The sequence below is a fragment of the Ciconia boyciana genome, chromosome 23, assembly GCF_034638445.1.
Source record: "Ciconia boyciana chromosome 23, ASM3463844v1, whole genome shotgun sequence".
NCBI classification, from domain to species: Eukaryota; Metazoa; Chordata; class Aves; order Ciconiiformes; family Ciconiidae; genus Ciconia; species Ciconia boyciana.
This window is the reverse complement of record NC_132956.1, coordinates 2,455,489-2,582,816: the sequence shown is the minus strand read 5'-3', so window position 1 is coordinate 2,582,816 and position 127,328 is coordinate 2,455,489. Positions and strand designations below refer to the sequence as shown.

General features: G+C 52.7%; 5 protein-coding genes across 15 annotated transcripts; 4 read left to right on the top strand and 1 right to left on the bottom strand.

Annotated features, from left to right (window-relative positions):
* Positions 1–5,254: 5,254 nt before the first annotated feature.
* Positions 5,255–19,472, top strand: IKBKE (inhibitor of nuclear factor kappa B kinase subunit epsilon). 2 transcript variants are annotated; one of them, XM_072844607.1, is made up of 21 exons: positions 5,255–5,456; positions 5,604–5,704; positions 6,498–6,638; positions 7,031–7,160; positions 7,624–7,799; positions 8,120–8,280; positions 8,798–8,908; positions 9,229–9,408; positions 9,759–9,961; positions 10,389–10,453; positions 10,534–10,625; positions 11,302–11,403; positions 12,916–12,991; positions 13,091–13,203; positions 13,502–13,578; positions 13,846–13,885; positions 14,716–14,817; positions 16,899–16,995; positions 17,553–17,656; positions 17,964–18,035; positions 18,805–19,472. In XM_072844607.1, exons 2-21 carry the CDS (start codon positions 5,618–5,620, stop codon positions 18,836–18,838), a joined length of 2,163 nt encoding a protein of 720 aa, XP_072700708.1. In that variant the 5' UTR covers positions 5,255–5,456; positions 5,604–5,617; the 3' UTR covers positions 18,839–19,472. The 2 variants fall into 2 exon arrangements, with proteins under 2 accessions (XP_072700708.1, XP_072700707.1); XM_072844606.1 differs by having other exon boundaries at positions 7,618–7,799.
* A 4,658-nt stretch (positions 19,473–24,130) lies between these two features.
* Positions 24,131–59,954, top strand: RASSF5 (Ras association domain family member 5). 2 transcript variants are annotated; one of them, XM_072844747.1, is made up of 6 exons: positions 24,131–24,491; positions 35,340–35,458; positions 53,079–53,192; positions 54,793–55,090; positions 55,468–55,583; positions 56,801–59,954. In XM_072844747.1, exons 1-6 carry the CDS (start codon positions 24,137–24,139, stop codon positions 56,951–56,953), a joined length of 1,155 nt encoding a protein of 384 aa, XP_072700848.1. In that variant the 5' UTR covers positions 24,131–24,136; the 3' UTR covers positions 56,954–59,954. The 2 variants fall into 2 exon arrangements, with proteins under 2 accessions (XP_072700848.1, XP_072700849.1); XM_072844748.1 differs by lacking the exons at positions 24,131–24,491; positions 35,340–35,458 and adding an exon at positions 40,263–40,688.
* Positions 59,955–60,602: 648 nt separating this feature from the next.
* On the bottom strand, positions 60,603–73,575 carry EIF2D (eukaryotic translation initiation factor 2D). Of its 3 annotated transcripts, none has more exons than XM_072845059.1 (15): positions 72,984–73,575; positions 71,825–72,015; positions 71,024–71,107; positions 68,779–68,869; positions 68,007–68,114; positions 67,073–67,362; positions 66,744–66,861; positions 66,249–66,294; positions 65,439–65,542; positions 63,392–63,550; positions 62,575–62,664; positions 62,375–62,470; positions 61,289–61,409; positions 60,969–61,143; positions 60,603–60,863 (listed from the first exon to the last, which is right to left on the bottom strand). In XM_072845059.1, exons 1-15 carry the CDS (start codon positions 73,037–73,039, stop codon positions 60,793–60,795), a joined length of 1,800 nt encoding a protein of 599 aa, XP_072701160.1. In that variant the 5' UTR covers positions 73,040–73,575; the 3' UTR covers positions 60,603–60,792. The 3 variants fall into 3 exon arrangements, with proteins under 3 accessions (XP_072701160.1, XP_072701161.1, XP_072701162.1); XM_072845060.1 differs by lacking the exon at positions 72,984–73,575 and adding an exon at positions 72,614–72,875; XM_072845061.1 differs by lacking the exons at positions 71,825–72,015; positions 72,984–73,575 and adding an exon at positions 69,618–69,783 and having other exon boundaries at positions 71,024–71,100.
* An 82-nt stretch (positions 73,576–73,657) lies between these two features.
* DYRK3 (dual specificity tyrosine phosphorylation regulated kinase 3) lies at positions 73,658–85,352 on the top strand. Of its 7 annotated transcripts, none has more exons than XM_072845062.1 (3): positions 73,658–73,844; positions 74,637–74,752; positions 78,818–85,350. In XM_072845062.1, exons 1-3 carry the CDS (start codon positions 73,805–73,807, stop codon positions 80,387–80,389), a joined length of 1,728 nt encoding a protein of 575 aa, XP_072701163.1. In that variant the 5' UTR covers positions 73,658–73,804; the 3' UTR covers positions 80,390–85,350. The 7 variants fall into 7 exon arrangements, with proteins under 7 accessions (XP_072701163.1, XP_072701169.1, XP_072701164.1 ...); XM_072845068.1 differs by having other exon boundaries at positions 73,765–73,844; positions 74,641–74,752; positions 78,818–85,352; XM_072845063.1 differs by lacking the exon at positions 73,658–73,844 and adding an exon at positions 77,807–77,913 and having other exon boundaries at positions 74,641–74,752; positions 78,818–85,352.
* A 14,486-nt stretch (positions 85,353–99,838) lies between these two features.
* On the top strand, positions 99,839–127,000 carry MAPKAPK2 (MAPK activated protein kinase 2). Its single transcript, XM_072844714.1, has 10 exons — positions 99,839–100,183; positions 120,644–120,783; positions 122,522–122,586; positions 123,330–123,409; positions 123,518–123,644; positions 124,175–124,250; positions 124,449–124,573; positions 124,859–124,944; positions 125,065–125,145; positions 125,449–127,000. Exons 1-10 carry the CDS (start codon positions 99,935–99,937, stop codon positions 125,590–125,592), a joined length of 1,173 nt encoding a protein of 390 aa, XP_072700815.1. The 5' UTR covers positions 99,839–99,934; the 3' UTR covers positions 125,593–127,000.
* Positions 127,001–127,328: the final 328 nt, after the last annotated feature.

Here is a 127,328-nt window from a genome sequence, read left to right as displayed (position 1 = left end):
ATCTGCAGGATGCGGAAACACACGATGTCATTCATAGGCACTGGGATGCTTGGTTACGGCGGGGAAGGAGCATTGTCTATAGCACGGTGATAAGGGGGTTCTGAAGGATAAGTGACTCAACTGAGGTGCTTCAAACAGCCCCAGCCGCAGGCAGAGCCCCGCGTTTCCCCAGCCTGGGCTTGTAGACACCTACCAGTAATAACGGGGTTCAGTAGAGCATAAACTTCCCTTGCAATGACCTGATTTAAAAAATGCTTAATCTTCATCATTTTCCTGGAGAGGACGGGCCTCCAACTGTCCCTGGAAAGAGGATTTAAGACGGAGATTATGGATTGGATTGTTATTACTGGCTTTTCCCCATCTCGGTTTTTCAATATGCCTGTTTCAGAGCATGGTGGGGAAACGGTGTCAGGGTTTTGTCATTTTGGATTCTCTTTGTTTAGATTTCAAAGGAATTAATTATTTACGGTGAGGTTTGATGTTTATTCCAGCCATTTTGTGCTATGCTGGAAGTCAGCGAGGGACAACCGACCCCAGTGTCCCCGGGGTGAGCTCCTGCGGGGATGGAGCATCCCTGCGCTCCCCGGGGAGCAGGGCGAGGAGGAGGCTTGGGCAGCCGCTGCCCCTGCGCTGGTTATGGCCCACATCTCCTCTAAAAGCAGCTGCTGTAGCGGTTCAAGCGCTGGAAAGCCAGGATGCTTTTACTCATTAGTTTAGTAGCTGAAATCACAGCAGCCTAAATGGCAATGCCTTAAAGCAGGCTGGGCACCCGCAGTGGGCACGGCTCTGTGATATCTGCCTCTTGTGTCTCAAATCTCCACTGCAGAAGCTTGTTTTCCTGAAAAAAACAGTTTTCTGCAGAGTGCAGGTCTACTTCGCAGCAAGGTGGGACAGACCTGAGCCTCTAATACACAAAAGTAATGGTTTTTTTTAATCTGGGCACTGCAGTTTGAGGCCGTCACGGTGCTTTTGTCGCGTGCCTTCGCAGTCGTGCCTTTCCCACCCGGGTGCCCCAGTGCCTGGCCCTGCTGCGGGGCGGCAGGCAGGGGTTTAGCAAACTCCGGCTGCGGGGGGTGGGAGGGTCCTGCCCCGCATCCGCGTTCACCTGAAACCGCAGCGCAGACCCTCAAACCGGGCCATGGCTTGCGCAGCCAAGCACCCGTCTTGGGTGGGCCAAGGATGGCCCGAGCGCTGCCCGCCAGGGCTCTGCCTCCTCCGGCATCGGCCAAAGAGGCCGGGTGAGCCGGGAGCTGGCCTCAATAAACCACCAGCGCGGGGTGAATCCTGCTTCCCGTCCGCTGAGTGAACCTTCGCTTAGTCTCCATTGATTTCTGGGGGAGGCAGGTGGCTTCTGGCACGTTGGGGGTTGGTTTTTAAAGCATGAAATAGGAGTCAGAAAGGTAACGGGGTGACACAGGTAACACATGATTTTTGATTTTTCTCTTAGCCACTGCTGTCCAGCAGCGCAGCGGAGGACACTGTAATTAATCCCCTAAACCCTTCTGATCGCATCATTTCTTCCAAACTGCAGACAGGTCTGACCCTCCCCTCGCAAACCTCTTGTTACCTTTGTTTTTAACAGATAAAGAAAGGCCATGGGAAGCGATGGGAGGATTCGGACACTTGTGAAGGGGCGGTGAGGGAGGGAAAGGCGATGCTCCGGGCAGGACCGTGGGATCTGGTTATGAAGAGATGGGACACGCAGCGAGGCCACACCTGGGTCCTGCTTTGCTTTGCTTTGCTTTGCTTTTGCTCTGCTCTGCTCTGCTCTGCTCTGCTCTGCTCTGCTGGGACGAACCGTGCTGCCGGCAAAGGCACAGCCGGGTGTGCAGCCTTGCACGCAGCCTTGCACGCAACCGGGCGTGCAACCGGGTGCGCAGCCCCCGCAGCGGGTGTCCCCCGCAAGGGCTGTCCCTGGGGCTGCTCCCACGCACCGCGGGCTCTGACAGACGCGTCCCACGCTCGGCCTGTGCCGAGGAGCAGGTTTGTCACAGGGACAGTGTGGGGACAGCACTGGGGCCCTGGGCTTTTCCCCTGGCTGTGCCCCAGTTTTCCGTCCCGAGCCCCCCAAGGGCAAGGTGCCTGCTGCAGGCAGAGCGTGCCGCTTGGCCTTTTTATTTCTTAGGCTTTGCTGCCACCAGCTGGAACAATTCTTTTTGTCACGAACTTGGCTTCAAGGCCGTGGTTTTGCTCTCCCAGCCCGTGCGGGGTGGGTCACACGCAGGGTTTATCCCCCGTGGGCAGGTCACGGCCCCGGGCTCTCGCTGCACCTTTGGAGCTGGGTGTGATTTACCGGTTTCTGAGCATGGACGTGAAGTCTGAGCGGGTCAGATGGGGTTTGGGCGTCAGCCTTGAGACGGGGAGGATAAAATCTGCTGTTGGGGCAACCAGGGAAAGGAAATAAGCTGTGAAATTTAAAAGGATAGCAAAAGAAGGGATAAGGGGGGCTGAAAGGAGCCGGGCTCTGTTACAGGGCAAAACCCGGCGGGGGAGTTCCCGGGGGTGGACTGGGCTCTCCCACTGAGGCTGGACCTGGCTGTGCAACCAGCGGGGAGAGCTGCTGGGGTAACTGGGATGTCCTGGAGTCCCTGGGCTCCAAGGGCTGGCACCATCCTGGCATCAAGGAGTGTTGGTTTCCCTGTCAGGCATGCTTATGGAGAACCGTGTGAAAAGACTTGACTTGCAGCAGAACCTGAAAATAATCTTTTTTGGGTGTTATAAAATATTTTAATTATTTCCTTCCTGGCTGTCTTTACCCCTCACCAGCCCAAATCTGCTCACCCATCAGTGAAAGCTGAAGCAACATGTACAGGTCAGAAGTCTCAGAAAACGCCTGAGTCTGGGTTAGCTGCCTTTAAAAAAATCTTTGTTTCAGTTTCTTTTCGCAGTAGAGAGCTGAACTGCAGGACGGGCCCTTTCCTCTCCCGCCGCCCCGGACAGGCTCCTTGCGCGCCCGGGGCTCCTGTGCGGGAGCTGAATTTGCAGAGCAGCAGCGTTTGGAAGCAACTCAGCTGGAATTTCCCTCCGGAGGCTTTACTTGCCCCTCTTTCTTTGTGTTAACTGCTCTTATCTACAATTTCAGTGGTGGCCTGAGATGAGAAATGAGCCGCATTTCTTTTCTGCGTGGGGAGAGGCTTCTCAAGCATCTCCAGCCCAAATCGATGAGCTTTTTGTCTGGTGAGTGAGGGGTAACGCACAGCAGCCCAGCCAGCACATACCCACGCTGCGTCTGCAGCCTGCACCCTCAGCGTGTGAGCTTGGCCAGTGCCGTGTGGAAAGATTGGTGGTCCCGTTTGGAGGGCAACAAGCACAGGCTGAAGGACACAGTTACCACATGCATAGAAAATAAGGCTGGAAATGACTTCAAGAAGTCACCCTGTCTCCTTCTCTTCCTGTTAGCTGAGCTGCAGCAAAATGACGTTAATCAAAGTGATTTAAAGTTTCACTTGGTTAGACTCACGTTGCTCTGCTTCCGCAGCTGCAGACTACCATGAACTTTGCTACTTGGCACCAGCCTGAGATGCCCCTTCGATAAGCTCAGGGCAAGGGCCAGCCCGTGCCCACTGTTCAGCAGCTCTCCGGCGGGTTTCTCAAGCAGACTCGCACGTGGCTGGGAAACGAAGCTCAGCACTAATTAGCAAAGTAGTTAGGCGCAGAGTTTGTGTGCGGACTGGTGAAGTGTCATATCAATTTTTGGATGCACCACACACCGATGGACTCGCATACCTTTGCAGGCTTCATTTTGTGAGGACAGGGCCTTCAGCCACACGTCCACACCAGCCTGAAATAATTCCTGCCAGTGAGACCCTGGCTGCCGGTGCTGAGGCTGGGCAAGGCGAGGCGTGGGCGTCCCTGAGCCAGGAAGCGCGAGCAGCCCCGCTCTGCCCTGTGCAGGCAGCAGGGGTGTGCCCTGAGCACCCTCCATCCCGCATCCCACCCTGCCGCCCGCATCCCACCCTGCCCTGCATCCTGCATCCCAACCCTCCATCCCGCATCCCAGCCTGCAGCCTGCATCCCACCCCGCCCTGCATCCCGCCCTGCATCCCGCATCCCAGCCCGCACCCTGCCCTGCACCCCAGCTGCCAGCTGCAGGCCCGCGCTGTGAACCCCACCTGCTCTCCCTGCTGCTGCTCACCCTGGCAGGGCTGGGTGCCGAGGATTTGGGGCTGGTTCTGGTCCCCCTCTGGGGACATCCCATGGAGGCACTGCTGTAGCTCCGGGTTCGGTTCCCGGTGGGGCTGTGCCATGGCCCTGCCGCGAGCATCGTGGGGTGCCGCCCGCTGATGGTTTGGGATAGACAGCACCCGTGTTCACATGGGGAACAGTGATGCTCAGCCCCGACACAGCCGCTTTTGCTTTTTCTCGCTGAGATGAGAAGTCCTTCATCTACCTGGTCGATCTGAATCACCGTGTGACGCCTGGTGAGAGCGATGCTGGTGGTGCGGCTGGGAGCAGCTGTGGCTGGAGCCGGGGAATGCCCCGAAATCTCCCCTCTGCTCATCTCTGAAACTCTCTGGAAGTGTTTGCAAGCGCTGAGGCCGGGCCAGATCCATTGCCACACACACATGGGGGATGGATTTGTGGCTGGGGTAAGGATCAGGGCTGTTTGCTCTGTTTGCACCTGCTTCCCCCCTCCTTTTCTGCACTTTATTATGAGCAGTTTTACCTGGGCCAGGCTCAAGGGCTGCCCCTGGGGACGGGGAGCTGCAGTCCTCAGGAGCCATCCCTGCCCCTGGATGCGGGAAGCCTCTGGGACCCCTAACTCCTGCGCAGCAGCTCTCGGAGACGGACGGCTTGAGCTAAACCACCCCAGCCCCGGCACAGCTTGCGAGCACCCGTCCAGAGCAGCGGTGGCTCTGTAAAGCAGGACAGCGGCAGCAGCTCGTCACAAGCACATCCCGACGTGCGAGGCTGTGTCCGTGCCAGGGGCAGCCAGGGCCGAGCACTGACCCCGCACACCGCGGGCACCCGGCACGGCTAACGGAGGCTGAGCGCAGACCCCGGGTGCGGATCCTGGTCTGACTTTGCCTCCCATCTCCCTGCCCCAGGCAGGGCTGTGCGGTGGCTGGTGCCCAGCACCATTTGCTGTTACCAGAGTCCATCCTGGCCCCGGCCGCTGAGCCAGCGCAGCGGCTGCAGAGCCCAGCGCGCTTGGGGACATCTGCAACTCTGGGAATTTTTTTTCTCAAGCAGGAAGCTGAAGCATTTCCTCCTCCAGCCGCAGCTGATGCTTGCAGAGCGGGTTTTGCAATCCCATAGGTTTCTGTTCTCGGGGCGGGGAGGTGCGTCTCGCCACCTTGCAGCTCGGTGTTTGTTTGCTCGTATTTTTTTTGCATCTGTCAGTGTTTCACTGCCAGCCCCAACAGGTCCCAGCGACAGGGTGGTTTTTGGCAGCGCTAACAGCTCCGTTCCATGCACAGCCCTTCGCGTGGTGCTGCCGGCTCGGCACCGACGAGGTAGGAGGCTGGCAGCTGCCTGCCAAGGGGTATGTCCTGCGGCCGGCTTTTTCCCCGTGCATTGCCAGGCGAGGACGGATAAACGCCGGGGTTCGGCGGCAGGGCTGGCAGAGGCACCCGGGGTGACCCATGTGCTTCCCCCCGCAGCGGCGCTGCTGGAGATGCAGAGCACCCCAAACTACCTCTGGAGCACCGAGGACCTCCTGGGCCAGGGTGCCACGGCCTGCGTCTACAAAGCTCGCAACAAGGTGAGCGGGGACAGCGGGGAGGGCGGCCACCCCGAAGCCACGGTGCCCCTGTGCCCCCCCCAGCCCTTCTGCCCCACGGCACGGGGAGGTCCGTGCTCCCCTCTGCTCCCCCTCCCGGGAGCTCCCCGGCTGCCGGCAGCGCCGGGGGCCGCTTTGGGTTTTATTTTCATTTTTCATTTGGCTCCTTCTCCCCGGGCACCAGCTCAGGTCTGCGGGTCGAGGGCAGCTTTCGGGGCACTCGTGGCCGGGTCCTGCTCACAGGCTGCTCCCATGAATCGCAGGGGGAACAAGCTGTTTTCGGGGGAATGCCCAGAGGTTTTGAAAACCCCGTCCTTGGCGATTTGCATATTTCATGCAAACACTTGCCAGGGTTGGAATACAGATCCTCCGCCTCGCCGGCCTTTGAAGTTTATTGAGCAAGCTGTCTGCATGGCGCAGGGCAGGAGAGGCAGCTTGGAGGACGGTTTGAAAACAGCCCCGTCCCGCAGAGAGCAGGCGGGGAGCTGCCAGCCTCAGCTCCAGCTATAAACTTCTTATGAAGCTGAATAAACACGCTGCCGTGTAGCACGTGGGCTTCAGGGACAGGAAGCAAAGGGGGGTGAATAACAGCAGTTTGCTTTTGCAGTGGAGAAAATGAAAGGCTGTGGGACGCCTGTTCAGAAAACACGTTGTACTGTCAGTGTAGTTTGCATCCCGAGCGGGATGTGGGAGCAGTAACAGAGCTGACGGAGCTGCTTAGGATGTGGATAGCGTCACCTCCCATTTCCTTTTTCTCTTTTGCCTCTTTTCCCAGAAATCAGGGGAGCTGGTTGCTGTGAAGGTCTTTAATAACGCCAGCTACCTCCGGCCCCAGGAGGTCCAGATGAGAGAGTTTGAGATGCTGAGGAAGCTGAACCATAAAAACATTGTCAAATTATTTGCTGTGGAGGAGACGGTAAGCGGGACCTCAGCTCGGAGACCCGCTTTGCCGACTGGGCCAGTAACGGGGGGGAGCTGGTCTGAGCTGCGGGAGGGAAGCGGTGGGCCTGGGCTGCCTTCTCCTCCCACCTCCCGCCAGCTCTGCACCAAGCCTCAGCCCAGCCCTTCAGCACTGGGGGCACTGGTGGCACTGGGTCACTGGACCGGAGCACGGATGTGACCTGCTCTTGTCCCCCGCCCAGGCGCACGGCACAGCGGGCACATTCTCCAACACTGGTTTGTCTGAGCAGGAGAAACCCAGGGACTCACCAACCAAGGGAGGGGACCTGGTCCTGCCTGGGGGGGGGGAACAGGCCACCGGCTGGGACACGGGGCCGGCCGAGCCCTCACGGCTGCTCCCCGCCGCAGGGCAGCAGCAAGCAGAAGGTGTTGGTGATGGAGTACTGCTCGAGCGGCAGCTTGCTGAACATGCTGGAAGACCCGGTGAACGCCTTCGGCTTGGCCGAGTCCGAGTTCCTCATTGTGCTGCAGTGTGTGGGTGAGTGCGGGCGTCCCCGTGCCCCCAGCCCGGGTCGCGCAGCCGCCTGCCATCGCGAGCACCGCCCGGGGCCGAGAAGCTGCGGGCTGGGGACCGCGCGGTGCTGGTGGGACCCTGCGGGCACCAGCCCTGGGCTATGGATGTCAGGGCTGGGCTGAGCGGTCAGAAATTGCAGCCCCCGACGGGGTGGGTTTGTGAGCTCTGCGTTCAGGGGAAGCCTGAGGGTTTGTCCTTGCAGACCTGCTCTGGGGAGCAGCTGCGGGAACAGGCAGTGCCCCGCCGTGTGCTCGCTCCTCCTCTCCATTCCCCCAGTCACATCAGTCCCCATTTAAGTGCAACCAGCCCTGGGGCTTGTCCCCTCTCCAGCCCTTCTCATGTTCCTACGTTTAAACAAAACCCTCTGGAGCAAACCGCTCCAGCCCCGTGCACGAATGCTGCCTTCCCCCCTTGTACCCAGTGGCAGGGATGAACCACCTCCGCGAGAATGGCGTTGTCCACAGAGACATCAAACCTGGGAACATCATGCGGCTGATGGGGGAAGATGGGCAGAGCATCTATAAGCTGACGGATTTTGGGGCTGCCCGAGAGCTGGATGATGATGAAAAGTTCGTGTCTGTCTATGGGACGGAGGAATACCTCGTGAGTACAGCACGTCGCCAGTCTGGTGGCCCCTGGGAGTCCTGGGGGAAGCCGGTCCCCATCCCTCCATCCAACGGCTGGGCAACTTGTAGAGAGCAGCAGTGACTTGGAGAGCCCAGTCTCAAAGGGGCCGCATTTTTCGAAGAGGGGGGGCTCAGCATTTTTGTTGTAGAGTTACAGGCGACGTTTTGTTTGGAGGATCCAGCAGTAGAAGAGGCCAAAGTGAGCAGTCAGTTTTCAATCCCAGCGCCCGAGGCTTGATGCCTACTGCAAACCCGCTGGACGCGTTGGCAGTGCTGCTCTCTGCTTCATCCCTGCAGCACCCGGACATGTACGAGCGAGCGGTCCTGCGCAAGCCGCAGCAGAAGGCGTACAGCGTCACTGTCGACCTCTGGAGCATAGGCGTCACATTCTACCACGCTGCCACCGGCAGCCTCCCCTTCGTCCCCTTCGGGGGACCTCGCAGGAACAAGGAGATCATGTAGGTACCGCGTCCAGCTGCGAGGGCTGGGTGCTGCTGCGAGGGGAGGTGGGACTGTGGCTGGTGGCCCTTGGGGGCTGCAGGACAACCTGGCTGTGGCTTGGTGCGTGCCAGCAGCACCGCGTGACTACGAGCTGTAGTTTACTGCCCACTTAATCCCATATAGCCTAGAAAGCCCTGAAACATAGCCCGTGGCTGCCTCCATACTCTCTGCCCTATGGAGAGTGCTTGTGCAATGTGGTAAAGGATCTGTGCCCCATTTACCACGTTTGCCCTCAAAATGCGTCCTCGTGGCTTTGTGGCTAAACAGCTGGAAAAGGAGGCAGGGTTAATGTTTGCCTGAAACTTTTTGACTGTTTCTTGAAGTATTTTCCCCCTGTGCATTTTTCTTTCTCTGAATCGTGTCTTTCCCAGCCCATCCATGCTCTGCCCTTTCCCTCTTTGCTGAGCAAGGGACGTATTGCTCAAACAGAGGGCACTTGGCTCCTTTCACCTGCCAGCAATTTCCTTTCAACAGGTATAAAATTACCACGGAGAAGCCTCCCGGAGCCATCGCGGGGGTCCAGAGGCAGGAGAATGGGAGCATTGAGTGGAGCTACGAGCTGCCCATCACCTGCCAGCTCTCCACGTGAGTGGCCCTTGCCGGGCTCGGCTCCTGCCGCGGGTCTCCTGTCCTGGCACCATGGCTGGAGAGCGCATCCCACCTCAGACGGCATGGGAGGTTTTAATGAGGCAGATGAGCTTTTCATCTGCAGATGTCATGGCTCTTAGACCAGATCTTTGCTTTGCAGCTGGGAGAAGGGGGTGCAAGACAGGGCAGCGGCTCCGTTGGTACAGGAGCTCAGCTGCAGAAGACGGGCTGCACTGCTCCCCGGCCCCACGGGTCACCGCGTTTGTGGCTCAGGGTTATGCCAATCTGTGCAAACATCTCCTCTTCTTCTGCTGCAGGGGGCTGAAGGACCAGCTGATACCCATTTTGGCCAACATCCTGGAGGCGGATCAGGAGAAATGCTGGGGATTTGACCAGTTTTTTGCAGAAACCAATGACATTTTGCACAGGATCGTGGTTGATGTCTTCTCCCTGCAGCAGGCTTCCTCTCATCGCATCTACATCCACTCCTACAACACGTAAGGACGCCAAGACCGTGTTAAAAGCCCATTTGGGAATTGAGCTCAGGAGCTTCAGCCCCTCGTTTCAGTAGATGAACCTAGGGGGAGTGCCCGTTCCCTTTGCACCGCAGTTAAGCCAGGTTAAAACAAACCGGGCTCAAACCCGCCTTTGCTGGGGAGTGCCCTAAACGGGAGCCGTTGTCTCCTAGCATGGCACACAGAGAGCTCCAGGGAGCTTGTCCGAGGGGCTCCGCTGACCTCTGGGATGTTTTTCTACGAGAAGAGGGTGGCAGGCTGTTAAAGCGATGGAAATCTGAGCGCTCGCCTCCTTGCTTATTCCCCGTCCTTTTGTTTCTTTTTCATTTCAGTACCACCAAGTTTTTAGATGCTGTCTTCAAACAAACAAATATAGTCCCTCACCACCAAGAATATTTTTTTGAAGGTCATCTGTATGAGTTGGATCCTAATCTACAAGCTCATAATTTCTGCAAAACCACAGAGCACAACCCTCTGACCTTGCTGAGCTCCGCTGAGCAACCAGAAGACGCAGTAGGAGTCAGATACAGAGACCGTGAGTACCGCTGGCTTGGAGATGCATCATGGCATGCCCCATCCGGGGGCAGGGTGGGTGCCGCAAGAGAGATTTGCTTAAATTATTATCCTAATACTCTCCAACGCACCGTAGGAGGTGGAGGGGTTATGATGCTGGAGCAGGATTAGGAGGTTTCAGGGTCAGTTTTCCCCTGCCATGTGCTGCTGCTCTGCAGCCACCTACCATGCCAGGCTTTGCAGGTGTTTCATGCCTTTGTCCACGTTTCCAAAATATCTTGGAGAGCTGCACTAAGCCCCCAGCACTGCAGCTGCTCCTCTGCCTGAAATCCTGAGCGGCTGCGGGGTTTGCTTCGATGAGCATGAGACATCCCTGTGGGTCCGCAGCCGTGGCTCGGGGGCTCCGGGCTGGCTCCCCAAAGCACCGTGACTGCTGTCTGTCTTTCCAGCGGCACTTGAGTTTCCAAAGCTTGTCCCCAAGGTGGACGTGGTGGCCGACTGCAGTGCAGCCAAGGTAGGTGGGGGTGCCCACGCAGCCCGGGGGGAGCCCCGGCCGCGGAGGCGCAGCCGCCAGCAGTGCCCTTTGCTTTGCAGAGCGCGGTGGGTGCCGGGCACCAGACGCTGCGGATCGCCCAGGCCCTGCAGCACTGCCGGGAGCTGCTGGCGAGAGGTCTCCACTGGGTGATGTGAGTGCCGGAGCCACCGCTCTCACGGGCGGCATGGGGGTGACCCGTCCCTTCCCAGCACCGAGAGCTTTGCGTGTTAAGAGTTAAACCGCTCGGGGTTTTCCAGCCTCTTCCAGACAGTGCAGGACCACTGAGTATCCTCACAGGGTACCGGGAGGGAGCACAGCACGGCGGCCAGTGTGCGTCCCCATACGAGGGACGCTATGGGGGACGTGTGCCAGGCTGCGAGGGGGCTGGACCCAGAGGAGGACCTATAGGAAAATATCACTCAGTGATGTGAGGATGCTCCTGTCCCCACTTGTTACTTTTAAGTCAGCTCAGGAGATGCTGAGGAAAACAGCATCAATTTTTTTAATTATTATTATTGTTATTATTATTATTATTATTATTGTTATTTTACTATTACTATTATCGTTGGGCATTTTCACTGTCCTACCCATTTCCCTTGGGGCAGCAGCTTCTTATGCAGTGGCAGGACAGTGCCCGGCGGGCAAGAGCCCCCCTGCCTGGGAGCTGCCCCCTGTTTTATGTGCATCCAACCCCCCCATTTTCTCACGAGCAGCCAGAGAGGAGCCACCAGCTCCATCCTAACCCCCCGGCACACGCAGCCAGCCCTGGGATGGAGGCTGGGCTGCCAGGGAGCACACGTGGGATGGGCTGTTTTCTCTCTTGGCAGTGGGAACCTGAAAACGGAGTGCTCGAGGATTTTGGAGCAGAGAAGAGGGGCTCTTTCGGTGCTCACCTGCCTGCAGCTCACTGAGGTGAAGACCCGCGTGCTGTAAGTGTGGCTTTGCAGCCATGGGGATGCAGGCGCTGGGCTGCGGCAGGCACCAGCGGTGCCCTGAGGCTGCTGCAGATAAGATATGGGACTCTCAAAGGTGCCTGAATAATCAGAAATAAGCAAAATTCCAGGAACAAGCTGGTAGCTGGAAGGTAAGAGGCTTTTTCACTGTATGTGGAGGCTGCGGGAAATGAGCCACCCTGGCTGTTTTTCCCTCTTTGCTTCAGTTTTTAATGATCAGTCCCTGGTTTCACAGGAGCCCAGAATTAGTCCTGGCTCCCGTGAAACTGGGATTTTCAGACTGTTACAGCCCTCGAGCCACAGAGTGCAAGGAGGAGGCAGTGCTGCTGCTGCCAGCTCCTGGGAAAGGGAAAAAGAGCTGCTGCTGCCAGCAGTTGAAATAGCAGGCAGGATGGCATCAGCAGCCAGGTCCCCTCCAGGGTCTGGCCAGCGTCGCTGACCCCGCTCCCTGCAAACAGCCTTGGAGAGCCGAGCGCGGGGAGCATCGGGCAGCACCGGCAGCCCACCGTGCTGCATCCCCTCTGAGCTGGCATCCCGCCTGCCCACACTGGCCATGATGAGATGTCTTTTATTTCCATTGAAGAGGCTCCACTAACGGAGCATTCACCGGAGGCTGAATTACAGAGAAACCCCGGGCTGTCCTCGCCATAACCAATGCACCCATTCCTACCCGTGCTGCCCCAGGGAAAGCTGAACCCATTTTATCTAAAGTAACCCATGGTTATTTTGCTTTTCTGTTTTGTTGTTGTAGTGGAAAATTCTGTGCTGCTGCATCGCTGTTCTTTTATTCTTTTCAATTTAGCAAGTCTCTTAATTTCTATTTCACCTAAAAAGATAGGGACACATGGTTCCCATTGACTTCAGCCGGATTAGCGCAGGGCTGCCGTGCCAAGAGCACTAATGCTGCAGCTGGACGCTGCTGGCTGATCCATCCCTTCCAACACGGTCTGGATCAGCGTATTTCTGCTGACTTAGCCAGCGTGCACCGCTCAGCGTTACGCTCTCGTGCCAGCTGCGGGGAGGCAGACAACATCTGATCTGGCGTCAAGCCGATCCATATGAAGCTAACAATTGTGGAACAAATCACAGAATCACAGAATCGTAGAGGTTGGAAAAGACCTTTAAGATCATCGAGTCCAACCGTAAACCTGACACTGCCAAGCCCCCCACTGCACCATGTCCCTAAGCACCTCATCCAAACGGCTTTTAAATACCTCCAGGGATGGCGACTCAACCACTGCCCTGGGCAGCCTGTGCCAATGCTTCAATGGGACAGAACAGGGCGAGTTTTTACCGGATCAGCACTTTGCATCTTGTGGCTCGGATCCGTTACCCTGAACGCAGAGTTATTGCCCGAGCAAACACAGCCTGGCTCCCCCAGGGATGCCAACGCTGCCTCCACCACGGGGTGGATTTTCTTTGCCCAGGTGACAGCTGCCTCCGGGTTATATTCTGCTTAAGGAATGCTCATTTTCTGACTTCCTTCAGGTACGAGGCTGTTCCTGCAGGCAGCGGGGTGCTGGCTCTGAAGGACGTGGCCATGGTGAAGACAAGGCTGCAGAGGGTGAGCCCCCGTGGGCGGCTCCGTGCGGGGCCGGGGAGCATCCGCAGGCACGGGCAGCGTTCGGAGCAGCCGGTCCCAACCTCTTCTCCCCATGCGCAGGTCGCCGAGGAGCTCTCTCAGTGCTCCCACAACATCTTTGACTTTCAAGGGGCACTGGACAGCATTTTGTCCGAACTGGTGAAGCACAGGCAACAAGTGCATGAAGACAAAAGGTTTGTAGCACCAGCTTTACCGAAATCCCTGCCAACGCTTTGCTGTTCTCAGCTGGATTGAGCAGACATCGCTGCGTGCTCCCAAACAGCCACGCACAGCCCCTCACTGCAAACAGCTTTTAACAGCCCTGTGCACGCTCATGTAATATTGCGTGATGTCCCCACGTAGAGACGTGGGTAGCAGCAGTGTCCCCTAGTTACAGCGTGTTTGGATTTCACCCCAAAGTGCTAATTTCACCCCAACCTCCTACCCTTCCTCTTGCGGGGCCTCACGCCTCCTTCCCTGTCCCGATTTCAGCATCCGGCAGATCAAGTGCTGCCTGGAGAAGATGCAGCTGATCTACAAGCAGTTCAAGAAGGCCAGGACGTGTCTGCGTAAGTGACGGGGACGGCAGTCCCGAGGGCACAAGGCGCAGGGCTGCAGCAGGAACGTCCCTGCGCTGGCCCAGTGGAAAAAGGAATTATTTCCGTTTGCTGGGTTTAGCAGTTATTTCTGTGCCATGACAGTAGTCCCAGGGGCTGCAGCCCTGAAAAGCCCCTTGAGTGATCTCTGTGTGCTGTGAAATTGCCCATTTATTGGGTTATTAACACAAAAACGTGCGGAGTACATTCTGGCAGGTGACCGGTGTCTTTCCTCCCCAGGGCTGGGCTACAATGAGGAACAAATACACAAGCTGGATAAGTAAGTCCCAACCCTCTCCTCTTTCTAGGACCCACGCTGCGGCCAGGCAGGCGTTTGGTGTTTCCAATTGAAACCTAAGGGGATGTAAAAATGTTCCTGTGTCACTAACGTTGAGAGAGGGCACCTGTAAGCAGCTTCTGTGACAGTTCATGGATGCAGGACCTTTCCCAGCAAACTTTTTCAAGCTATTTCAGACAAAGATCTGAGAAAAACTCTGCAGACCTGGGGAGAGGGAGCTGCTGTTGGGCCAAAGCCCTGTGTGGGACTGCGGGGAATAAGCACGTTCCGGGCTGTTGCTGCCACTTGCTCAGTTTGTGGCCATTTATTCACCAAGATGCTGATTTAGGAAGTGTCCATGCTTTCATATCTGCTTAACTTTCAGTGGGAGTAAAGTGTCTGATGGCTTTTGTACCTTTAAAAATTCTCCTTTCAGTTTCCACTGAAACCAGGGGAATTTAACACGGGCAAGACATAAAATGCACGCGTCAATATGTACCAGGGATGGTGAAATTCAACAGGCAGCTCCTTTAGCTTAATTAATCTTCAGTCTAACCTTGGACATTTGCCCTAAACTCCAAGGCAAAGACTTCTCAGAAGTGCCCCAGGGGTGGGGATGACAGCCCAGCTGGGCCCCCGAAACCTCCCTCTCCTCTTCGTCATAACTGGGTTTTGTTTTCTCTATAACACTGATGCACAATTCATTCCTGAGCATCCTGTCCCTCTGTCTCCATTCGGGAACCAGCTTTAGGTCTCCTGCCATGGGAATTGTGATGTTCATTTTCAGACATTTAAGGAAATAACAGTGCGCTCTCTTTTTTTGCTGGTTTTAGGGTGAATTTGGGGCATCTGGCCAGGAAGGTTCTGTTGATTTTCCAGGACGACTGTGTCCAGCAGTACCAGGAGGCCCTGGCTCTCCATGGCAGCAGGATGAGGTACCAGCCCCTGCCCAGCTCTCTCCCGGGGTTTCGGGGCTCTGGCTTTCGGAGCCCGGCGGGGATGGGAGAGGGGACTTCCCAGGACCCCTCCAAGGACCAGGGCTTCCGAATGCTCTCTGCTATTGATCGAGTATTGGGTTGCGATGGAGATGATGGTGTTGGTAACTGCTGCTGAGGGACTCCTAAAGGGGTAATAAGACCTTAAAGCAGCAGCTCTGTGTGACTGCTAGAAATCCTGCTGTGTACGCTGGTTCTTACCCCATGCCATGTATTTCTGCCCTGGTTTTTTAATTTTTTTTTTTTTTTTAAAAGCCCCCTAAACTTGCAGCTTGAGTTCAAGCAGCTGGTTTCCTCACTGTCTGCCAAGGAGAAGTTATTTTATCAGGACAAAATTGCTATTGAGACAAAGACATCTAGTTATTAGGAATGATTTTCTGTTAAATGGTGTTTGGGGAATAATGCAAAGAGCAAATTACCTTGCAGTGATTGAGCACAATCCACTGCCTATCGCAGCAGCAAAGAGCAGGGGTGAGGGGGAGGCAGTTAGAGGAAGGTGTTGCAGAAATTGGATTTTTATGGCAAGGTTGCTTTTATAGAGGAGCATCCATTCCCCTGGGCTGCCAGCGTGGGTGGAAGGAGAATGATTTTCTATAGTGCCTTGGAATTCAACCCGGCTTTTGACCTGGTCCCTATTTCTGATGTGGAGTAGCTCTGCATAGGATTTATTATGTGGGGGATTTTTAGGCTAGAAGTTTGTCTCGGGTGCTCAGGAATGCACCAGGAGCAGCAGGCAGTGTCTGCCCTGTCCTTGTCCTTGTCCCTGTCCTTGGCCCTGTCCCTGCCCTGTCCCTGCCTTCTCCCCTTTCCAGCCTCAGCTTGCGCAGCTGGGGCTTTCCACGCTGCAAACCCTCGCCCACGGGCAGGTTTCATTTCGGGGACAGAAGCTGTTGCCCACGGTCTCCTCCCGCCACATCCCATCATGGGGCAGTGAAATCTCCCCTCGGCTTCAGTGGGAATTTTGTCTCGGGGTGAGATTCCTCTCTGGGTGTAAAGCCCTGCGAAATCCGTGCAGCACAGGAGCCCCGTCCGCACTACAGCAGGGCTTTTGCCTTTGCTCAAGGGAGGAAAAAAGCTCCTCCATGTTTTTCTGGAGTATTTTTGTATCTGTTTTTCTGTCCTTGGGGAGAAGGCATCGTGAGTCACAACTGGATATTTTTAATTTATTTTTACTTCAGTTTTAATTGTCTTGTTTTGAGCTTCTTCCTGCTAGCAGCCAGGGTTTGTGGTGTGGTGGCTGTTTTTCTGGGGACTGGAGGTGGACCGTTCACCTTAAATATTCTTTCCTTTTTTTTTTTTTTTTTAAAGCCAAACCAAACCTTTTTTTATACAACTCACAGCACGCCTGCCGGGTGCGTGGCACCTCCGCCCCGGGGCCCCTCACCCTGGCAGGAACAGGGCAGTCAGTCCCCCAGAAAATCAGGATTTACTCCCAGGGATTTACTCCCTGGGCTGGAGCAGAGCAGCGGGAGCAGCGGTCGCACCGTCCTGGCCCAGCTCAGCCCCCGCGGCAGAGCCCACCCAGACACCGCCTGTTTGGGGCTTTGGTGTCACCAGTGCTGCCTGCAGAGGCTGATCCCAAGGATGTGCTCGACGGGGGAACTTTTTTGGCCTTCATACGCTTCAAATGTGAAAGGAGAGCACGCAAAAAGAAAGGCAAAACCAAGGAGCCTCTTTGAGAGGATGCTCAGTCCTCCACGGGGCACAGAGCACCGGCCAGTGCAGCGCTTACGGCCGAAGTGATGGGCTTGAGCTGCCTCGCGTATAAGCAACACTTTCCCTAATTAATTTGCTATTAGTGTTGTTTGGATAACCTGGCCTACAGTGGCTATTAGGAGAGCTGCAGCTGTAATTACAACACTGTTGTGACTCATTTGCTTTCCTTCAAGCTTTTAACTTTGATCCAGAAAGGCTTGCAGAAACCAATACAAAATTAAAAAAAAAAAAAAAAAAAAAAAAGATAATGATCCACACTGCTGCCAAACATTGACTGGGAATTTTGTCGTCGTTTTTCTTTCTAGGAAAGTTTGTGAGATAAAGAGGCATTTGAAGAAGCTCAGCAACCGCATCAGTACCTGCAGCGTGGAGACGATGGAGTGCCAGGACTGCCTGCAGAGCGTAGGTGCCCGGGATGCTGCTGCACAACCTCTCCCTGCTTCCAGACCATGCTGCCGCTCCCCTCCCAGCGCCCACTGCGCGCACGAGTGCATAAGTAGGGAAACACCGGAGTATTTTTAAACAACTTGCTGCAGTTCTTTGTGAGTGATCCACACCGGAGATCTTGCTTTCCCCCACTGTGCAGAGCAAGGAATGGGTAAACCTTGGGGGTGGCACCCCTGGTCCCGAGGGCTGCCCGGCACGGGGGATCTGTACCCCATAAACAGGAATTGCGGTAGCAGAAAAATGATGCTTCACCTCCAGCTCTCCCGATGGACTACCTGACAAGCTGCAGCACAGCCACCTGGTAGATGCCCTGGTCTTTTGGTTATTTTATTTTGTTTGTTCTGAAGAAGTGGATGTGCTGGCTGTGACTACATAGGCATAATTTCCCCAAGTGTTTTGTCCCAGGGGTAGGCATGCCGCACTCACAGGCTGCAGAGAGGGCCGGGCAGGGCAGCACCCAGCGGTCAGACCACCGCAGACACGGTGGCTGCCACGTTTCTCCGTCTCTGCAGGCTCTGGACAAGTTTCTCCAGATGGAGAAATGGAGTTTGGCCCTGGTTCCTCCCGTGCCTTCACCCGTCCATCTGAGCCAGGCATGCCAGGAGATGGCTTTCCAGTGAGTCTTTTGGAATAAGGTTTTGCAAACAACCTGGCTCCGGGGCGAAGCGGGACCTCCTGCTGCTCATCCTCTGCACGAGCAACAGGGCGAGCGTCGGGGCGAGGGCTCCGTGTCGGCAGGGCTGGGACAGTCTGCGTTAAGCCCTTCACCGCTGCGCACGCCGTGGCCCCGCCGGCTGCGATCCCCGCTCGGTGACCCGTGAGGCGTCCCTGCCGGCTCAGCCAGCCCTTCGGCAGGAGATGCTCCCGCGGGGAGCGGGAGGCTGAGCAGCACGGGGGTAAGGGGCTGGTTGTGTCCCCGGCAGGATGCAGGAGCTGCTGGAGCAGATGAGGTCAGTAACTTGTGATCTCCAGTTCAACAACAGCATCATCGAGCGGTGAGTAAGAGCACCCAGAGACGCTGCTCCGAGCGGTGATTCCTGCCCCTGACACCCGGACATGCCTGTGCTGCCCTGGGAAGGGGCGGTGGGTCTGGGTGGGCTCCCTGGGAGTCGGTGAATGAGCTCCAGCGTGGGGAGCCGTGCCTGGTGCCGAGCACAGCCACAGCTACTCGTGGGGTGGTTCACATGGGGGTTTTAACGGCACCAAGTTTACAACGTGATCTAGCAGCAGAGGAGAGTTTATCTTTCTTGGAAGTTTAAGCACGATCTGCAAATGCTATGTCATGTCTACACCGTCTTTCCAGCCTTTTTCCTGTGCTGCTCAGCACTGGCAGCTGCTGACTGCCACACAGAAGTGGATGCTTTCCGTTTCTGGATGAAACTCTGTGCAAAACCCAGCATCCTACTGCTGACAAACACCCCTGGGTTTCTTCCTCTGCAACCTTTTTTTGAGGATCTTAATGCAAATCAACAATATGAATATGCATATCGGAATGTCAAAGAGTTGGAGATCAGATTTTAAAAGAAAAAAAGATATCGGTGATTCACCCCAGCCCTGTTTTTATAGGACCAACTATGTTGTTGCAGCATGTCCACTGTGAATAAGGGGAAAAGAAAGGTCTGGTATGCTTTCGATATGAAGAGCTTATCCCAAGAGACACAGGAACAAGCCGAGAGATTGGTGCCCAGCCCAAATTGTAGGTTGGGACTGCATGAGCCCAGGTGATCCTTCTCTAGCCTAAAGCCTTTGGTTTTGTTCCTGCAGGTTAAGTGGGGCTGCTCCCACTCCCGGTATTTGAGAGACGTGGTGAATTTGCAGCTGCTGAAGCAAACTGCTTTCCACAGCAGGGAACATTCACAGCACTTTGGGTCCAGAGCGACAGAGACTGATGTCCGTGTTTGAGGAGCTCTCTGTGTCCTACCTCTCCGTGCCAGCACTTTTGCACAGTTCACCAGCATTAGCTTTGAGTGGCTTGCAAGCCTTGAACATTTGAAAGTTTGACCGGAAAATTGAGGTTGTTTTATTTTCCTTTTAAAAAGTGCTTGAAGGACTTCATGTTTTTCTAGCCTCTCTGTATTGTCGTGTGGGATGATGAAGAAGAGGCTAGACAGATAAATTATCTTTTGCTGTCTTACTCGTTTAGGGATTACTCCCACCTTTAATGTACTTCTGCTCCCTGAGGCTTTGTGGAGCAGGGCAGGAACCCAGGGCAGGAGGGATGCTGTACCTGATGGATGAGAGACCGGATCCAGCCAGGATGGCTCCAGTGCTCTGCCCGGGAGGCGACCGCACGGGGAAGGCTGGAGCTGCAGACCTCTGCCCGCGGGCTCTGCAGCCTCTCCTCCTGCTCCAGGGCTTCGCCTCCAGCCCAGCCCCACGTTTGGGTTGCTGAGGGGTTTGGGAATGGGAAGCCGAGGGAGGCTTCTCTTTTTTTTTGGTACGTTTCTATAAATGTCACTGAGCTCTGTGTTTATGCACGTGGGGGTGTGTGCCTTTTCCAAACAACCCTGTACTGAACCTACAACTCCATCCACCGAACCTGAGGGTGCTACTAAATGCCAAGGCAAAATCTCAGACAAAAGGGCTCCCACGAGCCCTCTCCAGACGCAGCTCTGCAAGAGAAAGCAGGGATATTTCTTTTTCTTTTAGGGGAAAGATGAAAGAAATCCTAAGCAGTCACCTCTGCCATTAACGTGCAGGGTAAAAGGATGCATTCATCTGTGGAGGTGACAGCAGCCGGGGTGGCAGAGCTGGGCTGGGGACAGGTGCTCTGTGGGGCTGGCTCTCAGCGTTTGGAGCTGCCCTGGGAGGGACGTGCCCAACACTCCACGCCTGTTACACTCCCGAGAAATAGGATGCAAGGGAAACACGCTACCCTCACCTCATTGCCCCCCCCAGGAAGCGCACAGAGCTGCGGAAGGACCCCAGTGCTCCGTGCCAGGGCCGTACCCAGCCCTTTGTTAGGGGTAGTTATTATGCGCTGAATTTCCTACTGTTTTTTGACCTTGGGTTTTACAAGGAGCTGTAATCCTCTGGTTATCGGCTGAGTCAGCTGCTCGCCAGCAGCAGCGTGCAGAGCAGCGATACGGGAAGCCTGGGGTCTCGGGAGCGTGAGCATTAGATGGTATCAGGGAGCTCTTTGTGGGAAGAGTCAGACACGCCACCCCTCCGTCCACCTCTTCCTGCCTGTCCCCAGGGTGATTTATGGGTTGTCACCCAGATCCCACAACCCACACCCCGTAGTGCAGCAGAGGGGAGCAATGTCCCTGGGCTGCAGCCAAAGCCGGGCAGGGCGATAACCCCCATCCAGCCGGGCTCAGACCCAGGTATTTACACCTGGGAGGCTCCTGCCAGACCGATGGGCAGAACTGCCTTGGCTCTTCCCTCCCTGGCACACACGAGTGCAAACACACATAAATCACTGCCCCGGGCTCCCTGAAGAGCCCCTGCCCCCCGAACCCTCACCCTGGGGAAGGGGACTGGGCTACTGAGGCTCGTGGTGGCAGCAAACGGCCGGTGGGAAGCACAGGTCCCTTTGCCCCTGCGGTCTGCGGGGTGGGAGGCTGCACTGGTGGGAAGCACGTGCAGGGGGGTTAGAAAATGTTTGCATTTGTTCCTGTCTCCTGCATAAAACCCCTCCCTCTGCGTTTGCCTGGTTTTTACCTGTGTGTAAACCATGACTGGCTGCTGGGGTTAAAGGAGGTTGGAGCAGAGACCGGGGAGCCGGGACTTCGGCAGCACCGGCACCAGCAAAGTCCAAGGGCGAGGGACTCGCTGGACCTCCCAGGGACTGACTGGGCATCTGGAAGGAGAGGTTGAGCCATCACCTGGGCAAGCAAACGCGTCTGACTCAACAGCAGTGGGGATGCTCAGAGTGCCTGCCTGGACCCGTCCCTTGGCAGAAAACGAAACACCCGACTCTGCCCTTCACCTTTCCTCCAGTTCCCTTTCCAGCCCCTTTTCTGGAGGGGACACGCATTAGCTAAACCGAAAGCCTTCAGCCTAGTCTGGGCCTGCCGTGGCTGGTCTGGTTCCCCGGAGCTTGTCCCCAGCCCCCGGGAGCCGGGACTCACATTATCACAGTGCCCAGAGGCAGAGCTGCCGCCAGGACAGGGCAAGGGGGAGCCTGCCGTGGACGCTCCTTGGATCGACCGCGGCAGCGAGTATTTCTGATCTCTGCTGGGAGACGTATGGGGCCGTAAGGCAAAATAGTGCATCCCTGGAGCTGACATCTTCCTGCAGCGCTGCCCCGAGTCTCAACAAGGGAGCAAAATGAGCAAGGAGCGGCAGCTCCAGGGCTGTGCCCGGCTTTGCTTTCTTGTAAGAACAGGCCAAGCACGCCCAGGAGCTCCCCCTGCCCAGGAAACATTCCTGAGTGGAATGTGGCACCAAACGTTCCCATTCATTTTAATTGTAAAAACCAACATCCTGACTGTCAAACGCAGCTACTTACTGTAGAAGAGGTGGAACTAAGCCATCACTTAAAAGCTTTTCTCCTGCAAATTATTTTCTAGGATTCTCCTAGTTTTATAACAAACATCATTTTTAGTCCAGCTTGCATTCCCTGACATCCCCTGTAGGAACAGGGCAGGGAGCCCAGGCAGGGTCTCCTGCCGCACTTCCTCGGATTCAGCGGAGCTGCGCTGATTCGCACCAGCTGAGCGCTCGACCTGGAACATGTTTGGCTTCAACAAAAAGGGATTTATTTCTTGGCAAAAAGAAAAAAGAGTTTCTGCTAATAGCCTTTGTCATGCTTAAACTGCCATAACACGGCAGCTGCAAAGGGGACTCCCGGAATCCAAATGAAACAGGAATTTTCCTGCCAATGTTAATTAGGGGTTTTTTTCCTGCAAATATTTCAACCCTTGGCCTAGAAGAGCTTCCTATGCTGTCAGACCTGAATACCTGCAGAGACAGCTGAGAAGGATAACGACTGTGCCACATCTCTTGTGCAGGTACCCAAAGCTTCCTACGTTGACAGAAGATATACTACATTTATTTGCGCTAGAAGCTGAGGTCTGCAGCTTCCCCGGCCAGCCCTGGCACAGCCACGTCAGCTGTCGGCAAGAAGGGGCCAGCGCTCGTGACTGTGGGCATAGAGTCCTCCGGCATCTGGCAGGACTTTCCCCGGGGACGTCAGCCTCCGCTGGAGCATCTCCCAGGGGAAGTTCTCTGCAAGCTGCAGTCAGGCTGTGCATGCACCCCCGCCGCGGCCGCTTGGCTCCCAGGGACCGGGGATTTCCTCAGGGGCAAGGAAACCAGACCCCTCTGCGAGCGGCAGGGGATTCCCTCCTGCCTCCTCCACCCTGACGCTGCAAAACTGAGACTGAAACTGTGCCCCAGGATGGAAAAGCAAACATCCAGAATGGTTTTTAACAGGTTCCCAGCCTTGTGCCAGGTAGATCTTTGCCCTCAGAAAGGTCATTTGCTTTCTTGCAGGTAATTCCTTATACTATTAATGGTCTGGGAAGAACACAGGATAAAATACGAAGTTTCTGAGAAACAATTTACCCAGGGATAAATCTGCTGCTGTTCTCAGGCAGAAGCAGAGGACGCATGAAAGTGAATCAGGATCCTGAATGGGGAAGAAAAAGACCTTCCAAAAATTAATCTTGCTACTTAGCACAGAACAAAACTAGAATTTTTCAAGCCACGTTATTGCTTCTTTGATTTGAAGCTCTTATTAGTGCCTGCTTATGACACTAGTCTTTTGTAACTCAGAGCCAGTGTTTTAATCCATCTTTCAAATTAAAATCCTTGAAAAGGCTTTAGATATCCTTGGCTTATCCTGTCCTCAGGAATTCATGAGATGTCAAATTCAGCTTCCCGTGAGCCCAGAAGCCAGGATTCGCACAGCCCAGCACTGCGCTCGCTGCAGCCGCCTCTTCACCCGGCTGCTCTCACACAAACCAAAGAAATTCAGGAGCAATTCTGTCCGAGTTGCGTGTTTCAAATCAGTACAAGCGAGAGCGGCAGAGAAGGGACGGTCTGGGTCGGACAGCTAGCCTGCAGCCTGGCTGGTGCAAGGCCAGCCAGCTGCCCTGTGGCTCACGTCCTGCATGACTCGGGGTGACCGTGTCACCCTCTCTGTGTGCTGGGCTCCATCCGGAGCCAGGGGAAAAGGGCAGTAGCTCGTGCCTCTTCCAGCCAGTGGGGAAGGTGTTACGGTGTCAGGGGACCTTCGCATCGTGTGCGATATCCAGCCGTTGTGTTCAAAGGAGGAGGGAATCACTTAGTAATCAGACTGTCGGAGTGGCAGGGGACCACCTGGTCCAGCCACCCCCATTTGTGCACCCCTCCTTTGCCCAGGGGAGAGCTTTCCAAGCCGGCCGGCCGGGCACAGCTGTCCTCGGAGCTGCAGCGCTGGAGCCTGCTCGGAGCCACTTCAAAATTTGGCCATAATATTTTCCCTTTTGCTTTTCCCACAACCACAAGAGCCTCATCTGGGAGAGAGAATTTCTTCGGCTCACCGCCCTTAGCGTCGCTCCGGAGCCCTGCTGTCATTGCAGTGGGGAAAGGTAATTTGTTCCAGCTGCCCTCACAGCCTGCTCCACGCACACGCGTTGTGCCAGGAGAGGGTTTGCCCCAGCCTGTTTTACGGTAGCGCCCCACTCGAGATCTGACAGCTCCCGTGGGGCCAAAGCCCGGGTGGGATGTGGCTGTGCCCAAGCTGGAGAAAGCCCCCGGCTCCGCTTTGTGCCGCGGGACCCCGACCGGGGGGTGATGTATGCACTGCCCCCAGGCAGCCCGGGCCCCGTGGGGGGGAGTGTCCCGTGGGGAGAGGGCCCACGGGGAGGTGGGGGGGATTCCCACGAGGGATGGTATTGAGGGGAGATCCCACGGCGCGGGGAGGGGAATCCCACGGAGAGGAGAGTTTCCACGAGGAAGGATGGCACGGGGTGCCCAACGCTGATGGGTCCCGCGGGGAGGGGACCCGAGGGTCGGTCCTCGGCGGGTCTCCACGGGAGGGGTTCCCCCGAGGGCCGGTCCCCGTGTCGTCCCCGTCCCCCGTCCCCCCCACCCCCGCCGTGTCTCCTCCCCCCGGGCCGGCCCAAGGCGCCTGCGCTGCCCCACGCCCGCCCGCCGCTCCGAGCCCATGGCGTCCCCGGCCGTGGGGCCGTGCCCCTGCCCGCTGCCGCCCTCCGCGCCCGGCTCCATGCGCCGGCGGCCGCCCGGCCCCGCGCCGCGCCCGGGCAGCCCCGCCGTCCCCCCGGAGCCCACGGGCGGCCGGTCCCCGGCGAGCCCCGGCGGGGCCAGGGCAGCGCGGCGGCTGCGGCTGCGGCGGCGCGGCGGAACCCCGCGGCTGCTGCCCGACGTGCGGAGCATCTTCGCGGCGCCGCGGGAGCCGGCGGAGCGCGGCCGCGGTCACCGCTTCGCCCTCCGCCCCCCGCGCCGCGGCTGGTGCGACCTGTGCGGGGAGGCGGTGCGGGAGCGCGCCCTGCGCTGCGACTGTGAGTGCTGCCTGCCCCCTGCCTGCCCCCTGCCCGCCCCCTGCCTGCACCCCGCTCTCCCGCACCCCCGCCCTGCCCGCACCTCTGCCCCGACGCTCATCCCGCACTGCGGCCCTGCCCGCCGCTGCCGTCCCGCACCCGTGCCCTGCCCGCGCCCTGCCCGTGCTCCTGCCCGGGCTCTTCCTCCCGCCGCGGCAGCGCCGGACCCTCTCCCGCCCCTTGGCCGCGGCTCCGGGTCCCCAGACCCCACTGCGGGAGCCGCGGGGACCTGCCGGCCTTGCGGGGACGGCCCCGCACCGCGCTGGGCTTCCCTGGGGGGGGGGGGGGGTCCCCGGCGCCCCGCGGTGCAGCGCTCCGGGAGCTGGATGGAGGAAGGGACCTGGCCGGGGTGTCCCCGCAAAGGGGCCGCTGTCCCCGGGTACGGGGTAGGGCTGGGGGCCGGGGCTGGGCGTTGGGCACGGGTGCGGTGAGGCGCTGCCAGGCGGATTTGGGAAATGAAGCTTTTTCCAGGAAAGAGGAGATGATCAGCTAATGGGCAGGGTTGTGAAGGGCTTGGCATCGGCGCTGGGCAGCAGATCTCCTCGGTGGGCAGGAAGGATTCGTGTTTGTAAAGCTTTACAGCGAGGTGTGAGGTGTAAGCTGCTCTAGAAATAGTAGGTTTGTTAGACACCTTGCTTTGCCCAAACTCCCCGGGGAAGAGTGCTCGGGCCAGTGAGATTCACTAAGCCGTGTGTTCCTCCTAGCAGACATAGGCTGTATTCGTGCTTGTGCTCTGCAGGAGAGATTAATCTTTCCAGCATGTGGGAGGGGACACAGGGGCCAAACGAGGTGACCCAGCCCAGGGCCGTGCAGCGGCATGTGCTCTGTGTCCCATGTCCCTGGGGTGCTGCTCTGGGGCCACAGGGTGTTTGCATGGTCCTTGGAAAGGTGCGACCTGCATCAGTTGTTGTGGCGCGGGTGGGGAAGCGAGGAGGTCATGGCGTGCCAGGGCAGAGGAGGTCTGAGCAAACCTCTGTCATGGATAACTTGGTAGCGTGTGCTGCGCTCGCTGCTGACAGTGAAACTGCGCCTTTCCAGCTTGGTCTGTGAGCACGTCTCCTGCTGCAGGCTGGCTGGAAACTTGTCTTTCGGATGCAGCTATAGAGCTGCGCTTGGGCTTGAGTGGCTCGAAGATTTGCTGGTCGGGGACAGCTGAACCTCTTGATTTTGGCAGGAGCTGTTAATGCCGTTGCCGTTCACCCCAGGCTTGTCCCCACAGGACCGCCTGTACCCAGGCAGGGGCATGTGGGGCGAGGGTGCCCTCGGTGTCGGGGTGGAGGGCGGGTAGTTGGTGCTGGTGGTTATTTGGGGCGAGGGAATGAGCTGCGTCCTGCCCTGGGCTGGCTGCCCAGCTGGCAGCTCCGGAGGAGGCTTCCGTGCTCGCTTGCTGGTTTGTTTGGGGGTTATGCCAGGCACGTGCTGTAACGCCAGCCTCGCCGGGGCAATTAGTCCCTCGCTCAGCCCGTTATGGTTCTTACACTTGGCTTTCCTTAGATTATGAATCAATTAAATGTTTCTAGCGGTGATTTGCATAGCGCGGTGTGAGCAGGGCTCTTCCACATGCCTCCTGGTGCCGTTTGGAAATGAAGGGCAATGGGGAGAGACAGTCGCACCATATGGCCCTGCTGCATCGCATTAAGGTTTTAGCACTGACTGCTGTTAATTAAATGTAACCCAGCCGTCACCACGCGGGCAGCACAACGTGATGCAGGAACACGCCGGGGCTGGTGAACTTGCTGCATGGTGTGTTGTCTGAAAGAGGGTGATGTCTATGTGTTTTGCTGGTGTGTACCTTTGCCTTCTGCCTGCTGTTCCTGATTAACTCCCTCAAAACCTGGTCAGGGCCAGTGTATTCCCCGGGGTTGGCAGCTCTGCTGTGCCTGGCACGCCGGAGCAAAGGTGTGAATGAATGTGCTTAAAGAAATAGCAGGGGTTTATGTGAAGCAAAACAAACTTTTTCAGGGCTCTTGTCTTTCACCAGCCATCCTGCAAAGCTGTCGTGGGGCTCACGTGCCAGGTGAGATACTGGGCTGTGTGTTTTGAAATCCCGATCTGAAGTAATAATTCACAGAATTTTGTGATGTTGCAAATACTATAAATAGTTGTTTTGAGGGACTTCTCCTCTGGCAGGATTTTATCCGTAGTTATATTGAAACAAATCTTAAATAACTCTATTTCCCTTTTCATTTTGGAGGAGAATTATTCAGACTGTGGGAGTAGTTTTGCCTCTAAAATTCCCCAAACAACCAGGCTGGGGGGCGGGGAACTTCAGTGGAAATGCTCACACCATCATCTGCATTCCCTGTCGTCCCAATAGCATATCCTTTTAAAAATGCCCAAGAGCTGCAGATGGGGTGTGCTGTCTTCCCTTGGTGAATACTTCTTTTTCTTCTGAAGCAGCGTTGCTGCTTATTTGCTTTTCATTTGCAGCCTGAGGATACTCAGGTTTTCGTTTGTACAGTTCTGGCCTATTTTTATTTATATCAGATCTGGTCATCTTTAGTAAAATGTGAAAGTGGTATTTATTCCTCTTCCCTCCCCAAACAGTCCCTGTCCTTTCCTGTCCGAGCCGTGGGCACGGTGTCCCGCGTGGGATGGTGCCTGGCCCCAGCGAGAGGGGAAACGCTGTCTGTGCCATTCCGGACTTGAGTTGCGAAGGTCTGGGTCTGCCCTGGGCAAAGGGAAGGGGCAGCGGGAGCCGGCCCTGCTGCTGAGCGAGGACGGGGTTTTGGCCACGTGGTTTTTATGCCAACCAGCGATGCACTGAAATCCCCTCGGCTCCATTTCCCCGTTCTCGAGCGGCGTGGAGCTGTCTGTCCAAGGCTAACACGGGATGCGTGCTCTGCAGTTCCTCTTCCAGCCGGCGGTCTGGGTGGAAGGGGTGGGGGCAGAGACCTGGCAAGTCCCAGAGTCAGGAAAATGATCCCTTTGGGTGGCTTTCGTCGGGCATCTGGCAGGTTTAGGCTGTCCTGAATCAGTCTCGTGGCTCTGGAGGCAGCAGACAGGCTCTTACTGAGGTTTTAGCTCAAGTCCTACCCCCGGGTGCTGCATCTGGGGCTGATGCAGATGTCGTCTGAGACGTCGGGAGCCTTTTCACTGCCTTTATTGGGAGCCTCTAGGTCGGTCCCGTGCGTGATGGACATCAAGCATGCTGCTCCCATTGGCATCAACGCAAAGGGTTGGGGAGGTGGGAGCTCAGCAGCGACGGACCCCGGGCCATCCTGCTGGTGTTCGTTAAAAATACTTTTTAGTCTCAAAGTGAACGCAGTTGGGCTTGAGGAGGAGTTGTGCCATTATACACTGTGTCTTGAATATCTCCTATCTAATGTCTGTGGCTTTGTGCTGCTGGCACCTTGCAAAGCCTGAGTGAATATTAAAAGAAAAATCTCGCTGTAGGAGTGTAAATGTGTCCTGCTGCCGGCAGCTTTTCCGGACAGAAGAGGCTGCCGTAGCTGGGGAGAAGAGGCTGGACAGGCAGGTTGCAGAGGTGCATCTTTGCTGTGGGGTTTTTTGGTGTTTGTTCTGGTGGGGCGGAGTGCTGTCATTTGAATGCAATGGTGACTAATGCAGCTTCAAAGCCTTCGGCGTGTTTTGTTTCGCTTTGGAGCGGGGACAGCAGAGAAACCGGGCTGAGCTCTGCGCTGGGGGCAGCTTCCTGGCGGGAAGGGTTTGGGTGGATGCCGGTGGGAGCAGGGCAGCGATGGGTCAGGCTTTGGCCGATGGCTCGGGTGCTTCCCTGGCTCTCAGCATCTCCATTGGTGCAGTCTCAGGATTGCAGTTGCTTTTTTTATTTTTTTTTTTTATTTTTTTTTTTTTTTCCTGGCAGCATCATGCTGGTGACTCAGGGTCCCTCTGCACTGCACGGGGTGACAGGGGATCTTGTGGCTTAAGGCAGAAAAATTATGTGAGAGCCTAACCTGCGTGTGGATCGGCTGCTTTGCTCCCTTTCCATGCCAGTTCACCCTGAGGTGGGCCAGTTCTTCCTGGGGGACTTTCTCATCCTCGCTATACCCGTGATGCTGGTGCTGATATGAAATTCCTGCTTGTGGTACTGCAGCCGTTAGCAAAACCAGCAGCGAGACCCATCCCAGAGATCGCTCAGCAGCATGCCCGCTCCTTCACCTTGCTCCATCCTCTGGTTTGGCCGGGGCGCTTGCCCCGGGCATGCACCGGCCCCGGGTCTGTGCTGGGGGGCTCGCCCGTGGCCCCTCTCGTCCTGGCAGCTGGAGGCATGATTTACCGCCCATGTATTTCCTGGGTCATGTTGATGAAGTCCCACAGAGTTGTTTCTTTGGCCCAGGTGGGTTAAGCCGGATGCATCTATTGCATGTGTAGTGACCATGAACAGTTTCTGTTTGTTTGCTTGCGGGAGCTGTGGTCTCCCCGGCAGAGCCACTGGCAGCTGGAATTGGATGCCTTCCCCGACTGGCGTGGTGGGTCTTGGCTCTGATGCCCACGGTGTTACCAAAATAGGACGTTGTTGGCTGAAGCGTGTCTTTGCAAGAAAAGCACTCCAGCTCTCCGTGCTTCCCTGCCAGGCAGGCTGGTTGTGAGGCACTGCCTCGAGGAAAACCTCGGAGCACATCCAGCGCCTGATGATCTCGGTGGCAAATGCAGCTGTACCTGAAGTCAGATTTTGATCTGTAGATCTTGCGACATGGACCTGGTTCAGTAAAGCACTTCAGCGTCTGTCTGGGTTTATGCCTGTGGTCTGAAGCCACCCTTATCGCTCAGAGCAGTTAATTCTGTGTTCAAGTACTGTGCTGAATCAGGACCTATTTCTTGAAGGAGGAAGTTGGTTAAACACATACCATTTCTCTTTCTAGTTTGTAGAGCAAACTAGAATTCTCATATTACTGGTTCTCAAGTAGATGTTTGCTTAAGATAATGAATTTTTTAGCAGGTGTGGATGCTCTTTAAAAGCACAGCCCAGCCTTGCTGGGATGAGGCTGTGCTCACACCACTGGCACTCTCCAGGACATGATGGTTTTTCATGTTATCTTCTTCCTCCCACACTCTGTCGTGTCTCTGGTCTTGCCACTGCAAATTATAATTGCTAACAGTTCATAGGACCCACAGGACTTTGCATTTATCTCCTATTTAGCTGGTCCAGACAGATTCCTGAGGCTTCTCCTGCTCCCAGGTGACTCGGGCAGGTTGGGATGGCGCTTGCCGGGCGGGTGCTGCTGAGGTCAGATGAGGACGGGGTGGGGTGCCGGGGTGCATCCCGCCCGCTGAGGCTGCCTGACGCAGGGCGTTCGCTTACCGGGGGAGATGGAGGTGTGGGAGGGATGGTGACCTGCCCGGAGCTGGGTGGCAGGCTGCTGGGGCTCCTGGAGTAGCCCGGGTCTTCAGGGACATGTTTCTTGCTGCAATCCAGTCCGGTGCCTTGGGAAGGATTTATGGAGAGGCATACCAGACGAGGCTCCAGCTCTTACTTTGCCGGTTAGTTTTTGGGCTGTCTCTCTTTCTCCCCCTCTTCGTCCCGGGCCCAGTAGGTTTAGCTGAGTTTGCTGGTCTTGGTGTGGGAAGAAGGGATGCGTGTAGCTGAAGAGACGCTGTCTAGGTGTTGGGACAGCAAGGGGTGAATAAGAAAGTCCCTGGTGTTAACTCATTGCTTATGCTGCTTGGTGTGATTTTTAGGATTACTTAAATTTCATCTTTGTTCCTCCCTGTATAAAAGCAAGAATGTGTTGTGCTGGGAACCTGGTCTGTTTGTAAGGGGAGTCCTGAGCAGAGGGGACAGGATGATGTGGAGGGTACAAAGCGGCAGATTTCAAGCGTGCTGTTAAACTGATGTTTATGTCCCACCCCATCATTTGACACCCGCTATAGCTGTAACTGGTAGGTGCTGCGAAAGAACTGTAGTATTGATCTTAAAACCTGGCTAACTACCGGCAGGGTCCAAATCAATATTATAAATATAGTTAATCTCAGTGTATTCCTTTAATTTAACCTTTGATTAAACAGTGGGGACTTTTTTTTCTTAAACTTTAGATGACTGCAGGGGAAAAGCAGCAAAGTGAAGAGAGGATATTGGAAAGAGCCCTCCCAGCGTACGGCTGGGTCCTGCGCTTTCTCTCGCTAATCTCTTCCGTTGGGTTGTTTTATCTTATCAAGCAAAAAGCCCCAGAAATAGAAAGTTTTCCATGGCTAACAGGACAAGCCCAGAGATGCACAAGCCCTGAGCTGCGTGTTGCCTCGTTGCTCAAAAAAAAAAAAAAAAAAATCCATCAAACAGCAGCAGATTGTAAATGGACAATGTCACTGTTTTATCTCTGTGGGGGGAAAGGCCTCTCGTGGAAGCAGACATAACTTGCACCGATGCACGTTGCATCTCAGCAGCGTTCGGCGTTGAAGAGCTGCCCGCCTGGCTCTGCGTGCCCGGGAAGCTATCGATCTCCTCTCGCAAGGATGACAGACGGGAAAGCGGGGGCAGCCGCTTGCTTTGGGCTTGTAACAAAGAGAATTCGCAAAATATTCAGGCATTTTCCCAAGTCCAAGTCTTGGTCTGAGGGACTCCGGCTGCTGCGGAGGCCGAGCAGGGAGGTCTTGCTGGTTAGAGGTAGGTGGTCGTGTAAATCGGTGTGTTTGGATGTGTTTGCTGGCTGCTGCGTGCCTTTCTGCTGCTAATTAGGTGTTGGGGGATTCCTGCGGTGCTGCCCTGTCTGTGCTGCAGAGCACGGCTGGCGATGCACGGCCGCACGGGATCCCGGCCGGCAGGTAGCGGGGCTGGCACGGGGCTGGCACGCTCTCCTGCTGCCGCGCCAGCAGCACCGGGTGGCTTCAACTTCTGCTCCGGCTCCTTCTGCAGCCCCGCTCTCGTGGGAGCACTGCGGCAGAGCACAGCTCGGGGGGTCGGTGCTGCCCCACTTGCCACTCGAAAGGAAAATTTGCCTTTTAGTAAATAATGGCTCACGAGCATCCACCCAGCAGCTGGGTTGGCACTCCAGATCCCCCCGTGGTGCAGGGACCTCTCAGAGGGGTGGTTGTCACCAGGGGGGTCTTGTCTGCTCTGAACGAACAGAAAACCACCCTTGGGTTTTACCCGTGTTTGCAAACAAACGAAACCCGAACTATCTGATTTAGACCTAAAACTGCTGAGACCTCCAGTGTGGGAGCTGCAGACTTGAGGCAGAGATGGGGCCGGATCATTGCCGTGGGCGATGTCAGAAAGAGCTTCGCAGGAAAATTAAGACCCTTCCCCGCATTTGCTCTGTGAATGCTGGAGCTGGTGGCAATGCCGCAGGTCCTGCCCTGTCCCCTCGTGGCGGGAGGAGACGGCCACCGCTCCCATGATGTCACAGGGCCACATCCTGCAGCCGTCCCTGAGGTCACCCCGAGTGACGTCAGGCGGCTCCTCCGAGTGAGGGCAGAGGCACCGAGCCCTCGGCCTTAAGCAGCGCAGCTTGCAAACCCAAACCTCACGTGCAGCCTGCCTTTAAAGGTGTGTGTGAGCTGGCTGAAGGATCCCAGGGTTGGAAGGCGAATGGAAGAAATCTCCGCTCTTCAACATTGTCCGCTTCCCGTGCTCAAACACCTGCGGGGTCTCGCACCGCTTTCAAAATTCATGACGTTTTATTTTTCTTTCTTTGGTGGCTCTGAGCCTTCCCATGGCAGCTGGGTCGCGCTTCAAAGGTTTTCCTTCACTTTGCTGATATTAGGAGAATTTCTGATTTTCTTTTTTTTTTCTTTTTTTTTCCTTTTTTTTTTTTTTTTTTTTGTTAAAACGGATGGCAGGATCCTTAACAAACCAGGAACTGGAGCTTTAAGATAACTCCCGCAATTTCATGATTCATTTTAACATCACACAAGGGTTTTTTGTAGCTCGTTCCAAGCGTGTCCTCTTGACAACGCTCCTCTGCGGTCCCGCGCGTGCTGGGGCTGGCAGCCCTGCGGCGGGGGGGCAGAGCGGTCGCCCAGCACCGCTGCAGGAACCACAAACTTTGGCCAGAAATCAGAGTTTAAGAGCATCACAGGGGAGGTGTTGGGATGCTTTAGACCCTTTCCATCCTAATTTTCACAGAATCACAGAATCGTATAGGTTGGAAAAGACCTTTAAGATCGAGTCCAACCGTAAACCTAACACTACCAAGCCCACCACTACGCCATGCCCCTAAGCACCTCATCCAAACGGCTTTTAAATACTTCCAGAGATGGCGACTCAACCATTATTTTTGGGGGTACCCCATAATTTTGGGGGTAATTGTATCCGGTCTCCTGTGCAGTGTTGCTTCGGGGTTGCAGGAGGTTTTTCTTTAGGTGAAAGCCTGGCTGAGGTCGGGTTCTTGGAGCCTCGGTCATCGCTGGGGCCAGGATCTGGCCACTCTGCGCCTTCTCCTTTTGTCTCCCTGGCCTACAGATCTGGGGCTTGCGTGTGGGTCGGATCGAAAGATGCCCCATAGCATCTGCGGTATTCGGGAGGTGGGAGTGGGAGGATGGGGGTGCGCAGGATGACTGCAGTCCTATATTTAGGCATCTGGATGGGCATCTGTATTGGACTGTTTTACTCTATCCAACTTTATCCTCCTGAGAAACTTTATCTGCGGAGAAAGGGAAATTCCTTTCAGCCACCAAAGTTTTTCACAGTATCGTGATCTGGCTCATTTTTTTTTAAAGAAACTACATTTCCAAGTGTTGCTTTGTTTGACTTGAATGGAAATTATCTTAAAGCATAAGTGGAGGCATCCTGCTCCTCTTGGCAAACCTGTCACGTGGCTGCTTCCTAAAGCTGTGTTGGGTTTCTAAAATTAGTGTTCCCTGCCGGATACTGAGTGATTAGGTCTGTTAATAGGTGACGGTGACTAAGGAGGTGTCATACTTTAATCCCGTAAAGAAATGCCTGGCCGTAATGGGCCTGATCCGGAGGTGTGCTTGGGAGCTGTAATTTCTGTGGTCCGTATTACGTATTTCAGACCTCTGACCATGCGCCTCCTTCACCCGAGATGCTCGAGCCTTCCCGCCCCGGCAGGCTGCGGTCCGGGGGAGCAGGAGGCAGCCGCCCAAATCTGAAAATCCTGGACCAAACAGGGAGGAGGGACTCTCCGCTGCTGCCAGATGCTCAGGTGAAGCTGCAACTGGAGCATCCTCAAATTGGCACCTCCAGCAAAGACTTGGCGAACGTCCCCCGTTAAAAGGCTGTTCCAGTTGCTCAAAAGGTCATGCATTAAATTACCATGTAACTGTGCAGCTTATCTCTAATTAAAAAAAAAAAAAAGGCAAGTCTCCCTGCTTTTCCCCAGGCTTACTTGAGACAACTGACTTGGAATAGGAGAATGATAGACAGCTCATGCCAGATGAATGTTAAATGATAAATGATTTCCCTGTTTCCCCTGGAGATTGATGTTTTCCCCCCTCAGGCACCAGCTCCCAGCAGTGGTTCAGCTCCTCTCATTCATTCTCAGGCATTCCCGCGTGTGAGCGTTCAGCAGAGCTGAGCAGAAATCACTGTTTCCAGAGCAAACACGGGATATTCCTTTGCTTTCCCGCAAGCCCCAGATATTCAAAACCAATGACCCAAATGCTAAAGAAAAAAAGAGAAGGAAAAAGAAGGGTATTTAAAATACAAGCTTGCCGTCTTGGAGGAGGGTGACAGGGCTGGTGCAGGGACGGGCCCTCAGTCCCGTCTCCTTGTGTTGAGTGAATTCTCTTGCCTTGATTTTAGGATATTTTTTTTTTCAGGTCAGTGACCGCTCTGGAATTTTGGGTAGTGTAAAAAGTAAATTTAATGCTGTTTGTACGACAGTTAAAAATTAAAAGGATCAGAAGGGCCATTAAAGCGGAAGGAGGTTGTTAGCTGCAGTCGGGAGGGTATGGAGGAGTCAGGGCTTTGAGGGAAAGGGCTGGGGGAGCGATAGCCATGAGTATGTGATAACCGTTGTGGCTGGTAGATGGAGCTGGCTGTGCCGAATGCTGCCCCTCGGCAGCCGCGGGCTGGGGCGAGCGGGACCCTGTGCCTAAAGAGGTTAAACCTGGGCTCTGCAGTCGTCTGTGCAATTCCTACCTTGAACTAGTTAATGTCTTACGGGACGGGTCAGCATCCAAAGAAAACACGCTACGTAAATGCCTTGCTGCACCTGGGCAGCGTGTGTGCTGGGGATGGAAGGTCACAGCCTTCGCCGGGACTGGGACGTGTCCATACCCTCTCCAGGAGTGGCTTTTTGGCAGTCTGATGGTTGATCCATGCCTTGCTCACTGTAACCGGCCCTTGAAGTGTTCATATTTAGTGACCTTAAATAGTTTGACTTCTGTCTAATACAAAGATGTTTTTTTCCTCCTGATGTTGGAAGATGAAGCATCCTTTCCTCATGAAGTGGCCAAGCTTTTGCTGCAGGTGCTCTGCAGGTAACATCTCCAAGGAGCATAGCTGGGGAGTGGCGTACCCTGAGGTTTGGTGGGACTTGAGCATATTCTTTACTTTGTATACTAAGGTGCCAGCAGATCAGGGGAAAGGCAGCAGGACGCAAGGCAGGAACGCTGCCCGTGCCGGAGCATTGCAGCAAGAAACACAGGTTTCCCCAGGGAGAGGGTGTGGGAGCAATTTTTGCTCTGGATGAGGTATTCTGGTACCTCTCCCTGTCTGCAGAGGAGTGTGCCGGAATGGGGACGTGTGCCTGGCTGGCAGCTCTGGCCATGCCAGTGCCCGCGAGCATTGGTCTGTCCTCCAGCAGGAGTCTGGTCCCTTCCCGGGGTTCCCCCGCCGTTCCTCGGCTGTGGGTCTCCACAGCCTCGCAGACCCACCATCTCCACAGACCCACCAGCAGGCTGTGGGTCTCGGGTGCCTCACTATCTCGTTTCTCCCCTGTGCAGACTGCAGATACACGTGCCACCAGGAGTGCTGCCGCCTCATCCAGCTGGACTGCCGCCGGCCGGGCCAGTGCCAGAGCCAGCTCTCGCCCGACAGCACCCTCCTGCCGCCCTGCAGCCAGGTACGCCGGGGAGGGGGCTCCACGGGGGGGGTCAACAGCCTCGTGGTGACCGATTGCATCTCCTTCAGAGACCTGATTTCTTGCTCCCAAAGGGTTTTACAAGTGGGAGGTCTTGTCAGCGAGGTTAGCCCATCGCTCCCGCAGACCCAGGCAGTGCCCGCTAATGAGTTGCCTATATACTGTGTACATCTTGCCTGTACGCCCTGCCTGGGGGGGGCAATCTGGTGTGATGGAGGTTGTGCACGTGGGCATCCCCTTGCTGTAAACGCATATGCAGAGCTCCATACGTGTTAAAAACACTGCTGTTGGCCAGGATGCCTGGGGCAGAGCGGGAGAGGAGCGGTGCCCTCCGGGGATGTTGGCACCCGTGCTGCAGCCGGCTGTGTCCAGGTGTCTGCGAGGGAGGGTCGATACCGGCGTTAAATTGCGTCCCAGCACCGGGTGCAAAGTGCTTAAAAAGGAGCAGCCAAGGTGCATTTCTCCTGCGTCTTGGCAGAGCGCGAGCGTGGATTTTGCAAGAAGCTCCGGCTTAATAGCCTTGATTTAAGAGTTTCAGTAGTCCCAGGGGATCGAGACTCTTCAGTCTGTATTAGGGATGTGCACTAATCCCCAGGGCCACTCCGGAAGGCTTAGCTGTTTGCTTAATCCCCCGGAGGGTCCCGTGGCGTCCGTGATGCCAGCAGCGGCCTGCGAGCCAGCGTGGGTGTCTGGGACAGGCTGCAGCGCGTGCAGCGAGGCGCAGTGAGACTGGGCGATGCCACGCAAGCTGAGGTGTAAGATACTTAATGCTGGAAGCTTAAAACATTGCTTCAAACCTGCCTGAAGTGGGTTTGACTTGCACAGAGCCTTTTCAATCTCTATATGCTTTTTAAAAACTGTATTCTCTCCTTCATTATAACCAAGCATTTATATTCCTCTTTGTGGAGGACCTTGGTGCGCTTGTGCAGAGCTGGAAGCGGAAACTTTTTCACTTTTGGAAGTGCACTTTTTCAAAGAAGACGTGGGGTTTCTGTTGGGCGTGTGAGGAGCCAGCGGTGGGGTTCGGTTGTTGTCTGCTCTTTGCCGTGCAAGGTCTGCAGAGCTCAGCCACGCTGGCATATGGCTGGGCGACTGCTGCTCCAAAGAAAATGGTCGAGGAGAACCTGAAGTTAGGTGAGATTTATCTTAAAAGTTATGCATTACAAAGGGACTCTGAATGGATTCTCCACTGAGCCTTGAGGTGTTTGAATAAGGGTGTGAAGCCAGATATGCATGTTTTTACATCTCCTTCAGATGTCGTTGGGATTCCCCCAGCAGCATGAGAAAAGCTTGATTTTTAGCAAAATTAGAAAGGCTTGTTTCTTCTTCAGGGTGATAACAGCAGCCGGGGGTTATTGATGGTCCTAATAATAAACACGGAGCCTGCGCTTCATGGCAATTTATCACTCTGACACGGCTCTGGTGTGATCCCAGGGAGGGGGAGGCATTTTGTGCCAAGGAAAGGAAAGTCCCTTCAATTACAGCAGCAAACAGAAATCCATAAGCCCATCCCGAGGTCCTGGTTGGGGATCACACCTCTGAACCCTCTGCACAGTAAAGCGCTGTCTGGAGTCTCATTACCTGTGCTGGGAAGGGGGGGCCGGGAGGTGCGTGGGCTGATTTGAGGGTGAGCGAGGGTAAATCACTGCAATGAAGCTCCGTTCTCGTTTGTGGATAACGGATAATCGGGGAAAAATAATCTTCAAGTTTACTTGATCTGAGCCTATAAAGCTGAGTACGCAGCCACTTTCCTGGTGTGTTTCTGTTGGCCAAGCAGGTTTTGCTGCTTGAAATAAGAAAGATGGAGGGAAAACAGTGTCAGTATGCCAGAAAGAGACTCACAGGGTGCCTGAATGCGCTGGGAGGGGAAGGGGATTGCACTCTGAAAACAGAAGAAACTTAAATTAATAGCTGGCGTAGTTGGAAGTCAGTAAGTAGTGGTACCAAATGTAAGCAAACTAGAAGCATCAGAGAAATAGCACTTTAATATCACATAGTTAAGTACTGTTACCATGTAATACCAGGCATTAGTAATTTCGGCTTTGATCCAGTAAAATACTTAAGAGTGTGTTACGTTTGGGTCCTAGATTAGCCTCCCTGGGTGAAATCCAGACTCTGCTGAAGCTGAGAAAAGCCTCCGCTGGTCCCAGCAGCACCAGCAGTTGGCCCTTGGTTTCGGCGGAGCTGGTCGGGCACTTCCCACCTGCGAGCTGGTGCAGGCCACTGGTGGGTGGGTTCTCTGGGGGCTGTCGTGCAGGTAACCGTTACCTGGAGCTGCGGCTGAACCAATGGGCCAAAATTACTTGGGTTTTTTTGCTTGGTTGGTTTTTTAAGGAGCTGATCTCCCAGGCAGGTGGACTGCAATGAAAAAGTGAGGGCTCCCTGGAGAAGCCCGTGGAGCAAACCAGCTGCACCCTGTTTCCACTGTGAAACGCCCAGGGTCGAGGCTTCAGTGAAGACTCGATGCCTGTGCCATTCATCGGCCCAACGCTCATTTTCTGCTTGTCTCGCACATGCTCAATTTAAGCCTCTTCCTCTTCTAAATACAGCTTTGTGAAGCTGAGGAGGCTTGTGCCGCTGCAGAAGCACGCGTGCTGCTAAGAGGATAGCGTATTTATTTGCACTGTTACAAGTTGCTTTGTAAATACGCCATTTGGATCCTTGCCTTCCTCTTTGAGATGCAGATGTTGTGTCCTCCTGCTAGTCTTTACATTGCCAGCCCGTTTTGTATTCACGGGATGCTGCTGGCTGTGGGGTACAGAGCTATCAAAGGCTTGTAGCAATTTAAGTCCTTCAACTAACAGATACAGATGGAAGGGTATGAAACACCATCTGCAACCTGTCAAGAGGGGAAGAGGTTTTCACGTGCGGATGGTAGCTTGTGCGAAGATCTTGGAGCCCTTTTGGACCAGTCAAAGAAGCCCCGTGACCTGAAGGAGCGAGTGACAGCCCCAATTTACAGGAGGGGTTTGCCAATGGTCCTACTGCAGATAGTCAAGCTGGGGAGTAGAGCCGAGGCTGCTGCCAGCTCCCCGCGCTCGCTGGCCTGGCGTAAAAATAGCACGTAGTGATGGTGAGAGTTGTGCCTTGAGAAGGACCTGAAGGCGTTAACGTGAGAACAGCCATCAGGGCACGGCAGTGCCTTCTCTCTGCTCGGCTGGTGGATGTTGAAGGCGAGACCAGAAACATCAGGGTGAGGATGGTGTGCTGCTGCTGTGGCCTCCCTGTGAGCAGTGCCGTGGGCACTCCTTGGGATTGCATCCAAACCATCATTTTTAATAACTATCACCGAGCTCTTTCTGATGAGTCTGGCTTTGTACATCCACCGCCAGGACACCTAGTGACGAGTTCTGCAAATCTGTCATGCATGGCCTGGAAAAGCACTTCTCCTTTTGGTGTAAAACTTACCGCAGCCTTCGTGTAAACATCTCCCGCGATTTTGTAGCTCTCCGTCACATCTAGGTTCTCTCCAGTCCGTCCTTTCCAGATCCAGGCTGGCCCCAGGCATGGAAACCTTCCTGTACCTCTAGGCTGCCCTGCCCTTTGCGGTACCTCTTGCCATTCTTTATTCTTTCCTGTCTGGGTCCTGCGTGAAGTATTTGAAGTGTGGGCATAGGATGGATTTATTCAGTGGCATGATACTCTCAGGCCTTGTTCCCTCTTTCTTTATGAAATACAGCGGAGAATTGTTAGCGTGTATATTAATACCGCATTGCCTAAGCAGGGTCCTTTTTAACAGGGTACGTCAGGCTTTTCTTTAGTCCCCGCAACCTGCTCAGGCTTTTCTTTAGTCCCTGCAACCTGCTCCTGAGTACACGCTGGTTTCCAGGTGGGTGGGGAGAGCCCGTGCCAGGACGTGCTGCATCCCCATGGATGCACGGCCTCTCGGAGGAGCCCCTGCCGAGGGAGGATGGCAGCCTGTGGGGAGCAGAGCCCTTCCCCTGCCTGGCTCTCCAGAAATACCTGTGATCTTCAAGAAGGAGGAAGGTCACAGCTGCTTTAAAAGCTGCTGGGTAAAATGCAGGGCGTTAGCAGGATGCTGGTGGCTCTGGAGGGGCCAGGGGAGAGGGGGACAGAGGAGGCAGATCTGGGGATGGGTCTGTGCCGGGCTGGGTTTCTGCAGGGCTGCAGGGGGAGAGGGGAACAGGGATGATGCTGTCACTCTGAGGCTCTTTCCAACGCCAGCACAGCATTTTAATCAGTCTGGAGCGAGTGCTTCTTGCAAACAGGACCGAGGAGCTGAACGGCTTTTTCCAGGGCTGCAATCGAAGCTGCCTCAGCCGGGTGCCAGCACTGCTGAAATCGCCCCCGCTGCTCTAAAATTAGCTGCGGGGAGGAAAGGCACCCCCTGCCTCCCGGAGCGTGATGCCCAGGGGCTCCCGGCACCCCGAGGGGGTCTGAGGCCATGTCCTCGCCAGCCTCCCCCCTTCCCCACCACCTTTCGGCAGCGCATTTCTGCAAGCAGCCTTCGGTCAGGCTCGGTCCAGCCTGGGCTTGCTTCCCTAAGACAGCAGATGCAACGCAGCTCTCGAGGATGCACTAACAGGGAAGGAGTAAGAAGCCAGCCTGCCGTGGCGATGTATTTTGGGTAGCAAAGGAGGTGCCGGGGGTACCCGGGGGCCGGGCAGTGCCCAGGGCCAAGCCCAGCGCCTTGGCCCCGGCGTGCAGCGGGGTGAGAAGTTTTGCAAGAGGAAGTGGCAGGGCTGCGTGGTGCGAGGCGAGCGCAGGAAGGGGAGGCGATGCTGCGCGGGTGCCCCGGGGACCAGATCGCGGGTGGTGAGCGAACCCGGGCGCCAAGAGCGGGAGCAAATTCGCAGCTCTGCCCCTTCCATGCTGCCCCAGCGCTGCTGCGCAGGGAGGCGGGTGGAGGAGGAGAGGGAAGGGTTACCCAGCACGGCTGCCTGTTAAAGAGAAATAGCTCAGCTGGCTCTGGAGGATGAGCAGAAGGAGCTATTGCAGATAAGCGCCGGCGAGCTGAGGATGTGAGAGCGGGCTTGCTGCTGGCGTGGGAGCCGGAGCGGGGACCGCCGATGGTCGCCAGCCCCCCGGCGAGCCCCGTGCATGCTCGGCCTCTCGCCTCTGTTGGGTTTCGATGACCATCGGCAGCAGCATGAGCAGCGGGTACTGTAGCTTGGATGAAGACCTCGAGGATTGCTTTTTCACAGCAAAAACCTCTTTCTTCCGGAGCGCACCGAACAGGGTCCCTGCCAAGGTAACAGCTTAAAAACTAGTGAGAAGGGCTGTGCTGGGTGGGAGGTGGGGGGGTTTGCTGGCGAGGGGACATGTCTGTCTTCCTGCACGTTTGGCTGCAGGTGCTGCCAAAATTAGCTTGCAGCTGGAGTGAGGGCAGAGCTGCTGGCGGGGAGGAGGGCTCTATCTGCCTCTTGCAGGCTCCCTGCTCCCGTGCAGGGGGTCTGCACTGCTGCAGATTTTTCTCGGCCATGTCTCAACCTTTTGCATGCCAGGTTGGCCCCTTCCCGGGGGATCCACGGTGGAGGAGCTGATGCCAAATGTGTTTTTTCAGCTTTAGGGGGGCAGGTAGCAACCCTGGCAGCTGCCATCCACGGGTCAGGCTCCCGGCCAGGGACCTGTGGTTTGGCCTCACAAAATATGCACCATTGATGAAAATTGCACCTCCAGGTGGATAGGGAGATGGGAAAGTTACAGGATTAAATTAATCTGCGAACTTATTAACAGAGTGATGAATCTGGTCCTTTTCTGGGCTCTTGGGTGCATGTGTACCTGCCTTGGAGAATGAGAGCGCGCTTGGCCGGGCAGTGTTTCACCCCAGAACGAGATTTCTGTATCAGTAACACCAGCAAGGCTGCTTCATGTTTTTTAAGTGTGTATTTAAAAAAACCAAAAACATCCCTATCATAAACTTTGGGGCCCCAACCAGAACTGAGCATAAAAGGAGAAGGCGAGAAGGCGCTGCTGCGGAAGTGGGGGTTTCGCTCAGGAACAAGAGCCCTGCGGTGCCGAGAGATGAGATCTGGCCCACGGAGCAGCTTTTTCACTTAGAAATTCCCCTGCAAACCATCAGCACCGGCACGGTCCTGTCCGGGCTCTGCTATATTTGCACGCTTGGGGCTGCTGAGCTGCAATCCTCAGCAGGTGCTTTGGGCTTCAGCTTTCTGCAGCGTGGAGTCGGGAGGGCTCTCCCGGCGACCTGGGCTGTTCTCCGTGGGGGGCCTTGATCTGGGGGGGAGTTTAAATCAACTGGTAATTTTATTTTAATTTCTTGGAAGAAATGCTCCCTCAGGTTTAACATGGGATATTCCCTGTTAGCCAGCAGCTCCCTCTCGCTATGATTAACCAACATGTACTGCTGTTTTTTAAATGTCATTTGATGATTCATTTGTGTAGGAGATGTAAAAGATCACGGTGTTAGTGCAAGAGGTGCTGCTCCCCGCGCCGGTTTAACGCTGTTCTTTTTGAGCCAGGGCACTGCAGATCCTCGGCTACCTTTCGAAATCAGCCTGATCACGTTCGTGCCCGGGAGCTCTCCCTCGCAGAGGGGTCGGGGGCTGCCGCAGCCCCTTTTTGCCCGGCTCCTCGTCTGGCTGCGGCCAGCGTGGGCAGCAGACCTCGCGGCTGCTGGAGAAGATGGAGCCTTTCGGGGGTTTGGTGTTACGGGGAGGAAATGGTTCCTGTGCGTGAGAGAAAAAAAAGCACACACACAAAATTTGCTACTCAAGCAAATGATGTTCCATAATGGGTCGGTGTGTGGAGGTGGGTGCTTGCATTTCTCTGGCTGGCGGTGGAAACCATCCTCAGGCCTTGGTGGGAGAAGGTTTTTGGGGGTTTGTGGCATGCTGGGGGGTTGGTGGTGGTGCAGGTCCTGCAGGAACGTGAGGCTGGACCTCAGCTCTGGATGGAGCTGGCCCTGGAGTGTGGTGGGGAGGAGGAGGAGGTGATGGTGGTCTGGTGAGGCCAGGCTGGATGGCGGGTGGAGGGCAGCAAGGAGAGCGCGTGCCCGGGGAGCAGCCAGCAAAGCAGAGGGACGGGGGACAGGCGCAGCCCCAAGGTGGGCATCTCCCTTGGGTTTTGTTTCACTCCCTGTCCCTGCTTTTTTACTTGGCATCTTCTCTTGAGCGATGTTATTGAATGTGGAACGTTTCCACCGCTGCAAGAGCTGTGCGTGGCAGCAGCATTGCTTTTTACCACCAAGGACGGTACCTGCTCCTGGCCACGGGCAGAAAACATCAGCTTGGACCCAAAAGTGAGTTAACCTGCTGGGTGTGTTTGGGAACGGCAACGTTTGTCCGTCCTTAGATGCCCAGGAATGACTCCCGAGCCCAGGATGCACAGTGTGGTCAGCGCTGCAGCAACTGCAGGCACCAGCCCGTGGGCATGCCCTGCGCTGGGCAGGAATAAGCTAAATACGGGTAACTTAGGGAGGCATGTCTTAAAAGACCTAGGAAACAATCTCTGTAGAGGAAGTGGGTTGTATGTGGGGAAGGAGGAGACAGGCAGGCCTCCCACCATTTCAAAAAATAGAGTGGAATTTGAGCACTATGATTAGAGAAACAATTTTTCTGATTGAAATAACTGTATTAGTCTGAAGAGCCTCTTTCTAGGAATTTGGTAATTCCTTTTTATTTTCAGAACCATCAGCACAATCAGTCTTCATTAGCAAAGAAAGAACTGTTTTAGATCTCAGATGTGACCTCATCCCTGGACATCTATTACTTGGCATTTTCGTGACTCTTCAGCTGAATGGCTTCAGTGGCTTCTGCCTGAAGCGTGATTGCTTAAAACTCTGCAAAATTGCTCTTTGAGTCCTGCATCAGTGGCTGCTGGGAGAGCCAGCTTAGAGGAGAAAGGGGCAAGTTTCTGACCAAGAATAGAAAACCCCAGAGGGACAGAATGCAGTTTCACCTGCGGATCCAGGGGTGGGATCCAGGGGTGGGGGGAGATGGGGCCAGTTCCCAGGTAGGGGTCCCTGAATGATGTGAGCTGGGGTCACCCAGCAGGCAAAAGCCTCCTCTGCTGAAGAAGAGGGAAGCTGTGACATGGAGGTGTTTGTGGTGGGGTGCACGGGTGGTGTTGCTGTGCTACCACGTGCCGGTGGATTTGGGGCTCAGAGCAGAGACCACTGCGGGGGTTGTGCTGCGCGGGAGGGGGCGGCCGGCGGGGACTTACGTGAGCTTGGGCAAGAGTCGGAGGACACTGCAGCGGTGGTTTTGGCCCCATGTCCGTTTCCTCCCTCTCTTCGAGCCCTCCACGGCGGCAGCGTGCGGTGATGCCTGCGATGGGAGCTACGTCCCTGGAGGTGCTCGAAACCCAAGCAAGGGCTGGGATGAGGTGATCTGCAAGATCCCGTCCAGCCTTGGAGAAACCCCGTAGTCCCAGAAGTGGCTGGCCGTTGGGTGCGGCATCGGTGCCGGTTCGTGGGTTGCAGGTAACCAGCAGGCGTTTATGTGCTGGGTGGGCAAAGGGGCCTCGCTCTGCCTGGTGCAGGCACAGTGCAACGCAGGAGGAGCTGGAGCCGAGGGACCAGCGCAGGGTCCTGTCCTTGACCCGTTGTCTCTGCCCTCTGAAGGGCTATCGGAGCCCGGCGTGATTTGCAGAGGGGAGGCAGGTCTGCAGGGGGTCTGGCACAGCCCGGGGCGCAGGGGTGGCCCTGGGGCACCTCTGCTGGGGGTCTCCTGGCCCTGCGAGGCTGCGATCAGTTCCTGAATGTCTGCTCCTGAGGTCAGTGGATCCCTCTGATCCACCCAGCCTCCCTGATCCGGGCCGGGGTCTCGCCAGGCTGGTCTCTGTGCACACAGATGGTGGTGGGGTCAGGCACCCGTGGGGTCTCGTCCATCCCAGACCCCCCTGAGATGGAGCTCCCTGGGAGGACCTGCTCAGCACTCGCTGCTGAGCAGGGATGTGGCAGGAAAAACGGTTTCTAAGAGAAATCTCCATGGCAATCAAAACACCGAGCCCATCTTCACTTGCCTCTAACCTCTCTGAAATGCAGCAACGATCCTTCTCCCCTTCTCTAGAGATGCACTGCTCTCCTATCTTTTGCCTTTTCTTCTGAACCCCAAAGTAAACCGCAGCATCTCATTTGAACGTCTCAAAGGGAGTGACATATATGTATTTTTTTTTTTTTTTTTTTCAAATCTGTTGTACGATGCTTCCCGCCGCCCGTCCGTGCTCCAGCACTCGATCCTTTCCCCGTATAGTGCTGTGAACCATGGGAGCGTGTGGTGGAGGGGGAGGCATTGGGTGTTGGCAGTGATGGAAAGCTGTGCAAGAGCAGTGGTGTCCCAGCTCTCTGGTGACTGCGATGGGGCTGTGCGGTGCTGACCCGGCCCCGCTGCTCCCCAGCTGTCACTGCTCTCTGCTGCAGCTGGATTTACACTTCTGAGCTGCCGGTTCTCGTGTTTCTGGCTCAAATTTGAAGCGTGCACATTTGCTCTCCAGTCCTCCGTGCTGTGGTGTGATGATGGTCGCAGGGCGTGAGTTGGTGATGCTCCTCTGAACCTCGGCTCCCTGGCCAGCAGTGCTCAGACATGCTTCTCCAGGCTTTGTTTTCTGATGTTTTAAGACAAATCTTTCCTTAATAAGCAGAAGAACTGAGGATTGATGCCCTGAGGCGTAAAATCCCTTCAGAAGAGGTCTTCAAAATACTCTTGCAACATGGGAGCCAAAGGGAAAGCTTGGGCTGCATTTTTGGGAATGCAAATTGTCACAGCGTTCCTGTTGTAAATGGTCATGGACCTGTGCCTGAGCACACCAGGGAGGACTTGGCCACTCCTGCTCTAGATAAGACGGTCGTTGCCAAGAATGTGGTGGTGTTGGGCCAAATCCATCTCCACTGTTCTGCTATTCAAATTCATTAACTAAATAGCTGGTGAGGAAAATTGGCCGGGAGCGAGGGGACAGGGATGGTGTCTCTGAGGCTGGTTTGTGGCTGCGGGGAGGCAGCCCTCGCTCCAAGGAGCGTCCCGTGGAAGTGCACGCTCAGCCTTTCTACCTACGGTCTTTTCCATGTCTGGTTTTATGGCTAGCAAAGCCACGGTTCATGAGCTGCCGGTCTTCCACCTCCTGAGCTGTGCATCCAAGCCGTAACCATGCGCTGGCTCCTTGGTGCCGACTGGGGCTGCTGTGGGACCGGGAGCCATGAGGAGAGGGCACCATCCCCTCCACACTGCTGCAGCGGTGGCGGAAAGCTCCCGGGTCCCACCTAGAGCTGTTATTCCCAACACAGAGGTCCAGCGTGGTGTAGAGCCACTGCCTTTGCTTGCTTTAAAAAGATTTTTAAGTTGGGGGTTGACTTCTGCAAGGTGAGAGGCTGTAGGAAGGCTGCTCTTCAGCTGGACGTGGAGTGTGTCTCCTGCCATCCTTGCAAACCGATAAATAGAAAAATCTGTCACGGAGGCTTCGTTGTTGCCTTTCTTGGCTTTGAATCGCTCTTTTGAGAGTATGTCACCATAATCATGATGGCCCATGGGTTTTTTACCTCCCCCGTAATAGCCTGTCACAAGCTCACGGCTCATTAGATGAGTGGTAGATTGCAAAGAGGAGGCCGGTGTGGCTAACTCGCTGGGACCGCGGCTGCCCCAGCCCCAGGCGAAGGGCATTGTGCGTCGCGGCCGCCTGCCGCTTCCCGGGGCACTTGTTCTGGGCGGCTTTTATCCTGCCGAGCATCAGCCCAAGTGCCAGATGAGGCTCAAGTCCTTTCTTATAATTGGTGTTTCTTACAATTGAGAAATAATGTAGGTTGCGGAAGGGGAGCCCGCTTGCAGCAGGCTGCGATGGGCAGGGGGAGGATGCGGGCAGGTTCACCTCTCTCTGCTGCTGTGGGTGCCCCAGGCCACCGTGGCCGGGCTTGGTCCTGTGCAGCCCGTGGGTGCCTATGTCTCGCTGCAAGTTATTTTATGGCAGTTTCATAGGGGATGGTAAACACCTCGCCTGCTGAATTTAAATGATGCCAGCAAGCTGGCAGTGGTGGTCAAACTCTGGCATCCATGGCCATGCAATGTTCTACATCCGGTTTTTAACAGGGTGGGAGTGGAAGCACCCTGGCAGCTTCAGCCTCACCGTTGCTTTCCTTCCAGTTGCACGTGAGGGTGGAGGGATGGAGGCGATGGGAAGGTGCTGGTTTCGCAGGCTGGCACGCAGACGTCGTGGTGTGCTGCCACACGGCCAGGCCATCCCGAGGGTGGCTGACATCGCTCTTTCCCGGTTTCCAGCCAGGAGAGCTGCGGGTCCAGCAGTGGCTGCCAGGGTTTAGGCGCAGGCAGAGTTACCGAGCTGTTGTTTTGTTAACAGCTTGTTTCATCCTGTCCCCATACAACAGGAAATGTGGCAACGGTTTATGGTTAATAGCTTCTGTTTTTTTTCCTTCAGGCAGAATTGCATATTCTGCACCAGAAACTTTGCAAAACCGGAGGTCCGGGTAGATTCATGAAGAGCAAGAAGTAGCTGATCTAATCGTACATGACGGAGGGAGCAGCACTCCTCTTCCCAGGCCGTGGCCGCCCTTCCCAGGGCTCCCCCCGCCGTGGTGCTGGGGCTGCTGGGCTGGTTCGAGTCCTGCTCGCAGGCAGGTTTTGGTCTGTAAAACAGAAAAGCAGAGTCTCCGACCGTGGGGTGTGCAGGGGGTTGGGGATGGTGTGGTTGCCGCTGCTGGGGGCTTGCAGCATAGCTCTGCCTGAGCATCGCTGCCATGAACAGCAAGAAGAGGTGAAGGGGTGAGTCCTTGGAGCCCCGGGTGCCCTTTATGGTCCCGCACGGTTCCCCTGGCCCTCAATAGGTGCCGGAGCCGGGACAGCACCGCGCTGGGTCCCGCGGGACAGCTGGCTCGGCTGTGCGTTAGCTCTGCTCCAGTGGCCTCGCCGCTCGGCCATGGGTGCAGCACGTCCCTTGGGTTTTATCCAGGTGCTGTCGTGTGTGCTGTGCTCGTCAGCCCCGCGGTGGGATTGCTGCATAGAAAGAGATTATTAAAACTTTCTTAAGTCCCTTGAGTCCGAGGGTGTAGGAGGAAGGTGAGCTGCCGAGGGCTGGTGCGGTAGGATTGCTCCCGTGCTGTCCCTGGGGTGGAACTGAAGAGCTTTTTTGCAATGCTGGCAGTGCTTTGTTGCAGTATTGGTCCAGCTGACTCTCATAACATGTTGCAGTTTTCCTTTTAAAATCAAAGCGGTTGTAAGAACTGGCCTAGCTACGTTTCAAGCCCACTTGGACGTTAGCACTGTGGAAGTGGTAGCTTCTGGTTTGGTTTTTGCACCACAATTGACGCGTAAGGGACGAGGGGCTTGGGAGTCCCATGCTACTTTATGCCATACATGCAACTGCTGTTTTGGAGATGCATCTTTAAATCCACGGCTGGGTCGCAGCTGCTGCCAGAGCCGGGAGCCCTGTCCGAGGTCGCTGGTTTTGTTTTCCAGTGCAGGTCGGTTGCTCTCTGCACACCTTAAACTGTGCTGCAGTGGAAACAGTTAAACCATCTGTCAGTGACACTGGGAGCTTAATAAAAGCAAATTAATTCCACACCGGGTGCAAGATGATTTATAAAACAACCCTAAGAGAACATAATATGGCTGTTAAAACCTGTATTTGTCAAGTTGTCATAATGCAGGGTTTCTTTTTCAATTACAATTGCACGTGGAAGGGGAGGGAACAACCTGTTACCCGTAGCTGTGGCCGCACGATCATGTAAATTGTCAAAGCTGTGAGGGCCAAGGGTTGGAATCCCATTTCCTTGGGGCAATCCTGACTTCAGGGTGTTCGCTCTTCCAGCCAGAGACGAAGGCTCGGCGCAGCGGAGGTGCTGTGCTGCTCTCGGGGTTTGGCCACGCTGGCCGAGCAGCAGGTGCGGGTGCCAGGATGCTCCTGCGTGCAGGGGGATCCTGGGCTCTGTGGATGCTTCGGTTTATGTTTGGGTGAGTCAAAACAAATAGACGTGGTAAATACACAAATTACGGGCAGCGTTTCTTTCCTAGTATGTTTTCCCAGACCAGGGTCTCGGCGTCAAGAAGCTGCAGGATAGGCAGAGGAAGGCAGCGATTTGGGAAAACCTTGGTGCAGGTGGGAGCTGAGCTGCCTCCTGCCTTCCCCAGCGCTGCCGGGGCAGGAGCAGCAGGCGAGAGGGGCAGAACTGCCCTCCTGCCAGGGCAGCGTATCCCAGCCACTGTCCGATTCCAGCTCCTGGGAGCAAGACTCGATCTCCACCAGCAGCAGCAGGGCAGCTTTGGGTGCCTCGGCAGGGTCACGCTGCCGTGGGAGTGCTGGGGGGTCTGCTCAGCAGAGCTCTGCAGCTGACCCTGGGCCCGACTGGAGGAGTACGAGCGTTTTGCAAGGATCAGGGTGCGCTGGGGGAGTCGGGGGGCTGAGCGAGCCGGGAGACGGCCGATCTGCGCAGACACATGCGTGGGGGAAGGCAGGATGCTGGAGGCTGGGGTTTGTTGATGGGAATTGTGCAAGGACACGGTGCGAGACCAGTGACGTGGTGCCACCAGCACCATGTTCCTGAGCCAGGCTTCCTGCTCCTTCTGCTGCGAGTGATTTAGGGTCCCTGGAGCATGAAGCAATTAGCGTCTGCCGTGTGCCTGCTGCGAAACCCCGGGGACCGGCACCGCTCCAGGCTGCTGCAGTCCTGGGTGCACCGTGCGTCCTCCATGGAAACCGGGTGGCATCAGCGCGCGCTGCTCAGAAAGCTCTTAATTGCTGGCACGCGCTATTTTCTTCAGCTGGAAACATCACAAGAGGGGAGGGACTTGTCCCGCTGGAGAGAAGCAAATTGTAGTGACAGGGACGGACTGAGCCTCTCTGTTTGCTTTTGCCGTGCGTGTCTGGATGGACGCTGGTCTGCACCGGGTTGTGTTTGTGTCACGGATGAAGTGTAGCGTACGTGCACAGCATGCCTTACCGCTGCAGCTGTGCCGTGCAGCTACAAGTCTCTTTGCATGCAGGAGGGGACGGTCCCCGGGGTCTCCTGGCGTGGGCTCGCTGTGTGATTGGGGTGGGAGCCGGCCCTGGTGGGTGGCAGCACGGCTGTGCCTGTCTCCAGCGCTGTGAAATGGGTGACGTGAGGAAGTGGAGGGTTTCTGAGCGCACATCTTCCGCTAACTTAAAGGGAAGTTTTTTGTTGGTTTTTTCTTTTTTTTTTTTTTTTTTCTTTTCCCCAGTGCTACTTTTGAAAATTTCTACCCTTGGCGTTATTTTTAAAGACTCCCACACCAGCCCAGCACCTGTGTGCGGCCATGTAAGACCTATTGCAGCCAATAGACTGCAGTGAAGCACGTGCCTAAGGACTTCGACACAAATCGTGGAGTTGAAATTGCCATTATGATGAGTGGATGTTTATGTGCAATTCTTAAATACCACAGGAAAGCTTTGCTTTTATTGTCTTAAGGCACTGAGCAAGAAGGAGACTGTAATACAATGTCAGTGTTCCTCCATTGGGTTACTGCTCCAGATCTGCATTTTGAGAGGTCTCGTACTGCTTGCCTGTCTCGAGCAGAACTTCTGAACTCTCACTCGGGAATCGCTCAAATGAATTTGGGGCTTTCCGAGTCCCAGGAATGTAGCCATCTTGCCAGATTGCAACCAGGATTTCAGTTTGTCCTGTGCTTGATTCTCCTCCTAAAAGAGCTATCATGGGTAGCCTGGCGTGATGCTGGCTTATTTACAGCTTGCTGCATCCCAGGCTCACGTGCTGCGGGGCTGCCTGGGAAGAGATGGGCTTTGCTCTCGAAGTTGCCTTTTTTTTTTTTCCTTTTTTTTTTCCTTCTTGGAGGTTACAGTTTTCATTCTGTACCGGCCTTGATAGCACATCCCTTCATGCTTCCTGCTCTCCGCTAATGCTAACTTCTGAGCAAGCCCACATAAAATGTGGGAGCGCTGCTTGCAATTTCAGGCAACGCTGGCAAAATGTATTCACAGCCTGTCTCCGGGGAAGGGGGTGAGTTATGGAAAGGCAGCAGAGCGCTGCGCTGTGAAATACAGCCCACTGAGCATAGTCCAAGGTGCACGCAGGCTTGTTTGCAGCAGGTCCGGATTTTGGGATGCTGAGGGCTGTGCTTTAGAGGAGACCTGCTCGCCTGGCTGGCTGGAAAGCCCCTCTGCTGAAGGGCTTTGGGTGAGCCAGGCTAAAGTGGTGTCAAACCTTGAAGGACAAAATGGGCCTCATGTAGGGAGTTTCCAATGGTCTTGTGCCAATAAAGTCATCGAGGCTTCCTGAATGCCGCTGTTGGACCCGCGTCCCGCTGCTGGTGAGGCAAGCGGCTGAAGAAGCTGAAGAGCTCCAGTGATCGTGCGAAGCAGTGAACAGCGGGTATTGCTGCAGGCTGTAATTCTTGCTGCTGGTTGGCATCTGGCACCATGGTTTGACATGATCGGCGTCCCTGGGCTGGGGACGTGCTCAGGGCACGTTCAGCTGCGGTACCTCGCGGGGAACGCTGCTCGGCCGTGCGTCCTCGCAGGCTGCCCGCAGAGACCCGCGCTGCACTCGGCGCGGTCCTGTCCTTGCAGCAGGTTATTTCCCACGAGGAGACCCAAAGGTGGCTGCTGGGCTTTACCGTGCAGCTGGGGAACTCCTGGGTTAGTGTACCTCTCTGTATTTAATTTTTTTGAATAGATTTTCTTCACCCACTTGTGAATTTGAATTTACTTCAGGGTCACACGAGTCCTTGCTTCCATCTCACTATTACAGGAGCCATTAACTCTGCAACAGACTGCTCCAGATAGATGCTGAAGGTGAGCGGGTGCTTTTGTCCTGAGTACGTGCTGTGGGCTTGGTGTGGCAGTACCAGGGATGAGAGGGGATGCAGGGGGTGTCCCCAGAAGCGCTTGCTGCCTGTCTGGTCGGCAGCTTTAGCTTTGTGCTCTGGGTTTCCCTCCCCTCCTTACCCGCCCTGCGTGGTGCAGGCAACGCACCGGCACTGGGGACAGCCCCAGCAGCCTCGAGGGGCTCCGCAGCTGCCGAGGCTGCACTTGAACTCCTAGGGTGGGAACACACAAAATCCCGGCCCGTACGTGCTGCCGCATCCTTTCCTGCCTTCCAGCAGGTTTTCGGAAAAGAGCTCGCTGGTTCTTGTGTTCCCGCAGCGCCCAAGCGTGCCTGGGCTCTGCCGTCACGCTGGGCACGATGGTAGAGGATCGCATCCTGACATTTCTTTTCCAGGGTGTCCATGGGCCTTTGCAGCCTGTGCTGCAGGACTCGGGCAGATGGGAGGTGGGAGCGTGGCTCAGGCTCTTGCTCGAGGCTGCTACAAACCTTCATCTCTGCAGAAAACCATCTGCAACTGCATGTTCCCAGTGCCTCGTCAGAGCATCCCTCCCGGCTCCCCTGACACTGTTCTTGCTCTGTCCCTGGAGAAAGGTGGCCAGCATCCCACGAGCCTTGCTTGCCTGCCTTCGAGGCCGGGAGCGGGGAGGCTGTGTAGCCAGAGAAGTCTTCCTGGGGCCGGGGGGGAGCAGTGGGGTGCAGGGGCAGGCAGGGCTCGGCGGTGGTTTGCATGCTTTCCTCCAGCGTACCCCAGAGATGCGTGCTCTGGCCCTCTTCTGCAGAAAGCACCTTACTTTTCCCCTTTTAGATGGCCTCTAATGGGCACCGTGGTCCTGCTCCCCTCTAGCCCAGGTCTTGCAGCCGCTCCGACACCATGGCAGCATCCTCCTGGCCTGGGCTCTGCCCCCCTTCCCAGGTCGGCTCAGCCTGTGCTGCCAGCAGCGCCGGGCTCTGCTCTGGCACTTCGTCCAAACCCATTCATTGCCTTTCTGCTTAAACGCTCTAAACCCTGGGCTGCATTTGGGAAGCTCCCGCGAGCTGCCTCTCCACGATGGGATCGTGTTTTCCCGTTATTAATTAGCGACAGTTCCATGTGCGACCTGCAGGTAAAGCTCACCTACGTGCCAAATCTGTCCTTTCGCCTCCTAAGAGGAAATTCCTCAAAACCTGGGCGAGCAGCAGCAGCCGTCGTCCTCCCGGCGAGCCCACGCGTGGGCAGACGGTGAATGGTTTCTGACACAGGGTGGGATGCGTTGACTGGGTTCGCAGTGACGGATTTATTAGTCACGCAGCCGGCTTGCTGCTCGTGTGATTTTACTGCTCTGAGCTATAATTTCCAAAGCTAAGGAGGAGAAATCCACCAGAGATTTAACTTCAGGTTCTGCCTGGGTAAACCTGCTGGAAGCTGGTTGAGGGGCACCCTGGGTTTTTAAGGGGGTGCCTGGCTTGGGTAGGCAGAGCCATGAATACTGGAAATAGGACGTGATTTTTCAACTGCGTTGCAAGAAGCAAAGGAACGCTCAGCAGGTGCGGGTGGCTCCTCTTGAAAGCGGGTTTTAGAGGCTGGCTTCTTTGCCCTGGTTTGTACGGGGACGTCTTTACGCTCTGTGCCTCGGTGTCCCACTGACTGGTGGGTTTTGTGTTACCCTCCACTGCCTGGTACTGGTGTGCGGAGGTGGTTTGGGGCAGGGACGTGGCGTCCTGCACGTTTAACCTCTTGGCCCTAGGGACCATCTCCACCTGCGCCATCGCTGCTAGCGTGAGCTCGGGATCTGCGCAGCCTCTTTGTTCCTGCGTTTCTCAAGCAAAAGCAGAGCTGAACGGACGCGGTGTTACCCAATATATAAAACAGCTAAAGCCTGTCTCTTCTGGTTTCAGAATGTAACACAAACAGTAGAAGAAGAAAAACCCGAGCCTCCGACCATCCAGGAGATCAAACAGAAAATTGAAAAATACAATGCAAAAGTTACAAACTGCCTGTTGATGAAGCTGGTATGTATTGGGCTCTATTTGGGTAACACAGAAAGACCGATGCTGGTTTCTCTGGACTGTGAACTGGCCAGGCTGGAGGAAGGCATCTCCAAGGCAAGAGGCCTTGTGGCTGTTGAGATGTTCTTGTCTTCCTTACCCGATCTGCTTTTTCTCCTGCTTGGGTTTCCTTAGCGTTAGTCACCAACACTTGAGATAACCCTTCCCTGCCTCCGTCCCTTCTCAACTGGGAGCACTGGCACAGTAATCTCTGGCCAGCCTGTGCTGCGAATGACTTGCCACAAATAGATGAGCCCATGTTGTTCTAGCGGGGATGAGTCACGGCAAAACTCGGGCTGCGACGCTGCAGTTCAGCAGCTGTCGCAAAGTGGATTTAGAAACACAGCGTGTATTTAGAAACACAAAGCCTTTCTAGAAAAGAGATGCTTCTCACCTCTCCACTGCCAGGCTTGCTTAAGCAGAGGTCTAAGAACCACAGTGGATGCCTCATATTTTGAAGCTTTGATTGCAGACTTGCTTATCACCACCCTGTAAGTAAAGCCTTGGTGGTATGTGGTGAGAAGACAAGGAAATCGCCTCTTCTACAAACCGGAGTACCGCAAAGGTACAAACTTCACGGGATCTTTCAGAGAGGGGGAAAAGCTGCTTAGAGTGAAATAATTAAATTGTAGAACTTCAGGAACAGCCGCTACGTAACTCCCTGGTGCTTGCTAACATCTGAAAATAAAACTGAAATTTATTTAAAATAGTAAATCTTCCAACAATTTCCTTTGTGAAGGCTGCACAGTAATTTCTGCTGGAATGTCTCTCCCACCGATTTTTATCAGCCTTTGACTTAAGAGTGTCATTCGGGACCCAAATGTTTACTCTCGAGTTACTTTTCTTGAAGCTCAGTGAAAACGCAGCCTTGAGACTTGACACAGCCTTGGGGACGCAGTTGGGCTCAGCCACTGGTGGTAGCCGCCGGTGGTGGCCCTTTGGTGGGACCGCAGGCCAGTGCTCCTGGCACCCGAGGTGGATCCCTCGGCTTGTTCCTGCCTGGCACCCGCAGATGGACTGTACGGAGCCAGGCTTTTCTCTTGATTTTTGCATTTTTGCAGAGCTGAGGGTAGGGTAAGGGACCTGTTGTGAGACAGGCTGGTCTTGAATGATGATTTATTACATGGAGATGCGAGAATCCCACAAGCAGGTAATAAAACGTGGGGAATACAGTTGGGAGATCCTGCTGAACACGAGGGGTAGAGACCTTCCCAGAGGTTTCAAATCCTCACGTAAGTGCAACTACCAATTACATATAATGGTTTCCGTAACTGACTTGTAGCAGTGTCAGTTTTAAATAAGACAAGATCGTACAGACGTGAGGAAGGGATGAGTCATTACCGAGTGGAAGGAACAGGAGAAAATAAATAGTGACTAACCCGAAATTACTGGTTACTTTTTACATGATTAATAAGAAACCCTCAAACTCCTAGCAGTACGGAGGGGTGGAAAGTCCTGCAGTCACCCCGCAGGCTGCAGCACTGGAGACCAGAAAGCCCCTCGTGGTGGGGGGGAGGACTGGGAAGGCTCCCTGGAGCCTGATCCCCCCTCTCTTTTGCTTTAGAACGACGATGGGACGTACACAGGTTTCATTAAAGTGCATTTGAAACTGTGCCGCCCGGTGACGGTACCGGCGGGGATCCGGCCACAGTCCATCTACGATGCCCTCAAGGAGGTGAACCTGGCCGATATGACGGACAAGAGAACCTCGTTCTACTTGCCGCTGGATGCCATCAAGCAGCTCCACATCAGCAGCACGACCACGGTGAGCGAGGTGATCCAGGGGCTCCTGAAGAAATTCATGGTGGTGGATAATCCTCAGAAGTTTGCACTTTTCAAGGAGATGCGGAAGGATGGGCAAGGTGAGTTCGTGCCCTCGGACCCGCTAGCTTTCCTGCGGCTGATCAGTTTGCTTACTATTTTGTGTGACAGAAACATCATCAAAGCATCCATCTGGGGCTCGGCGGTGTGTCAGGCAGGCAGTGCCTAAATGTCAGGCGAATAAATGCCCTGACCACCACAAGAGGTGATGCTGACGGGGAATTACTGGTTTTCAGAAGGGGGCTGGAGTCCCCTAAGACCTACCAGAGATTGTTATGGATCTCTGATAGAGACTCAGCGATTTCCACTGTGATCCTGAGCAGCACGAACCACTTTCACATGCTCCAATTGACCTCCTGAGCTTTCCTCTGCCCTGGCAGCCACGGTCTGACTGTGGATGTCTGCTCTCCCCTTGCAGTGCTCTTCCAGAAGCTCCCTCTCACCGAGTACCCCCTGTACCTCCGGCTGCTGGCGGGCCCTGACACAGATGCGCTCAGTTTTGTGCTGAAGGAAAACGAAACAGGGGAAGTTGAGGTACGTCGGTGACTCCTTCCCTGGGTTTTTACATGAACATTAACAGCGTTGCGGAGCACGTGGCAGCGTTGCAGAGGTGGGAGATGTATGGCAGAGGCAGCACGGGTTGAAGCAGTGCCACGCAAGCAAGGCTGCTTCCCTCTGATGGGGCTGGGTTTACCATGCAAAGTGTGATACCAGCTGTTCTCCAAACTTAAATGGACTGCTTGTACCTTATTTTTAGAATAATTAAAAAAAAAAGGATCACTTATTGCTCCTCAATTATGTTGATTTTTAAAAAATTTAAACTTGAGCTGTGAAAATGCTGAGGCCAGTTTTGATGGCCAAACCATAGTCTGTTTGCAGAACCAAGCAACGCCATCCCAGAGTTAACCCTCAATAATTAGATTAGCTAAACACTGTTATAAGTAATCCACTAATTTAAGTAGAAGCCAAGGACACTCAGGTAATAAATTTGCAGTCAGTTTTTGGTTGCAGTCGTGCTCCCCACCACGATGAAGGCAAACGTCGGGAGCTGCCACATCCAGAGGGATTCTGCCTCCTGTGCCGGGAGCGGCTCCGAGCGGGGGGGTTCGGGACGTGCCGTGCCGCCTGATGGTAGGGATGCGGCTGGTAGGGACGCCGCAGGAATGCCAGCTTCCCACAGCCGTGCTGAGCAGACAGAAAGCAGTATTTATTAAGTGATCGCAATCATCAGCCCGTGGCCTGCCTGTTCCTTGCTGTCAGCCCAACGTTGTTGTAGGTGACAGCCGGAGCAGCCAGTCTGCTGGCACCCCGTGCCAAGAGCTTTGCTGAAGCTCAAACAGTTTTGATAACGCTGCAGTAAAATAAAGAGAACTGGCTCCTGGTGGGTAGTGTTGCCTGCTGGGACCTCGTTCCTCCTTCGTAACGAGAAGTGCAGGTGAATGCTACGTCAATTTTTTCCACGTATATTTCGGTTCCTTAGGGAGCTGTGTCATCTCTTGCAGCAAAGGTATCTTCTATTAAATCTACAGTCTCAGGCGCTCAGGACTGGGATGGTCCTTTATGCTGTAGCCCATTATCTCGTCTCTCTCACAACATGACACTGTGAGATTAAGCTACTTGGAGATCAGATACATGTTGAAATGTCTTTTACTGTTCCTCTTCACAGATTCAGGGGGAAACAAAAAACCCCACAAAAGCAGTAAGGTGAATGCTGTGTGCTTACTTTCCCTCTGTTTCTGCTGTTTCTGCAGTGGGATGCATTCTCCATCCCAGAGCTACAGAACTTCTTGATGATACTGGACAAAGAAGAAAAGGACAAAATCCAGCAAGTGCAAAGGAAGTACGAGAAGTTTAAACAGAGACTGCAGCAGACCTTGAAAGAAGCCAGAGGCAAGCCTGGATAACTCCTCAGGAGGCACTGGGCATCAGACTAAGCTAGATATCATTTTTAAAATTAAAAGACACTTCTCAGGACGCCTTATAGTGGTCACTCTCCCTCTTCATCCTTCCATTAAGGACTGGCTCACAGCACCCCTAAAATGAATGTACTGCATTGTCTTTTTCTGAGACCTTTTATCCCAGGACCAGAGCCAGTCAAAGAACGGGAAGCCTGTTTTAAAAACTGTGGCTGTCAACACACCAAACACAGCTGCTGGTTCGCTTTTCAGCTGTACCATCAGATGGAGAAGCTTCGTGGAAAATGCTCAGCGTTAAACCCAACAGGAACATCTACTGGCTAATGTTTTGAGCAGGGTAACACTTGCTGTTCACACTCCTCCCGGCAACTTGCTTGTTCTTGTTCGGAGGTGCTGCGGCTCATTGCGTGTGCCCACGTGGCCGAGGTCTCATTTCGTAAGTAGAGCACAGGAAGCAGCAGATAAAGCGGAGGAGGTTGTTGCACCAAGCCACGTGGGTGTTGCAGCTGCAACCAATGCTGGATGGACTTGTTCAGGGCCAAGATAGCCAGGGAAATGTAAAGTTATGACACCAAGGCAGCTGCAACACCCAAACAGTCTGTTAGTAAGTATTATTGAAACTTGGTAATATTAATTCCAGGAAAAGTCATCCATTTTTATTCTAATTAACTTCCAATTTTGAAAACAGATGTGAATTAAAGCAAATACCCCTGATGCTTAGCTAAGCTAGCCAGTGTTTTACCAGTTTTCTACTCTGTAGGAATTGTGACCTGTGTTTTAACAAATTCTGTTTGAAAAGTGTCAAGCTGATGGTTGGGGCATGGGCTGATGGTTCGATACTGAACATTTAGCAATACATATCCAATAGACTAACCTGGGAAAGCTCAAAACCCCCTTTCACAAATCAAACTGATTTTGAGCTATGAACAGGTCTGGCACCGAGGGAGAGGAGCTCCGACCAGGGCCAGGGTGTGGATGTGGCACCAAGAGCGCAGGCTGCCTGCGTGGGAAAGCCTTAGCACCAGGAAGAGTAAGGGAACTGTTAGCCTGAGATGCTTTCCTCCCACCGCTCTCGTACCGTGCTTCCTCCTGCTAACCCTCCTTGCACTGCTCTCCCCCCACTCCTGTCTGTGACCCGCCATCCTCTCCCTCCCTGTGCCATTCTGTACCCGTCGTGTTCTCCTTCCCTCTCTCCCCACTCACAATCGGTGCTCTGCCTGCACGTCCAGGAAGGTTACCAGGTTTTGCTCTCTATGTGGAGCTAGGAGAGAAGAATAAGTCTCTCTCTCCCCCCCCTCTCAGGGCTCCCACTGTCTCCGATGCATGCGCTGTGCATCCTTCAAAAAAAATCCTTGAGCTGGAGCGTCAGTTACTGCCCTAACTCTAACCAGCGACCCTGATCTCGCTCATGCTGTGCAGCGATCGCTGAAGGGCAAGGAGGGTTCCAGGGATGCCAGTCTGAGAGAGGATGGTCCCCATGTTTACTCTTGGTGCTTTGTACCGAGCACGCTGCACGCAGCCAGGTTCAGTCTTCCCTCTGTTTACACAGGACACCGCAACAAAGCATAAAGAGAAAACGGAACATTAATACTAGCCGGATTCAGATGGAGCGTGTGAGAGTTTCATAGTGACTTGTTGAACAAGTGTCCCTTTGAGCTCGCTGTAGACTGCTGTGATCCCACCTGCACGAAGTGGGGTCACAGGTACCACAGAGACAACGTGGAAGAGTCTAAAATTTACCTCAGTGCCTTTTTTTCCTTAAGCGTGAAACCTTTTTGCATTTGGGCTAAGGAGGAAGTTGGAAGGGGCTTTTGTCAAGAGGCCTTCTCAGTCCTGTCCCCCCATTTACCTGAAGTACTGTTGTGAGGAGGCTGCTTTTTGTCCGTAGAGGGACGAGGAACTGTTTTTTGTTTCTTTCTTGAAGGTGACTGCTTGGGATTTACCCCCTCCCCCAGCCCCGATTTATACTTGAGCATGTTTGTTTATAAATCGTAAGAGAGTAACTGCATCACAGAAAGCCCCTCGGTTTGTATAAATGCCACTTTCTGCAGGCTTAGTTCCAGCTCATGTTTTAGTCAGTAGCGTAAAAGGGTTTGCTAAGAGGGCTATGGCCTCTGGCAGGCGGTGCGGGAAGGGCCTCTCCGCTGTACTGCACTCTACACCCAGATGACCTTTAACAACGTGGCAGCAGCCCAAACAGAGCAACAGTTTTCATGCTCTGGGGCTGTTTGTCCATTTACAAGAATATTTATTACTTCACTATACACTTGTGAAGTAATTTAAATAACACTTATCTAGTGCTTTGAGTCTTGAAAGCATGGTATAAATATTTCTGTTCAGTCAAGAGAAAGAACACTGTAAAAACTGCCATTGGTTCTGAGAAGTAAGATCCAGACGCTCGTTTTTAAATCTCTTATCTTTCTGGCTGAAAGTCGCAAAGAATTCTTTTGTTGTTGTTGTTGTTTCCTACTAGAGGTTTGGTGACTGTCTCCCTCTCCCCTCCTGGGACCCAGCATGTCTTTGACATTCTGTAGAAGGCATGGCTTCTTATGCAATTACTGTGAATGCTGCTGAAAACCTCCTGCAAAGGGGAGGGCTCTCTCTTTTGTTTTTTTAAGATACGGAGAATTTGAAGACTTGGTAGATCTTGAAACTCAGATTCTCAACAGTCAGTTGAGCTGTAGCTAAGACAGAAGTATTGGCCCCTTCCTTACGCGCAACATACTGTTGGCAGTGCCTTTGGTTAGTATATTGTGCTGCCTAGTTCGTGTAAATTTATTTTTCATGTCTATTCTAAAACATCTGAAATAATGTGTATAGAATGGAAGCTTCTATGGCAAAGTGAAATGCATTTTTGCAATGCTGTAATTTATTTTTACTACTCCCTAAGAATTCTATGGCATTTTTAAAAAACATCTCACTTCCACCTCTTTTGAGAGTTCTGAAATTATTTGTTCAAATGCAGACAGTGTAAAAGACAACGATAATAAACCTGTCAGTAATTAAAGAAATCTCTTTAACTTCTTTTTCTGGCGCCCTCCTATGGAACCTTCGTGTATTAAGTCTAAAGGGAAAATACAGGAATCCTTCCTAGAAGGGAATTTTCAATTTCATAACCCTACTGTGAAGCGTTTAAGCTCCAGCTAAAGCGGTACAGAACATCTACCCCTGTGAAACCTGACCAAAGCGTTCCATTAACCTTCTCTTAATATTTTAGCTGGATTTGAGAGAACTGCTACCCATGTCTATCTGTGGTAAATTACAGTTCATGTCATACATTAAAATGTATTTATATATGAAAATAATATCAACCATAAAAATCCAGCTAATAGAGTTCATTCTCAGTGCTGAAATGTCTGATATGACTACCTGGAAATGTTTAAAAGGATAAAATCTAAAACCAAATGGGGTTTACTTCTGACATACACAATCCATGGCACAAGATACTGGACTGTTCCAGGACAATGTGTTGGAATGTACTTCGCTTACATTTTGGTGGAGGTTCTATTACCATGCCTTTGCTAAAAGATGCAAAGCAAGATTGTTAAACTAGCTAAAAGCCACTGTAGCGAGAAAACCACTGCACCATTAGGAACGTCTAGAAAAACATATGGAAAAGGATAATGCTAGGGGTTTTATTCAGCTTTTTATTTTTATGAAAAATTAACAGCTGCAGCAATATTATTATTATTTGGGTGAATCCTAGACCTTGTAAACATCCAGGACTCATTTTTTAATGAATAGGGCCTGTACATTATCCTTGATTTGTTGGCAGAACACTTCTATAAATAATGAGATCTGCATAATTCTTACAGTAGATTTTTCTCTTACTTCTTCCGGCCAAGCTTTGGAGCCTTCTCAAGGCCTTGAATATACTTCCGAGGTAGCTGGTACTCTTCTGCAACATAACCAAGAGTTCACTTCAGGTAAATATTCAGAGCTCAGGAATTAAAATCTGTATCTTGCTGTAACCAGTCCCGGCCCAGTTCCAGAACAGACTTACCTAGCAGCATCTTGGCCAGATGATGGATTTGGTTGCCTTGGATCTGGACCTGAACTCTATCTTTCGTTCCTGGTACTGGGGTGATGGTGGCACTGGCTTGTACTTTTTGTTGCAGGATGTTGGCCACGCACTGTGGGTCTAGACCATACAGCTCAAGGTTCTTGATAATTGTCACCTAGAGGTTTTAATAATTATTGCAAATGTCACTGCTGCAGGTGTTAGCAAGTCATGTCCCATTAATCCCAGAAAAACGAGCTGCCAAGGCTGCTCTCAGAACCTGGGCTTCTGCTCAAAACCCATAATTTTACTTCTCTCTTTACCTTCTTATTTGATGATCTCTGTGCTACAGTTATGTCGATGGGCTCAATGTTTCCTTTCCTCACAATAGGTTCTTGTCCAAAAAATGTCACCTGGTGTAAGGGCTGCAGTCGTTCAAGGCACCTGAACAAAGTTTATATATCCAGTTAGCCTATACAGTACAGCAAGGCTGATGTTAACCATGCTTTTCCACTGCAGCCTCTCACAGGTTTATGAGACTACATGAAAGCCAAGATTCTATGTGTGAGAAGAATTTGGATGTTAAGAAGATAATGCATAATGATCTCATGCAAAGATTTGCATCCTAGCTATTATTTAAAGAAAGGGACTGACTAAAAAGAAAGCTAGTCTGCTGACTTGCAAAAATTATAGCTTAGATTGTTACTGGTAAAATTCTATAAATCAGTTCTTGTAGAGGAAAGCCTTCTTTAATTTTGTCTTTAAGCTATTGTTCAGTTGTATTGCTCACAGACTGGTGAAGCAACTTCAGTTTAAAATTCAGCATAAACTGTGTTAGTGTCCCACGAGCAAACTTGGCTTCAGAAATAAAGGAAGCTGCTGGAGGTGCCTCGGAAACATTGTGTGATGAAGAAGCTCAAGGCAAGTAAGACATTGGGGACAGTTAGGCAAAGTTTTTCAGTATATGGAAACAATGATCTTGTGTCAGATACTCAGGTATCTTGGATCTAAAAGGTGGGTTTAGGTTATCGATGCAGAAGTTGTGCTGCACATAAAGAGCAGGATAACTACCGTTGCCTAAAAAGGGCATGTTCAGCTATCTATTGCAAAGGATGGCTTTATAAATATGTACATACAGATTATACACAGAACCAGGCACTGTTTAGGAAGCTTTCCCTGATAAGTGGTTAGCAGGTAAACAAAAAAACCTGCAACAATAGTTAATGCTAGGTGCTTGTTAAATGGTGAAGAACGAGAGATTCTTCAAGGGAAGGTCTCTGGATTTTTTGGGGGTTTTTTTTTGTGTTATCAGTAGGAAGTTACAATTTAGGTAGCTCAAATAACACGTGGCTTTGAGTTGCATGCAATAAATCTGTGTAACACTGAAACACTACATTGGGAAAAGTCACCTGCTCAAGAGGTCATCCCATTTAAGGTGTGAGATTTCATCTTGTTCCGATTTATCTAACAGGCAGTCGCACAGAATGGCGTTCACCTTTACAAAGCTACAAAACAGAAACACGCATTAGAAGCAAACAAGTTCACTTTTTTCCTCTAACTTCAGCATCTCCTGTGGAAGCAGGTTACGACAACTTCCATGTCTACTTACTTTTTGTTTGTTTCATCAACCAACTCGTTCGTCTTCACATAGTTAATGATGATGTTTCTCACCTCACTGCTTGAGAGGATGCTGCCTTTTCTAAAGAGAAAGAAAACTTTTGAGCTTACTACTTTAAGTAGTTAGGTGTTGGGTTCTGTTACTAAGACGACAGCAACTACCCTGACTACATTTGGCAGCAACAGCTCAATACTGAAATACATCTGCTAGGGAGTGATTTCTTGTTCCACCTCAGCTGCTGTATACCAGATAAAAGCCTCACAGCAGTAATTACAGACACTCTAAACCCCTCGGTTTTGGGGGCCTAGTTTAGGAGGATGACCCAATGGCACCCCTAACTTCAGGGGACTGTGGATAACTTGTACAAAAGTGCTCAGCTGAAGAAAGGCTGCCACCGAGTGCTATGTAAACTACATCAAAACAGACAAGATTAGGGCACAGGGAGGCAAGTGAGCTCTCTAAATTATCTGGGCATCCTCTTTTCAGTAAACCATACTGTGGGTGGACAGAATATGCCTTATCCAATGGCAAATTAAGACAATCCAAGTAAAATGTATCAATTTTGACACTTGAGCTATCACCTCCTTAGCTGTGGGAGAACTGACGTGAGTACTTGCTGAACGCAGTTCTCACAGCCTCTTATCTTTCTTCCCTTTGTGAAGCAATGAATATATTCTTGATTCCCATCACCCTTCCTGACAGCATTGCAGGGCCCTCCCCATGAGGGCTAACAAAATGGTAGCAGCATAGGTTTGTTAGTCTCTCTCTTCATGTAACAATGGTTTCATTGTACTTTTCCAGTTCTTACCTGTGTCCAGATTCCTGAAAGAGTGGGATCATTTTTGTTGAGACCCCATAAAGCGGGATGATTTCAGGAGCATGGTACACTTGTTCTCTGTCTTCACTCTTGCTGTCTTGGGCAGCAGCGGCTGAAGAAAATCCTTCAGGTACTGCAAATGCTTTAACGCTGAAACAAGAATTATTTGGTGTGAGTGAAAGGGATTGAAACATATCACTTCCATTTCACTGAGAAACTAAAACCTAGCAGAGTCACACAAAAAGCTTTCTGGTCTGTTGTACCATATGTCAGTTCCTCCAAATGCACTCCACTGCAGTGGGGGCCTGTGTCTGTGGATTAAAGGACATGATGAAAGAACAGGATTTTGGAGCGTTAGCTGCAATTACTAAATTCGTCTTGTACATGTTTCAAAGATACACATAAATAAGCACCTTAACTCAGGTGATATTAAACATTTTTTACTCTGAGTAAAGCCCTATATGTTGAGGAAAAAGTAAACCTCTCCAGCTATTCTATGCATATTTGACTCTCGTAATTAGAGACAACTGCTATAATTCAAAGGATGCAGCCCCATTCCATAGAATTGCTAGACTTAAATTTAAAAAAAATCCAACTGCACTCTCCACAAATATGCAGACATTTAAAAGCTGAAATGATTCTTTAGCAGTCACTGATAAAAGGCAGTTCTAGAAGAGAGGGGTAAGAACTGTGTCAGTGCAGGAGCTGGAGTCTCGTTTCATTGACCAGAACTGCAGAGTCTGTACTTAAAGGTAAGAGAATCGACAAACTGAGTTTGAGTATGCCTGTCTCCTAATGATAAAGACAAGTAAAATGAGAGAAAAGGTAATTCAAAAAGTCAAAGTAATTCTGCTTCTTTCCAAACGCAGAAGAGAAGGTATGCGTCTATCTACAGAAACATTCTCCCCTCCATTAGTTGTCAAGGAGATGTTATACAACAGGAAGCCTCAGGCCCACTGGGAATTCCAAGAGAGAGCTAATGTGCCGATATGCAGAAGGAACAAGTAGGATGTTCTTGATGTGAGGTAACTAATAATCTTTAGAAAGATACTGGAAACACTGATAGAGGAATCGGGTTGTAAGTAACTGAAAAGGTAAGAGTATTTGTGCAAATCTATGTGTAATGGAAAAGACAGCTTTTTTTTTAATATCATAACTTTGGCTTCTGATTTTGCAAAGCGCTTGATTTGATCCTATATGACTTTCTGAGACTGTAGTTTCATGAGCATTTATTCAGCAGCAGTGTCATCTTTTTATTGGAGTTATTGTTTAGACAGGTAAGTTCACCTCAAAGCTGAACAATGAGCTGTCCCAGCACATAGATGGACTGGGGAGGGGGAGACCTGCTTAAACTGGAAGGGCATAGAACAGTCATACCATTATAGTCAGCGTTAAATAGATGGAAAACTGCCTGATGGGTTTCAAACTTTCTTGCATCCCTTCCCCCAACAACAACAAAGAAACCCACACAAACTGTCAAGACACTGTCAAAGGAATGTGCTTTTCAGTGACTGCTAACAGGCTTGATACTATAACTCTTTTATTAGCATCCAGAAATTTGTCATTGTAACACTGCAACAAATTGCCATGAATTGAATCCTCCTTAACATTTTCAAAGCTGTTTCTCTGGAAAATTTGTACACTGACTACAAGGATAAAGAGCCATATGCAACTTTCAGATCATTTAACAGTCCTTTCTGATCTTAAGTTCTGTGGATGAATGCACAACTAACAAGAAAGGAAAGGTGGAAATCACAACTGTCATTAGACTTTAAGCGTGCTCAGTGCCACTGAGTAAAGAAGGAAGAACATAGTTTACCTGGAAGAACTTTACAAGAGCAGGAAACATAAGGAATGTTGTATAGAAGCAGGGTATAAAACCCCTCCATAGCATATTAAGATTAGGAAATGAGGGCTGCTACAGCTATTCAGAACAGGAATTCAAGCAGAGTATAGGTAATAGAGCTGGAAGTAGCAGATTCTGCTCCCTTCTTTCGGAGACTACCAACTCTTTTAAAGACTACAATATTCTACATACTCTGGATGTTTCCAGTCCACTTCCACGATGCTCTCCACACCTTTGTTCAGCTCCTTCACTTGTAAGATCTTCTGGTGCTGCATACATTGCAGGAATTTAGAGAACTGAAGGAAGCAACAATCAGAAATGTGGAGTCAAGCATTTTAAATTCCTGTTCATGTGTTTCTGACTACCCCAAAGTTACTTGCCAAATCAGAAAAACTTCTTTAAAAAACAAACAAACACCCACATCCCACACCTTTGCTTCTCTAAACACAGCAATTGCTAAGGAGCAGTGAGTGCCTCAGTCTGGCTCTAAAACAGAGTAAGCAAGTGTTCCTTTTGTAGATCTGCCATCCGTTTGCTCTGTGACCTTCTTAGCCAAATCACAGTACATCTCATGTGGACTACTGTGAGATCTTTGGCAATGCACTTTGTCTTTGCTTGTCATCTACACAACAGGGACAATATCGTCTCCTTTCTCTTCATTTTTGTTGGTTAACAGCTTTAGAAAAGGAATGGCCTCTTCTTGCAAGTAACTGCACTGTCCAACAAGACCAGAATCCTTTAACAGCTATCGCAGTATACAGTGGCAGATAGCATTAGCTGCATTTCAAAGCCGATCAATGCTCATGCTTTCAGCACAATTACTTTTCTCCCTGGATCCCACAGGAGCTGAGAGTTGAGAAAAAGAACTTGGCTTTTAAGAACAGCTTCTTGGGTTTTTTGTTTGTCTGTTTGTTTTACTAACACTTGAACAATTTTGACTACAAACTTTTTCTCTCCTTCCATTTATTTAAATTAATCCAAAAACCAACAGAAAAATCTCACCTTCTTATAGCTTGATTTCTTTATGTCCAGTTGTTGTCCAGCAGGGCTATAAATGGATTTTTTAAAAGTTCTTTAGTTATAAGTCACCCTTCATTTCTTCTTAAATCTTGCTACTTATGCTAGAAGTTTCTTAACAGCGGAAATACAAATCACACAGAGAAAGAATTACTTCAAACAAGCTAATAAATAGAACATGATGCATGAAACTAGTGCTGATGTTCCTGTGGGTAGGCAAACAGCCATTTAAGTGACTAAGCAATCTTAAATCAAATGTCAGCCAATGCAAGTTAGCTTCCAAGCACATATCCTGGTCTGGACAATCCTTACAGCAAAGTATTTGATGTAAGAAGTGAGCATAATCTTAGATAACCTTATGTAAGGACTGAATTTTACTTTGGAGTCAAAACCTTCATCCTAAATATCACACTCGATCTCCACAGTTTTAAAGTCAAAAACCCAGCATGCAAATCAAAAGACAATCTTCTTACCACATACCAGCATGAGAACATATGGCTGCGTAGAAATGTGCTGGTGAGCAGAGGGAGATCTGACTTCTTTACTTTGCATTTTAAGGCATGAAAAAAGCACTGATTAAATAACGCATCCATTTGCTCTGCAGGGAAAAAAAGGACAAGTAAGCCATGAGTAGTCTGTCTTTCAGAACACAGCACTCAGTTCTTTCAGACTGTCTTTCAGATCACACAGAACTGGCTCTACCCCATTCTCGCAGTGAGCTGTCCAGAATGAACAGTAATCTAGATCATGGGTATGGGCTTCAGCAAACCAAAGGGGCATAGTTTGGTTTCACGTGTATGCAAAAATACCTTGTGGAGTCCTACTGTCTTCAGCTTCCCGCTGAACCTCTGTGTTGGCATCTTCAGCTGTTTCTGCAGCTCTGTTCTCATGGAGTTCCTCCTTTCCCATCAGTCCTGCACAACTATCTCGCTCCTTCAGGCTCAAATCACCAACATCCACATGCTGCAATGGGTCAGTGGAGAAGCTGATGACAGGCTCTTTCCCCTCCATCTCTTCCCCATCTTCAGCACTCTCCTTTTCAGCAGAATCTGTTACCAAAGGAGCTAAGGTAGGAGGATAAGATTTGTCACCATATTCCCTATAAAAGGAAGAAAAAGCATAACATAGCTTTCTGTTTACTGCTTTGAAACCCATAGGACAATGAACAAATATCACCCTGATAAAAGGCACTGGCAGTTACATGGATCTTCTTCTGCATTCTCAAAACTATAAAATTTATTTTTAACTCATCTTCCTCCATAAACTCTATGTTCCCCCCATGAATCTTAATTCAAAACTGAGCAGACTAGTTGAATCTAGAGCAACTCATTTATTTGGTTGAGACTGGGCACAGTTGACCGTTCATAAGCAAAAATGATTCAAAGTTCACTTTTTATAGAACAGGAAGATTTTCTAAAATCAGAGTAACAGGGATGTTCTAGCTTCATTTCTATAATAATTACTCTCGGGTTGAAGGAACTGAATCAAGTGAATAATTTTATATATCTATTTGCAATATGTATATAATGGACAGATGTCAGGACAGACACCTGATTCTGTCAGAAAAGTGTGGTCATCAAAAACATGTAGCTGAAACCTTAATAACGGTCATATCTAAACCATACCCAAATAACTCAATATGTTGAACTGACAGATTAAGCTTACTGGGGCACAGATTTTGATTTTAGTAAACACATTACAGGCATGTTACACATTTTACCAAATGCCTGGCAATATACCCACCAGAGGTGATCCATGTAAGTATGCAACACAGCAAAGCCCTTCCCTTTCATTCCAGCAGCCAGCATCTCCGCAGTGGACATTGTGGCAACTGCAACTGCTACCGGAGCTCTGGGAAAAGAAGGGAGTATTACAGCAGGACAGCACAAATACACTGTGCTACTTGGACAAAGACAGGCTCTGCCATTGTAATATACTGAATTTCTTTCAGGATGTCCTTGTTCTTTACAACCTGCTTTTTATAAAGCATCTCGGTAATTTCTGGTTATCTTTCTGGTATGTAAAGTCTTGCAAAGAATCCCATGCAGCTATGAGACTGAAGTGAAGGTTGTGCAGTGACACAATCTTTGCTTTAATAAAGTACAAGAAGCATATGCACTGCCAAAAGAGACTAGCAGTGGGGGAAAAAGCCAACAGCTTTAGCACTGCTCCCTCACTTTGAATTTCCTCACAGACAAAAAGACAACTGTGTAGAATACAATCTTTTGTTAAAAAAAATTACTCTGTTTCAAAACAAATCTACCAGTTGTGCCCCCACAGGTCCAAAAGAACCAATTTGCAAAGCTTTCCACCTGAGCTCAAACATATCCTAACCCAGAAACTTAAGTGGATTTTTTTTCTGCTGTATTTTCCATTGTTTAGGTCCACAGTGCATCAAATGCACAAGAACGGTTCTGCTTTTATTTCCTCAAAAGCCCCAGAGTCTTCCTGTAAAAAATAGCTTCATTTCACTTTTAATTTCTAAGAAAAGATATGAATAAAGAATCCTCCGTACCTGTTTCCCAAGAGGGTGACAGCACAAAGCGTGCCCCGCTCTACTTGAGGAAAGCCGGAAGATGGCACTACAACTCCTGGCAGCATCAGATCTGAAGAAAAGAATAAAGCACATCCATTTCTCAATGAAAGACTCAGCCACCACCTCCTCCACCCCCACCCCTCCTGTTACTCAGCAAAAACACAAGCCTGTTAATAGCTGAGCACATGCCAGATAAAACATCATTCTCTGTTTCTCCTAGTAAGGCAGCACTTCTTGCTACCACCCTGAGGAGTAAGGGATCCAATTCACAAGGGTGCTGGGCACATCCCAAAAAATTGCTGAAGAGCTAAGCACGCTCAGCCCCTTGCCCTGTCAAGCCCAAAGGGAGTACTCTTTTTAACAGAAAGGTATGCACTCCCAGCCTAGCATTACTCTTCATTAATGACATGGAAAGAGAAAGGAACAAGGAGATGTGTCTGGAACTACCTATTTACTCTTCCCTGTCCTAAGGGCAGGTTATCCCAGCAGCTCCCTCCCTGAAGAGAGAATTGCCTAAAATTTGCCGCTGCTGACCCAACTCTCTTGATCTGACACAATAGCTGCACTCAGCTGTGAACTCTCCTCAGCATGAGGAAGCAGCCTCAACCATCTCCTTGCTAATCTGGACTGAAACAGTACACCTTGTTGTGCGCTTCCTTCTGCTTTCCATACCCGGGATGGATAGACCGGCATGTGAGGAAAGAACAGTTTTCCATGCCGCACGTACGGCATCACGTCATCACCAAATTATGTAAAGGGCATCTGCTCTCCCTCATAGCAGCTATAATTGTCTAGAGCTTGCAGTCTCGTGGACTGACCTGTGTTCCACGGTTTGGTTTCGAAGGCATCTCACTTTTTTCTCAGCATCAGAGATTTAATGTGTATGCTGAAGAAGCCAACAATATTTTTCCTCCCATTCACTGTCACAACTACTTTCAGCAAACCTAGAATGAACTCTGCAATTGCAACACAGGCTCCACATCTCTGAGGACAGAAATCACATAAAGACCTTAACGTAACAAGGTGAGTAGCATGTATTATGTAAATAACCAGGGCAGACAGTAGATACTTGAATTCACGGAACAGATAACACCAACAGCACTACCTTGCCTCTCCTCTGTGTAACTGAATGCTCCCTAAATCTTCTCCTCCCTCCCTCCCTCCCTCCACATCTGCAGCACTGGGTAGTCTCGTGCCTTCCCTCTTCTTTTTGACATGTGGCTCTACCCCTCCCTCTGCCTTTGTTGGCCATTGTCTCGGTGGCCAGCTTCTTATCTTTGGACCGTACCCAGAGGTAGCCTGGTTGCCATGGGAGATGAATGTCCTGCAGCCCTCTTTCATCATGTCCTTCCCCCATTAGCAAGACCTTTTTTTTCCCCAGAAACTAGGTCACTACAAGTCAGCAGCAAGGCTTGCTCAGATGTCTATCACAGCTACACATTCAAGCACTTTATTTCCCCAAAAGCAAACAAAGTAAACAGAGGGACTCGAGTTCTACTTTAGATACTGTATGATGGAAAAAAGACGTCTCTTCCTACACGTACTCTTCCATTTACAGACTAAGGCCGCAGCGGCTGCAATTTAATCTTTTTCTGGTTGAGCAGTTCTGCAATTTAAAGTTTATAAAGACCTGATTCTCATGAGTCTGAACTGCATCCAAAGCAGGTTCCAGAAAATAGACTCCTTTCTTGTTAGTCTCGATACATAATTAGGTGGTAGAGCCAGTAATCCAGGAATTCAAATCCAACCTCACCTGCACAATCCACAATTTACTTGATAGTGATTACAATTGTAGGTTCCAGTATAAACTCACTCTTATCCATAGGATAAGCTAGTTCACCTCTGAATCGACAGGAAGCAGGGTGGCAGCAAAGGAACTCAGCTGCTCAAGGAAAGTGATAAAAAAGACAGACCAATGACACAGGCAGTTCTGTCATCCAATTCAGAGCTGCTGATCACCCTGAGAAGATATTTCCAAATCTGACACTCCCACATGGAACGGGGTACTGCATTTAAACAGCTTAACCTACTTTGCTTCATTCACAAACTTTTTTACAGCTAATTTATTTTCCTTTTTAGGACATCACCATGAATTACTTTGTAAGTACTTATTCTTTATTTTTTGCTTCAGGTACATTTTTGTCACTGGAAAAGATAACATCAAAATACCCCTGAAGGCAACTCCTTTTTGCAATGCAATGTGACAAAGTTCTAGTCCTCTTACCTGCTCCTCCTGCTAGTTTCTGTAGCACAGGGGGCCATGTTGAAAAAGCAGGGAGAAGATCTGGGTAGACCCACAGCGTGTACACTGTCCCAAAACAGAACCAAATTTAAAGATGCATCATTAAAAAGTTCTCCAGCTGTCGCTTCTTCCCATCTTTAAGACTAAGCAGTACAACACTGACCACAACTAAACACTCTGTTACTCGGGTAATCAAGAAATCTGAAGTCAGAATAATCCTACAATAATTAGCAGATGTGATGGAGAAAAATAAACTGCTAGTTAATTCAAGCTCCTCTGAATTATTATAAAGGATATAGATAAATGTTTGCATTATTCTCCTTAAATCAAGGACACTTTGAGCTAAAATGCTACTCCAACAGGGAAGAATTGCTGGGTATGGGAAAAAATAAAAGCATAGAATATCAGAACAATTCATTTCCTAATTCCAGGGCTACCTGGAAGTGGACATCATGCCTCTTGGAATTACACCTTGCAAAAGAGAGAAAAGGGGCTAAGATGCTAAACTATGACTTAAAAAACTCGTTTCCTGGTTTCTAACCCCTCAGCACCTCAGTTTCCTTTTTTGCAGAAAGAATCCAGAAATGCCACTGATTTCTCAAATGTTATTTCAGTGAAAAAAAAACATGTGATTTCACATGTTGGTAGGATAAATGCATTAGATTATGAAGTGTACCGATACTGTAGTGATAAGTACTTAAGACAGACACAAGGAAATCATTTGGGGAAAGCTTGGTGCCCAGTAAGTGAAGAGGGAGGATTATTCTAGCCCACTCCCCATACCTGTTGGATACAGAGCCTTCTCTATTTCAAACAGTATTGGGTTCCTGTTATTCATGTAAACAGTGACAGCCTCCCCTTTGTGAGAGTGTATTTTGATGACATTAAGCTCTTCCTTGTTTGGAATAAACTCAGTCAATTGTTCGGCACTAAGGTTAGGAAAAGCTGCTGCAACATCAGTTCGTAGTTTTCTCCTGTAATGATAAAATCACAAATGTCTTACAAAGCTGTCTAGACCATCCGTCAAAATAATTCCTAGATCAGTAGTTACTATTTTGTTGGCTGTTCATGAGATTCCCACTTTTTCACAGAAGATAATTTGAAGCATTTGTGTCCGGGTTTACAAATAAGACAGTTACACGCTGGAAGAATACTGGGAGAAAGGCCAGGTATGCTTGCCCTGCTCATATTCTTCCTTAAACATCTGCTTACAGCTCCCGTTGCTGTCTTTGCCTCTGTTTTGCACCATTATTTCATTACCGCTCTGAGCTCCCGAGCACAAATCTGGGAGTGTCAGAGTTGCTCAGCCCAGGCTGTCACCTACAGACTCCTGCAGCTCCGGCACGGAGGAGCAGGGGTGCAGCCAGATTTCCCTCTCTCCCCAGTTTTAACTGACGGTTAAGACATGGTGACTGGCATGGTCAAGGTGGGTTTGTCATTCACAGACGTGTCAAGTGAATCCAAAAGATCAGCAAGTCAGCCTAGCATCACTACGCAAGTAACAACATAAAGAAGGATCAGCTAGGCCTCCACGTAACAATTCATTTAAGTCTAGTTTAATTATAGCAGCACCTTCAAGCGAAAAATGCGTTTCATATTCAGGCTGGTTGTTCATGTTCATCACAAATCCAAGGTGAAAGCACCCACAGCTCCCTGCCTGCCCCAAGCCCGGACCTCTGCGGGGGCAGAGCCGCCGCAGCCGGGGATGCCGCCGCTCGCACCGCCGCTGCCCTCGTCGTCTCCTGCGCGGCACCGAGACGGACGCCGAGCCGCGGCGACTTCAGGCCAACACCGCCGCGCCAAGGGCCCGCCGGGCAGCGGGGCCGCGGCGGGACAGGCCCAGCGCGGGAGGCGGCATTGAGCCGCTCCCCTCAGCGGAGCGCTGCCTCCGGGCCTCCCCCCCCGGCGCGGCGGGGGGCTCCGGCCCCGGCCCGGCACTCACCGATCGGACCCCTTGATGGCGGTGTTGGATCTCACCCGGAACGCCCTGGAGAACATGGCGGGCCCGCGCCCCGGCCGGCGCCGCGCTCTCCTCAGGCCGCGGCAGCCGCCATGGCGCCGTCCCGCGGTACAAAAGCGTCCGGGTGGAAACCGCCTCCCCGCGGCCTCGCTCAGGCCGCCCGCTCCGGCCCAGCCCGGCCCGGTCCCCCCGCGCCCCCCGCCCCTGGGCCCGGCCCGGCCCGGCGCGGTGCGAGGGCCACCCCCGCGATGCGCCTCGGCCTCCGCCACGCGAGGGAGGCGATCGCCGTGAGACCTCCGGAGGCGTGGAGCGCCCGAGCCCGCGGGCGCTGCGGGTGTTATCCTAATGGAGCCTTTTCCTCTTCCCAAACGCTTGGGCTTTGTTCTGTGAGGGGTCTCCTGGGGCGGGGCGCACCGGGAGACACGCTGGGGGGGGCAGAGGGACGAGAAACGGGCAAGGAAACCCAAAGGTTTTGGGCAGGCGTCTAAAAATGTACCGACATTTTGTGAGGAGGGCTCCCCCCCGCTTACGAGCCGCTCCCCGGCCCGCGGAGGCCCGCAGGCAGCGAGGCGCCGTTCCCCGGCCCGGCCCTCCCGCCTCCCCCGCGCCGCCACTACGCAGGCGCCGCCCGGCGGCGGGCGGGCGGGCGGGGGGCCGTTCCCGTGGCAACGGCCGGGCCAGTGGCGGGCGGCCGCAGCCCGAGCGCAGCCTCGCCGCCCGCCGCGGCAGCGCTGGACGGCGGAGCGCGGGCAGGCGGCGGCGCGGGGCCCGGCGGGGGATGGGGGCCGCCCCCCCCCGCCACGATGCTGCTGGGCAGGAAGCCGGAGGCGCCCCTCGGCGCAGGTGAGGCGGCGGCCGCGGGGCCGGGCCGGGCGGGAGAGGGCTGGGGCGGCCGCCGGGCCCTCCGCGGTGCGCTCCGGCGGCAGCTGCGGGGGTCCCGCGGGGGTCCCGCGGGGAGCGGGGCCGCGGCCGCGGGGAGGGCCCGCGGGCGAGCGCGGGGCGCAGGGCCGGGGCTGGCCGGGAGCCCGCCGGGGAGCCCGCCTCGCCCCGCTCCCCCCTTGGTTCCTGCCGCTCGCAAAACTGCCGAGCCCCGCTGCGGAGTGAGTCGCGTTAAACGTTGCAATTTTAAGTTCTTTAACAGTATTTGCCGGTTACGGGGCAAACCGACACCACCTTTTTTTTCCCCCTTGCAGCAAATCTGCTAACTGTAATTCCCACATATCATTTTTAAAGGATAACCTACTTTAAGGGATAGTCCTACCAAGTGTTTAAGTGTACGCTCGTTTTCTGTTGTCGTTCTCAGTGAGGCTAGTTCGGGATTATCCTGCTTAAGGGAAAAAGGGGAGTGTGTTGGTTAATGTTTCTTAAGGATATATTTGCCGTGCAAAAGTTCATTAAAGAAAGAGAAGCTCAAAATTAAAAGTGTCACGAATTACGATTTCCCAAGAGCTTTGCACTCTGTTGTGGTATTAAAATATAGTCATAGTTAAATTCTACAGATCATTTAATAAATGAATGAGAACTGATGATCTTACGGACTAAAACGGGCTAAGTGAGATACATCTCGGCGTTTGTCTCTGTCTGTATCAACACGAATTGTTGTGACTAACTGGTTTGTATATGGGACATTTCCAGCCAGGTTTGGAGATGGATTATATGACTCCTATATGAGGATAGATCAGATTAGGTACCAAGAGTCTACAAATGAAGAACACAGCCCCTCAGGACTTCCTTCCCTTGGAAGATCTAATGTGAGTATTTTAAAGTTGTCTGGGTCTTCACCGAGTTGTGTTGTGTGGCAGTGAAAACTGTCGAGGAGTTAGATACCTCACTATACAGAATAAATTAAAGAAGTGGGATGTTGTAGCTTTGTAGTAGCTTATTAACGTTATTGCTTTTACTAAGGATGAAAATGATGTATTGTGTTCAATGTAGAACTTGCTAGGCAGCCTCAAATCCTATCTGACTATCCTCAGCTCATGTTTTAATCAAGAAAGTTATTTTACAAACGGTTCGAGTGTTCTGCCGTGGCACCGTGTATGTTGGTAAGTATGTAAATCCACACATGCTTTGCTTTAACTCTTGCACTTTTCCATTTTAGTTTCCCTCATGAAAATTCCAAGAGATAAGCACTTACGAACAGCAGAAGGAGCAATGTGGGTTTGCATGGCTGCCAAACATCTTACAAAAGTATCTTTCTCCTCTGAAACCTTTGGCATTATCTGCCGCTACGTTTGCTAGCAAAATAGCTCTTTATGGACTGAAGGTGCTTCTTTATAAGTGCTGTGTTTCCTCAGCAGATGTGGAGTTATGAGATCTTTCTTTAACTTGATTCAACTGAGCAGTAATGGTCATGTTTAGCTGTACAGTGATCTGACCTTTATATGGTTTTTAAATGTGTTTTGGCTCTTGTTGAATTCTGGCGGAAGTGAAGGAGCTTGAGCTTAAAAAAACGCTCTCTAAAATGTGAAAATAGACATTTCACTGAGTAAGATGCATTTGAAAATCATCACCTTGTGGGAATTTATTGTAATGTAATGTAACAGATATTAGTAATTGATGTGGTCTGTGCCGTTCACTGAGCAAACTCAGTAGCATGGGTGTGTGTTCTCCCTTTTTGGCAATATTGAGGGAGAGCGGAAGAAATGTAGAGATTGGTCAAGTAGTAGAGTTTGAAGAGTGGTGGGTTGGTTTTTTTTGCAGGAGGGTGGGAACTCTGAAACTGCAGTGTTTAAGTTGTAGTGTAACTACGGTTGTTCATAACTGAACAGAAATCCGTAGGATGGAACTATCCAGTTAAATACAAATACAACTCTATGAATATTTTGTTTCCCTGGTGTGTCTTATTCTTCATCTGTATTTTGTCCATCAAGCCCGTTAACTTCTTAAGGCAAGATTAAGGATTATAAAATGCCTAGTTTTGCCATAATGACACATCAAAAAAATACAACCTTAGTGGTATCCTGTGAGCAGGAACTGAGATGAAGCATGCAAGGATGAAAATCATGATGCTCAGTTTTAATGGGAAAGTATCTGGAATGAAGTGATATTTGGTTTCCTTCTTGCAAGATTTTTGTATTACGATGTAATGTTACATGAGAATTGAAAACTTCTGATGTCTGCAGCTGTCCATTCTTTTCATCTTAGCTATAAGGGAACATAAGTATCTCTGCTTTGAGAATACATGGTTTTAATTCACTTTGTTTAATTCAGTATTCAGAGAATAACTGATGCACTTTTGCAAAACCAATTGTGTAGGAACTGGGTTAACTGTTTCCTTCTCAATTAAAACGAAGTTTTGGAAGTATGTGAAAATCTTCAACAGGGTGCCACTTGTGTTGTCAGTCTAATTTCTTGGCTGCTAACAGCACTTTATCAATAAAACAAAACCTGTGCAGCCTGCGATTTGTAAAAGAAAGCTGTTGAAAGAAAGCTGATGTTACCCTGAAGTCACCTGATTTTAAGTGCAGCTCTTCTGAGTTCAAGTTCAGATCGATCTATATTTGTGTCTAGCTGTCATGTGGCAAGTGATTTTGGTAGTCTTCTAAGAATGAAAATGTAACTCCTTACTACTGAATGGCTGTTGAGTCGGGTTCGAGATCTAAAGCTGTAGTTTCTTCATTAAGAAATAGTTCCAGGATAAATGGAATCATGAATTCCTTGTTTATGTAGGGATTCAAAGGTGCAGAATGTTTGCCACGAACAGCGTGAGCAGAGCCGCTGTTGCTCCTGAATAGGGAATATTGAGATGTACTGCAAGTTTTGGCATGTATTGCCTCGCTGTTTGCAAGACTTTCACACTTTTATCACGTTGCTACGATTCATGACATCCAGACTGTTAACACCGTTATTTGGAAATCGAATAGTCGAAAGCAATTTGTGCGATACAGTAGCGCGTTTTGAAGTCTCGGTGCTTCATTCATTCATCCAGCTAGAGAAGGCTGCTCCGCAGAGCCCTGCTAATGCAAACCGCCACGGCAATGTTCTGCATCGGGGGGTTGTCTGCAAAGGTGCAGTTGTGTCTCTTCTGAAGCCAGAGTGATAAAAAGCTGCTTCTGTTGTGCATACAATTGAAACCCATGTAGGAGGAATATCGAGTTTGGATCGCAAAGGTGAAAGTAAGACTTCTACTGTAGAAGGACAGGCTTGTTTTGTTTTGTTTTTCCTCCTCTCTCCTACCCCCCCACCCCCCGGAAAACTTCAGAAAACAAACAAGTGTGAACCTTGTTCTGTGCTTATGTTCACTGTTTCTTTGTAAACTTACTGTTTGAGTCTGCTGGACTAAATAGTCTTTCAGCCAGTTCTGAAAATATGTCATTCTTATCTCGGTTCAGCCAGACTCTGAGAAAAAGGCGTTTATTCTAAGTTACCAGGGTTGGGCTTTGTTTTTTTATTTAAGACTTTCTGGAAAGGCGTGTCTCTTACAGTACACTGTATTTTTGGGTCGATAGGACGCAGAGTAGTGGAACTTAGTAGGATATATCCGATGGCCCCTAGTCACCTTTGGTGAGAACTGACTTCTGCAGGAAATGCCCATTTTGGGGGGCTTGTGAGCAAGAGCTAACATTTCAAGGCAGCACCAACAAACAGACTCTTAAGAGACGTGTGTAGTTGTTTTTGGCGAGAACATTCACTTCCCTTATTTACTGCCTCTGCTGAGATGTTGGATTGTATGTAACTAAAAAGGAATTTGGTTTTATTGCTGTGGATCTGCAGGTTTATTTATATTTTTCGTTTGATTCCTGTGTAGTTATTTTGGTTTTCAGGGATTCGGTTTGGCATGTGTCTCAAATCTTTATTTTTAGATTAAAGGACAAAATGGAAAACAGATGTTGCTACTCTAGTCATGGCTTCTTCAGTGTTGCACAGGATAAGACACCACCCCTCTGCTGTCTATCAGCATGGAGCGTCAGTGAGTAGAAAAGGCAAATAACTGCTGTTCAAGTAAGGAACTGAACTCCAGGGAGTTGAGCATTTAATAATCTGTAAAAATGACAAGCTTGAAAAATTTCACAGTGCTTTTCTCACCTTCTATGCGTTCATTTTGGATGTAAGTATTTTAACATACGGCAGTTAGAGGCAGTGGTTACAGAGTACCGTCAACAAAGTTGGAATAAGAGAGATTCTTGATTATTCAAAGCTTCTGAGTCTGTCCTAAGATAGATGTGCAGCTATCATGATTTTAAAAGGACCTGTGGCTATGACGGTATTTTCCCCTTCAAAGAAAAAACATCAATTTAAAAAAAAAAAAAAGTCTGGTTTATCTTGTCTTGCTCTGTCATCCTTTTGCTCCTTGTTCAGCTTGGTTACACCAGCCTTGTGTCACTTGCTGTCGTTTCTTTGCCTCCTTTGGCATGCTCGTCTCTGCAATATTCCTAACACTTCTCTGCACACTCATGTTCTGTTGCATGTTTCAGACAGGTGCAAGTTGCATCTGTTGCTGGTTGTGTTTGCTGCACCCACGTTGAAAGCTAAACTTAGCTGTTCCCCCAGCTGTTTGCTGACTACGTGCATGCTAGTAGAGATAGGTATTGTGTCCTTGTTTGAGCGTTTGACTGTCTAGGGTTTACCCTTTATGGACTTAAAAATACATTACATTTGTGCAAGTGCTTGTTTCAGTAAGCTGCATTCTCTTTGTGTACCCTTCTATAGCTATGCTTGTAACTTGAGTTAGTTTAGGTCCAGCATTTTCTATTTGCTCCTAATAGAAATGCAAAACCTGTTGATGTTCCTGTTCTTGTTTTACGTGGTGTTGATTTTATTCTTAGTCTGTGCTTTAAAAGAAAAAGCTTATTTTTTTGTTTTTCCATCTGTAGGTTTCTAGCAACAAACTCGTGATGAAGGATCACACTCTGACTGGAAGTCAAGTCAAAGTGGAGCAATTATTTGAGGACTCTGGCAACAGAAGGAGTAGCACTCTTCAGTCTGCAGGAGTTACTGGTTCAGAAAGATCTCTTCCTTCCCTGACAAAAGATAAAAGTATAGAGAGCATAAGCACTTCTAAAGGTGGTGGCAGTTCCTCAAAAGCACATAAAGCCATTTCCCAAGCTCCAGAGCAAGCTGTCAAACAGTACAAACATCAGTTGTCTGCTTATGAGCAGCAAGAGATATTTAATTTTTCTGAAATTTACTTTGTGGGTCCAGCTGCAAAAAAGAGACAAGGAGTAATTGGTGGTCCCAACAATGGAGGCTACGATGACGACCAAGGCAGCTACATTCACGTGCCCCATGACCATCTGGCTTACCGGTATGAAGTACTCAAAATCATCGGCAAGGGCAGTTTTGGACAAGTTGCTAAAGTCTACGATCACAAACTCCACCAACACTTAGCCTTAAAGATGGTTCGCAATGAAAAGAGATTCCATCGCCAAGCAGCAGAAGAAATCCGGATTCTGGAGCATTTGAAGAAGCAGGATAAAACGGGCAGTATGAATGTTATTCACATGCTGGAAAGCTTCACCTTTCGGAACCACATCTGTATGACCTTTGAACTCTTGAGTATGAACCTCTATGAGCTGATTAAAAGAAATAAGTTTCAGGGCTTCAGTATCCAACTAGTACGCAAGTTTGCTCACTCTATATTGCAGTGTTTGGATGCTCTTTATAGAAACAAGATCATACACTGTGACTTGAAGCCAGAAAATATCCTCCTAAAACAGCAAGGGAGGAGTGGAATCAAGGTCATAGATTTTGGGTCCAGCTGTTTTGAGCACCAAAGAGTCTACACATATATTCAGTCTCGATTTTATCGGGCGCCAGAGGTAATTCTGGGAAGTCGCTATGGGATGCCCATAGACATGTGGAGTTTTGGCTGTATTCTGGTGGAGCTATTGACTGGATACCCTCTTTTTCCTGGAGAGGATGAGGGAGACCAGCTGGCTTGTATGATGGAACTTCTCGGAATGCCACCTCAGAAGCTTTTGGATCAATCCAAGCGAGCCAAGAACTTCATCAACTCTAAGGGTCATCCTCGCTACTGCACTGTGACTACGCATGCAGACGGAAGAGTGACCCTTAATGGGAGTCGATCGCGCCGGGGTAAAATACGAGGCGCTCCAGGGAACAAAGACTGGGTGACGGCGCTGAAAGGCTGCGACGATCCCTTGTTTATAGAGTTCTTAAAAGAATGTCTCAGCTGGGATCCTTCCGCACGCATGACTCCGAGTCAAGCTTTAAGGCACCCTTGGATTTGCAAACGAACTCCCAAACCACCCAGCACTGATAAAACCTCCAATAAACGGATTTCTAGCTATACAAGTTCTTTCACAGGAATAGGTTCTAAGTTGCCTCCTGTAGTTGGAGTAGCGAGCAAGCTGAGGGCTAATTTAACATCCGACTCCAATGGCAGTATACCTCTATGTACTGTGCTACCCAAACTGGTCAGCTAATCCAGAATTATGTATTTCCAGAATACATACCTTGTATTTTAATTGTGTGTTAATAATGTGTAAGGAAGTTAAATGCAGAGGTTTTTAATGGATTTACTTTTTATTAGAGGCTAAATCTCAAATATAAAAAGTTCAGTCAAAATGTAGACATTTAAAGGGCTAACTTTTATCCAATTGTTTCACTCACGATGTGGTGCGTATTACATTGCTGGGTAGGTCAGCTCCGTGGTCGAGTAAAAGGACAGTTTGACAGACGTGCTATTTAATAATGCTGTTTTAGAAATCAAACTCTTTCTTATCAGGACGGTTTAACGGATTCTTTTGCTTAAGACAGCAAGGGAAATTGATTTAAAATATGTATTTTCAGTTAATCCCCAACTGAACTCTTTTTATTCTGGGGAGAGTTTTTACATCTATTGTCAAAAGCACAAATATGTTGTAATACATTAGGAACTTACTTGCAAATTGCTAACTTATGTTTGAATAATTTGATTTCTCTGTGCTGCTTTTCCCTTATCTATCCTGACTGAGATTTTAAAAAATACCATGGGATGTAGACACCAAAGGAATTTGGTGTTGAAATTTTATCATCGGAATATTTTTTTTCCAAAGGAGCGTAGAAATGCCATGAAACACAGGATATACCTAAGTAAAACTACTAACTTCTCTACACTTGCTATTTCCCTTAAAAGTCTTTGGAAAGCTGGTAGGGGAATCCAAGATCAGGACTGGTCCATCACAAGTGTGGGCCAGTTTGTTCAGGGCTAGTGAATCAATTCGATGTCTCTTTGGAGCTCAGATTTCAACAGTTCTGCCAGGTGTGTGTGTGTTTGTTTTCCTGTGCTGTTCCCAAAACAAAAATGTTGAGCTTAAAGAGCTGTTTTATATACACGTTTGAGATTCTGGTCACTTGAAAAATTTCTTTTGTTTGTGTAGATTGAATTCCATGGAATTACATGGAGCTCTTTTAATAAAAAGCAAACATGCCACCCCTATCAGACAAGTAAAAGGTTTTAGGGCCCAGGACTGTAACTAGAAAATGGGCGCAGGGAGAGCACGCCTAATAATTGGAAGCGTGCTCTGAAATCTAAGCATAATCTGTGAAATATCAGGAAAGATTGATAAGGTGCAAGAACTGGTGGATCGAAATCAAAATACGTTATGGGAAGAATTGCTTTATTTCTAATCGCATTCCTTCAGGTCTTTGAGAGAGAGATGCCTACGTTTTCTCATTCCTGAAATATATGAGCTTGTATTTCCTCTTCCTTTATCTTCCAAGAACATGAAAAGGTGGCGTGACCTGGGATGACAACAGCACAACTTGTTCGGGTTGTTACTTCTTGCAGCCGCGTGGCCCAAGTCCATTTACAAAAACATCTGATCTCTTGCCAGGTGCCTGAACACAATTTTAAATACAATTTAGAGCTTTTATGAACAGAAGGTTTTAAATTTAATGAGTTTCTCTGTAGCAGGTTTTTAATGTTAAAACAAGGAGACTCTCAGTATACAAACAAAGCAATTATCAGGGTGATTTTTAAGATAAGGTGACTGCGCGTTCAAGACAAGACACTCCCTCTGAGAAGATGGGGCTGCATTTTCTCCTCTGCTCTGTTTAATTACAGCACTGGTGAAATGCTGGGTGGAGGCCTGTATAAAAAGTCAAAAAGACAGAGCCAAAGCTCCAAACGTTCCAGGACTGTTGTTTAAACCGAGCTTCTCGTGTACGTAGCTTTTCTGAGTTCTTTTTGTTTTACAAGTGTAAATTCAGTAAGCTCAGTAGTAATAGTCTCAGTAATAATGAAAATAACAGTCTAGCCTTTATCCATGCAGCTACAAGTAGCACCAGCGTGGATGGTATGTTCATGGTTCACATCATAATAATGCATGACTGGTATTTTTTATTTGGCTCAGCTGAGTGAAGTTTTATTTGAGTGGAGAATCAGGGAAGTGGATTTTTGGGGGAAGTGGCAGAAGACACCATTGATTTTAGTAGAATCTCTAATAGATGTGGCACGTTTTCAGAAGCCAGAAACATTATTCTTCCTCCGCCGCCCTTTACTCTATGCATTTTTTTACAAAATATACCTGGTGAGTGAGGAGAAAGGAACCTTTCAGGAGCAATAGCTTGTTAGGAAAGATGCGTAGAAAAGCACTTTATATAGACTGTAAAGTGCCGGTAGTGTCTGGAGCCTGGCAGAAGACAGTAGAGTGTTGGTGTGCTAGGAGCTGTACAAACAAGTCTTCTCTTGGGAACACAGAGCAGTAGCTTGGTTCTAAACCATTTTCATCTATAAAATGCCAAATGTAGAATAATCATTCTCCTGTGACTGCGGGGAACTGGTTACTATGAGGTAACTTCTAATGTAACAGCCTCTGGTGTACACACAGTAACCTCACTTGAGGCTGGTGCTGTAAAACTGCAGATAAAGTCATTAGCTGGCAAGAACATTGCTTTTTATCTAGAAAATGCGTTCAGCATGACCTGACTGCACAAGGGGCCTGTTATGTGTATGTTTAAGACTGGATCTTACTTGGGACCTCATTTTAAAATCAAGTGCATAGTTGACTGTCTTGCTAATTTGGGTCTCTTGGCTATATAGCCGTAGTAGGTGAGAAGGAAAAGGAAGCAGCCTCAGCACATTTTTACTAGATTGAAAAGGACTTCTTCATAACCCAGGGAATACAGCTGAGAATATTTTGGTCTTGTTTCCAATTACTAAGCCCCATTTTCTTTATAAAATGTTTGCTTTCGGTGCACAATAGTGTGACACAGTATTCCCAAACTGGGAGAGCCCTCCAAGTGAGCTAATAAATCTTCTATCTGGGAGGGAGCTGAGGAATCGTCCCTGCAAGCACTTCACTTGTTGAGTTCCCTGTGAATTAGCGTAGGAGCTGCCCACAGCCACGCGTGGAGGGTTGGACCACGGGCTGTGTCGTTGGATGGTGTCATTTATAAAGGGTGGTCATGGTCGCAGTGGCTGTCTTCACTGAGATACAGTCGAATCTCAAATTCACACTTTGTTCTTTGGGAAGCTAAACACTAGTAAGGTCTGAAATTGCCAGAAGGCCATCATTTTCATAGTTGTGATACTGGTTAGAATGTTAAAAGTAGTCTAAAACTAAACTTGTCTAGATAGGTTAACAGAACGGCTTTTCTTCTTGTGGTAACTCTTTGCTTTGCAAGTTTGTGAATCTGCCAGCACTAGTGAGATTCCACTGGAACTTCAGTCATGTTCTTCCAGGAAGGCAGCACAAACACTACTCTGTATTGTAAATAACATGCTCTGTTTATTGTCTGCATTTTTACCTGTTTGGTTTAGCAATATTTTATATAAACGAATGACAAGGCACGAGCATCACATCTGACATACACATTGCTTTTACACTGGGGTCCAAATATTATCTGCCTGTCCAAGTTGCAGGGAGAAACTTGTTTTTATTTGAACTCGGCGGGAGAGTGAAGTATTACTCTTCCCTGCGGAACATGGTACCACAGACAGACACCCACCCAGGCTGCGTTTAGTTCTTTACAGGTTTGATCTTACTAATGCCAGCTGCTGAACGTGAAGCTTGTTCCACAACAGTGACCTGATTATAGAGTTCTTCTGCGTACAACAGATACTCTTCACTGGAGTTTTTTATCCTTCCCATCCAGCTTGAATAGGAACTCTAGTTGTCCGGTAACCTAAGAATTCAGAGCAGACTAACTGGAAAGCTTTAAGGTGACTTTTGTGGAAGAGTGAGTGTGTTGCTCAGTCTGAAATTGTTTACAATCGGTGTGACCTGTTGGGACTTTTATGCAGTTGAAAACTTTTTAAGCAGCAATTTATCAGTAGAGGTTCTTTGCAATGGTCATCCTCTTTCAAACTACCTCTGAAATAAACGTAGGGTCCTTTTTAAAGGGATATTCACTGCAGACTACAGCTCTTCTTTTTTTTTGCCTTGTTTAATCCTAATAGCTGTTTTGGCTGTGAAACATCCACATGATGATCTCAGCAATGTCTTCCTAATCCTAGCCCTACAAGCAAAAGGCTGATTCTGCACCCAGAGATCTCTGCTGAAATGATTGATACAAATCCCTTGCCTGCCAAAGTTTAGTACCGTTGTGGAAGTGGAGAGCCAAAATAATATGGAAAGATCTGCGGTACCTCTCTGCAGTACCCAGCTGAGATTCAAAACAAACTGCGCTGGCAGGCTTCTCCTTAATGAACAAACCTGCAGCTTTTGCATGTGTTGAGCACTCGGGGCTGTGGGTACCTGGCAGTTTTGAAAACTGGACATCGTGGTTTTATATTTAGTGTTTGTCACAGATACCACTTGATGGTGGGGGTTTTGGAGGGGTTTTTTGTTTGGTTTTGGTTTAATTTGATAAGGGTTTGGGGAGATGTATACACTTCAGACTTCCCCTAAAAGAGCCCTTGTGTGTTCTGAAACTCCACCGGTATCTTACAGGTTTTTTAACTCCCACTGTAACATGTAAAATCTTTGGGTCATCAGAGCAGTCTTGGATAGGTGAACGTTGTCCCTGTACTCGGAGGGTGCAGTGACTTTAATCCAAATACGGTTCTTGCAGATGGGCTGACTAGGTCAGTAACTGCTGCTGAACGAATAACCCATGTTCCCTATACACAGTACTGTGCCTTATTATTTTACCAGCCTACATCTGTCTCGGTGCAATCAAATTATTATTCAGGGTTTCTTACACGTTGCAGATGTTCATACGAAACGTCAATGTCTAAAGGTTAGCCTTTTTCTTATAAATATTGTGATGAGGTGTAATATGGTGGAGAATGTAGAAAACATATAAGGTGCATGTGAATATAACTCCATGAAGGAACACTTTGGAAATAAGTCAGTCTCAAACTATGTATCTAAATGTAATGAACAGATATTTCCTAAAGTTGTATTTCGGTTCATTTTTAAAAGAAAATAAATACATAATTTTCTTTAGCAATAGACTGTGCAAATTCCTAAAAGAAGTACTTGATTTAAAAAAAAAAAAAAATTAATTATTTCCAGATGGTGTAACTTACCTTGTACTGCCAGCCACTACCTTCTGTGGAATTTAACTAGAGATCAGTAGAAAATTTTCAGACTCTCTGTGAATAGATGATTTCAGTGTGTCTATGCTAAACGTGATGAATGCTCTGATCTGACAAATGGTCTTCTCGTTAGCGGTGCTGTAATTAGAACACGTCGACGTTTTGCCATGACATTCTTCAGTTGTCACTTTCTTATTCAGCCCACTAGAGATCTTTTTAAAGCCCAGAATCCTGCTTATCCCTAGGCTGAAAGGAGAAATCCAGTAATAGCCACTTAAGGAAGATTTGCTTTTATTAGAAACCTGTAAATGGGTAACCTACTGTACACAAGTGGATATTGGAATAGTTTGAAGATGAAATCATGCTGCAATAAAAAGGTCTCTAGCTATGACCTATAGGATGAAACGATGCACATTACACGCGGAAAGTTTGCAGACAACACTGAGTGAATTTTTTCCTTGTTTTGATATGGGTGAATGGCAAATGTTTGATTAAAAAAAGTTTACAACCTGAAACCGGTAACAAAATATGTATGTGCAGACATTTAAGTGTTCTTTGAATGTCTTTGTTTATAGTATATGTATATACGTACGTGTAGCTATGTAGCCTGCAGGCACAGTGCCTGCTCAGTCTGCCACGGTTACTGGTTTTCATGGGACAGTCTCTGTATGAGGATTTTGTATGACTGAGTGGCATTTTCTCAGGCACAGCACCTCATTTTAAAAAAATAGCCTTATCTCGCCGTGCTGTAATGCTTGTTGATGTAATATGATAAGGTTTTGCATCACAAACGCTGCTGTTCGGAGCTGCACGGTGTGCTGTAACGCGAGGCGCTGTTTAATGCCCGCTAAGGAACTGGGGGATCCAATACTAAAGCTGTATTCACGTAATTCTGCCTGTCTAAATCATGCTGAGGGATGTCAGTGTAAGCTCTGCGTCCCTGCGCGGAGTCGGATTGTGGGGCAGAAGCCTGGAGTCTGGCCCGTTGCTGCTCATGTGGTATATTCCATCCATTATTAATCATTGCCGTTCATTCATTAACGTGGTTTCTTCTTGAAGGAAAAATGAATCAGGAGATTCTTGAATCATTTTGACAGGCAGAAGAAGAGATTTACTTACATTTAGCAATATTCCTTTTGGTTTGCTGGGTTTAACTTTTCAACCTTTGCGTAGTAAGAGGGCGATGCCATTCCACATAGCAGATTCATGTAGCACAAAGTGCTTTAAAAAAGCAGCTGCATCGGTCTAGCAAGTGAGTTGCTGCTTAGCACAAATTTGTCCAGTTTAATTTCTGCCTACTGACATTTTAAAGAAACAGGTTGAGGGCTTTTTTTTTAGCTGCCTATCTAATTTATACTTGTAAGCCAAGACTTTTCAATGGTGGCTAGCTGTTTTGGGGCTTCAGGTTTTGGGTCTTCTGCTTGATACGTTTTAAAGGGACCTGATTTTTCTGAAAATAAGAGCCAGGAACTTCCTGGGGCCATTCCCAAGGGCCTCAAAATGACCAGACTGAAAGCTTTGGACATATCTTCTCGTAACAGTAATGGTATAAATGACTAATGATGCCTGGACTCGCCATGTGCAGGATGTTGCCATGCTCTCCCTTCCAGAGGAGTGCCGCACTTGAACCTGCTGTGCACGCAGGGTTACAAGACAGCACTGAACACACCAGCGGCTGTTAAGCTAAATCTGCCAGGAGTCCTTGTGCTCACTGGGCTGGAAGGAAGGGGAAGGGTGTTTGTAAACTTTCCCTGGGAGAGGCGAGGCTGCTGTGCGTCCAGTGCCAAGGAGCCTGTTCAAGCTACTGGGGCTGGTCCGGGCTGCACCTCCTGCTTGCACTGCCGACCAGGAGCTGCCTGGCAGGCTCTTTAGGTAGCCCTCGAGTAAATTGTCTGCTGGAACGGGTGGTATCAATGAAACATCAGCCTGTATGGGGAGTCCTTCTGAGCTCTGTTTTCCATTCTCGCACACACACGCTGTTCTTACGGGTGTGGGTCAGTGTGTGGCTCAAGGCTGCGTGGACCGAAGAGGTGAATTTTGCCCATAGATAGGTTTTCTTTAAGCATCAGCTAGCAAGCTAGTGCTAGTCTTGGTATGATTCATCTACCCCTTTTTATAAACTAAGTTCTTTGCTGCACAGACGGCAAATGAATGGTAGGCAGCGTTGGGTTTGTTTTCCTTCCTCTTGTCAAATTAGCCTAATGGGCTTTACAAACGCTTTTTAGGACAGCCACATGCACAGATGCTCGGAAATGTCTCTTCCTCTGAAGATTGTTTCCTTCTCTTCACGTGAATGCATGTTCTTTGAACAAAGCACATATGACGTGCACTAACTGTTTTTCTGTGGTACCATCTCTGTCTCTCCCCAGTGTTTATACGGATGTAATAAATGTGCAGGGATATACTTGATGCGGTTGCAGCCAGCAGCGGCCAACATCTGTGCCTTCAAGTTCAGACTGTGAAGTCTGAACTTATAAGGAGTCGAAGGAGGGTTTGGGATCTGGCTCTCGGCTTCAGTGCAGAATCGCAGGGAGATGGGGTCATCGGCACGAGCGCTCCGTGGCTTTTCCCTTGCCTCTTGCAACGGGTTTAAATGAACAGTCCCTTAAGTGCACTTCAGCTTGTTTGCTTTGTCTGCGGGGATGAAATAGTTGCCTGAATTAAGTCTGCTCCTCTTAACTGCTGAGAGGAGCTTTCTACAGATGACAGAGAGTCAGGCCCAGCCTCTTGCTGAGGAGCAGAGCCATGTAAGGGTTTGCATTCCTCCCGCTAGCTCGGAAACTCTGATATTTGGCTTTAAAAGTGGAGGAGAGGCATATCGGAGAGAATTGTTTTCCTGGGCAAGTGGGTTGTAGGTAGGAAGACAGAGACCATGATTATAATAATTAAGTGTAATTAAGCATAGCTGAGAAGGGATTGAAAGAAATAAAGCACATGCCTCATTAGCCCATAGAATTTACTGTTGGATGCTGTTGTAAAGACCAGTGACATTGTTTTTCAAACAGGTTGAACTTAATATGCAGTTCTTCACAATTTTAATCGCATTGTGAGAATACCTCGGATGTGCTGCGTTAGAGAAGGGTGCTGTTGAGCAAGGGGATCTCCAGATGAGAAATAATGCAGCCAGTTCTTGCCCCGGGCAGTTTTCTGGCTGCGGGGAGGCTGCTGTGGACATGCATCCCTGGAAATGCAAGAAGTCATAACCAAGAAGGAGCTGGGAGAGCAGAGCATTGCACTTGGCTGGTGGCCTTCGAGGGCCGTGCAGCTGGTGGCCACGTGGAAGAAGATCTTGTAGGGCAGGAAAAAGAATTGGAAAAATAGGATTTCCACCCTGCCACGCTCAGCAGGAGCCTCAGCAGCTCGTGCTGGTCATTCTGGCATGGGCAAAGGATGAGAAGGAGTGGACAAAAGAAGTACTTTACTCAATACTATCATAGGTCTGACTGATAATGCCCAAGGTCCTCATTCATGTCCTGCACCACCCAGGGCTGTGCAATGCAGTAATATCTTCCGAGCCTGTGTGCGTGCCCATCCTCTGTCCAGCCACTGCCACAGCGTTGGGTGACAGTAGCAGCACTAATGTTAATGATAGAAGCTGCCAGTCTCTCCAGCAGGTGTTGATGATGGATGGCATAAATGAAATTATATTTGAGGTGCGGGCAGCCAGCTGTAAAGTCATCAAACAGGAAAGGTCATGCAAGTAATTTACACCAGAAGTTCTCTGCTCTCAAAGCCATAAGCACAGAATAAATATGTGCAAGCAAGCAGAGAGGGATATTTTTTTGTCTGAGGCTGAATCTCTGAGACATGAGCCGTATATCCCCTCTATATCCCCTTCACAATTCCCTTCATTGCTGTTGTCCTGTGCGGAGCTCGGGGAGTAACAAGCCTTTGGCATAGTTTGGTCTTGATGCTGCCAGCTCTTGTCTGACATGGGACGGAAAGGGGCTGGAGACGGGCGGCCCCCAGGGCTCGTGCAGCTCCTTGGCCGCTGCCTCCAGGCTTGGGCTTCTGAAGGTGCCTGAAGAAATATGCTGCTCACCTTTTGCTCCGTGCTGATACAATTTAGGTGCTTAATTTCTGCTTTAGATAAATGTGGAAACAACAGGAGTGGTTTAAGACGTTTTTGCCTCTTTGCTGGAGGTGCCCCGCAGCACCGCACAGCCGCCATGCAGGACCCTGGGCACTGGGAGGGGGTAACTGCGTTTTCCAACACTTTCCAGATACGCCCCGGTGATCTTCAAAAATGCCTCTTTAATCTGGTCACTTCTAGGGGCACAGGGAGGACCAGGTCAGGGACGCTGGCTGTGCCGGCTGCTGCTCATGGAACTGCTGGGGAAGGTGGGGGTGTGTGCGTTTGGGGGGGCGAGTATAGGGAAGCCGCTGGTTATTTTGGGGGGTGCAAGAGGGGAGCAAACAGCCCATTTTCCAGCCAGCTGGTGCTGACTCAGGATGTTTTTGCAGCAACAACTTTGTGGAGCTGAGCCACTGAGGGCTCGGTTACACGTTCTGGCTGCAGTTACACGTGCAGCAGTGTTTTACCTCCCTCATCCTCTTATTTCTCACTGCGTGGGACACTGGTGGTGCTTGTAGGAGAAGCAATAAGATGGCAGGAGGGTAAGAGAAAGCCAAGAGCTCCAAGTTGGATTTTCTTCTTTTCCCCAGTCTATCGGTGTTGTGGTTTAGCCCCAGCCCGCAGCTAAGCCCCACGCAGCCACTCGCTCACTCCCCCCCAGTGGGATGGGGGAGAGAATGGGAAGAGCAAAAGTAAGAAAACTCGTGGGTTGAGATAAGAACAGTTTAATAATTGGAACAAAATAATAGTAATAATAATAATGAATTGTAATGAGAAGGAAAACAACGAGAGAGAGAGGGAGGAACAAAACCCAAGGGAAGGAAAAAAGGGGAAAAAAATGTTAATAATAATTAAAAAATGATACAACCGCTCACCACCCGCCGACCGACGCCCAGCCAGTCCCTGAGCAGCAATCGCTACCCCCCGGCCAACTCCCCCAGTTTCTATACTGGGCATGGCGCCGTATGGGATGGAATAGCCCTTTGGGCAGTTTGGGTCAGCTGTCCCGGCTGTGTCCCCTCCCGTTTCTTGGGCACCTGGCAGAGCATGGGGAGCTGAAGAAAAAAAAAAAGTCCTTGACCAGTGTAAACACCACTTAGTGACAGCCAAAACGTCAGCGTGTTGTCAATATTATTCTCATACTAAAATCCAAAGCACAGCACTGTACCAGCTACTAGGAAGAAAATTAACTCTATCCCAGCTAAAACCAGGACAATCGGGATCACATGCTTGGCTATAACTATTTCCAGATCCCTCTTCAGCACTTGCAGGACTAAGCATGATCCTTTGACACATCCCCATGTGATGGGAAATGCACAAGAATGACACAAACCTTTATAAATATTCTTTGATCGTTCTTTTTTTTTTTTCCCCTATTAAACTAAAACCAGAGCTTTATGCATCGTTCACACTGTTAGGTCTAATTACACACAGCGGATAAGACGGCCTTCATGAAATGCTTTCTCAGGTTCTGGTCTCACTCCATGGCCCTTTCTATGAACTGGCAACGTAACAGAAAGATGCTTTACTTTCCCATAGGGCCACAACAAATGCAGCTTTTGGTGGATGCAACTTCAGGCGTGCTCCCCCCTTCCTTTCCCTGTCTCTAACCTCCTTGATGCCATTTGCAGAGTTCTTCCTACGTGGCACTGCTGAGGGATTAAGCATCCCTGCGCCAGCAGCAGGGATGGCAGGCGTGGGAGGTGGGAGGTTTGTCCCCGCTCTGCCCGCAGCTGCGGGGTGACCTTGCGCTTCGCTCGCCCGTCTGCAGCTCATGCAGGAAACCGCGGCCCTGGGAGAGCTGCCCTGAGCAGCAGAGCAGTGGGGCCCTATGCTTGCAGGATGGTTATTTTCTTATTTTCTATATAACTGGTTTGGACTCATTTATCAGACCAACTGCCTTATTTTCTGTCTGCCTGCTGTGGACTTTGCTCCTTCCACCCAGATCCCGCCACCGCAGGGAGTGCGTTGGCACAGTGCTCGGTCCCTGGCCTGAAGTCCGTCTGAAGAAGTCCAAGTCCCTTCTCTGACTCCCTTTCCCTGTCCATAAGGTGGGGATAACAGCTGAAAAGGGACCAGCACACAGAAATGTAGGTGATGTCTTCCGAACATCGGGGTACAGCCTGGTTCAAGCCTCTATCTGCATCCTGCTAGCTCTGGTTTGTGCTGTATCCAGCGTCTCTCAGTGTGCACCAGTGTCCAAAAGCCTGTGGTACATGAAAGGGCAATGCAGATGTTGCTGGGGCCAAGGAGTCCCCGACCTGCGTGGAAACACCCCCGCTGCTGCTTGCAGCCCGGGGAGGCTCCGGGGCACAGCCCGGGGAGCTCACATCCCAAGCAAAACCCCTTTAAAATGTAAACAAATCTCTTCCACCCAAATAAATAAATATTTCTGGCCTCAAAAAAAAAAAAAAAGGAAAAAAGAGAGATACACCTCACCTAGCTCCTGTTGCTATGTTTTCAGTTGCTACACAAACAGTTTTATTTCTGGCTCGCACCGCATGCCGGGTCCCAGCCTGCTGCAATGTAATCTCGTGTTACTGGTTTAAGCACGCCAGGGTGGATGCGGTGGTTTCGGAGCAAAGCCCTTCCAGCACGGCCCCCGGCAGCTGCTCGGCCTGACCCTGGGCACTTATAGCCTGTTGCTCGGTGGCCCAAGTGTTTTTCCACCACACGCAGAAACCCAGATAAAGCCCCGTCAGCGCCCCGCTGCCACCGGCACCCCTGCGGGGAGGCTCGGGGGAGAGGCCCGGGGTGAGCCACCACCAGCCTCCTGTGTTGCCCCCCCAGCCCTGACCTTGGCCGTGCCCAGAGCGGGGGCTGCGGGGGTCCCTGCGGGGTCCCTTTGCACCGGTGCTGACCCCCAGGCCTAACCAGCCCTTGGACCGCTCTGTGCCTTACGCTGAGGCATCGCTCACAACCTGCCTCAGCCGCCTTTTCGTGGGGTTCAGGAGATCACACGATTCTTATCTTCGCACGCGTTGCACTCCCCTTTCCCCCCTCCCTGCAGGCAGGGCAGGCAGCGCTGGTTGCTCACACACCTGGGTGCCTGGGGTTCAGTGAGGCCCAACTGCTGATTATTGGCAATTAATGCTGTTAATTGCCATGGGGGAAGCTTCCCCTCAGCAGTGCTGGTCCTCTCTCCTAGCAGGGAGTAACTGTGCTGCTGCGGAGGGGTGAGGACCGAGTCTCGGCTTACTCTACAGCCGATCCCCACGAGCCCTTCAGTGCTTCGCTTTAGGCTCTGCTCGCAGGTAAGTTGGGCTCCCAACAACTGAGCCTTCTGCAGGGGAAAGTCACCCAGTGGGGTGTAAAAAGCTGTTCCGTTTGGGATGCGTAACTGCCCAGATTGGTATGGAAACCTGCAGAGAGCAGCTGCGGTCGTGTATGTGGGGCATTTTTAGGTTATAGCTAGCTAGCACCGTACAAAGCACCTGAAGAGGCTGTGTCGAAAAACACAGGGGGCAAACTGTGCCCCGAGGACCCTGTGCTCGTGTTAGAGCAGCCACTGGGCTGAGAGGCAGCCATGGGAGCAGAAAGAGCCATCCCAGTGTGGCCATCCCGTTAGCAGGGGCTGGGCTGAACTGGGAGCATTTGCGGGTCCCCGCTGGCACGCAGTGCCCACCCTGACATAGACACTGGTGAAAATCGTCTCCTTTAGCTCACACGGGTCCTTCAGGGCAGCCCAGGGAAGATGGTGAGCGGTGGCACGTGGGCTGCATATGTCCCTCTGGATTAGGGCCAGCTCAGGAGCTGCTTATGCTAACGGAGCTAATCTCCATAATCTTGTCACACAAATGTCTCCTCTCTGCTGGCAGACCGGCAGGGATTTGGGTTATGCGTGGATGCCAGCAGATGTAAGCGCACTGGGAGGTGGCACGGAGAGGAGGCACATCTGGGGTTCGTGGGGGGCCTGCCAGGTTGGGTTCAGCCCGGGCTGCTGTGAAGACCCCTCTCCTGCACCCCGCTCCGGGGTCTCGCCCCGTCGTCCCTCCGCAGCGTGGGGTGAGCTGCCATCCAGGGGCGATGCGCCTCAGGACGCTCGGTTTAAAGCAAGTCCCTTTGCCCTGGCCCAGTGCCTGTAACCCCTGTGTGCTGCCGTTCCTCTGTCCTCGCGTCCGCCCCGTGTCCTTTTCCACTTTATGCCACATTTTTCTCCTTTTCTGCTGGTACCTCCAAGGTGATCTCCAAATCTGTGTGTGATCCTGCACCGTGTCCTCCTGTGGCTCACCAGCCCTTGGCTGACAGGCTCAGGCTGGGGCACGGCTGAGGAGGCTGTCGGCCCATCTCTGGGTCTGGTTTAGCTTATTTCCTTGTTTCAGCCTCTGGCAACCTTTTCAGATCACAAATATTGCTGGCTGGGCCCCTACGAGGGGTCTCTGTGCCACGCAGGCACAGGAGCACACGGTCCCTTCTGACCTTAAAAGTCTGACCCACTCCAACGCCACCTCTTGCTGACGAGGAGCCGAGTCTGTTCAAGTTCATCCGAGTTATTTCGCACTCAAAGAGAAGCCTCTGGGCTCCCTATCTCTGCTCCAGAGCTGCCTGTTAAATTGCACACAGCGATAAGTGATGTGGAGGCATGAGGCAGGATCTGCCTTCCCGCCTGTCACCGAGGCAGCGGGCGGTGAAGCAGACAGCTCTGTCCCACAAAACGTGACATGTTTGGCTGGAGACCCCCAGGGACCACGGCGGCTGTGTACAGGCCCAGGAGCTGCAGAGAACTGGGTGCCTCTCTGACGGGATCCATGGTGCACGAGGGACCCCTTTTTATCCAAAAGATCGGGGGCTCTCAGTCTGATTGCTGAGCTGAAATCCCGTCCCCTCTCCGTAGTGGCATTGCTGTGGATTTTCTTAGAAAATAAATAAAATAAATCTGCATTTAGAAAAAGTGATGTGAGGGCTAGACTTGAGATGCTGATCGCTCCTTGCTCCAAGGCCACAGGGCTGCTCTGCCGCTCAGATGTGCCTTAGGCAAGAACAAATATCTGCTTGCAAGCTCAGTTTTCCCTTGTGTGGGATCTGTGGTTTTGCTTGTCAGTTGGACTACATCCCTTTCAAAGCAAATTATTTTAGAAGATACATATTTCTGTACTTCTGAGTAGCGGGTTTTGTGACTGTGAGTTAAGGAAGTACATTTGGCATCATCTTGTGGACAATGAATCAGGACACAGTTTCCAGGCGGAAAAATTGCCCTGTGTTGAGAAAAGCAGTGTAACGGGTCGGTGCTGGGGAGGGTTTGTGTTTTTAATGTGCTCTTTCCTTGTGCTGGATGCTCCCCAAGGCAGTGGGGACGCTGCCCGAGGTGGACGCGCGTAAGATGCACCCACAGCACGATGGTCTGCCCTGTGGGTCTTGCTGAGTGCTGGTCTGGAGTCCAGCGACCGCGGGGTGTGCGTCCTCCCCTGCGCTGTGTGTAGGGGTGGCCGGCTGGCCGGGGAAGGGGGAGGAAAATCCTCGTACCCGTCAATCAGACAGATATAATCCTGACCAATATTTCCTGACATGTCTTGCAATTATGGGCTCTGTGTGTCAGCTAGAGTATGTCCAGCGGGAAGGGTTTGCGGAGCCGTCCCGCTCAGGTATGTGAGCAACGCCGGAGCCTGCCGGGTGCTAATCTGCCGAGGGGAAGCCCAGCCCTGGAGCTGCTGGCTCTTCCCACCCTGTGCCAAGGGGCATTTCTCCTTCTCCTTCTGCCACAGAAGGGTGGTGCCAGGGGGGAATATCCCTGGCAAGGGACTGATATTGTCAGCTAGAAACATCCCCCGCTCTGGCAGGGTTAGGAGAGAGGGTCTCCGTCTAAATGCTATTCCTCAGACTTGTCTTGAGACAAGCAAATGCAGGGTGAAGTGGAGAAAATTCGTGGTTACTTTTTGGGTAGTAAACCCAGGTTTATAATAGCTCCTTTCATCCTAAAGGATCCCACAGTGCTTTATAAATAGATACGAAACCATGCACAAGGATCACTTACAAGCACTGAGCCGCAGCCGCTTCCTGGGAGAGCAGAGCAGCTGGCTGGAGCAGAGCTGGAGCTACCAGAGCAATGCAGCTCCGTGCGGAGCAACCCAGCGAGCTGGGCTGGCCGCTCGGCGTGCAGCGGGGTGGCAGCTCCTCGGATCCCACCACGTCTGCTCACCTCCCTCGCCGACACGGAGAGCTATGCTAGGCTCCCTTCGTATGGAAAAAAAACTTGTAGTGCTACACTTCCAGCGCTACCTCCCGTCCTTATTCCAATCCTCCCATTGCTTTACGAATGACATTAATAGCTGTAATGGGGATTAACAATATCTTTTCAATTCAATTACCCCTATCCTAAAAGCATGTGGGATTATTTAAAGGTATCATCATTTTTTAAGGAGGGTAGCTTTTCACCAGCCTCATGCTCATACAAATCTACCCGGGGAGAACAGGATGCATACAGCCTTAATGATCATTACCCTAATCTTCACGGTCTATTTTTCCTGGTAACTCTGCTATAATCAAATACCAATCTAGTTTATTACTTGCCAGGGAAAGCGCGTTAGCAGATCAGCTGCTTGTGTCATGTAGATGTAAAGGCTGAGCCTGCTGCTGGCTGTTGCTTTTTTCCCTAATGGAGATGGGAGTGAAAGGAGGGAAAAATCACTTCCCATTCACATCCGGATGCGTTTGCTTGTGGCCGAGGAGTAGGAGGTCACTGCTGCTGGATTTGGTGTTCGTAGCGGGGTTTTTTGGTTTGTTGTTTGTTTTTTTTTAATAGCAAAGGCTGAAGCAGCCAGATCTGGTGGGCTGTGCAGGAGGGGTTGGTCCCGCTGTGGACCCATGGTGGTTCTTCCTCCGCCATGCAAAGCTGCGTGATGTGCGGGGAGGGGAGTGGGTGGATGGCAGAGGCTCTGGCTGGGCTCCACGCTCGCATCCCTCTGCTTCTGAAGGATCACAAGGGAGATGGGTATCTTGGTGCTTGCGGGCCAGATTTTCATCGGTTAATGGAGTACCTGGAAAGAGGTCCCCAAATCTGAGGACTAGCCCGTTTCCAGCCTGTCTGCAGGATTAGGAGAGAGGGTTTTGCTGTGAACATGTGTGCCAGCGGCTGGGTGCTGCTCACCTCGGTGCTTCCATGTCCAGCCCAAACGGTCTGCAAAGCGTTGGGCAGGTCCCCCGCAACGGATCATGGCGTTGGCCTCCTTCCTAGTGGGAGCTGCCGTGGGAAGGGATGAGCAGGGCTGGTTACAGCCCGGAGAGACCCTCTCTTGTCCTGTGATGTAGGGAGAGACCCTGCGGGAGAGCAACCAGCCACGCAGCCCACCGGGGGTCGGTCGGGGCCCATCCGGGTCCCACCCCGGACCAGGGCTGTGAAGGGACGGGGACCCCAAACCTGCTCCCGGGGAGCCTCGGGGCTCCGTCCCGCAACCCCCGCACCGTGCCAAACGCTCACCGCCGAGCGCGGAGCCGCGGGCTGGGAGGCGCGGGGCCGGCAGTAGCCGGGCGCCCCCCGGGCGCGGCGGGGCGGGCGGCGGCTGCGCGGGGGCCGGGGGCCATCTTGTGGCGGCTCGGCCGCGGCGGCGGCGGCGGCGGCGGGACGGGGCTGGGAGGGACGAGTCTTGCAGCGTCCCGGGTGCCCTCGCCGCCCCCCCTCACCCCAGCCCGGACTGCGAAGAGGCACCCCCGGCCCCGGAGTCACCCCTCCCAGGCTGGAAAGCAGAGGGAAACGGGTGTCCTGGTGCGGGCCGGGTGCCTCTGGCGTCGCGGCTTTGGAGGGCTGGGGTTGTCCTTTCCCGCCTCTATTGGAGGAGGCGGCGCGGAGCCCTCACCTCGGATGAGTGGTCGAGGAGGTTTCCAGGGGAAATCGGGGACGTGGGGCTCCCAGACTGTGCCTCCTCTGCAGTGGTGTTTATCTTTGAAATTGCTGAAGGGGTCGGGTTGCAAAGCAAATATGAATGAAACTAAAGGAAACAGGAGCAGCGAGATTTTCAGCCACTTTCCTTTGACCAGATTCCTCTGTAAAGAAAAGCTGGGGCTTAAAGGCTCGTTTCGTGCTGAGACGAGCCCAAGTACGAGGAGGCAAATGCTGGGAAAACCCCACAGAGCTGCTGGCAGCTTTAAAGCATCTTTGATCTGTTGTTACAGGGTACATTGGGTCTAACCCTGACCCCCCCAAAGCCCCTTGTTAACGGGGGTGAAGGACGCAGGGTCAGATTCTGGGAGGTGCTGCGAGTCCCCAAATTAATCCACTTTCCCAGTAGGAAATTTTCTCACACCGCGATGTGCCGGGAGCAGGGGAAGGCCTCCCGCCGCTCTGCTGCTTTCGCGGGGAAACTCGGGACGTGTGGCGAGAGGCACCGGCAACTCGACAAGAGTTTTATTTATAAAGCTGCCAGCGCCTGGTGTAGGTTTACTCGCTCTCCCATCTGGTGACTATCGCTGCCACCTCCCGACAGACGCTCTGTCTCTTGCTGCTAATGACGTACTTTGATTAGCTGGATCTGTTGCTACACCCAGCTATTGATCAGTCACTGGTTAAAAACTGACTTTTAAAAAGCATGAGCTGGCTTTTTTTTTTTTTTGCCAGGTGGGGCGGTTTTATTGGCTTGACTCAAAAATCCAAGAGGTTGTTACTGATCACAGAAGGTGCTGGGATGGCAGACGCGGACCAGATGCCTCCTGCTCCCGTGCAAGTGGCCCTGCCTGTGTGTAGGGACCGGCAGAGGTTACAGCTTGCTCTCCTCTGTCCTGCTCCTTTCAGGCTCTGGATATTTGTTTTCTTCTGGAGGCATCCGCTTGTTGAGGATTTGGTGCGGGTCTTGTGTACCGTGGGCCTGGTGTCCCTTTCCTGAATGCTGCAGTCATTTTCTTTTGCTATTGCTTTCCTTTAGTTGCAAATAGAAGAGGGAAGTCCCGCTTTCATGGCTTGCTCTGTCCTTGTGACACCAGTGAAACTGCTGACACCAGTGTGGGTGAACGGGGCCGGTAGTTTCTGACCGGGGTGTGCACCAGGACCCTCCACCGGTGTGTTTAAGAGGGGCTTCCAGAGCTCTTCATGGTTCATGGTGAGACCAGAGCCTGTGCATGGCTTGTGGCTGGGGCTGCCTGTTGCATCGCAGCCCCATGGACACGGCTGCTGGATCTGTAGGGCCTGGGAGCACGTCCTGTCCCTTGCTGCCCTGGTGGCATGTCAGTCCCTCCGCTGTGCCACGCAGGGTGGGCTTGTGTGCGCGGCTGGGCGTGCACCAGCTTGCCAAAAAGCAGTGGCTGGGCCTCAGGAGATTGCTGTAGGCTCTGCCGTTTGCTCCTGGAATGGCTTTGGGCATGTTTCTTCATCTCTCTTCCCCAGGGTACGCTCACTGCTTTTTGTGGGACAGCTGGGTAAGAGAGGGATGAATGTCAAAAAACACGTGTTCTTTACTTAGAAAACAGTGACAGATTATCAGTGACAAGCAGGCTGTGATTTTTATGTCCGTAAATGAAAAGTCTTGATTTCTCATTGAGCTCTAGCTGAAGAAATGTTCCTTGGATTTTGCTGGCTGCCGGGCGGCTCCATGGCACGCTGCACCTCGGCACAGATCCCTTCTCCCTTAGCCTTGTCAGGGCCTTTATTGGATTCTGGACTGGACATGGAAATGGGGGTTAATTTGTCACCGTCCGGACGGCCTTTATTCTTTTTGGCCTGGTTTCTCATCCCCTGCCTTTGCCCTGATGCTCTGCGTGCTTGCCGTGGTGTTTACATCTCTCGTCTTCCTGGGAATCAGTTATAGAGGGAGCAGTGGGTGAACAAGGTGTTTGGGCACCAGCAGTTCTGACCGGTCAGAGCTGTCTTTTGTCACGATAGGGATGCTTTCGGGACACCGGGAAGACGACAGACGTGTTAGCTGGGTGTCACTGGAGGGGATTGGGAACGCCACGACCTGTTGACATCCCACCGCGGGTTTCGCTAGGGCGGGGAAACAGCCGCTCCCGGGGCAGGCGGCTGAGACCCGCAGCCCACCCGCGCCCGGGGCTCGCCGCTGCCCCCCCCCCGATGTCCCGCAGCCCCTTTCAAGCGCTCAGAGCCCCCCGCTGCCCCGGCCGGCCCCCTCAGGAGCGCAAGAACCCCCCACCCACCCCGGGGGTAAGCGGCGGGGCCGGGCCACGCCGCATCTCCGCGCTCCCCCCCCGCCGCCCCGGCGGGCGCAGGCCCGGTGCCCGCCCCGCCCCGTCCCTCCCCCGGCGGCCGGGGCCGGCCGCGGCGAGGCGCTGACATCAGAGCCGGGCCGCGCCGCGCCGGGAGGAGGAGGAGGAGGAGGAGCCGCACCGGAGCGATCGCTCTTCTCGGGGCCGGGGCGCACCGGCGGGGGGCGGCGGCGGCGGCGCTGCTTCGACCCCCCCCCGCCCCATCCCGCTCCCGCGGGGCTCCGCCGGCCGCGAGTCCCGGAGCCCGCCCGCCAGCCCGGCGCGGCCCGCCCGCCGCCCGCCATGCTCTCCGGGGCGCCGCCGCCGCCCGCCGGCTTCCCCAGCCCGCCGCCGCCCCAGCCGCCGCCACCCCCGCCGCCCGCCGCTCCCCCCCACGGGCCGCCGCCGTTCCCGGTGAAGGGCGGCCTGCAGATCCGGAAGAATGCCATCACGGACGACTACAAGGTCACCACGCAAGTGCTGGGGCTGGGCATCAACGGGAAAGTTTTGGAGATCTTCAGTAAGAAGAGCGGGGAGAAGTTCGCTCTCAAGGTGCGAAGGGGGCTCCCCCGGCCGGGGCTGCCCTCGGGGCGGCGGGGGGTGGGGGGGGGGAGCCGGGGACCGGACGGGCGGGCGGCTCCGGGCTGCCCCCGCCCCGCCGCCGGGCTGCGGAAGGGGCAGGAGGAGCGGGCAGCGGCGGCGCTGCCTGACAGTGATGGAAGATGTCTGCTGGGGGGGGTCCCGGGTGGGGGCCGGGCACGGGAAAACGGGCAGCGACAGCGGTAACCGGGAGCGGGGCGTGCGGCGGGACAATGGAGCCGGCTGCTGCCCGTCCGGCCCGCCATGCTTTAATTTATTTTTTCCCCATTAAGAGCACCGAGACGTGGCTTTCCGGCTTTCTAATGTGAAACGAAGCGAAATGACATCTCGGTAGCGCACCTGGGGGGTCTGGAGCGGAGAGGAGCCCTCGGCCTGGCCGGAGTCACCCCACGGGGTTTGCATCTCAAAACGTGGGGTTCCCTGTGCGGAGCCGCTTCGTCGCACTTTGCGTAAATGCGGGCAGCTGCTCGGGTGGCCCTGTTCCATGGCAGGTCCCTCCTGGCTCCGGCTGTACGAAACAGCGTGTGAGAGCGAGCGGCTGTCATCCCCCGCTTCGGACGGGGAATATTTCAGTGGTGGTGTGTTCACCCCTTGTCCGTAACTTGCTTCTCTTTGAAAGACTTGTAGATAAATAGTGGCTGTAAAGGTGTATTTTAGCACACGCTAGGTGCTGCGACGGTTTCCTCGTTTTCAAATGAGCTTTTAGGGTGAAGAGGGGAGGGTGTCTCCCTGCCAGAGGGACTTTGGGAAGTTTGAATGGATTCACGACATGCCAAGCGCGGCGCTGGGTGACGCGGGTACAGGCAGTCTGCTCGGCGGGAGCACCGTGTTCTCTAGCATCGATGCAATTTGCGCCCACACATGAGCTGTTCAAACCCTCGGCGTTACCCTGAGAACTCTGAAGGCTAAAAAAAAAAAAAAACCCACCTAAATCCGTAACCCCCACCTCTCTTGTTTTTAGAGCTGCCCATCTGTTGGTATCTGGGATTCCTAACCTGAATGAATGAATGAACAAGTGGCTTTGGAGGCACGAGTCACGCCGCGGGGGTAGTGCGGCAAGGGACGGTGCTGAACCCCTGCGGTTAAGGGGGGGGGGGTTCAGTTGAACAATAAAAGTTTGACTTTTCCTTTGGAAACGCAGGTATTTCTCGTGAGCAGCACCGCGTTGTACTCCAAGACAACATGTATTGTCACCTCGTTTGGTTGGAAATTAGTGAAATCCTCTTCTGTTTTGACAGACGGGCTCCTCCTCGCTTCTGCAGTTGACTCAAGTATTTAAAGCGCAGATTCCAGCACTTCCCTTTTGCAGCCCTGAAAGGGGAAGGATGGCAGAGGAGACTGAACACCAGCGGTTCCTCTCTGCCCCGGCATGGGCAGGACGGTTGGGGCCTGGGGTTTGTGCCGTTACCCTGCCCGTACCAGAGCGCGGTGCAGCAGATGGGATCAGGATTTACTGCCACGAGTTGTGTTGGTTCCTTGGCCGTGTTGAAAAACCTCTTGAAGCACAGGACTTCGCGTTGTAATGTAGGAGGGTGGTGCAGAGCGTCTGCGCGGCTCTTGGAGGGTGAGGTATATTCGACGCTGAATCTCTCTTTTGGAAGAGCGTTGGTCGTCTTCCCTCTGTCCCCTGCCCCGGCCTCTTCACACGTCCCTGCCGGGGAGAGGAGTTTAGCTGAGCGGTTGGACGCGTCTCTGGCTTTTCAAAGAGCGGCGCAGCTGCTACTGTAAGTGATTCCTTCCAGCCCCTTAAAAACTGCTACGCTGTGAGTTTGGGCTCTTGGACGAGCCGGTGTGTACCCGGCTTGCCCCAGTAAGTGTGAGCTAGAGGCTTGAGTTATTTGATTATTATATTTGGACTGAACTGCTGAGCCCAAACTCGGCGGGGGTGACCGCCCTAGATGCGATGCAAGCTGACTTCACCCCCTCCTCTGGTATGCAGCCGGGATAACGTCTCTGTTAGGGACCTGTGGAGAGGTATTTGGATCTGAATTACTCATGGGCTGCATCAGTGTGGAAAGATGACCTAAAGCAGGATCCGCAGAAGTGATTGCATCGAGTTGTCATGCTTCAGATGATGCCTAAAAGAATCCTGATGGCCAATCGCCAGAAGCCACAGCTGAAATCTCTCTGTGCTGCCTGCTTTGGTTGTGCAGCAAACCTTTCCATTTGGAACATTGCTCTTTACATTTACTATTCCAAAATCTTGTATGATGATGCTGTCCTCCACTGGAGGGAAACAGTTGTGTCCCTCCCTGATATTAGCGGTGTCTTCTGGTTATGTTGTGCTTCCTCTTGGATCATGAGCAACTCTTATGTTGTTAAACCTCTTTCTCCCAAATGGAAAGGTGCATTTAGGTTAGGGTTTTGCTGAGAGTCACTTTGCTTAAGCGAACTTTTCAGTGCTCTGGGAGAGTGTGGGCTTGGAGACACCGTTGCAGCAGCAGTGAAAATGTTACAGCCAATTTTCTCCTCCTTCCAACGTGGTAGTCCATGGCAGAGACGCATCATTAAATAAAATGTGTGCGTGTTGATGGATGGTAGTTTTATTTGTGGTGTAGTACCTAGGTGAAAACAGGAGATATTCCTTTTTTTATAGATCATTATTGTTTATTTTGCTAGTTTCCCACCCCCAATTTTATTTTCTTTTTTGGTATCGAGCAATACCTGATGTGTGGCATCTCTGAATTATCTGGTGGAAAGCAGGCCACTGACGGTTCCAGTCACCCATGACTTGACCCTGTTTGATGCACGATGATTTACTGCAGGGTGGGAACATAAAGTTCGTGGAGAGGTGATGAATGGAACTGAAATGCAAGGTCTAGGTGGTTTCTTACCCCTTTCTTCCTTGTACCTTGGTGTGATTTATTATTAGGCAAAATTAGGCTTGTAATTTCTGTAAAGTCTGCTGTATGTAGGTCACCGCTGACCTGACTTGGCGTTGTTCGTTGTGGTCAGGCTGTTGGCATTAGTGACGCAGGCTGCGACGGTGGGGCTGGGAACGAGGTCTGTCTTGTCTTAAAAGTGGAATGTGCAGCAGGCTAATTTGAGGCAAGATACTGGGTTCATGGCTGGCTCTGTTAGTTTGGTGAGGAAATCGCACGTAAGCCAGACCAGAGAGCAGGGGCCAGTAATAGCGGGTGGCAAGTTTTCCTCTGTTGTACGCGTCACTCGATGGAGCTCTTTGTGGAGCAGGTTTCCTTTAAAACAAATTAACAAACCTCACTCCTAACCCCAACGTCAAAGCAGGAAATCCTCACCTGGATTGGTGAGCTTGGAAGAGCTGGAAGAGCTTCGCAGGGCCGTGGAGACTGCTTGCAAACTTGCCCCGTCTCTGGCAGCCCTGTTTCTGGAGGATCCTTGGTGCTTTGGGGCATGTTTGTGAAACGGTCTCAGTCTCGCTCTCAGCCTCATCAGATAATCTGTGAGTGATGGTTCCTCTGATGGAGAAGGAGGAAGGGGCCCAGTACTTTCGTGGTTTATTATTCTTATAAGATGCCTGTCGTGGAAATAGGGCTGGCGTCTCGTAGCTGATAACTGAGCAGCTCTGTGGATGAGCACGTTCGTGTAGCTGGTGGCCTCGTGCTTTCTCTGCCATCATGGCTAGGGTTCTTTACAGAGACATGTAGACGTTTAAAACACCCTGTTTCCCGTGGCTTCCTGCAGCTTCATTTGAGATCAAATGCTTTGTCCCCCAGAAAATCCAGCTGGAAAAATAACCCCTAAATAATTGCGTAGATGAAGATCCTGGGCTTACGCTCGTGGGAAACAACTCACCATGTGTCCGCTGTACTTCTGCTCCTCTCTCAGTGGGGGGATTTATTTTTAAACTCTACCGTGTATTTTATATAACCAGAAATGTCTTCGCTGTGGCCTTCTGTGCAAGCCATGGTTGAAAAGCTGTGGAATGTGTAGTGACATCACTGGGACTTCTCCAAGGCAGTGGTTTATTATCTCATTGACCAAAGGAGTCTACTGACTTGGGGTTTGAGTTTGTTTAAACAATTTGGGATTTGCCTTAATACCTTCTAAATGCATTACATGTTCTGAGCAGTCAAACCTACGACTGAGATGGACTGATAACAGCCTGGGAGCGGGGGCTTGGTTTTTGCTTTGGCACATGCTCAGGAAGTGGCAGGGTTCTTCCTCTTAATAATAATCTAATGCCATCAATCATAGGTCTGTCAAAAGAAGGTCAGTGTTTCCCACATTCTCAGAGGTGGGGAACTGAGATGCAGTGATTTACTGAAGGTCTTGCAGCCCGTTGGAAGCAGGACCAGGCTTAGGAGCTGAGCTGCTTGCTCTGGAATGAATCCTTCATGGGCAGCCGTCCCGCAGGATGAAAGTACGGCCCCTCTGTGTGTGCTTTAATAGCCAAATACAGCCAGGTAAAATGCTTAATTTATCTTTCACACTGAGCTCCCGCTGGCCTTCAGCGAGGTTTCTGCCATCTGCCAGCGCCTGTGTCGGGAAAGCCCGATGTGTAGGACAGCGCTTGTCTGCCAGGCTGCAGAGGGGCTGGCTCTGCCTCCGGGTAGCGAGCGGTGGAGAGCGGGCGCTGAGCTTTGTCAGACACGTGTTGCCTATTCCAAAGCACCGTGTTTATTTAAAGCAGTGTATAAATAATAATTTGAAGCTGTGCAGCCTGAGAGCCAGGTCTCCTAGCGCGTTTGGTGGACGATGGGTAGGCACCGATGATGAAAGCTCCCAGAAAGTTCCTGCCTAGGAAGCCTGAAAGAGCAAATTGGTGACTCCTCTCTTCTCAGAAACCTCCAGGATGTGCTCTGGGATCTGATGGAATGAACTCCTGACGGGCTTGCAGGGTGGTGTGGGTACGTGGGAGGCATCCGGAGGAGTGGCCGGGTCGGAAGTGGCTGCTTGGCCGTCATTGCAGCACGGGGAGCAGTGTGGCTCTGGGTTTGGCATTTGGCATCTCCCCAGCCTTCGTGGTGGGCTCACGTGCCCCACACTGGGGTGGTCCGAGGGCTCTGCAGCAGAGGCAGTAGCTGGTGCTATTTTAAAACCTGTCCCTTTGCTGGTGTTTGCACTCTCTGCTGAGAGCCTGGGAGGAAAGAGCCCTCCTTCATTAAGAAGTCCTTTCCTCCTGCTACCTCTGAACGTAACCGGCCTCCCGACCCGCAGACGGCCCACTGCAGAAGTCAGGCTCCTCTCCAAGCACAACTGGCCCCGCGCGTCTGGCCTCAAGTTGCAGCATTCAGGCAGCATGACCTCACCTCCTGGTTTCCAAGAATAACGCGCTGCCTCCCCTCCGCCGCGCCGGGGCTGTCTGCAGCGGGCGAGGGCGGCTGCCGCAGCCCGGCACGGGCCAGCTCTTGGGGCCCCGCTTTTGCCAGATGCCACCAGGCAGCCCCATGTCTGCCCTGTGCTGTTCAGCTCCTCCTCACTTTGTGGGCAGGGGTGCAGGCAGCAGAGGTGAGGCAGGAACTGGGGGAGGGTCTTCAGGACTCAGCTGAGCTTGCAGGCTGGTTTTGGAGGAGGGAGGATTTGGGGGGGTAGATCCGCGAGGACCAGAGCGATCCCTCCACCAGCTGCAGAGCCTGGCACGGGAATACAGCTTTACCTGACCGCTCTCCAAGAAACCTGTTTTGAGCCTGGGCAGTGATGTTGAGCCAGCATTTCAGCGTGGTCCAGAGCTGTTGAGCATCGTGGTCATCTCTGGTGGCGACACTGGCGTTGGATTTTAAAAGCCCCTGAGACCCATATCCCACTGAAAGCGGGTCCCATCCCCTCCGTGGATGCCCCTTGTCTTTCATGGCTGCAGGATGCTAAAATATATTCTGCTTTCAGCTCTGGCTGGCACGAGGACTGTGTGCGTGACTGGTGCTTGGAGGCTTGTTTTGGAGAGGGCTCTCGTCTCCACGGCTGGTTCCCCTATGGAGGAGGACGGGGAGCAGCGTGCGGGGGTTAGAGCAGGGCACGCAAGAGCAAGTCTGAATGCGGAGAGCTTTAACAGCCTTTTAAGCTGTTGTTTCTTTGTACCTCGTGGCTGAGTCATTTCAAAGATTTCAGCCTTTTAAGATCTTACCAATTTGAGGTAGGGATTATAGCAACTGGCAGGTTTAATGGTTGCATTAACTCACTGTTTCCTTCGTGGCCTCGGGAAGGGACTAATGGCTGCAAGTCTGTGAGTGCTGGTAGATCCCCCTGACCTGAGAAGACCTGAAACACGAGGTTTGCTGGAGATGCTGTCATTTGGAGGGTGTTGGGACAGTACCTGCCGTCGGGAGGGGGATACAGGATGGGGTACCAGTGCAGCTGCTCTCTGAGCACTGCTGGGAGCATGCGGAGCTTTGCTGCGGCTCTGTCTTCAGGCTGATGCTGCCGGGGAGGATGACAGCATCTTCCCGTGAATTAGGGCGTTATGTCGGTGCACTGCTTTGCTGCAACAAACTACACTGTCCCAGTGGAGAGGGCAGGTGAGCACGTTGGCTCAAGCGGTCTGCAGCTGGCACGGCGTTTGCCGTCATATGTAATGAGATTATTTAAGCCGTTGGCGTCAGGGCTGCATGTGATTATGTGCCTGGCTGTCCAGCGAGCTGTAGCCTAAACTAGAGATAAAGTTCAAAATGCAAACCCAGATCTGAATGTTCCTGGGGCGCCCAGCCAGGCTGGGACTTTGCAGCTCTGCTCTTGCTAGATTTCCTTGCCTGGTTTGGGCTATAGGTTTGGGATCAGTGGAGGGGTGGACTCATTTCCTTCGTCATCATAATTAACTTCGCTGCCTTGTTTTGTGGGCCCCTGGCTGCAGCCAGCTCCCCTGGGCACTCCTTTTGAATTCAACCTCTCCAGCTCTGCTGGCCCAGAAGAGGGGGGTAAATTGGGCTCAGGGTGGTTGTTGCCATATGCGTCTTGTGCTGGAACAGGCTAAATCTGTGTAACAGCTGGTCAGGACTCTGTGCTGTCCCCATCCCAAGGGGTACAGCACCTCCTGGGTTTCTATGGGGCAGACACGGGTGGGAGCATCGTCCGCTGAGCGTTCAGAAACGGAGCAGCCGCTTGCCCCGTCTGCTGTCCTCCCGGTGTCCTCTGGCCCTGGTACATGGCACTGAGCTAGGGCAGCCTCTTGAAAGGCTCCTTGGACCTCCTGCCAAATGTGTGTTTTCAGGGAAATGTGGCTGGAACACAAGCTGGGGCTGCTGTGGAAATTTGGCAGCGCATCCCGTCAGCCTGCAATTCCAGTAGCCGCAGCTTGTTGCTTCTCACGCCCATAGGTGCGGGTGGGAGCTGGGTCCAAGCGGCGCTGCTCAGAAATGGGGATGGCATCCTGGGCATCTCGACTGGGCTGGGGGGGAAAGCAGATGCAATCAGATCCAAACAAACCAGAAAGTATGCATGTTATCCTCAGCCTACTTTTAAAAAAAAAAAAAAAAAAAGGGCAGGGAGCTGGTCTGCTAAGTGGGATATGTTTTTATTTTCAGTAGTAATGACAGCCTTATTGCATCTACCAGCTCAGTGTTTAAGACCGCTTCAGAACAGTTTTAAAGTATTATATTGCCACTTGTTTTAGCAAGAAGGCAGGGGCTGTGCTTGCTTGCAGGCAGCCCCGCTGAGGGTGTCAGCGACCCGTCACTGGCTCCCATGGCCCGGCAGCTCCCATAGCCGCTGCTTTCTGATATGGCCGGGCTGCGGGAGCCATCGTTGCCTGTAACAGCCTCCTCCCGCCAGCCCGGTCCCCTCCGGGCTCTGGTGTGACTCTCTCTTCCTCTTCAGCCATTTCGCAACCTCACTGCCCATTGCACTGGGCAGATTGCTGAGAAAACCCGGGTGGCTCTTGCATAAGTGGCTCTGCTGCGGTGCTGGGAAGGGAGGGCTTGCCAGGAAGTTTAAACCCGGGTTATCTCCTGGAAGTCACTGGAGCTGCAAATCCGGCATTTTTGGGTGGGTACCTCCTTTGCCGCAGGCAGAGCAGTGCCAGCGCAAGGGCATGGCTGTTTTGGGGAGCCTGGGGGTGTTGCAGCCCTTGGCTGGGCACCTGCCCGGGCTCCCAAAGAGGACATCTTCCCCCTTGCTGGCCCAGGAGCTCGGCAGAGGCTTGCCAAGGCCTTTGCTTTTGTTCTCTGTGCTTTTCCCTGCAAGAAACGGCCCTGTTCCCAGCATGAGGGTCTGCGCTTTTACGTTGGAGCAGGACTGCTGGTGTCTCCCTCCCTGTCTCCCCTCCCGCCCTGGTTATTCCACTTTGGGGAAGACTCTCCCAGTATCTTTTGTTGTGAGGAAGAGCCACTGATAAAGAGCAGTTCCCTGCCAGGACGTGAGATGCTGTGACGTGAGGGAAGTGCGCCAGGTCATGGGGGGTTTGGAATTGTCCTGGTGCTCCTATTCCCCAGCTCCTCGCTCTTGGAGGAGGCGGCCAGCCCGGCCTTGGGTGTGTGTTGTTAGAGATGCAAATACTGGGCTGATGAAGCCTGGGTGAGTAAGATGCTGGGGAGTTTATGAACGGATTAAAATGTGGTCTTTGCATGCTGCTGAGCGGCAGCTCCAGCACCTCCTGGGCAGCTGCAGGAGGGCTGGGAGCTGGAGCTGCTCCCCGGGAGCTTCGGAGCAGGTCTATGGCTCACGCCCTCCGCCGCAGTCTGGAGGAGTTCGTGGAAGATGATGTTCTCTGTGTGCCTCAACGTGCAGTGCTTTTGGCTGATATTCCTATGTCTGGGCTTCACTTCGAGGAACTGAAGGGCAGGGAGGGCTCTAGACCTGTGGGGTCCAGCTAGTGAGAGCAAGGAGAGTTTTCTGGCTGCTCTCGGTGTAGCTGGTTAACTCGTTTTTGCCATGCTCTGGCAGTAAGGGCAGTCTGTGCTTGGCAAGTCAAGTACCTCTGGCTTTTACCAAAACATCCCTTTCATGACTCTTCCTCCCCAAAGACTGCACTGAAACAACCAGGTGAATGTCACTGGAAGGAGGGTTCAGCTGGGACATGGTGGTGATGCCTCGAAGGTTTTAGTAACTTAACTCCTAACCAGCGATGAACATATGGATCTTGTACCCGCCTCAAATCCAAACCCTCCCAGCAGCCTCGGAAAGAGCCTTAAACTTCGTTGCGGGAGAGAAAGGGGTAATGCCATGGGGGTGATGTTCATATGGGCCGTTAAAGACTTAATTTATCTCTCTCACTTAGGAAACGGAGGCTCTGCTGACTCAAGGCATTGCTCCAGGCTTTGCAGGGGCAGCTGGAGGGGAGCAGGGCCACAGGGGCAGTGGCCACGCCAGCGCTGCCGCTTACCAGCGTGCTCCAGTCTGCTGCAGGGGCTGCACGGGGAAACATCGGGGCTGCCGGAGCCCTTGGGTGGGCAGGCGGCCGAGCTGCACAAAGGCTGGCCTGTCTGCTCTTTGGCTTCCTCCGGCCCTAAGCCCTTTTTGTGAATAAGTAGGATTGAAAAAGTTTAAATTCATACAAAGCAGGACCCGGGAGCCCCTGGCCAGCCTGGAGAGAGCAGCTTCCCCCTGCCCACCCCATGCCCTGGGCTGCCTCCGCTCCCTGGGGGACCCCGGTTAACGCTGCCCTGGGATGAGCTGGTGTCTGTAAGGCTGTCTGTCGGGTGAGGTTTCTTTTTAAAGGCTGGGTATGGGAATGCCCAAGATGAACAGCCTGGCCTGCCAGGGGAGCAGCAGTAGGTTTTTTTTGTTAGTTTGTTTAAATGTCCCTGCTTTTATCCTTTTATCCCCTTTCCGTTCTAGTCTAACAGGCAAAATGTGTCCAAAGCACTTGCTGTCTGTTGTATTTGGTAAGAAATCAAGGAGCCTGCTGGTAAACGCTGTCTAGCAGTGAGGTACTGGGCATCCATGAGAAGATCAGTGAGTCTTTCCCAGAGTGCGTGTGTGTTTGCTGTATATTGAAAAGATGCAAGAGCATAAAAGCTCTGCTATTGACCCCGCGTTCTGTGCCGTTTTCTGTTGGGCAGGACCTCTTTGTGGGAACAGCCTCTGGAGACCGGCGTTTCCCTCTCGGTAATGCCCAGGGGGAGAAGGTTTCTCCTCTGGTGTTTTCGGAGGTGTGTGTGCCCAGGCGCTTCGTGAAGTTTTGCACGCTTGTTGGCTGAGGTATTTTGAGGTTACGGTGCTGACTGGGATGCTGGTGGTCTGGGCTCCATCCGGGCTTCACCAAACCTCCTGGGCTCTGCGGCCGCACGGCTGCTGCCAACAGGTGCCGTGGAGGCTCTCAGTGCTGCCGAAAGCCTGGAGGGAGCTAATAATAGCCACCGTGTCCGGAGAGCTTTAATGAGGTGCCAGCAGGATGCAAAGAAGGGCTTTTTTTAAATAGAAGCGCAACTGTGTTTTCCTCCTGGCTGAAAGAGTTTAAGGATGGCTGGTGCGGAGAGGAGAGGGGCTGGTGGAGGAAGAGCGTCCTGCTCGGCCCCTCGGGCTTGCAGGGTGGCAGGAGGCCCTTGGCCTTTCATTGTGTTGCTTCAAGGTCCAAGATTTCCCCTAAAATACTAACTGCTGTGGTGGGTAAAGTGGGGGCGTGTGACCATCGGTAGTGTTGGGTCTCAAGCCTGGAGTGTTGCTTGGCTCTTAACCCAGGTGGGTTCACTGCAAACGGGTGGTCCCGCCAGCTCTTCTGCAGGTCCTGTTAGGCGCTGGGGATGCGCAACAGCCGTGCAGTGGGAGGAGGAGGAAAGCAGCCCGGGGTGCAGGGACAGCCTCGCTGGGGCACGGTGGCTGCGGCGAGTGAGAGCCACGAGCGGCCCCGGCTCTTGTGAGCAGCTCTGCCTGGGGGTGTTTGGGGGAGATGGCGGAGGAGAGTGAGGGTGGTGGGTGATGCATACCACTGAACAGCTCTTAATCACCCAGTGGGGTGCAATCCTCCCCTTTCCCTCTGCCCCTTCGTTAGCATCCCTTCTCGTTACGTGCCTTGCTGTGGGTCAGCTGCAGCAGCCCCTCTCCCCGCACCGCACGTGCCGGAGCACCGTCTGCCCTGTGCATCCCGGGAGATGGGCTCGTGCATCCGAGCTGATGGAGCTGGAGGCTTTATATCTGTTCTGCTGTGTGAGAGGTGGAGAGAGGAGGGTGGGAGGGTGGTTGGTGGCCATGGGGCCCCTGCATCGCCGAGCACCCGTGCAGACAAAGGCGTGTTACGAAATCCCCGTGTCGCTCCTGTCCTGGCCTTCCCCTGCACAAAACAAACCCCTGCTGTCAACAAAAGTGGTAGCCACCCAGCACGGGAGCTGTTTATCTCGCGCAGGGAAGAGCCGAGGTCTCAGCCCCAAGGCCCTGGCAGCCTCCAAACCGCTTTGGCCATCATATCTGGCACGGGTTCACCCTGCGGGTGCAAGCAGTGCCATCCCCTTAGACTGGCACCACTCGCGAGCCTCCCAGGTTTCATGTCCTAGGTCCCGGCTGCTGGCAGGATGCTCCTCTCTGCAGTCCTGCAGGGATCGGCCGGCAAAGGCAGAGCTGCCACCTCCGTGTCCTGCCCCTGTGTCGGGGGACTTGTCACCTCCAGGGTGACCTGGGGTGCATGGGGCACCGCAGCTGGGGTGTGCATCCCTGGCCTCGTCTCAGGGAGGTGTTTGCTGTGCCCTGGTGGTGACAAAGCCCATGACGAGGGTGAAACTCTACTAAACAAACAGCCAAGGAAAGGGCAGAACAGTGCAAAACATGCTGTCGTCACCGAGCTTCGAGGGCACGCAAATGAAACCCTACTCAGGCTTGGCACTGGTGGAAGAAACGCGTCCCGAGGCCATACTGCTTCCAGCACCGGGGCTGAACGGTGCTTCAAGAGTGGCTGGCCTCGACGTGGCTTTGTGTTTTGTTTGGGTTTTTTTTTTCTTCTTTCTTTAAATATATGTATTTTAATATGTATTTATTTATACTGCTCTAAGATCTGTGTTGAAAGGCAGCAGGCAGGATTACTGGGCTGGGAAGGGGTGGCAGCCGCCCGTCTGTCCCGTGGGGGGTCCTGCGCGTGGGCCGAGCCCCGAGAAACTTCATTTTTGGGCAGAGTGTGAGCCCAGGAGTGTGAGGCTGGGCTGCCGGGAAGCAGAGGGTGTTTGTGGGGCTTCTGGCATGGCTTCATGGCTCCTCTGCTTGCAGGCGTGGGTCTGGGTGGTCCGAGCCTCTCCCCTAAATCGCTTCCAGCTTGAAAGCAAGCAGTTCTGGGATGTAGGTGTGGGCACTCCCCTCAAAGCTGTCCCTGGGGTTGGAGATAATGGTGGGGTCAGGCAGGGTTGTCCCCAGGATTGCTGTGAGGCTGATGGAGCGAGGGACCCAAAAAGATGCTTCAAGCTCCTGGTGCTGTCCGTGGGCTGCACGGTGGAGGCTGAGCCGGTCTGTCTGTCTGGTATGCGAGGGAAAGCACCCGGCCGCGGTGAAGAGGGCTGGCGGAGGCGGCACCGTGCCGTGCCAGGGGAGCGAGCGTGCCGGTGCGGCGATAAGGGGTTTTTCGAGCTGTGCCTGCGGGAGGGAAGTACAAAGGACATAGGTCAGCGCTGAGTTAATGGTTTACATTAGTGTTTACTTCTGTATTAATCATGCCTGTGAATATCAACCACTTCCTATCATAAAAGCACATATGTGCACTTTTCCGTTCGCCAGCTCGGCAGCTCCAGTAGGAAATCTGGCGAGGGATGGGGCTTGGGGAGGGGTTGGAAGGAGGAGCTGACCCCGGCCCCGACGCTTTGTAAGAAGGCGGCAGTAAAGGGGTTGTGCATGGGGCAGATCCGCTGGCCGCAGCCATGTCTCACGTGAAGATAGCCGCCCCTCCCGTGGCTTCTTATTTTCCTTTCGCTTTGTATTGTGCAGATAAAAGGCCCCAGAGGCTGCAGCGTGTCCTTGGTGGGGGATGCAGCAGAGGCGTGGGGGGATGCACGGGTTTGGTTTGCAGAGAGGGGTCCCTGAGCATCCCCCTGCCCTGGAGCAGCTGCCCAGACCTCCCAGCCTGGCGTCACGGTGGCTCCTGGTGGGATGTGACATCTCGGATGCCTGTAGGAAGGGTTGGGCTGGGTTGGGGCATTTTGGCCGTCGTAACCCCCTTCATCCTCGTTGGATTCACAGGGAGGTCCTGGAGGTCCTGGCCAGGGTGGTGGCTCCATCGCTTCAGCCAGATCTGCTCCCTGGGACCTCCCAGGACATCCCCCTGTGTGGCAGGACACACTGGCCTTGCGAACCATGGCTAATGCCTGGACTGAGATCTTGGCTCCTAACGCCAGCCCCGGTGCCTCCTGGAGAGACGAGCATCAGGCGAGTCACCAAAACCCTGTGCTGCTTCTAATGTACGGGAAGAAGAGGGAAGAAGATCCCAAAACAAAAACCTGGGACTGAATGGGCCCCTAATTTTGTTTTTCTCAGATATATGAAACTGAAACTATTTCTCTTCATTAAACAGCAGCTCTAGCCTGCTGCTGGTGCCGTGAGTCAGCGGGGATGCTTCGTGCTGCCGCCTTGTTGCCATTTACCTGCTTTGACTTTTCCCATGAGTTTTGCAGCCCGCTCCTGCCTGCCACCTCCCATCTGCTCCCTACGCCTTTGTCCCCAGTGTCCCCACCGTGCTGGTGGCCCTTCCCTCAGCATCCAGGGCACTGCTCCTGGGCACCCACTTCAGAGCTTCATCTCCTTGAAATCAATGTGCCAAGAATATTTTTGCTGCTGGGAAATGGGCTCTGCAGAGTGGGGCTGGCTGGGGGGCAGCGCCCCGATTCCATGGGGGGCACGGGCCCCTGGCAGGTGGCTCTTATTTAAGCCCGGGCCTCTCTTCTGCTCTTCGCCTTTGTGTGCCTGGAGAGGCTTTTGTTGCAGCCTGAAAAGGCTGAATAGCTGCTGCATCTGTCGCAGGGTGAGGAAATGCTCAGCAGATGCCCTAGGGAGGAGGGGGCTGCGGGGCAGGGGGTCCCGAGCATCCCCCCGCCATGGGCACAGACCCCCGCGGGAGCTGCGGGCAGGGGAGCTGGCAGCACACGGGGCACGGAGAGTTGCGCAACCATTGCGGGCGAGCGGGGCCCCGGTGTGGTGGGTCTACTTGTGAAAGCGCCGTGCAATAGCTGCCTCTTCCCTCGCCCCGTTTCCATCCTCTGCCCCGTTGCAAAATCGCCCACAGGAGCAGGGACGAGGCCACTTGCTCCGACATCTGCCTCCGCGAGTGCGCTGGCTGCTTCTGGCGGGGTTTTTAGCTCGCCCCTCGTGCACGCAGCCTCTTCGTGCCTGGCTTATTGCTTGTCTCCAACCGCGTGGTGGGAAAGCTTTCCCTTCGCTTGCTGCGATGGCTCTGGGTCTTCCTCCAAGCGCTCCGATAATTCAGACTTGGAGAATGTGGCCGAGCAGCTCGAGCGTGTGTGTCAGTTCGCGTTTGCTCGGTCTGAATTGCGTCTCCAGGCTTGCTGCCCGTTTGTAGCTCTGTCTAATCTGAATAATTCTCTCTTGCTGGGACGCTTTTTCCAACCTCTCAGTCTTCCCCGAGGCAAGCAAATGTGGAGGATGACCTTTTGTTCATGGCAGTGGAGGATGAAGCCACTAATGCATGGAGCTGGCCATGCTCGTGTCCTGCCTGAACGGTCAAAGCCTCAGCATCTGCCCAGGCACTGATGGCACCAGCCACCATCCCTCCAGAAGGCAGGTAGCTGGTGGCTAGTACTGTCCTGCCTTGCAAACCGTGAGGCCCTGATGAAACCACCTCCATCAGGGAGCAGCAGCCACCCTTCTAAATAGTCACCCTGGCATGGCAGGCTGGGGGCACGCTGCGGGCAGGACACTGTAGGACGCATGCGCAGCTCCTCCTCCGGACACGTCACCTCTTCTCTCTGGCTTTCCCCAGGTAAAATGAACGTGAGGACGAGGCTTTTGCCTGGTGTGTTGGGGCTTAAAGCTCTTCAGGCAGGGACCTTCCGCAGCTCCGTGTGCATGGGCAGAGCAGAAATGATCCCCAGTTTAGGAAAGTCCCATCGCCTCTGTCTGAGCGCTGCTGGTCACGGTGGATGTAAGCAGTGGGGATGGGGTTAATGTAAAGGTTTATATAAGAGCCGCTATGATGTGGGGGAGGTTTCCTGAGCCGCACGTTTAGTCGTTACTGCATTGTGATTGAACTATGAATTTCCCTGCGTTTGGTAACATAATTCCTCTTATGGGCTTTGGGACTCGTGATTTTATTTCTCTTCCATAGTTAATAAACAGTAAAAGCGGAACGAAGCTTTGCTGCTTCCGCGCCCTTCTGCTGTTGCTCCCTCCGAACCGTCTCCAACGGAGGCTGGAGCAGCTTTGGGGCTGTGGGGCGATTACCTGTGGGCTCCCCAAATGTGCTGGCACTGAAGGCAGAAAAAAGACACGCAGGAGACGATCAGCTTAAACCAGGTCCCCCAGCGCTGTGCTGCATCGGGTGGGCGCGGGAGGCGATGGGGGTTTGCCTTCCTGGCGCTGTGAGGTGGGAACAGCATGTGCAAAGCATCCAGCACCGGCTCTACAAACGTGTTAAGCAGCTGACGCCAGTTGGCCAGCAATTCACATGGAAAGATTAGAAGAGGCAAATCCTTTGAAGAGAAACCCTTTTGCTTTTTTAGGAAAAAATGCTCCTTGCCCCGTGTTAGCCTGGTCAGGGGAACCTGGAGCCCACGTGTGCAGTCCAGGCAGGGAACCCTCTGCTCTGCTTCCCTGCTGATAACTTGGGAGGGTGACAGCCTGCCTTTCTTTACTGTAGGTTTATTTTTATTGCAACTTAAGAACAGTTTATTTTAACCGCCGTGGTGCAGTCAGGTTCTGAGGGAGCTCCTTGGGGTGACGCAGGGCGTGGGCACACTCCTGTGGGTCCTGTTGCAGGAGGTTGTCGGTGGGGCGGTTGCCGCACAGGCAAGGCATGCAGTGTGTGCTGCTCTGCTGGGAACCGAGGTGAAGCGGGTGTGATTAAAATACACATGGAAATAAAAATAACCTGCCTGCAAAAGCAGCTGGAGTGCCTGGGGTGAGCGTGGAGCCAGAGCAAAGAGGGGCAGCCCTGGAAAATGAACAGCTCGGCATGCTGGTATGTGCCTGATCCTCAGTTTTCCTGGAAATTGCCTGTGGGAGGTGAGTTTTCCCTTGCAAGCTCTTGGACAGGGCTGTCTTGCCAAGCCGAGCAAGTGCAGCGTGTTCTCGTGGCTCGCCGAGGGGCTGGGGTGGTACCCACGGCGAGTAGCAGCAGGACAGTGTCGTTGGGTACCTCCTGCCATGCCAGCGGAGTAGGGAGCTTCTTGGGTGAACCCGCCGTGATTCATGGTACATCATCCCAGGAGGAGGTGGCGAGACTGAATCAGTGGTGCCTGAGGATGCGTGCGAGCGAGGGAACGTGAGGACGGGTGGCTCCAGCCCCCTCGTTTTCTCTGTCGTCTTCCTTCCTTCGCCGTGCCCACCCACCTTCGCTGTGCTTGGCGTGAGATGATGGGTGGGAAATTCAGCTCGACATGCTGCTGAGTGAATGGGACAGAGCCCCCAGCTCTTTCATTTGAGCTGATGCTCGTTTTCGATGACCGCGGGGAGCGGCAGGACTGGCTGGAGCCCGCTCGGTTTGCAGCCCCGTTTCTCACACCGCAGAGGTGGCTTGCCCGGGTTTGGGTTTGCTGGGTGGGTGCCATGCCCCTGCAGACACCCTGATGAGCTGTTTTGTTTTCAGGAGCCGCCTCCAGGGTTTGTCTTTCAAAGGTGGTGAAAAACCTGGAGCTGATGTGGGAGCCTGGGAGGAGGCTTTGCTGCCGGGGATGTCCCAACTACGTAGGGGCAGGGGCTGGCTTCGGAGCCCTCAGCTTGAGGGTTTTAGTGAAGCTAATCAGTGTGTTTAGCTTTGCACATAACTAATTTCTCTCGCAGCGTGTAATGGTTCCTGGGGGAGCTGGGCTGAGCCAAGGCACAGGATGGCAGCAAACGCCGTCTGCCGAAATCTTGGAGGTGTCAAGCTGCTGCGAGGAGAGCTGAAATGCAGCTGAAAGCTGAATTTCCTCCCTAATTGCGATGAGGGTGGAGTGGCCCTTTCCCGGCTCTCCCTCCTTTCCTGCGGGCAGGTGGGAAGCGGAGATGGGTCGGTGCGGGGCTCTGGAGCGGCACAGCTCTGCCGGCTGTCCCCTGTCCCACGCGGTGTCGAAGGGACACCTAGACACGGAGGTGTGCTCTGAGGATGAGAGGAGGTTCAGAGACCTGTGCTGGCTGCAAAGCTAACACCTAAAGCGCCTGTAAAGGGAAACGTGCGTGACTCCTCTGTGTGTGACGCCTGGTTTTGCTCAGAGGCAGTGGCTGAGTCCCCTCCGCAGTGCTGCCCTTGTCCCGGGGATGCTTGTGTAACTTGGGGATCCGGTTACTGCCCGCTGCGGTGCCTGGGCTGCTGGGCTCAGCTGCCGCCCCAGTGCTGCAGCCCTCTGCTCCTGCTCCGGAGAGAGCTGAGCAGGTATTGCAACGCTTCCCATCTGAAATAATGCAGAGTTTGATCTCCAAGGAGCCCTCCCTTGGAAGGGGAACAGGAGATAACAGATGGAAAAGCTGAACTGAGAGCAGCTGTGGGCTGTTGAGGGTTTCCAGCGGGTTGTCCATCTGCTGCCATCTCCCCTCTGCAAAGGGTCAACTCTGGATTGTGCTCTGGATTACTGCGGTTTGCAAAATCTCCTGCTTCTGAAGCCAGCGGGAGGGCACAGTGTCCCCAGGCTGGTATTCTCGGCTGGGGTGGGAGGGGGGCAGCTCACCCTTGCTGAACCTCAGGGAAACACAAGGTGCTTTTCCCATTCCAGCCTCCTCGTTGCAAGCCAAGAAATATAAATCTTTCTGCCCTGGATACCGGAGCTAAATTAGGGACCTGGGCAGTGTTACCACACACACCCAAATATGTTTGATGCGGAGTTCCTGTGACCGGAGCAATGCCTGTCACGCCAGGACGTCACCCACCGGTGGCTTCACTGCTGACTGTGGCCGAGGAGCGGAGGAGGGAGCGGGTGGGAAAGTCGTCGGCTGCAGGAGCTGTTGGCTGCCGCCTGAAGAGGAGAAACTGGTGGAAGCGCTGCCCTCGCCCTGCCTGGACCAGGAGCAAATGGTGCTTTCCCACCCCTGCACCATGCTCCGCATGGCCCCAGCTGCACGGGCTGCAGGGAGCCGAGGGCAGGACAGAGGTGGTGTGGGTGTGGTGGGTGATGCTGGGCCTGTGGGTTGCTTCTACCATGGTTTGGGCATCGCCACGTCCCTCCTGCATCCCCCTGCAGCGGTAATGGCCTTCCCCATGCAGCCTCGTTGCATTGCATCCCTTCAGCTCCCCATCACGCCGCTGTCACCTGCCACCGGGAACATTTCCTAAATAGACCAAATCATTCTCTTAACGAGGCTTAATCTGCTCCTCTCCCAGCCGGGCGAGCAGCCTCTCCATTGCTTCTCCATCCCGTGGCTGGCAGGGGAGCGGAGGGAGGCTGGCTGGTGGTGCAGCTGAATTGCAGCCGGGGTGTTTTGAGAGCGCTGGGACAGCTGTTTGCTCGCCTGCGGGTGCCTGAGTACAAAAGCAAATGTCAGGGCTGTGCTGGTACAGGTAATGGAGGCCGCTGCCTCCTAGTTCATTAGAAATACAATTAAGCTCCTTTAAAAGCGCTCTGAGTGACCTCTAAAAATTGGATATATATTTCTGTACATCTCCTGTTTGTCTTTTGCAGAATGATGTTAACTGTCTGCTTCCTGCTGTTCAATTTTCCCAGCGCGTAATTACAAATTGTTTTTTTTTTTTTCTCTTCGGCTTCCTGGCTCCCTGCGCCAGGCTCTTCAGAGCGGAGCTGCAAATAACCAAGCTTTTCTCCAGGCCCCTTCCCTGCCTGTGCGGCTGCTGGGGGGGCTGGCGCTGCGCTTGCTTACGGCTTCGGCAGGATCTGTTTTTTTAGGGTAATTAAGCAATAGAGGAGCAAGGAGGGGCTGTCCAACCTCCTGCCCTGTCTTCCTTTTGCCCTAAGGCTGTTGGTGCAAATGATGTCAAACAGTTGTGCAAAGGGTGGCTTGGCCGCTTCGGTCTTCACTGAGCTTCCAGATGGTTTGATGCCAGAAGCCACCCCGTGCCCCGTCCCCTGGCATGGGTTTGGGAAGCAGGAGAGCCGAGGAGGTGGGAGAGGTGTGACCAAACACCCAAGTATTGGGGTTACGGGTGGGTGGCCGAAGGGCGCATCCTGTTTGTCCCTTTCCCTGTGGCAAAGGGCAGGTGCTGTTGCAGGCAGGAATGCAGACCGCCGTTACTCTGCCAGGGCTCGTGCAAGCGCCGTCAGTGAGCGTTTCATTTATAAAGAGGCAGTGTGCGTCTTTTGGGGCTGCAGCAAGCATTAACCCTTGTTCCTGTGAAATCCCCTCTGCGGCAGGGGGGTCCTTGCCACGCGCTGGGCACCGTTTCGGGTCCTGCCAGGCCAGCGAAGCATCCCGGGGCTGACGCTCCTCCGCTTGCTGGCTGGGTGCTCTCCTTTGCCGAGCAGCCCCGGGAGCTTGGCCAGGAGAGGGCAGAGAGGCAAGAAGAACATTTCTGCGTCTGTCTTGGTAAAATGACCAAACCAGGTGTTTCCTGCCAATGCACGTGGGAGGTGGGATGCGGTTCCACATGTCCCTGCCCGCTGCCGCACTGAGGTGCAGACCTGCTTTGGGATGTTTCGCTGAGCCCGGCCCCGAGAGCTGCCGGAGACAGGAAGGAAAATGAACTACGCTGAAGACAGACACATTTGTTGGTCTATATTTAGGAGTATGATAATTAAGGGTGGTTGTTTATCCTGACAAACATGGTAATTAATAGTCTGTGGCAGACAAGCAAATCCTTCCTGCACCTGGGAACTGTGAGTTGACTCTAGGAAGGGTGAGGGCCTCACTAAAGAGCTGCTGCTGCTTGTGAGAAAAGCTGCTATTTAGGGAACATCTGGCTGTTAGCTTTGTCCCCTCCCCAGGCACGCGTGGCTGGGTGTTGGTGGCCCCTGAAGCCACGGTGAGGGTGCTTTTGTGCCTGGCCTGTGCGTAAGGGCACAGAGCAGGAGGGTCCTGCTGGTCCCATGGAGCAGAAGGCTGATGTACGGGAGGTGGTGGGTGGGCAGCGCTGCCGGGGGTCTGCAGAGGGGAGAGCGAGGATGCTTGGTGGCACCCAAGGGTGCGGTGGTGTAGGTACCAGCGTGCAGAAGCGTGTTCATAAATGCAGTAGGAAGTCTTGTTGGTTGGTGGCATAGGTGGCTGGGCACCGGGGAGGCATCTCAGAGGGCAGGGAGGTGGCAGGCAGCCGGGATAAGCTTTTACCAGCCTTGGAAGGGAGGGCAAGAAGCTTATGAGGACGGGCGGCTTCGCGGTCTTCCCACTAGATGGGGATGGAGGCATTGCACAGAGCGTGCCGGAGCTCACCTCGATGCGGCCCGCAGAGAGCACCCGTGCTTGGCCTTCACCCTTGCGTCTTCTCTGGGTGGGCACTGTGCCAGCAGCCCGGCTCTCCTGGGGGGGCTCAGGGCTGACGGGGTCTCGCTCCTCTTGCAGATGCTGCAGGACTGCCCGAAGGCCCGCAGGGAAGTGGAGCTGCACTGGAGGGCATCGCAGTGCGCGCACATCGTCCGCATCATGGACGTCTACGAGAACCTCTACCAGGGGAGGAAGTGTCTGCTCATCGTCATGGAGTGGTGAGTCCCCGGTGCTGCCGCTGCCGGTGGGCTCTCCCCACCGGAGCACCCGCAGCCCCGCGGGGCGGTGGGGTGATGCCAACAGGGCAGTGAGCACCTTCCTGCACCCCTGCCCAGGTGCTGGGGACCCCAGGGAGATGCTGTGCTGGGGGTAGCAGCCTGTGAGCCGTAGGGATGCAAGCCCTGGAAGAGGTGCTGCACCGCTGGCGTTGGAGGGACGGCGGGAGCTGTGCTAGCTCTGAGTCATTCTGAAAACGCGCTTGGCTGTCAGGAGGCTTCAGGCCTGTGGTTCTCACTACAGATAGATCATAACCAAACTCGCTTTGGCCATTGAAAGTTGGGGTAGTCAGCGGGTTCCTGGCACCCCAGCAGCCTGCGGTGGGGTCTGCTGGGCAGCGCACAGCCAAGCCGAGCTGACACATCTATTAACGCCGTTGCACCTCTTGCAGCAGCAGTTGAGCGACTCTGATTTGGGTAGATGTTTGATATAACCTGGGGAGGAGGAGGAGGAATGAAGGGGAAAGTATTGAAACCACATCCCAACCGCAGCTGTGATTTGATGCAGCTTCCTTGCCAAAACCTCTCCTCTGGCAAGCCGGTAGGTTGCCGGGGGGGCAGTGGGTGCAAGGAGCACCGTGAGCAGCACTGGGGCAAGCGGCACAGCAGCTGCCCGAGCGACTCTCGTGTGGGAAGTGGCTTCTGAGAACTGTGCCAGGACACTGGGCAGCTGGGGATGGGAAAGGTTTGTGTGGCACATCTGCCTCTGTGGAAAGAAAGCAGTAGCTGAATGGTAGGAAACGAGTCCCCGGGGCAACGACGGCTCCCTGCAGCATGTCCCTGCGATAGCTCCCCGCTGTCTGAGGGTTGCTCTGGGTGTAGCGCCCGTCACAAGGCAGCGTTCGACTTTCAGCGTGAGCACGGCGTGTCTCCTCGCGTGCTCCGTGCAGCGGTGGGCCCTGGCAGCTGCGCGCTATCTGTATTGCAGATGTCCAGCGAATGTCAAGGGCGCTGGCAGGAGATGCTATCTGTGCTGGGAAAGCCAGAAACTGTTTCTGCTGGAGTTAGATAAGGCAGGGACAGGAAGCACCGTTATCCCTGTTCTTATGGAGAATTATCCCTGATCTCACTCCTGATCTCTCTGGGAGCCGAGTTTTTCCTTAGGGTGCCTGGGGAGCCTTTGGCTGGGGAGGGAACCACGCCAAGGTTTCCACGGTCCTTCTCCAACACCTTGTGTGCGAGCTTGCTCTGCTGCAGTGGGGTTCAGTCCCTGCCTCCCCCACCCCATCGGTGAGCCCATGTCAGTGCTGCTGACACCTTGCCCATGCCGTGATCTTTGCTCAGCACTTCTGCACGGGGTTAGCGCACAGGCAAGGTGGTTGGCTTGTGAGCTAAATGAGGCCAGGCATGCCGGGAGTGCTCTCGCCACATTCGAGCCACGTTTGCCGTCTTTACTGTAAATGTGTTTTTGTGGGCTGGTGGGGAGACGACCACGTCCGCTTGCACCCGACATCGCCGCCGCCAGCACGAAGCCTCTGCCCTGCTCATTTCTGGAAGGAGGAGGCTCTGAGACGCCCCGTGCCCGCAAGCACCGACTCAAGAGCTTGGATGGAGAAGGGATTCTTTTCTTGCTGAGCTTGTGCAGCTCCTGGCTGAGCATCAGAGGTTTCGGTACTGCTTGTGCTGGGGCGTGAGACGGGCGCTGCAGCATCTCATCTAATGCCGCCTGCTTCTCTTCCAGCTTGGATGGCGGGGAGCTCTTCAGCCGAATTCAAGACAGGGGAGATCAGGCCTTCACAGAACGGGGTATGGAGCATGTGGGGACCTGGGGTTTCATCTTCGGACCATTTCTTGCTGTTGATAGGAGTGTCTCTGGTCCAGCTCATTCCCTCAATTGCTCTTTTTGAATCCCCAGCAGGGTTTTGCTCTTGGGGAATGAGGAATGCGGGTGCAAGAGGCCCTGCTTTTCACACTCACTTGAGAGCGGGGTTAGGGGATGTTTTCTGGGCTGCCCCTGTGCATTGTCCATCCCATTCCAGCACAGGCAGGGGCTTCAGTGACCTTCAGGAACACCCACCCCCCTCCAAAAATGGAGACCGGGTCCTGTGGATCTTGTAGATCTCATGAATCTCATCCCTTCTGCTCCTGTGTCCGGGAAAAGTGTCCACACAACCCAAACCCCGAGCCTGTTGCCCCCACATCCCATGGGGGACAGCTTTCCTAGCTGGTTTCCCTGCAGATTTGGGGTCCCCAGCGGTGCCGGGGGCTGGGTCAGCCTCCCCCACCCCAGAGTAAGCCCCTGCTTGGGGCTTATGCAGTTGGGTATTGGGATCAGCAGCTGGAGCCTGCCCCGTCCCTCCTCCTGGGAGTTTCTCTCCTATTTGCTGCAGGCTTCTGACCCGGGGGGCTCCTGCTTGGACAGGGGGACTTTGGTAGAGGAAAACCCTCGTGCCATGCTCTTTGGCTCCTAGTCTGTAGAGTAACCCAGAGAGTGGTGCTCGTGGTAGCTTGCTTATAAAGGCTTTTGATGGTTTTTTTTGCTGCTTCAGAGGCTTCAGAGATAATGAAGAGCATTGGGGAAGCCATCCAGTACTTACACTCGATCAACATAGCGCACCGGGATGTGAAGGTACCACGCTGCACGTTCGCCCGGCCATGCCGACTCCCACTTGGCCCGTGGTAATGCTGAAGCTGCTCCGGCTCTTCTGCTCACTATTTCTTCCCTGTGTTTTCACAGCCGGAAAACCTCTTGTACACCTCCAAAAGGCCCAATGCTGTGCTAAAACTCACGGACTTTGGCTTTGCTAAAGAAACCACCACGCACAACTCCTTGGCCACTCCGTGCTACACGCCGTACTACGTGGGTAAGTGGCTGGGAGGGGGCTGAGCTTGCAGGTTTGCAGGGCTGGAGGGCAGAGCCGGGGAGGTTTGGACGGTGCCATGCACAGCCCACCACCTCTGCATCCAGCCTGGAGCCTCAGTTGCAGCGTGGTGTTGGGGGTGACTGCTGTCTGGGGATGCTTGGTACTGGGGACCGCTTTGGGTGCAGGCGGGTGCTGTGTTTGCTTTGACCGCTTTGGGTGCAGGCGGGTGCTGTGTTTGCTGCTCGCTGGTGCTGCTCTGAGCGCGGTGTCGGTGTGCGCAACCAATATGTTGCATACCCGTGCTGCAGCCTCCCTTGCGTTGCGCTCGAGGCTGCGAGGCGGCACCACCCTGCACCGCTCCTGCCTCTGCTGCCTGCATGGCCGTGCTGAAGCGGGTGCAGCAGCGCTCGCACTGCTCTGAGCAGGGCTGCCGAGACTGCGTGGAGCTGCCGGCGGCTCCGTGGGATGGTCAGATCCCTCTCGCCTGGCACTGCCACTTTGACTCAGGACTTTGTTTCTCTCTTTCCCAGCCCCGGAGGTGCTGGGCCCAGAGAAGTACGACAAGTCCTGCGACATGTGGTCCCTCGGGGTCATCATGTACATTCTGTAAGTCCGATGGGTCCCTCTCCATCCCGCCGGGGTCAGAAGGGGGGATGCAGCTTTTGAGCTCGTCTGCTGGCTGGTGGGGCTGAACCTTTCCCAGCTGCACTGCTCCTGCTGCTGGCACTGCCCCGTGCCCCGCAGGCGCTGCTGGGGAGGGTTTTGGGGCGATGCGTTGACTCTCTGCTCCCTCTCCCGGTGTAGGCTGTGCGGGTACCCCCCCTTCTACTCCAACCACGGCCTGGCCATCTCGCCTGGCATGAAGAAGCGAATCCGAATGGGCCAGTACGAGTTTCCCAACCCCGAATGGTCCGAAGTGTCGGAGGAAGGTAAACATGGTCCCCGTGATGGCTTGTCCCCAGGCTGAGGTCTCCCTTTGGGGTCAGTCCTGTGTCCAGCAGTGCTGTGAAGGCTGGGGGAAGCCTGGGCATGATGCAGCAGCTTTGCCTCTTTGCTCGAGAGGGTTTTGCTGAAGGGTTTGACCAGGGTGAGGTCTGTGGCACGGAGGGGATGGGAGGGACGTGCAGGCATTTTGGGGCTGCTGGCTTGGGTTGGAGTGCGGGGAGAGCCACCCTGGGACCTGCTAATGCCCAGCTGTGCACAAACCGTTCCAGTCAAGCAGCTGATCCGCAACCTGCTGAAGACAGATCCGACCCAGCGCATGACGATAACGGAGTTCATGAACCACCCCTGGATCATGGTGAGTGCAGGGTTGATGAAGAAGCAAGACAGGACGGGGATGGGGACAGGATGGGGCAGGGACGGGGACAGGATGGGATGCCTGCAGCCCTTGGCCGATGCTCCTCCGCTCTCTCGGCAGCAATCCATGCAGGTGCCCCAGACCCCGCTGCACACCAGCCGCGTGTTGAAAGAGGAGAAGGATCTGTGGGAGGACGTGAAGGTAAAACCTCTCTCCACTGCTGTCTGAAATGCTCTGCGCCCCGGGTGCCATCCGGGGACTGTCCGCTTCTGCCTTCTCATTGCAAACGGGGCTAATTGGGGCTTGGTGCAAGCGTGCTGGCTGCTGGGGAGATCTGCACTTGGGAGGGGGCTGGAAAAATTGGTGGTGGGACCCTCAGCCCCTGCTGCAATTTGTTCCCACTGGGGGTCAGAGGGGGGCAGCTGCCCTGGGGGTCCCGGGGGGCTGAGGGCTGTGCCCGCATGGGGCTGTGCTGACGGTGCTGCCTGTGTCTCCTGCCCGCAGGAGGAGATGACGAGCGCGCTGGCCACCATGCGAGTGGACTACGAACAAATCAAGATCAAGAAAATCGAAGATTCCTCGAACCCTTTGCTGATGAAGAGGCGGAAGAAAGCAAACCCCACCGAGCCCGCCGCGCTCCCCCACTGAGGGTGCCCTGCACCCGCTGGCCCTTGAGAAAGCAATAACTATATATATATATTTTTTAAGAAAAAAGACAAAAAGAGACAGACTGTTATATCAAGCGCATGGAATTCAGACATTTATACCAGACTAGTTATTTTTAGCTACTCACCTGTGTTTCTGACCTTTCCGGAGCAGGCGGTAAGATTCCCCCGTCAGATCCACATGCTGTGGCTGGGGGGTTTGTCCTGTAGGTGAACACCGCCGATAATTGGATTTTTTTTCTTTTGTGAAACAGTTTTGATTTTTTTTTTCCTTCCTTCCTTCCTTCCAAAGACACGGAAATTCCTGTGGTGACCTTTTTAGGGTATATGACATAAATATTTTTTAAAAACTACTGTAGAGCTGAAACCCAGGCAGCATGTTCCCTGTGTGGATGCTGGCTAGAGATGGGCTTTGGGCTTGGGAGCGGGTCGGGGGGGGACGGGGAAGGAGAGCTGCCTTCTCCCCCATCCTGCTGTGCGTGGCAGGGCTGGCATGGGGGGTCCCTGTGGCCGCCGTGCCTCTTCACTGGCCTGGAAAACTGCTGCTTTTGAAGCACGGTAGCCAAAAAACACCCCCAGCCCCTCCCTGACCTGGAAGCCGTGACTCTGCCTGGCGGCGCGCAGGGCTCCCCGCAAGTGCCGTCTGTGTCGCTGTCTGTCTGTGCGTGGGGTGTGTGTCGTGTCCGTGGGTACGGAGCTGCTCGTGGCTCCTCCCGCCGTGACCACCGCAGCCTGTACCTGTGCCTGGAATCCAGTTCTGACCTCAGGGGTGGACGGGGGGGGCCGAGGTGCGAGCAGGAGTCCGGTGCCCCCCGCATCCCCCCCCTCTGTGGGGACGTGGGGAAAAAGATGCTTCCCCGCTGCCTCCACCCGCTCCCGCGGCCTCCAGCTCCGGGGGAGATGCTGTCCTGGGGGTCCCCGGGGAAAAGCGGGTGGCATGGGGAGGGGGTGGAGGTGGCGGGGGGCCGTAGCTTGAGCTGGGATGGCAGCATTGCCCCCTCCCTGGCTGGGGCTGGGGGTTGTGCTGACCCCCGGCGTGGGTCCTGCTAGGGGGGGCTGCTCCTGCTGCCGGCTCCCGGGGGGCTGGGAGCGATCCTCCGCTCCTGGGAGCAGGATGTCTGCTCTGAAGTCTTTAGTCCATGAATTATTATTGTTGTTGTTATTATTATTATTATTATTTGTCACAATGTTTCACTGCGTTAAATGTGTTTGAATGGGGAAAAAAGATTTTTTTAAGGCAATGTTTAGTTTTTAGGTGATCTTTTAGACACTGTATGGGATTTTAATTTGTTTTAAAAACCAGTTTTTATCTTTTTTTTTTTTTTTTTTGTCTGTTGGCTTATACTAATCTTCCCGGTCTGCTCCTCGGTCCTTTGGATTAAAGACACTTAATGCGTCACCCAGTCTCTCCTCCTTGCTTGCGTGGCTGCAAAGAAACACCCCGGTGCTCCAGGCTGGGTGGCCGCTCTCCTGATGTCTTGAAATTCCCCTTTTTTTCCCCCCCGAAGAGGCTCAGCTCCCCCAGGTTGTTCTCTGGGGACGCAGCAGTTCTGGCCTTGCAGACCCCCTTTGCGTGGGGACAGTCACTCGAGATCTTGTGGACGGATCTGTCCCGGCTGCTGCCAGAGGGGTTTGCTCCCCGGGCTGTGGCTTTGGGGACACGGGACGTGGGACGCGGGGCCGTGGCTCCTGCGCCCGGGTGCCGGCAGGGGGAACTGC

Excerpts from the sequence above, each read along its gene's own strand:
- IKBKE (XM_072844606.1), top strand. The coding sequence starts at position 5,618 with ATGCAGAGCACCCCAAACTACCTCTGGAGCACCGAGGACCTCCTGGGC. Across the intron at positions 8,281-8,797 it reads CGCAGGAACAAGGAGATCAT|GTATAAAATTACCACGGAGA; the intron begins GTAGGTACCGCG and ends TCCTTTCAACAG. Across the intron at positions 17,657-17,963 it reads TGCCAGGAGATGGCTTTCCA|GATGCAGGAGCTGCTGGAGC; the intron begins GTGAGTCTTTTG and ends TGTCCCCGGCAG.
- RASSF5 (XM_072844747.1), top strand. The coding sequence starts at position 24,137 with ATGGCGTCCCCGGCCGTGGGGCCGTGCCCCTGCCCGCTGCCGCCCTCC. Across the intron at positions 53,193-54,792 it reads ACTGCCTGTTGATGAAGCTG|AACGACGATGGGACGTACAC; the intron begins GTATGTATTGGG and ends CTTTTGCTTTAG. Across the intron at positions 55,584-56,800 it reads ACGAAACAGGGGAAGTTGAG|TGGGATGCATTCTCCATCCC; the intron begins GTACGTCGGTGA and ends CTGTTTCTGCAG.
- MAPKAPK2 (XM_072844714.1), top strand. The coding sequence starts at position 99,935 with ATGCTCTCCGGGGCGCCGCCGCCGCCCGCCGGCTTCCCCAGCCCGCCG. Across the intron at positions 124,945-125,064 it reads TGAACCACCCCTGGATCATG|CAATCCATGCAGGTGCCCCA; the intron begins GTGAGTGCAGGG and ends CTCTCTCGGCAG. Across the intron at positions 125,146-125,448 it reads ATCTGTGGGAGGACGTGAAG|GAGGAGATGACGAGCGCGCT; the intron begins GTAAAACCTCTC and ends TCCTGCCCGCAG.
- EIF2D (XM_072845059.1), bottom strand. The coding sequence starts at position 73,039 with ATGTTCTCCAGGGCGTTCCGGGTGAGATCCAACACCGCCATCAAGGGG. Across the intron at positions 66,295-66,743 it reads AGCCATATGTTCTCATGCTG|CCCTGCTGGACAACAACTGG; the intron begins GTATGTGGTAAG and ends ATCCATTTATAG. Across the intron at positions 60,864-60,968 it reads TCTGGCCAAGATGCTGCTAG|AAGAGTACCAGCTACCTCGG; the intron begins GTAAGTCTGTTC and ends GTTATGTTGCAG.
- DYRK3 (XM_072845068.1), top strand. The coding sequence starts at position 73,780 with ATGGGGGCCGCCCCCCCCCGCCACGATGCTGCTGGGCAGGAAGCCGGA. Across the intron at positions 73,845-74,640 it reads GGAGGCGCCCCTCGGCGCAG|GTTTGGAGATGGATTATATG; the intron begins GTGAGGCGGCGG and ends ATTTCCAGCCAG. Across the intron at positions 74,753-78,817 it reads CTTCCCTTGGAAGATCTAAT|GTTTCTAGCAACAAACTCGT; the intron begins GTGAGTATTTTA and ends TTCCATCTGTAG.